Genomic DNA, 144,179 nt, shown 5'->3' with positions numbered 1-144,179 from the left:
CTCCTCATCATACACTCTTTCATTTTGTCCCCTTGGATTCCCCAGCTTTCAACTGAGAGACCTTGGGATCAATTTGCCAGTGGTGCAAAACCAGTGTGTGCCAAGCCAACTCAGTGCTGATCCCCTCTGTGAGAGCAGGCTGTTTCTGTTCTCATTATTTACTACTTGGCCTTGGGTTTTCCTTGGGTCACTTGGGGTACTCCTGTGGCTGTGCTTATGTGGGGGTGTGTGGGTGTCCATCTTCGGAGTTTCTTGGGAAGCAGAAGCTATGCTTTGAGTGTGAAATTGGTGTCTGTGTTGCAGGATCTGGGGAGCAGCACAAGAGCTTGCAGGCACAAATGCAGCTGGGGTAATACAAGAGGTCTGTGTGTGCTGGAGACAAACAGACCTGGGATTGCTTTGTCCTTTATAGCTTTTTTCAGCAAAATTTGGGGTGCAGTATCCCTGTGAAGTTACTGTGGCTTTGTTTCAGGAGAAAAATACATTAGGGTGAGAGTTACCATTGTAGGTTAGACCCAGTGCCCTGCGCACACACTTGCCAGCGGCCAGTGATCGAAGCCGAGGGCAGGTAGAGAGGATGTATGTGGTATTACCTGGCAGGCTTTTACAGATTCACTCTCTGTGCCTCAGGGATTTTCCTTAGTAAGTACCTGCAGACAGACCATTGTGTTAATAGTCTTTGGTGGTGTTTCATGAACTGTTCTAATACCCTTTTGAAATGATTACCATTTCTTCACTTTGCATTATCTTGTGTCTTGAGTTCAGCGATACAGTTATGTGCTGGGTGAAAAAGTTCTTCCCAATCTTTGTTTTAAACCTGCTACCAGACCATGCCACTCTTCCCAGAAAAACAGCAAGTAGGGAACAACTTTCCGTATTTGTTTCAGCGACAGTGTGTTGACTTTGGGGCCCTGTACTATGTGCCCCTTCAATCACAGTTTTCAAAGTGAACTCCTAGTGTCTTTAACCACTGTTTCATTTGGAAGTCATACCATCCTGCTGCCCACCAGCACTGCTTCCAACTGTATTGTACTCCTTTTGAGATGGCATGACCAGAGTAGTACTCAATAGTCCATGTGTATGTACTCCAGGATTTTTACAATGGCATGATAGAATTTTCTGCTTTTTTCTCTATTCTTTTGCTAGTAATTCCTTAAATGCCTTTTAAACCACTGCTGAACATGGAGTTACTCCCATAGAAGTAATACATGGTTTCAGGATTTCTTTCCTGACTGATTAAACCTTCTTCAGACTCCATTAGATATAGTCTAAGGTTTTGTTTTTTTCCCCATGTGCATTACTCTGCAGTTTCAGACACCGAAATTTGCCTGCCATTATCTCCATGTTGTGTAATCCCTCTGCAGCTCTGCAGCATCAGCTTGCCTCCAGCTTTTCCCCACAGTCAGGCCTGGCTGCTCTGAATCACTCTGCACCCCCTGTGAACTTGTCGCTTCAGTTATCCCCCTTTTTCTTTCCAGGTCACACATGGATATGCTATTTAATACAGGTTGCTCAAATCCTCACTGGATCCTGCTGTGAAATTTGCTTCACTGTGAACTAGGACTGTATCTGTGTCCTTTGTGTTATGTCTTCTCACTAGTCACTGACTCAGAAGAGTGTATTCTCACATGTATCCTGACAACTCAGATGCTTAACAGTCTTTGGCAAGGAGCTTGTTCAAAGCCTTTTGCAAATCCAAACATGTACACCTCCAAGATACCATCCATTTGCTTGCATACTAATGTCTCATTTCTTTGGTTTGAAGTTGATATTTCTCATTTTATGTGAACTCTAGAAGGATTTTCCTGCATGTCTGTGTAGGGTTTGAGGGCTGTTACTCATGTATAAATGTCAGAGAAGACCATTGGCAAGGAGTAGCTGCAGCTACATGACTGTTTACTGAATAAGTTTAAGTTAACCCACATCACCTGGCTTTGAATTCAGTTAACTATATCACTGCAGCTTATTTGACTGAGAGGAGAGAACTGACTTCTTCTTCATTGTCTGATAATGTGTGTTTTGTCAGAGAGGTAGCTTTTTGATGAAGAGATCAGGCCAAGGATATTCCCAACCCCTCCTGATCTTATTACCACTGAACAATTCACTTAGTGACAAAGACTGCACTCAGAGAAGTGGTACCTGGACCTTGAACACTCCGTCTGTCAAAACAGAAAAATAATCACCTCCAGTCCATGCCAAAGGTGCCATTATCAGCAGACAAGACACAGTCCTTTCATTTTATAAAAGGGCATATTGCAGGCTTTGGCAAACCTTGTAACAAAAGGCAATTATAGAAATATTTCAGCTTTGTCTTTGTTATGCATGCATTAAGAAATTTAGAGTCCATATTAAGGACTATATTTTCATCTCCATGTCTTAGAATGATGCTTGCTTTGTAAGTACCTCTGTGCCTTACCTATAAAATCCAAATAACCTTTGGTCTGCCAAAAGCCAGACATGAAGGCAGTTGTGGATGACTGGTATTATAAAGACTTTTCATTTGTCCATTGCTTCTCTGTTTTTCCTATTACTCAAAAATATCATTATCTTTAAGGAAGATATGCACTTATATTAGATGGATGTTCGTCAAAGTAAATCTTGAATCAAAGCAGGTTTTAGGATGCAGATTCATCTGAAGCAGTAGAGTTGGCTCTTCTTTAAAAACACAAGCCCTTACTTCATTTGAAACATGGTCCCTCAGGAAAAGGCTGATTTTAGATCATATCTCCAGTTTTGTGTTTTATTGGTCACTTAACTGAACTGAACAGATAGGTGGGCAGAGCAGGACAATCTGTAACTGTGTGGCTGTTTTGCTTACTCGTACAAAGCAGGTGATAGTCAGACCTGACAATAAGTGTGCACCTGGTACAGTCAGCCTCAGCTCCAGGCTGCTCTCTGCATGAAAGCTGTGGGGTGGCAAGGAGAGAGGCAGAGGCACTACCACAGCCAGCTTGGGTGAGGAGGTGGCATTTCCTTGTTATTCTGCATCCCATTTCCCATTGCAATAGTGTACCAGGTGTTCAGGTTGTCATTTTGCTTTCCCAGTGTCCCCCGCAAGGACATTTGATAACTGACACTGTCTTAGAGGGCTGCAGGTGATAAAACAACCATTCCCACTTGTGATCTCTGAAGGAACTCGTTTAAAATTACATTAGACTCACACAAGAAAGCTAGTTATGAATAGAGGAAGAAGAAAAAATGTTAATACTTATCACAATATCATGCATAAGTTTTATCAGTGTTTCCTCAAGATGTTGTAAAAGACAAACAGCTTGAAGCCAAAACCATGAGATTTAACTTCAGCTGTTGAAAAGTTTGTAAAGACACCTGTAGAAGAAAAGGGAAAGGAAAAAAAGTGACTTTTTCATCTCCTTACTGGACATGGAGCACTGAGTGGTGTCTAGTGCCACACACAGGCAACAACGAAGGAGTTTCACAGAGGAGAAGCAAGCAAGCTTTGAACATCTTGGCTGGGGCTGGTGTGAAGGAATGATCTCTGTGCTTCTCAGAGAGAGGGCAGGTGGGATGATTGAGGAAAAGGTGTAAGAGAAATCGGAAACAATTTCACAAGAAAAAAGAACCTGATTATTTTGGAGGTATTACTGTGTAACCTAGAACAAAAAAAAGGTAGACGCCAGCTGCTATGGAGGAGGATCTTTATTGTTAAACATGCACTTGTTCAGGAAATTATCTTTTTATAAGGTCATTCCATGATTGCTTATCAATTTAAAGTAAACATTTTATTCTCAGATCCTGATTTGTGCTAAATCTGGTTCTGAGTGACTTGGCTGGCAGCAGATAAATCCTCTGGAAGTCTAATGCAGGCAAACCCAGGGACCAGGAGCCCTAAATATGCGTCCAAATCTCTGTGCATTGCTCCAAAACAAGGGTTGTGCCTACTGCCATTGAAATAGCATGGGTCTGGGTTAAAAGATGAAATCAGTGGGCTGGAAAAGATGGAATGTGTCTTACAAGGGAAAACTAGGAAGTTCTGTGCTAAGGAGGAAGATGCTTCAACCCTGAAGGTCTACAGGGAGTTAATAATGTACCAGCAGACTCTCATGGACTTCAAGATTGTGATCTTGAAAGTCAGAAGCCCTTTGCATGCTGATTCCCAGAATATTTAAAAACAGAATACCCATGCAGACTTCTGAGTCTCAGGAACAAGAAAATGAAGCTTTCCATGTCTGCAGTAAGAACATCAGAAATAATGTAAACTACCAGCAAAGCCTCTCCTTCTCTTGAGAATTTTAAAAATAAATAGAGAAATTTGTCAGTTATATTACTTGTATTTTGGGCCAACAGGAATTGCCTATATGAAGTAATTAATTGCCAGCTGAGTCTGGGGCAGTGTAGTGGATTGACCCTCGGCTGAATGCCAGGCACTCACCAAAGCTGCTCTCTCACTCCCCTCCACGACTGGACAGAGAAGAGAAAATATAACTAAAGAGCCATGACTTGAGATAAGGACCATGAGAGGTCACTCACAAAATACTGTAATAGGCACAATCATCTCAGCTTGGGGATATTTATTCAATTTATTACTAACAAAATCAGAGCAGGATCATGAGAAGTAAAATAAATCTTAAAAACATCTTCCTCACACTCGTCCCTCCTTCCTGGGCTCTACCTCCTCCCCCGCAGAAGTGCAGGGAGATGGGAAATGGGGTTACAGACAGTTCATCACATGATGTTTCTTCCACTGCTCAGGGAGAGGAGTCTTTCTCCTGCTCTAGTGTGGGTTCCCTCCCATGGGAGACAGCTCTTCATAAACTTCTCCAACGTGAACCCATCCCACGCACAACAGTTCCCCACAAACTGTTCCAGTGTGGGTCTATTCCACACAGTGCAGTTCTTCAAGAACAGCCTGCTCCAGCGTGGGTCCCCCACAGGGTCGGTCACAAGTCCTACTAGGAAACCTTCTCCAGCGTGGGCTTCTCTCTTCATGGGTCTACAGGTCTCTGCCAGGACTCTGCTCCAGCATGGGTTTCCCATGGGTTTACAGCCTTCTTTCAGGCATCCACCTGCTCCAGCGTGGATCTCCTCCATGGGCTGCAGTGGATCTCTGCATACCCTGTGGCCTTCCAAAAGCCACAGGGGAACAGCCTGCTTCACCATGGTCTTCACCATGGTCTTCACCATGGCCTGCAGAGGAACCTCAGCTCCGGTGCCTGGAGCACCTCCTCTCCCTCCTCCTCCACTGACCTTTGTGTCTGTGGAGTTGCTCCTCTCACATGTTCTCACCCTGCTCTTTTCTGGTCCAAATTACACCTGCACAATAATATTTTTTCCTTCTTAAATATGCTATCAAAGAGGCATTACTATCATTCCTGATGGGCTCAGCCTTGGCCAGTGGTGGGTCCATCCTGGAGCTGGCTGGCATTGGCTCTGCTGGACACGGGGGAAGCTTCCAGCAGCTTCTCACAGAAGCCATGCCTGTAGCCCCCCACTACCAAAATGCAGCCATGCAAACCCAATACAGTTCATGGTGGAATTTTGTACTTGCCAGCTGCAAAATGCACCACCCTCATTGATAGATTCAACCTCCACCTGTACTTATTCCTGTGATTCTTACTGCTCTTCATGTTTAAAGATGATTTTTATCATTGAGACATGTTTATTTCAAAGCATTTGAAGAGATTGGTTTCATGGAGATTAGCATTATTATTAGAATGGTGCTTATTTTACTAATCTCTATTATGCAACTGTTCGTTCTTGATTATTAAAAATAATTTCCTTTTGATAGAAACACTTCCACAGCAACCAATTATAGTGCTTTGTGCAAACACAGGATTATGAATTCCAGTGGGGAATAAACAACAAGTGCAGTGGAATTTTAAAAACAAAGAGCTTGTTTTCATGCAAATGCCTCAGTGCTAAAAAATGGGGAAAATTATATGCTGGAGAAGAAGAAGTTCTTTCCAATTAGAATGTTTTTCAACAATTTCCACAAAACGCCTAAATTAAGAACTTGACACTTGCAGGAGCAGTACATCTCATCTGGTATTCTCTCTCCAGCAGCAGCCAATGTCAGAAAGAGGTAATCACAACTCCTCTCCAGATCAATTTTCCCTGGAAAGACTCACTGGATGTCGTAGCTGGTCCAGTCTGCCTAATTAGGCAGGGCTGCAGCCGTTTCCAGGCAGAGCTTTTTACTGAGCAGATTCAGCCGAAAGAGGATGCCCTGACTTTGTGATTTGTTTCCTGGCTCTAGTGCTGCCTTTCTTGGGCAGTGCAGCTGGAGTAAATGGTGTCTCTGTTCCGCAAATACTTTTTTGTATTATTAATGCTGTACACTTGATGAGTTTTTGTACCTAACAATAAGCTGGTGACAAGGAATTTGCAGAACCTGGTACACATTTGCTCTTTGCTCTACAAAGGGTGTCCATCTGTGAGAGGTGAGCTTTGCAGTTTCTTTTAAACTTAGGCTTAAACCAGAATACCATATATTACACGTCCAAGTCTTCAGATTAGAACAAGATACACGCCAAAAATATTTTAAAACTGCTTATTTAATTTTGGTTTTCTCAATCAAGAAATTTCCTCTGTGTTCGTAGCTTCAATTTACTGTTTATAGCTCCATAGTGTGATTTTTCCCCTAACAAATACAGCCTTATACACCTTATCTACAGTAATGATGGCTTCAAATAAAATTTACTTTCTGCCCGTGAAAACAATTCCAAGGTTAAATAGGAATTTGCTAGTGTGTGCTTTAAATAAGCTTTATTTTGTTGATGTCGTGTGTGATTATTTGGAAAAGAGATTTTATTCCCTAAGAATTGGCTTGTGCTGGGAGGGAACTTGATCACCTGACAAAAGCAGATACACGGTTACCTCATGGTAGAAAAAAAAAAAGAGTATAAATGTCTCAGGGGCCAATTTCAAAGACACAGACAGCAAAATCAAAGAGCCTCCATCCTACAAAGGTCAGCCATGCTCCTGATGTCTGGAGAGTAAACAGACACTTCTCTCCTGAGATGAATTTCCCTCAATTTCAAAAAACCAGTTAGGGTGGTGAGGCAAAGCAAGGATGGCACAGCATATAATGATTTCTTCTTTGAGCTGGGTCCGTGCATTTCTAGTGTGGTGTAAAGCAAATGACTTAAAAAAAAAAGACCAAAACCCCTACTCAGGCAGGAGTTGTGTGTTATGGGCTGTATGGGGTGCAAGTACAAGGTACCAGGAGGGATAAGCCATGAATCTCTCTGCCAGCCCCACGAGGGCTGTGTTACAGGAAAAGATGGCCCTAACGTGTGGTGGAGGTTGGCAGGGATGTGCCTGGGACCTGGTCAGTGTTGCTGGAGTGTGAGCCCTTTGCCAGGATATGACACAGCCCAGTGCACCTCTGGATGAGCCTGTAAAGACAACCCTGAGGCAGTGCGTGGGTGCTGCTGCGCCTCAAAACGCAGGTGTGGGACCAAAAGCAGTGCAGGAGTGTGTTCACATGGGGAAGGTACCAAGGCTAAGAGATCCTGAGCTTTTAACTGTTGTGCAGTTGTGACTGGAGCAAAAATCTCATGGGTCCCATTTATCCCAAGTGCAACATGGCTGAAATCAGCGTGAGTGACCTCTTGCTTTGATTCCCCACAAATGGCAGTGTCAAAGCTGCCTCTTAACCACTTGGATTTTATTAACCTCGTCAGTTTTTCTCAGCTATCCAAAGGGATTCAGGGAACTTAAAAACCAGAACAACCACTCTGGCTATAAAATAACTGTGTCTTAACCTGCCAGCCCTGTCCCTGCAGGGAAAGGGCTGGATTTTCACAGCCACCTATGTCTAATCAATGGATTCCCGTAGCAATAACAGAAATACAGGGGTTTTCCCCCAAAAAATTCCCCCAGAAAAATTCCTTTACAATTTCTGTAATTAACCTATTTGATAGGCTCTGATTTTCTCTGTTAGGATGCCTTTGGCTTTCCCACATGAGAGCACCTGATCCTGCTCTAGCTGAAGTCAAGGGCATATTTTGCACTCGTTGCAATGGGAGCAGATGCAGAGTTGCAGAGGGTTCTGTTTGGGGACTCCACAGTTCAGCAGGGCTTGCCTTGGCTGCTGTGGTGATTTTGCCTCAGTGGACTGCTTTAGAGACGCAAATGGTCCCTTTCTATTTCTTCTAGTGCAGCAGTGTCAGTAAGGTCAACTCTTGTTCTGGGACATCGGGTGAGAAAACGCTGACTTAGGAGCAGGACTGGTTCCCAGGCACAGATGCTGTAGTGTGATTTGCAAGCCTGGCACACATCTGCAGGTTGTGCCTTAGCAGCAAGCAGACAGTGTGGCCACAAGTATAAAGCCAAGGTTTATATTTTTAATTTTTTTTCTCTTTCTTTTGTTTCCTTCTTCTTCACATGAGTCTTTTAAAACTGGCTACTGCTTTTAACCCCAAATTGGTTTGTACTTCTTCACAGGAAGGCATTGTGAATGTAACTACTGGGCTGACCAGTGATTTTTTCCACCTCTGCTTACTGTTGTGCAGTGGCCCTAGCAGTCCTGTGTCAGGTTCTTCATGAAACTCTTTTGCTTGTCCTCCAAACTGCAGTTTTTAACTTTTGTCCTTTATTCATTCATTGGGAAAAACCTTGACTGCCCTAAAGCTCTGTCACCTCTTGCTATTTCTGGAAGTTCCTGGCAGCTTGGTTGTGGTTCTTGGTTATGGCTTGAAGAGCATGCTCACAGGATTAAAAGCCACCACATTTTCTTCTTCACACTAGGTTTCTGTGGGAGCAGAGAAATATCTCATGTGCCACATGTGAACCAGGCTCTCCGAAAACCCATAATAGAATGAGAAGAAGATTCTATGAGTACAGTTTGACCATCTTCAGCTACACACATAGAGTCTAGTGGACACTGTTGTCTAGTGATAAGTAAATTAGCCACCATCAGCCATAAAGACACTAAATATGTGCCTTTACTCAGGGTTGTGGAATGGGGGAAATATTGTATGGCAAATTGTTTTTTATTAAGTAGCTCTTTGTGTCATTTTTTAACACTTTAAAAAAAATTTAATAATTATGCTACACTCTGAACAGTGATAATTTGAACTTGAAGTTTCAACAGCATGAAAGAGATCCCATACTGAAGCTGGTCAGGAAAGCTGAAAATACAAAGAGCTTGATCTTTTCCCACTGCTGTAGGCTTTTTTTCCTGATTTTGCATAGTTCCTGCCCTTCCGCCTCTCGCAAGGGATAAACCTACTGACCTCATCAGCAGATATATTTTTAGATGTATTGTTTCTAGCTAGAAGGTTGCAACAGAGAGGGCTGTTAACACGTATTACTTTGAATTTGTGCTTTTTGTGTTTCAGAATACAAATAACTGCAGCCTTCAGTGCCTTTGAAGGGGATGGCCTTGCTGCTCTTCCCTTGCTCTTTTATGGACTCACTTGGCAGATGAAAGTTATCTCCATCAAGGAAATAGTCTTGGGTTTGGCCACTTTTGATTTGTAATGTATTTGATATTGTTTATAACACTGCTAAATAAACAGAATGATTACCGTGGATTTGACTCCCTCTAAAACAGAAGGAAATACTGTGTTACATGGAAATACATGTAATTTACATTTAATAATTAGTACTTATTATGCAGCATCACAGACACACTCATTGTCGGAGCACACACTGACACTGCTCACCTGCCTCATGGTTTACCTGTACATTTTCTTACTTGAGTGATAATGTCACAATACAAGGTGTGCCTGGAAAGCTGTGATGCCAGCTTGTTCCTGAACCTCATCCTTCAAATCAAAATTAATTTTGAGTTATAGTTGTACAGGAAAAAAAAGTGGAAAGAATTGAGAAGCTTTTATAGAGGGCCTGTTTCATTAATACTCTTCTGCAACCTGGTGGGACAGACCACTGATTGTCATCTGTACACCACACTCTCCCCTGTTCTGCTGGTTTTGTTGACCATAAAAGCATGCTCCCAATTTCCTAATTTCAATAGTAAAATAGAGCATTTTTGTTGACTAGGCGCCAATTCAAAATAATGAGAGACAGCCCTCAAATATTTAAATTGAATGACAAATGAAAAAATACACTAGCTGATGGTTATGTGGACACGTGGCCAAACACCTCCCTCTCTTCAGGGCACAGTATCCCTGTGCTGGGTGACCCCATCATCCATGTTCCAGATGAGTAATGCAATGAAAACGCACGTACTTTTGGGCTGTGCTCTTGGACACCTCTTTCCCAAGGTGTGCAAGGTTTAAAGGCAAGGGGATGGTGGATGTCTCAGTGGGTGCAGTGCTACCTCCTGCTGGCCCAGCCCCAAGCCCTGGGTGCATCCCAACACCATCTCTGTGGGAAAAAAACTGCTCCTGGGGCACAGTGCGGGGGAAATTGTGTCTGTATCAAGCAGGGAGGCTTGTCCTACACATCTGGCCCAAGTACCAGAGCCCAGCAACCTTAAAAGAAAGGGAGGGAGGAAGCTCTCTGGGCCTTGGCAAAGATGACCTGTGTTCTGGCCAGGGAGGACAATCATGGGGACACTGGGAAGAGCAGTATCATTTTCCATGCAACTTCACCTCCTTCTCATTGCCTCTGTGGAGAGAAATTCCCTTGGCTGCTTTGTAGATGGTGCTATATACAGCCCAAACACTTACTGCCTCTACCTATATGGATACCTATTGTGTAGCAAAGAAAAACAGTGGAAGATAATTAATCCTGGAGCTCCAGTCCTCTCAGGAAAAATCAATAGTTTTCCTTGCTATGTTTCCAGGTAAGAGAAGAGAGAACAATCTTCATTACAACTGACAGTTCCCTTCCCTGGAGCAGAAAGGTTTTCCCTTACATGAAGCAGAGAAAATAGTGTTTTGCACCTGCCAGATGCTGTTGCTATGGCAATTGAACTTCACACTTATATTGAAGCAGCAAAGCCCCAGGAGTAGGTAGAGAGCAAACACAGCAGAGAAGGTGCTCTGCTGGTGGCTGCCAGGTGGCCCAGGACTTTGCCTCCCTGTTTCCCCATTCAATAGATGGGTAATTTAACTTTTTTAACAATTTTGGAAGGAGCTTCAATTGAGCAAATGATGCTGGCTGGGAATATTCTTGCCAGCAGATTGTGTTTGTGCTGCTTGCCTGTGGTTCTGGATGCGCAGGTCTGTGGGATCTGAGCGTGCCTTCGGGGCTCTGCCAGCCCAGGCTGCCCTGATGCCTTGTGCCCTACTGGGTCTGCCCCTCTTTGCAGCCTGTCCCCTCCTGTGCCCAGACATATGGGTCAGGTTGTGGTAAGGCAGCTGTAGGCTTTTTAAAGCACTCCTTATTTCCCTGAATTCCTTCACCAGTGCCTAAATATTCACAAGGTACCCTTGTAGGTGGTCCAAATCCACCCCAAAGTGCCCAGGGGCCATTAGACCATCAGTAGGCAATTTACTCCCAACACCTCATTTCCCAAATGTCCCAATGCACATTTTGGCTGAGGACTTCTGCACCAAACTTAATTCCCAAACAACTTTTCACTGTTCAAACAATTAACAAGTTAGGGAGTGTGTGGTGTAATGAGCATCCAGAGCTCCCTCTTGGCTCAACTGCTGCTTTGTTATGAGGGCACTACACACGAGGATATGACAGATTGACCTTAATCATTTATTGGTGTCCCACACTGCCAGGGGTTGCATATGTCAAGAGAGACTTGGCCTCCTGTTTATCAGTGTACTTCTGGAAACAAGAGAGGGTTATAATGTGGTGAGAGGTGCAGCTGACGACTGCAAAGTGATGTGCACTCACTGGTGGAAAGGAACTTCAGTTGCACAGTGCTATTCTTTTAAAAAGATCCTTTTCTATGGAAAATAAACCCCAAAGCTAAGAGAAATGTTATAGGTTAGACATTTCATTAGGAGAAATGACTGACTGAATTAAATACTAATCAAGCAAGCTCTGAAGCAGCATGCTACAATCTTTAGCCTCTAGGACCTTGAAGAATTGGCTTTCTTACAACTTCTACTTCAAAAAATAAAAAACGGATTACGGAATAAGACTTCTGCTTTAAACCACGTACTCCTAACTCTGTTATCCTCTAGTTACCTTGGCTGAGAGTCATGCCAGTGTCTACATCTCACTTAGCATGTTCATTTAAGTTACTGCATGTTCATATTCAGGTTCATATCCAAGGTCCTCTTGTAGTTAGTGAAGAAATACAGTCATTGCTCTCGAGGCAGACACCCAACACCAATCCGATGAATCTGACAAGTGCCTGTTCCCCTCCTTGTTTCCCAGGTGGAGCTGGTGCCACAAGTGGGGATGGGCACCATGTGGCATTTCTAAGCTTAGGTATCAGGACTTACTGTCCAGGTCAGCAGAGAAGCAGCGTGGCAGACAGGCAGGCAAGGCTGAAGTCCAGCCATGATCACTGTGTTTCCTTGAAGGAAGGTTGTGTTTGAATCTTTGTGGCAGTATAGCATGAGATAAACAAAAGGAATAAGTGGGGACAGAGAGTGCTGAGCTCTGACTACATCAGTGAGCTATCCCGGCTCCTCCTTGACACAGGAGAAAATGTTTCTTTGGTTCTTTCTCTGCTTGCTGGTCCTGTCTAATAACACAGTAGTTCATGGAACACCATCTCTTTCTCTGGGTCTCCACAAAAAAAAATCCTCTAGTCTCTCATGGAGACTGTCACAGAGCAAATAATACACTGACCTGTCTGGGTAATTGTAACAAAATCAATCACTTGAATGGCACGAAAAAGGTGACATGCTCAGTGACTGAAGGAAGGATCTTCCCTTCTCATCTTTAGCTCTGTATTTCAATTAGTCAGGCCACTCAGCTTCGAATCATCTCCCACAAAATGACAGAGGAGCAGGGGTGAAGCAAAGTTTAGTCTTAATAAAGAATCAGTGAAGATTTTGGGTGGGGCTCAGTGTGGCTGCCACTTGTGAACATTCGGTACCCTGGTATCACCACATGCAGCAGGTGAGGATGGACAGCTGGACTTTTTCACCAGGGCATATTGAAGGGGCCAGACAGGCCAGTGAGGGACGTGCAAGTTCACTGAGAGAGGGACGTGGCTTTTTGAAAAAACGTTTGACCCCCCCTTGCCCCAAGGTAAGAGTGGCTTATGCTTCCTCTCCCATCCATACACCAGCTCCCCTTGAAAATGAACACATTGTACCCTGCAGAGGCGGACAATTTGCTGATTTTCATTTCACTCCTTCAATCTGCTTAATGAATAACAATAAGCTTGAAGGTTTCACTGGATTCCAGCACTGAGCTGAAATTTTCATTTCAGATGTCACTTGAATGTGGTTCTGCCTGCATCACCTACCTCTTGCCTGTCCTTGCATGGCTAAATTTTATGTTGCCAAACTAAACCAGTCACTCCATTTTCCCCTCAAAGGCAGAAAGACACAGTCTAATAGGAAATTCTTGAAAGAGATTTGTAATGCCAAAAGTTACTGCATGGACAGATGTCACTCTTCTGGTAGTTAATATGACTCATTTTGAAACTGGATAATTGCTATGTGGTGGTGAGTTCATCACTTCAAAACAAAACGAGGTGTGGGTGTGTTTATGTGTGTGTGCAGGGCATTAGCACTTAACTAGCCATCAAAAGAAAGTGTATCTTCAGTCTACAACTATTTTCCAAATCGAAGTGGAAACCCTCGGTTCTATAAATAGTTAAAGCCCAGTTGAATGGTGGTGGTCTTTTGGATTCTGACCACCATTCATCCTGGGCAGGTGAGCTCTGTCAGCTCTGTCCAGGAAAGGGTCAAGGTCCTTGCAGGAAGGACCCAAACACACACGGCTGGATGCATGACTGAAGTGAAGACACAGACTCTGGCAAGACTTGTGGTCATCTAGGCTGAACCTGCAGTGAAGAGACATGATCAGGGTAGAGGTGGAAAAGGATTCTAAAATAATCCTTTTGCCCTCATAAGCAATTCTTATGCTTTCTGATTATCTTTTAGTTTACATATGCTTAAATTATACGATAAGTAGAAATACATACATTCATAAACCTTTTTCTCCCAGAGATTCTAGCAAATATATCTTTAGAACTGAATTCTTGAGCAAGTCAGGACCAGGCTGCTTCAGAACTTTTCAATGACATGGACTGGCTACAAGAGAAAATTAACTGTTCCCAAGGTGGAGACAGAATGGAAGAATTCCATCCCATGTATTTTCCATTGGGTGAGGAAATGCAAATGTCTGAAGATAATGGGGATGTTGCTCTGCCTTCACTGAAGACCTGGCTTCCCCTAATATTTAATCTAAGCCCTACAAATCACAAATGAATGCCACTGAACTTGAGTCCTTCAGAGATCAAATTCCATTTCTTGAGTCTTTCTCATATTCCAGAGAGACAGAAGAGTTGGATATTTTTAAAACTGATCTGGGCAAGACCTTGAACAACGTTTTGAAATTAACCTTGTTTGGAGCGTAAACTTGGACTAGATTACCTCCACAAGACCCCTTTGAGCTAAATTTCCCAGTTAATCTATCTATTCTACCCAGACAGTTTCCATCTTTCCTGAAACACAGTGTACATACACAGACATTGAACTACATCTTGGCTCTGAACAAAAGTTATTTTGGATGCTTTATAATCCTGTTCATACACATCAGTATTATCTTCACATAACAGTTCTGCCTCATGTTCAGCCCACGATGGATGCATCACAACCCCTACATCCTTTCCTGCATAACTCTCATTGAGTTCTTCCCAACTCAGTAGGTCCCTAGTTGAATATTTTTGTATACCTGAACTAGCTTGCATTTATCTCACTGAGTTTTTTGGGTTTTTTTCAGCCTACATCTCCTGTTTGTTGAGATAATTTTGAATTCCAACCCTATCTTTTGATGTACTTTCACATCAAAGTCCCCTTAAAGCTTGGTATTTACAGATTAAATAACCAGGAGGTTATTAAACACTTCCTGATCTCTCTCTCTGTTCCACCTACTTCTAACAAGTAAGCCACAGAGGAAACATGAAAGACCAAAGGAAGATATTATTTTGCTATTGGATACTACTTCTGAGCTACATTTTCACTGAGAAAAATAAAATCCTGTTATGGCTACCCCTAAATAAAGGCAGTGTCATGCCCCAGAGCATAAAACAGTTGAAATCCTACCAGGATGAAGGGTCATATCCTGAACCAAGCCAGCTAACACACTTGAGACACACATTCCCCTACAGAAGGACAAGGTGCAGAAGGAGCAGTTGGGGAATAAGCACTTCCAGCACAGCACTGAGAAGCGTGCATTAACATTTTTCGTCAAGCTGCTGCCTTCCTTCAGAGAGCTGTGCTGTCTACCTCCTCCCACTGCAGGGTGTCTCAGCAGTCTCTGTGTCCCAGGCCAGTCGCTTATTGGCCAAGTGCTTTTATTTCACCCATGAAGAAGAGCATCTGCACAGCTGTTTCATATTAACTGACATGTGGTTCACAGTTGTAGGAGCCATCTGTGCTGAGTACCATTTTGACTGCTCTCCCGATGCTTCTAAGAGTAGCCTTGCTCTCCCTCTTTTTCAAATGTTATAGAGCCCCCAAGACCACACAGAACATTTATTAAGTGAACAGAATGTGTTCCACACTGATAGCACTCTCTGGGAACATAGCTCTGAAGCTAAATGCTTTTGGCATGCACAGATATCAAGACCCATAAGGCTACCATGAGCCAGACATGGAAATGTCAGCAGCCTGTTAAACGGGGAATGGAGGGAAGCTTACATGAGTATCTCCAATTAGCTGGAAATGTGAGAAGAAATTCTTGCTGAAGAACTTTCAGACTTTTAATAACCTCTTGTTGACGGTTACAGCTCTTCCCAAGTAAACATGATGAGGGCACAAAGTCCCAAAAGTAGATCTGTAACCTTGGCTTTGCAAGGACCCAAAGCCTGGACTGTCTCTGCACAAAGCACTCCTTTGGAATATGCAAATAAATCTGCCATAGACTTGCATCACATTGGTGCTCTGGACAGCTTTCTGTCCATGCAGTCAGCTCATCACCACAAGGAATGATGGGCCAGGAAATAGCAGTTTACTTCCAGGATGATACTACTGGCCCTCAGCTTTTCCCTCAGTGCTGGTTGGGGGGGTTCTGCACCAAGCTCCCAGATTTGGGATATATCCTTGTTGTTGCAGGCCCATGTAAGCTCATGAAATTATCCTAGAACAGGTTCATCATAAATATGAGAATATATCACTGGACTTGGGAGTGACTGTTGAGGGCAGCAGAATGGTATTTCTGCCCCTTGGTGTTGTTACCCCGTAAGCGAGATAAGCTGCCTGGGATAAGGGAAATCCAGCTGTGCAAATAATGTTTTGTATTTAAACAATTAAATTAAAGGGAAAATTTTACAGTACTTTGATTCCATTGGCAGGGTGCCTATTCTCCTGCCATTTCTTCCTGCAGGTTATGGAAGCAGTTTCTCCCAATACACCCTATCTGCAGAGGTCAGAAAGGGCAGCTCACATCAGAGGAGGTCCTGCTATAGACACAGAGACAACTTTTTCTCTGCAGCGATGGCCCTACTGCTTGCCCCAGTGTCCCGTCTTCCCTCTGATCCTCTGCCAGGTTCTAACTTCCAGCTCCACTCTTCCACTAAGCACACTCCGCTAGAGAATACCAATTGGATCATTCCTGTTCTCACAAACTCTGTTGTATTACTAGTAATAGGCCAAATTTCAAATATCCATGTAACAGAAAGAGATAGCACTCCTACTTCGGCATAAGCTCAGTTCACTATAGAAATCCAGTTTGTGTATCCAAGTTCAGACTCGGATGTTCAAACAGGAGACCCCACAAAGCCTTAAGTAGAAACCGTGATCCATAAGCCTACATGACTAATGTCAGGTGCGTTTTTTACTCAAAAATCATGTTTCCTCTCAGAGATAAAAGCTCTTCCAATAACTGATAAGGTAGGTTTAAGAGTGTTTAAATGCTGTCTATCAAAGCCTGTGTCCATGCCTGCACCCTTACTGAGAACATTTTTGGGGAGATTCAGCTCATCTAACATATTCATTATTGTAGGTGTCTTCATCTGAACTAATCACTCTGGACTCCCTTTTATAATCAATAGAGGGAAATAGGCAATTTTACACTGTGACTCATCTGACATATCTTAATATCTGTTTTGTGATAAAGTGAATCATGCTCCGGAGCTGTTCCTTTTCTTTCTTATTTTTTTTTTTCTCTTGAGGCAGCTAGGTTTACTAAATTGGGCAGCAATATCTACACACCTCTCTCCCCTTCTGCCCTAGAACCTATCCAGATCACAACAGCTCCTCTTAGTCTCTGAATGCATAATTTTTGCTTCAGCTTTTTCACATATGTAGTTTGTGTTGCAGTCAGTGCTTCGCCATGGCTTATAATATGTTCGCTGGTGAAGTCCTTTGGGAGTTATCTATCAATGCTTTTTTCGTACATCTCCCCATCATTCTGCAGCTGTTTTCTCACATACTTCCAGGGAATGAGCAGGACATCATAACATCTCTGTGCCTTGTGAATGTCTGCAACCTGTGTAAAACTTTTGTATTTTCCTACGTCTGGCTGACTTATACTCCTACTTTGCTTCTGTCTCCACGTTTTCATGGTGTCCAACTGAAACCTAGTTAGGTGGTAGTTGAACACCCTTCCACCCTCAAGCTAAACAGGAAGAATACAACAAATGTAGTTTTGTGATAAGGAGCCATATTTCAAAGTCACATTCTGCATAAGACCCGTTTCAAGTGAACCCTGCAGAATGCGAGGAGTATTCTTGTGGAGAGTTCATCTACTGGCACCTGCAAGAGTGAGAGAGAGGTCTGTGTGTGCCATTAGTGTTCTCAGCACAAGCTGAGAATCCCATTTTCTTGAACCTTGCTAGAATTTCAAATATACTTGCAATGCTGATTACCCACAGATGTATTAGTTCCATGGTATCATTGCCAAATTCTCCTAGCATGGACTCAAACTCTATCTTGCATCACTACACCATTTACCTAGGTCCCATTGGCAAGCTGTGTTCCCCACAGCAGTAATCCCAGAGGCAAGCTGTGTTCCAGACAGCAGTAATCTCTTGGTTTTGCATTGACATGGTATTGGGGTGAGAGCTGCCTGGGGTGAACTCATGATAAAGATCCATAGGAATACATTCACTCCTGCAGAAATTCAGGAGCCAGACCACGACTCCATTGTGATGTGTGAATTTGCTTGCTCCTGAAGAGCTGCTGTATTCCTCAGGTGGGGTAAAAAGCCAATCACAAGATGCATCATGCTGTGCAAAGATGTGATAATCTCTGCTCCTGGAGGTCCCTGAGGATCCCTGCAAGTCCTAAAATGTTTCTTTTCTGTTCAGCAGCAACTGTGGAGCTGGGTTGTTTCACCCTGCTATGAGACATCTGAGTGGTGCAGAAGGCTGTCAAACCATCATTCTAATGTGAGGTAACAATTTCCATCTTTCAGAGCTTCAGAGAGGAGAAGGCAGAATGCATTGCTGCTATGCCATCTGAGCAAAGAGATCATTGCTCATGCCTAGAAAGGCTCTGCTTAAATATCCAGTGCGGTACCTTGCTGCACTGCACAGTGATCCCACAAACTGAGCAATAAATTAACTCACTCTGGATGCAAAAGGGACAGTCATAAAGGCTGATCCTGAGAAATCCTGTGCTGACACCCTCTCTTCCCCAAATGTCAAAATTAGAAGACACAGGAAAGCATGGGGTGGGAGGCCCCTTCTGAGTCCACTGCTCGGGCCAGGCCGGGCCGGGCCGGGCCATGGCCATCCTGGAGCCGATGGGCCCTGTTCCACCCGCGGAACCCCCACGGGGCCGCAGCCGCCTGTCCCAGCACCGGAAACGAGACAGAGCAAGTCTGCCTCAGAGTTTCTATTCTTAAGTGTGCATCACAGAGGCGGTCACAACTTTAAGTGGCTTAAAGAATTGTCCATATTCAAACTGGCCACTGATAGGTCCTATCAGGTCACAGAGGAAGCTGTAAGCACCCCTTGGCAAGGACATCACTTCCGGGACCATGCTTGCTAACCTATGACATCCACCAAGGGGACTTAAGATCACAAGGTTCATTTACCTTACAGGGCTTTTTTCACTGTAATATTATGTAGAAGCTTTTGACAGGTGACCTACTTTTTCTAATTTTCTAGTCACTTCCCATATTTCTTAGTACTTGTTTGTTTTGTTTTAAGTTCTCTCTCCTTTTTTTTTAAATTTTTTTTAATGATAGAAGCAGCTATGGTCTAAAAAACTTCTGGAGAAAAGGGCAAAAATACAAGCAGAGGGATGGATTACAATCTATTTCTAGTTTCAGAAAAAACCCCAGCAATTCTATTACTGAAAAGGAATCTGTAGTGCAATATTAAAATATAAATTTCTTTAAGAATGAAATTAATCTAAGAAGGATGAATATTCTATTGCATATGTAAGGTTGGTGTTCATCCAGGAGAAAAAAGGACCTTTTATAAGGTCATATGAAACATTTGCAGCAGTAGAAAATGTTACTCATTTACATTCCACAGTTTTTCCTTCTTTTAAATATTTTCTAGCAAAGAAAATGTTTTCAGTCTAAGAGAACCCATTCACTAGATTTACTTTTCTCTTTGGTTAGCCCACTATGTACAGGCAAAAGTGTAGTTTTGCTATCTGCTAAATCTGAGCCATATTTAACAACAAGAGCAGCCCAGCTGAAACAAATAGTCTCCTTTGTGGAGGAAGAGATAATTCAGTGAAAAAGTGGCAGAGCTCCAACAAAAGGCTCTGTCCTGAGAGATACTTAGTAGTTTGGCACTGATCCATCATGGCCCCCAGTTTGAAAACTGCAGATCTAACTGTGTCTGTATTGTCAAGCATTTCCTTAGACACAATGCAAGAGCAAAACACCCCAGACCCTGCAGAACACAGGCCCACACAAGAAGAAGAAATAACCTGAGCACATCTTCTGGGTATAACAGAGGTCTATGAAATGCTAGGACAGCTGATGAGGTAAAAAAGCTGACCTCAAGAAGCACCCAATTTATGTACAACTGTTGTGTGAGACAGTTTTTTTAATAGATAATGACTAGTGAGGTAGCTCTATTACTACCAGCTGATATCCTACTCTTCATCTTTAGATACAGGCTGGAAGTAATTAAAGTTAATCCTATTATACATGCTACATGGAAGATTTGAGAACCAAAGAGATTGCTTGGCACTTGCTCTAATTTTTTTTGGGGGGGTGGGGTGGGGAGGGCATGTGGAGAGAGTTGGGATATTCCTTATCTTATTTTAAACATTAGCACCTCAAAGTTTTCATATTCTTGCAGATTCTGATTTTTTTGTTGTTGTTCTAAATTGGTGTATTGGACACTATGTCCTGAATTCCATGCCAGATTTGAAAATTAGGATATTTCAAAACCAAGAGTTAATTTTTTTCAAGGATACTTTTAAATTCTATTTCTGGAACTTTAAAATTCTCTGATTTTTAAAAATGGTTTCTTATCTCGATAAAACTGGTATGATAAATGCAAAAAATTGTAAAGCCATTCCATATTCACAGAAATCTATCTGAATTTTTAAATTCTATTGTCCATTTAAGTAAGCTATTTTAGTGACCACTGGCCACTTATTGCTTTATGAACATTAAAAAATTGACCATTTTGTGTCAGACCTTCACGGACTGCAATTATTCCCCAACAGTGGCTAATCTTGGATGACCTGCGAGGAGGGCCAGGATATAAGGACATTTTATCTGACCTTTAGGCCTTCACAACTGAGGGGTTTCCTACAGAGATTCTTCCTAGCATTGCTTGTTGGTCACAAGCTTTCTGAGGAGGACATGGCTCAAGACTGCCCTAAGATGAGCAATCCTCCAAAAAACTCGTGCCTGAAATTTCTGGAGGACTCTTCCATCTAATTTATCTTTGAAAGGTAGCATCCTTTCCAAAAAGAATCCAGGAATCATTGCACGATGTGGATCAGAACAGATGCATATTTCTTGATTTCTCTGGTGCAGTCACACTGGAGAAAAATGGAGAGGATTAAATTGGGGTTTTGTTTCTTGCTACACATCTGCCTGTCAGGCACTGAGTCATGAGCTGGTAAAAAGCTGATGGGATGTGGTGGCTGGCGCTGCTTTTGAGATACCCTTTTCCCATGCTCAGGACAGCCAAATGCAGCTAATGGCTGTCTCTGTGCTGAGCCATGTACATGGGTCTCCTGCACCCCTTTCCCGCAGGAGCCAGGGCAATAGCTCCTGGCCAGCTCCACTCCTGGCGCTGCATGTGCAAGGGGATGTGTTGGCTGCTGAAGCATTGCTTTCCTCCTGAACATTGTCAGGCTCTTGGGGGAAGCCTGGGGCCACATGGAAATATCCCATAACTGTGGGCTGCCAGCTGGACCACTATGAATAGAGGCTGATATTGCCCCATGAGCACAGACAGAAAGAGGCCATCCTTCCTTCTGTGGAAAACAACAGAACGATAATTCTCTTGTTTCTTAATAAGGAGATTTCACAGAGAATTTTAGTTTAGTGAATTTTTGTCACACATTGCTAGTTAATTGTTTTTGTCTCTTAATTAAGTTCATCTGCCAGGATTTACCCAGAGAACTGTATCTAAGAGCTCTTTTGCAAATGTCTATGGAGCATTTTTTTCCCAAATTCTTTGGTTTGCTGTGTTTGAATATGTTGATCAGAGTTGTCAAAAGTTTAGGACAGGACTTTTGGTTCATTTAAGGAAGGCTTCAAAATATGTAATTGGCAACGTTTAAGTTTGGATAATGATATTAGAAGTTCCCACATATCCCTCCCCCTCCAAAACCTGAAGAGCACAACAACAACAGATCAGAGGTGGATATAGATTTGCTGAGCTTCATAATAGCTACCTTAGAGAACCTGAACCCAAATCCCATAACTTGAGATGATTCATTGTCTTGCAACAGAGTCATCCAAAACTTGGCATTGTGTGGCTGCAAGGGAAAATTCCACAGCTTTGACATCTCTCTGATTTTGTTGTGCTTGCACAGTTAATTTTTAAAAGGCAAAACAGATGCCACTTTGAGAAAGTCTAGTAAAGAAATTAAAGGAAAAAAAAGGGATGATTGCTGACTGAACTAGAACAAAAGGAATAAAACCATTTCTTTTTAAACTTTGTACACTGCAAATATGTAACTGCTAATATTGTGCTTATCAGAGGCAATATAGAAATAAGAATGATCCCTTACACCAGTAAATCTTTTTTTTTCCGTTTTCAGAATAGTTTTGAGGTAACACATTGGTAACTTTAGTTTCAAGTGATTGTTCTTGCCTAGATTTTGGAGAGTCTTCTATGTAAAAAAACCTCCAAACTTGGCTCCAAATTGTAGTCAGTATTTAAATATGTACCGCTGTGAGATACAGCACATGTCCTCCGGCCCTTGTATTTTAGTATTCATACTGATCACCTCTCATTTTCTTTTTCCTGGGTCAAGAAGAATTATCTGAATCTGTCTGACTTCAGAAGAACTGATGTCATTATTTATAAAATGTCTGCATCTTCCTTATATTTACCTCTACAAATTATAGGTAATGGAAACCGAATGTGACGGACAACAAGGCAATTGCTACAATGCAATTTCTCAGCCTGTGTCTATTAGGACTGCCCTACTGCCAGAACATTGAGTCCGTATTTCCATTAAATGCTTCCAACAAACACATAAATGGTTCCAGACATTTGGGGTAGTGAAACATCTCTAATCCTGAACAACTAGGAGACAACTCCCCAGCAATCCTGAATAAATCTTCCCCCAAATCATATGAAACAGTCCATCTCCCAGTGCAGTCAGGACTTGAAGAACCTAACCAGGAGACTGAAGCTCTCTAAAGTTCACTTTGGCTGTGGAGCAAGAGGACAAGGGAGCAAGGTCAGGAAGATGCATCACTGCATTCATTTTCAGGCCATGTTGTGCTGGAGAAGCTTGTTCACTTTCCTGTAAATCTGCTTAGCCTTATAAATCCCATGGGAATCATGGACATAGGGACTTTCTATGTATTTGTAAAGTGCTTGGTGAAATGGGCAGTCATTTTTGATGTTAAATGTAGTGGGCAACAAAGTTGAGAGAAAACAAAAAAAAAAGGAAGCTGCCAGTAGGTGATGGCTACAGAGGAGTTTCATTCCCATATGGACATTCCCAGCTAACCCATATAAAACGAAATGGTTTTTTAATGTGTACATAAATTCCTAGTCAGTCAGTCGAGAAGTGGTCTCATAAAGATAAAGTGTGAAGCGTAATCCTGCATGTTGGCACCAGGAAAAAATAAGAAAAGAAAAAAGGAGATAAATACATTTATGCAGACTGAATTTGCTCTACAGAATAAAAGGGGTTTCTACTCTGTGGCAAACGACACTGTCCTTGTACCTTAAGCAACCACAGTCACAATAAGTCTCTGAAGAGAACTGCAGAAAATGAAAAAAGCAAGTGTTAGACATGGTCTTTTAAGAAGATTATTTTTCCAATCGATCTTTTATGTAGAGGGAAACTGATTTTGTCCCATCTCAATCTTAGAGTTTGTTACAAGATTTGCCATTTGTCTAGTCTTCAGTGAACAGAATAATAGTTTGCTTTTTTCCTTCACCTTGGAGCGAAACACTGAAACCTAGAATTATTGCCACAAAACAGATGGGGATATTTCTCATGAAGATGAAAAAGCAAAGACCTAATAAATGAAGAACATTTGAGAAGAGAAGGTTAAAGCAGGCTCAGCTGCACTGTGTTTGGCATTACTATTTTAGCAATGTAGATGGTTTTACAAACCAATGCTTTTTTATGTTTTAACTGCTGCAATGCGTCTGAAGGGAAGGGTGGATGGTGTTCATTGTTCACTGCAAAGGTGGGTGCAGTCTGGTCACAAATCTGGCCATACTTCAGCATTTCAGATCTCTCATAGCTCTGTTCTGGCCAAAGGGGTGCAGCAGTGGCAGGTTTTCTCCATGGCTTCAGCATCCCCCTTCCTTGGGGTTTTTTTTTCCTGCTGGGACCAGCCATTTTGACAACCATCATGAGACAGCCAGGGCAGGGATCTGGTTTCTGGCTTGGCTTTTCCCCTTCTCTCTGTATGCTGAGATGCTGGTGGATAATATCACCAGTGACCTTGTGTTTTTGGTCAAGGGCTGCAACTGACCCTGGTGTCTGAAAATCAGGATAAGAGTTAGAGAGCTGGGGTCCCAAGACAGGCTATGTAGTGTAGCTGCACCTGGATCCTTTGGATGTACCCCATGTGCCTGCCTAGCTCTCTCCACATAGCTTCCTTTTTTGAGGTATCTTCTCTTCCAGAGAGGAATAGTCTGACTCTCTGTGGCTGCACAGTCTCTGCTACACAAATTAGCCATTTTTTGTTCCTTATCTTTTTGACTGAGCAGTGGTCTCAAGAGAGGAAACTGAATTACTCTTTTGTGTGTGTGGTGTTAGGTTTTTTTTTAAGCTGAAAAAATTTTAAATTCCTTTGATTTCTAGTCAGCTGAAAGTTTTCTTTCAAAATTAATATACGGATAATGTTATCCCCTGAGACCCAACATGAAGAATTTGAGGCCCAACAGGGAGTTTATCATAAAGTAAGCAGCCTGTGAAAATCAATGATCCTAATAGAAATTTATAGATTTTAAATCCAGAAAGGACATTGTGAATGTATAATATGACCTCTTGTACAACGTAATTCATAGACTTTTACTTAAAAATTTTCACCCACCTTAGCTAAACCAAATAATTTTGAAAAGATAGATGTCCTCATTTCAATAATTCAAGATTTTAAGACACAGCCGAGTATTTTGTTTTTGTTTGTTTTGTTTTGTTTTGAGTGGGTAATTACTTTCTCTGTCACAATATTTTGCCCACTTCTGTTGTGAATTTATCATAACTGTAATACACATCTGTCTGCTCTGGAAAGAGTCTTCTCACATGCAAGCTCTTCTCACAACTGATCAGTTCATATGCAGAAACAAATAATTTCCTCCCCTTATCCTGCAGACTAATCAGAAAGAGCTCCTTCATTTTTGGTGAAAGAGCTAAATTTTGCATTCTTGTCATGTAGTGGGTTTTTGAGGTGGAGGGGGTTGGTGCGGTTTTTTTTCTTTTTAGTGTTTATCTGGTGTGTCAGCATCTTCTTCACTTACAGAGAAAGTGTTTTTTCTTTTAGTTCAAATGGTGGAAAAGCATGTACAGCATGTTTTATGGGCCAATCAGTCCTTGAGAGTACTGATGTCGGATAGCAGATCTGCTGCTTTACACCAAGGCCTTTTCTATTTTTGCCTGTATAGAAGTAAGTCCTTCAATCTGAAAATTTGGGGTTGATAAATAATAAAGCAAAGATGTGCAGGGCCACATGCAAGAAAGGGGGCCTTTCCTTTATGGTCATTAGTGCTATCAATAACCCCTATGAGTTACACAGATTTGCAGTACAGTACCAAAAGCTTTATGGAAATCCAGAAAGATGACATCAGCTGGCTTCCCTTGATCAACTAGATGGGTTACCTCATCATAAAAAGAAATTAAGTTTGATATGAACCCATGCTGGCTGTGACCGATGACTAAAGTGTCCTTCAGGTGTTTTTCAGTAACTCCCAGAAGAGTCTTCTCCATAATTTTACCAGGCACTGAAAGAGACTGAGAGGCCTGTAGTTTCCAAGGTCATCTCTTTCACGCTTCTTGAAAACTGGGACAATGTTAGCCAGCTTCCAGTCAACTGGGACCTCTCCAGATTCCCAAGATCATTGAAAAATCATTGAGAGAGGTCTCGGGATGATATCAGCCTTCTACTTGCTCCTGGCAAAACAGTATTTAGAATGAATGAGGACCCTTTGATCTCCAGCACCTCACCCTTGGTAAAACAGCAATCTCACCAAAGATAGCGTGATGAGAGTTTGAACCTTTGTTGGAGTGTTAACCAGGCCATTGTTTTGCATTTCCTACTTGGATCCTTAAAAAATTCCATTTGATCTAACTCCACTGCTAGTAGTCCAGAAATAAAGCAATTCCTTGGGGCATGAATGCTATTCAGACAAAATAATACCAAGTTTTGTCTGCTTTCCCTTGCTGATATCCAGCATCTTTGCCAGCTCATTTTTCCTTAAAGAGGAAATAACCCACTTCTGGAATTTAGATTTTCCTGACTTCTTGGAAACAGGGAGTATCAAGTGTTCTGAATAATGTTTCCGTTTGAAACCTTCTCAAAATAGCCTTGAAAATATCTGCCACTTTGAAAGTTTTAAGTTCCCTGGGGGTGTAATTCTGCTGACATTGATGGCATCTGCTAGCAGAAACTTTGTTTCTGCAGTTTCTTCTGTGAGTTGCATTGCCCCTTGTTTGATAAGGAAAGCTGCATGAAGTAGGTCCAAACCCAGCCATGAGTATCTTTTGCTGTGCTCTTCTCAGGCTGTGCTCAGCACTCAGACAGATCTGATGCTGGTCTGACAGTGGCTGAAGTACTCTGATTAGTGGGGTCACCACTCACAACTGAGGGAGAGGGCACTTTTGTCTCAAAAATATTTGGTATAGAAATGCGCAAGAATTTGATCATTTTCTGAGGGAACCAATCCTCCCAAGATAATGACTAGAAATCAAAAAGCAAAGCTCTCTCACATTACCAGAACAGAAGTCTCATAATTCTTACTGAAAAAATCACATGCAAGTGAGTCATTCATAATTGCTTTACAAAAATAGTGAATAAACGCTGTCTTATTCTATACTTGATTAGGCACGTGTACAACTTTAGTCAAAAGAACCTGTCTTGTGAGCATAAAGTTGCGGGAATAAGGCTCTGTAAGAACAGCACTGTGTGGAAAATATGAATCCCACAGCCAAAAATGTCTTTGGGAGATGCAGTTCACTTTTAAAGCATTTTCTACTTCAGGAAGATTTGCTTCTGTGCAGAGGAAGAGCTTGTGCTTGTCTCCTTTTTGGTAAATGAAACTGTCTCCCAAGTTAGCATGGTAGAGGCAAGAATTTCACCTATCTAAAAATTAGTTTCTTCATAAGTTTATTGTCTAGGGCAATTGTGTTTTCTCTTTGCTTAGCTACACCTTTGTTCACAGTCCTTTTTTTTCTTCCTGGAGTGAAGATATAGGCTGAACTCTGAATACAAAATAAAACCAATCCAAACCCTTGGATACCATACATTGGAAGGAGAAAACCTGTGCCATGCTGAAGTTACACAATCTCATTCTTTTAATTTGAATGCTATCAGTTTTCTGCCAGGGCACTTGACCATCTCTAAAGCCAAATTCAGTCCATGTAAAAGTCAACATGAATGTTTGATTTTGGCTTGAAAAATAGATTGTTTGACAGGTATTGCCTCGAGCACCAAGCAGTCTTCTGTCCACCCACCTACAGCTCTCCTACTGACAGGTGAGCAAATTCAGCACTCCCCCAATCAATGTTTTGAGAGATTGTATGAGAAAAGAAAGTGTGAAAAAGCTCTTGCAAAGTGAAGCACATAAGGGTCTTAACATGGAGGTTTAAGAAGTCCACAGGCACTGTCCAGATGGAGGCTGCCTTTCAGACCTGCCTGGGAAAGGCTGAGCAGTTCTCTATTACTCATGTCTCATTCACTTGATGGGTTTGCCCCCTGGACCCCTGCAGTTGAAATGTCTGATGAATTTATGCATTCCATCCCCATCAGCTGTTGGGGAAAGGTGTTGAAGAGCATTGGCCCTAAAATGGAGGATTCTGTGAGAGATGCTACCGAAAGTTTTACTAAAATCCAAAAAGATTGTATCAGCTGGCTTCCCTTGATCAATTAGGCAACTTTGTTGCAAAAGAAAATTGAACTTGTTAATCAGGACTTTCACCTCCTGAACTCGTGCTGGCTGTTCATGAGGGGAAAGTCCTGATTAACAAACTTAATTTTTGGCAATAGAGTTCTCCTCAAGGTAGTCTAAGGACTGTCCAGCATACCCTAAAAGAGATGCCTACATCTGGTCAGTGCACCTGCTCTTCAAACATATATGAAAACCCCTAAATTTAGGTGTCTTAATCTGTGAGGTGTGAGGCCGTGGTGGCAATGGTAGAGGCCAGGTTGCTGCCATCAGTCCTCCTGCTCACAGTTCAGGGACACCAGGACTGCCCCTTCAGACAAGAACTGGGGCAGGTCCCTGTTTCCCCTCAGGGGAGAAAATTTTTGAACAGTCCATACTCCTTTGGTGCTGGTGTCTTCTACCTCAAAATGCCTCTGAGTACTTTCCCAGCATAATTATGGTGATACTCAAAGCTATTTGAAGCAGAATAATGCATCTCTCTTGTCATTGCTCTTAGGATGTGAAAACAAAGATAAGCAAATGAAATATTCAAAATACTAAATGTTCATACATTTAAAGGTATTAAATGCATTTTCCTGTCAATCTTTTGCTCAAATCTTTATACCCAGAGCTAGTTCACCAGGCCCTTGCTAATATCCCAAATAAGTGAGGCCAGCTCTGGTAAAATGAACTGCTTTTCCAGGCCTGGTAAGTGTTTTTAGGGCCATGACAGTTCTGGTCAGACAGAAAATCAAGTTCCTGGCCTGCCCCCGGTGCTGTCATAGCATGGTCTCCCTGGTCTTCTGTGTGTCCCTTGGCCATGTCCTAAAATGATTTGGGCAGTCCCCATCTGCTCCAAAGCTCAAAGACAATTCCAGCTGTTCTGACAGCTCTGCTTGGGGTGGAAGACTTGTGGGGACTAATTGGAGGAGTAATTAATGGTGTTTGCTGCCAAGGGAAGCATGCACAGCATCCTCTGGAAGGGCTGCGCTGTGCTAGTGGACTGGGATGGCACCCCTCTCCCTATTTGCTTCTGCTGACAAGATGAAGCTGAGATCTAGGCCTTCTCCTGACACTGGGTACAATGGCAGCTCTGATTAATGCTCTTGTCACCTCATGCATTGATCCTTCCAGCTCATCTCCTCCATTTCACCTGCTTGGCCTACTTCAGGAATCAGCTGGTCTGCAAGAAAGCCTCCATCTCTCTCATGAGAAAAATGAGACCTGCCCAGCCATGGTCTGCTCCACAGAGTGATCTGTGGTGGCTGAAGTCTCATGAAGTGCTTTGCCACATTTTTCACCCCCGGACTCATAGGGGCTGGTTTAGTGCTCTGCTGGGCACCACGGGGTGTCAGTGCTCACTTCCAGAAATGCTGCTGACTACTTTCTGTAGATGGCTATTTCTTTAATTACTGTAGTCTGAATAGTAGAGCCTCCACAACCTTTCAGCACAGGGTATAACAGGGTACACAGCCTTCCCAGTGCAGTGCTGCACTGCTCTGAGAAGCGGCACAAGAGAGGTGCAGGGTGTGAAAAGGCTGAGAGGAGGGGAGTCACCATACCTCCACTCCCTCCAGTGCCAGAAGCAGGGAAGGTCCAACTCTACCTTTTGTCATGGAGGTTGGGGATGCAGTGGTATTATAACTAAATGGGGATGCAGTGGTATTATAACTATCGGGAAACTGTGATATGCATTTGCAGGTTGTTAAATGGTCCAAGACTGGTTCCTGACATTGCCTGCTGTTGTAGCAAGGCTGTGAGTGTGGTCAGACAGCTAATGGCCTCAGGCAGAGGTGATCCAGGCCCAGCACATTGCCTCCTTCTCCCCTGTCTGGGGAGAAAACATTTCCATACCTGATCCCCTCTCTGTCCTGGGGCCTGTGGCACACATGGTGACAGGACTGTGACAGCCCAGGACTCGCCCTGCTCACACAAATGTTGTAAAAGCACGGCACACAAGTGTCCTAAGCTGTGCTGTGTAACAAGAGAGAATAAACCTAAGGTATCAACAAGGGTCTGCGTACGTTCCCACCAGTCTTACCAGTGTGTGTGTACTTCTCTGGAAAATTGTTATCTCAGCCCTTCCAGGAACAAAAGAAAAAGTTAGTACAGTTGCCTAAATATGTTCATTTTGTTAAAGGTAGAATATGTTTTTAGTATAAACTGTGACCTTAAAAGAGCAATTTTTCACCACTGGGTGGCAGAATCTTCCTCTGGTCTAACAAGCTAATAGCAGAACAATTTGCTAAAATTAAAGAGAAATTGGATCTGTCATAATCAATCCAGTGTCTGATCAAAGTGGAAGGATCTACTGGAAATGTAATTGCAGAGGCAGAAGTTATATATTTTAGAAACTCCTTTCTGACTATAACACCTGACCTTTCAATATCTGTCCTGTTCACATGAATTACTGGGCACTTGCTCTTCTGAAGATTTGTCACTGTCCCACAACATTACTCACCTTGTCAACATGGTGTTTATGTTTACACTGAATATTTTTTCTCTTGAATTCCATATTGTGCCACAACTGTCTGAATTAGAGAAATCACTGCATGCTTGGGAGATGTGTTTAGGAAGATGCTGCAGTTGTTAATATTATATCCCCTTAAAAAACAAACAATAGTAGGTAATAGTAGGTGCTAAAGTTCGAATAATATAGTGATTGGACCATCAATGGAAATATTATAAAAGAAAAATAAAGTTAAATTTCTATAGGGAGGATGTGGTATTTTTAAATCTTGGAACTTTTCAGGAGTTACTTTTAAATAGAGAAAAATAAATGTATTTATTCACTATTGCTTCTTTCAATTATAGTATACACTGAGCAGCTTCATTAGGTCATGCCTGAACAAAAAGAGAACATGGAAATGAGTTAAGACTTCACCCTTGCCAAGTGGGAAGACAAACTTCTTCCTTAACCTCAGAGGGATTGGAACTAGTTTCTATCAAGCAGCGACTATTATTTTCTATTAGCAGAGACCATTAAGGAATTCTGAGTATAGTTAAGAATATAAAACTTTGATTATTTTCTAAGTTCTACTTCCCTGGGCATACCCATGTGAAGGTTTTCCCAGAGATTTCCATAACCTTCAAAATAAATCTCATAACACTTGGTAATCCTTCTTTTAAGAGAACTTTTTAAAATGTTCAAATGAAAAAAATTCCCCAAATGGTTAGCCTTTATAAAGAAAACAAAAAGTATGTGGATAGGTAAGAAAGGAGAAAAATCAAGGTGTGTCATAAACTAAGTTGTTTCAGTGCATGAAACATCCACTTTGTATCTTTGACTTCTGCAGCATTCTGTGGCAATGAGTTCAATAGCATCATTATACACTTTGTACAGAGTATGTCTTTAGAAGTCTTTGTTCATGGTATTTTTACCTTCTTCTTTATTGGTCATTTATGAATTCTAAGCTTTTTGTTGAAGGGATTTTAGCTTAAAAGAGACAAATTAGCATTTAGACAGATAGGAACTGAAATAAGCATTTGAGTCATTTTCTCAGCAACAAAATACATATGATATCCTAGAAAAAGTAAAAGAGAAAGTAAGCAGGGCAGTATGAGTGCAAATAAAACAAAAGCCATGTTGACATCTCCGAAGGGGTTGGGGCTGCCACTTGCGTTTCCATGAAGCACGAATCTCCCTGTGCATCAGCAGGTGCCGTGCTGGAGCAGCATTTCAGGAGGCAGCAGTAGCTCATATGGCAAACCCCAGTGAGGGGCTGAGAAGTTGCCTATTCTCCCCCTAGATCTTGGCTCAGGATTACAGCTTGCCTTGATTAAAGCAACCCCCAGGATGACCTAAGGTCCATTCCACCCTCCCTCTGCTCAGAGCAGCTCTCCTGGTGTGTTCTCCAAAGAGCATCTTAACCCTGAAAACTGCAGAGCTGCATTTCCTCTGTGAAGCACTTGTCAAGTTGTGCTGGAGGGTAAGAGGGCCTTGAGAACATCTGGATTATAATTAAACAGGAGTTTCCAGTAACTAGACCTAAGTGGCTTGAACAACAAATTTACTGCTGATAAAGAGAGATGAATTTACCAGGGTAATCCTCTGTGTTTTCTTCCATCCTGAATAAAATGTAGCTTTTTAATTTATAGTGAGGGAACACTGGGAAAGGTTCATTTTCACTTGAGGGCTAATTGCAGGTCCAATAAAAGACTTTATCAATGACAATACCCAGCAGCATTACTGTTTACCTGAGTGCCAGGCTCACTTCGGAGAAATGTAGAATTCAAGCTGCTGATTAAGAAGTGCAAAACCAGATTCAGGGCAAATAAACCATCACTCATGATGTTTTAAAACATCCTATTAAAGCTACAGTTAAAGTCTAGAAAGAGTTTGCAGCACAGCCTGTAGTTTGTTTTTCTAAAGACCTCCTCATTCAGCAGAGGCCTGTCAGGATAAGTTCCCCATGCTCAGACTCAACACAGCAAGTCACTGATATGCATAACGTGATATTCATAACAGGGTAGGACATCGATGTTACACCTGAATTAAACACACCTGGGGCTGCTCTCTGGCTTCAGGCCAGCAGGTTTAATCCAGCCTCAACATGTTTTTCCATCTCTTTTCCCTTTGGAAGAGGGGATGAGAGGTGCAGCCAGACTGTGCACTCAGAGTGGCTACTGGAATTGGCTTTCCCTGACCATGACTGGATGGACATGTAAGGGTCTCTGCCACTCTCCCTGTAAGACCCTGCAAAGGGCAGGCCATGCCTCTTCAGTTCCCTGTTTTCTTACAAAAAACACTGTTTACTTTGTCCTTGGCCCTGTATTTTTCTCTCACCTACCACAGGGATGGTACAGAACATCATCTACACAGATGGAAATTCCTTGAGGTCTCCTCCTACATCCACAATAATATTAATGCTGACACCTTACACTTGCCACATCTCTGCTGTGTTACATTTTTGATGAACAGTAGGCAAGTTTTTTTTCCCTTAATGCATGGGGAACTGCTAAAGAGGGGGTTCCCAATACACTGCTAACAGAATTTGAGGCTCCGAGTGGCTGATTTTTAGTACAGCTCTTGTCTGACATCACACAGCCCTCAGCTGCTGTGTCCTCATCCACTGCCTCACAGGTTCGCATTGGAAGGAGCCAATGGACTAATTTGGCATGTCAAAGCTAATGTTGCGAAATCCTTGGGTATATCAACGTTTCCGAGCAGTCATAAATATCAGCAACTTCAGCGACGGAATGAATTACAGCAAAATTATGGTTTAAGCTGTCATGAAGAGTAGGCTCTGACAAATTGGTAATCTTGCCCATGTTTTGCAATGTATGTCTTCGGCTGAGGTCACATTGAGAAGTCACTGCTGAATGTTTAGCAGAATAAATGGTGCTCAGTCTGGTGCTTAAAAACCATTCCTTAAGTTTTGCTTGTGCTTTGAACATTTATTTATTTTCCCCGTTTCTTTTTGCAAGGCTATTCCTGCTGTATGAATGTCCCTATGAAATGCTGCTGTCTTTCAGCATTACTGTCACAGGTACAGGGCTTTGTCTCACTGTGACTGTTCCCGTATGTAAAATAACCCAGCTAACCTTGGAAAACCATGAAAAAAGCTGTTGGTCCTCCCTTTATCAGTGTCACCCAATCCATTAACGAGATGCTAATGGAAAGGTTTTTACTTATGGTCTAACTCTGCTTGCTAAGGTCAGGATTAAATGTAAGGGTTTCCTTAACTGAACTCCTCAGGGTTCATTCCTTTCCTCTGGCAAAAGGACTTGTGAGATTAGATTCAAGCTTGATGGCTTGGATGTGAGGAAGAAGTCCCAGCACTTATTTCTGACAGCTTTTTCTTCCAACAGTTTGAGTCCTTCTTAAGGCCATTCCGAAGGCTTAAGGGGCCCCTTTGTTCTTGTGCCAACTCTGTGTGGATGCAAACCATCACCTCAGGACACTAAATTGTCTGGTTTGCCGAGGTGGAGATCTGCTTCTGCTTCAGAAAATGGGTCTGATTTATATGAGGGCATTTGGGAAAGAATGGGAGGTGCTATCTTTGTGACTCACTCTCTCAGGCAAAATGCAAAGTAGGGTAAAGACTGTATAGCAGCAACAGGGAATAAATAGGTTTCTGTTTTGCATAGCTGTTATCCAGGGAGACAGGGCTAGAGCAAACATATTCAGTGATAAGTCTCCTTTTTTTGTCTCATCGCTGGGTGTAAAAATCACTGCTCTAAGCTTTAGCAGGAAGAATTTGATGCACAGCAAGAAGTGGCCAGAATAATTGAAGAGACATGAACACAGACCAGGGTGTGTTTGTGCTGAGAGAAGCACCTGCAGTTCTTGTGAAGAGAACTACAGGGAAGTCTCTGCAAATCCAGACACTTTATTTTTTATTGTAACGAAATAGAAAACCTGCATCGCAGGGAAATGAAACTCTCTATGTCTCCCTAGGAATGGTGGTTCACACTCTTTCAGAGGTTCTTATTCCCTTGATGGTCTTCGAAGGGTAATGAGGTGATCAGTGGAGGACTCCTTCAGCTATTAGTCTTCCCTGGACTGAGTGGTACTGCAGAGAATTAAAGCTCCCAGAAGACAACAGACCTTCCCACGGTCTCAATACATTTTATTTCTGTAAGTGGAAGAAAGGCTACAACAGATTTATTCACCCTTCCCCCACCCCCATAAGTTCCCTTATTGCTGCTGTATAAATTAAGGCTTGCAAGGGTTTTTCTCCTGAGCAGATTCTGAGGGCAAGTGAAAAACTCATTAAATGAAAACAAATGTTCAACCCTTCCCTGTTATTTCCCTCTCCAGCTGGCCTGTTGAAAAAAATAAAATCCTAAAACTGAAATAGAAAAAGGTAGGAGTTTCCTGTTTTGCTCACTAAAGGAAAAGGCCAAGCTAAGCCCTGCTGCAAACAGTGGGACCATCCATCAGCCTGGGACTGACCAAGAAAGGAGAAGCAGTCTCAGAAGTAGGTGTGGGGATGCTGAGCCCTGGGATAAGCTGGTGGACAATGGGAATGAGGCATGTATCTCCTCTTCAAAGTACAGCCCCAGGCCACCGCTGGGTGCAGACCTGTGTGCAGGCAGTGTGTCCACCAGCAGCTTGAGTTGGCCATTTAGTGACAGGACATGCACTCAGATTGACTCCAGCCACGGTGTGATGGAGAGAAATGCCACAGGGATACATTGGCTTCATGGAAACACGCAGTAAGTTTGCCTCTGCAGTGATTAAACGGAGCTGTAAACAATGGAACTGCAGAAGGGCTTTGAAGGGGTAAAATGGCCATGCAAAGCCAAACAGAGCCCTTCACCATCTCAAGTTGTGAAACCCCAGTAGCAATGAAAAATACAATGAAACCCACAATTTCCTAGAAACTTCAGGTGTACTATACTGGGGTCTGTGGGTGCTGAAAACAGCCATATTTCTGATTGGAGGGGGTTGGTAATACCACCAGAGCCCACATGGCAGTTTTCCTTTGCCCTGGTGTGAGCTAATGTCTTCATAACTCTCTGTCAGTGAATTGTATTAGCTGCAGTTCAGAGCAATCAGTCTCTCTTGAGAAGTTACCATTTGACTTTCGCACTTGCCCTTACTAAGTAATACTATAAATCTTTGAATCATCTGGCTGCCTTTGATCTAGCTGCAAGTGTGTTGAATACTTGGTGACTGGAGTGGAGGAAGGAGGGAGAGAAATACCTCGTTGCTGTGCTAAAGTCATTCAGAGTGCTGAAAAAAGAGAGATGGATATGGCTTATCTCCCTAATGAAATTATTTTAGTTTGCAGTGTTGCAATTTGTGTTATCACACTTCAGAGCTGGGGAGGAATAATTATTTTTGTAAGTGTATATTGTCTGGGGAGAAAAAAAAGTTTAGTTGTATCTTGAAATGGCTTCAAAATAAGATCTTGTCAATAGCAGAACTTGCAGGTTGCTTGTAAATGGCATTTTGATACACTATTATACAAAATATTTAAACAAGACAGAATTGAGGAGGGATATGCTGCTTGCAGGTGGAGCACCCATGGCAGAACGTGGGGAACCAGATGATAGTGTAGAGTACACTGCACTTGCAGCATAAAACCCTCGAGTCATAAGCCCAAGTGATTGCAATACAGGAAAAGCACTGGATTTCCCAAGGGTAGGATTTATCTCATTAAGTTCAGATCTTGCACAGTCATCTAGAGTCCCTTTAGCAGCTAACAAACAGACTCAGCTCATTGCATGTCTGCTGGAATGTGGAGCTGACCCTGCTTTTTGTTCCTAGTTATCCAAGTGCTGCTGTTTGCATTGCCCCTTCACACAGGCAAAGGGGCAATTTCTCATCCCCTGAACATTTGTTTCCTATGTTCTTGTGACATTGTGAAGTAAGAGAACAGACCCAAATCTTGCAATGGGTTTAGCATGGGCTGTATCAGGATTTGTAACAGATATAATCTGGTGGGCAGCTTCCTTGGAGTGGATCAGTCACTACTAAGGAGTATTAGGGGCAGCCCAGCAAGATGTGCTGTGGGAGGCGCTTTACTGAGAGGCAACGTGGTTTGTTGAAGCTTCATTGGCCTTATTACACCACATCAATGACACAGAGACCACATTGCCCTGAAGTCTGTTCAGAAAAATGAGAGTGATAGCTGTGCCAAGCAATATATTTAAAAAAAAATGAAAAGAAGGGCATTGTACTCAATATTTGCAAGGCCATCAGCCACATCCATCAGCAATCACATCTATTAACATGATTACTATTGATAACGTACCCTTCAGTTCTGAGCTTCCTTAATTTGAGCATTCATGGAACTCAGGTACCAGCTGGAAGGCTTCTGATTTATTTTCCCCTGAAAATTACTAGATGAAATTATTATCAATGATGAGAAATCTTTGAAAAATGCCTTCCTCTGAGAATTTAATTTTGGCATCCTTTTTGGGTAATATTTAATACTCTCTGACTGTCTGCAAACAAGAGCAGAAGTGGGAGAGAAACATATCCTTGAGCACACATTCAGTGCTCAAATTCAGCTGCAGCACCAGATTTAAATGAGACAGCAAAGCAGGACAATCACCTTCTACTCCTGAATGCTCTTGAGGTCAAAAAGGAGAAAATGCACCATTCAGCTATTGAGACTTCCAGTTTCTGAGGCAATCACTTATTTTTTGTAACTGTCATCAGCTACTTTTGTTACTGTCTGTTATAAAAAATGACTCCCACACCCTTTATATCCTTGTATTGTGCTTGTTTATCAGTTCTGCTGAGGCACTTATGAAACAGAAGAAGCTTGAAACTAATCTTCCTATAATATTACACATAGACAACATGTGTGAGTGTATGTGTGAATACATACTTATTTATCTGGAGGCTGGTATAGTCCGGCATCCCTGGATACATTCATATATCTCCTAAGGAGAAAAGTGTATCTTACTATAAAAAAAAGTTTATCTGTATCTATACCGGTACCTATACCTATACCATGGAATCATAGAACGACCTTAAAGATCATCTTGTTCCAGCCCTTGTTCCATGGACAGGGACACCTTCCACTAGACCAGGTTGCTCAGAGCTCCATCCAACCTGGACTTGAACACTTCCAGGGATGGGGCATCCACAGCTTCTCTGGGCAACCTGTTCCAGTGCCTCACCCATCTCACAGTAAAGAATTGCTCCCTAATATCTTATGTAATTCTACTCCCTTTCAGTTTGAAGCCATCTTCCCCTGCTACTTTCACTTTTAAAATGTTCCTCTCTCTGTCTTCTTGTAGGTTCCCTTCAGGTACTGCAATGCCCCAGCCTTCTCTTTCCAGTCTGAGCAATTCCAAATCTCTCAGCCTTTCCTTGTAAGAGGGGTGCTCCATCAACCTGAGAGGGATGTTCTAATCAACATAATAGGCCTTCTGTGGACTCACTCCAACAGGCTGATGTCCTTTTTGTGCGGGGTGATATCCCAGATATTCCCAGAGCTGGACGGTATCTATTTCCACAAACACAGAAAAATTAGAAAGAAATAAATGTGTGAAATGGACAACCCTCCCAGATTTATTCCTGGATTTGAAATTAAATCATATATCAAGGGCTCTGAGTTACCCGTATAAAGCAACAGTGGGATCCTTGCTTCAGACGATCTTACATGGGCTCAAGCCTTCTGCAGCTCAGAAATGCTCAGAGGGAAATTAGGAGGCCGATCTATTCTGTTGTCACTGACATGTCCACAAATGTGAGTTTAGCCCGCTCCTGCTATTGCCTGCTCCTAAAGTGTATGTTGTACACAGGTCTATGAATACCAGAGAAGAAAGAAGGGTTGTATGCCTTGTGAGTAGCTTTCCAGTCCTTATGGGAAATACTATTTTCTGCTTAAAACATACCAGGGTTTTATGGTCTTGAATTTCTTATGAAAGAGGAAGGCTTTTGATTTTCAGAAAGGAGGGTTGACTGGAAAAAAAGTTCTATTTGCATTTTTTTAAGAAAAATATTGACAGGCAAAATTTGCCAGGACAAAACTAACCCCTTCCCATTTTTTGTGAGCAGTAGGAAAAGCGTATTTTGTGAAACACGCTTACACTGTCTTTATGTGTTGAGGTAGGTGAGACCCAGCACACTGAAAAAATGTGTTTGGTGAAAACAACAGGCAAGAAATCCAGGTGCCAGACTAGTGAGAATTGGACAATGAAAGCACTTTTCTCTCCTGTAACAGAATCAGAGGTATAAGTTACAAAAAACACACTGCCTGCTTTCTTCCAATACGTGGGACTCACCTCTGGGACTGCTCACTTGGATGGGACATTTGGAGAGGGGAAGTGTTGCTTTTCTTTGGAAAGGCAAAGAGCAGGTGTTGTGGTGCACTTTCTATCTGCCTGCTTTGGTTAGTTCACTCTGCCATTAGGAAGTGGTCCCCACTTCCCACTTCTGCAGCAGAGCACTCCCACAGTGTAAAACAAGCCAGGGGATGCAACCTTCTGGTCAGCTAGCAGGATCAGCTCACCAGCCCAGTGCTGATGTCTTAAGACAAAATGACAGGAGGAGGTTGCATGAGAAATACTAGTTCCCACTAATGGTTGAGAGCAGAGGCATGTGCAACAGTTTGATTTGATGGATTTTCTTTAGAAGTGAAGCAGGTCATCTTGGATCTGCTCCAGACAGCTTATTCTTGGTTTGTAATAGAGTGAATAAATATTACTCCTTGCTTGTAAGGCCAGCTCCAAGCAGGTGACTTTCCCCTGGGGAAGCTCCATCAAGTCCTCTTCAGCTCTACCAAGTTCCTTTGATTAGGCTGAGTGCATTCTATAGCAATAACCCTCCTCAGTACTTTGGAAAACCTGTATTAGAACCAGCAAACAGGGGTTGTGTGGCAGTCTGGATGGACGGATAGCCTAGGTCTGGTCACAGCAGCAACATCAGAAAGAGCAGCAGGATACCATGTCTTGGCAAATGCAGTGGCAGGACAGAAGTAAGAGTGAGTGAGTTCAAGGAAGCTTTAACATGTCCCTGGAGGTGGTTGCAGCTCAAGCCCTTACATCTGTAGGCACAGACCACGTAACTGAGCAGTGGGAAGGATCAAGCCCTAAGAGAGATGTCACCTAGCTGCTTGCCTGGGGCAGCTGCTCCCTTGTGTCTGCCCTGGGGCTGCCTCTGCCTCCAAACACCCCACCAGGATAAGGTATGGCAGGCATTACACTGGGGCACATGCATCTATCTCAAAAAAAGAGGCATTTCTGAGTGTCTTTTTTCCAAGTTTATGCAGAAGTTTGGATGCCCCAGGATAGACATGCTGACCACAAGCAGCTCCTGAGTACAACCAGATTCCTCTGGGCTGTTGGCCCTCACATCACTAACTTTTTAAATGAAGGGAAAAATCCTCAGAAAATACAGAATTTTCCTTTAAGCTTCACTTTATCATTCCACATCAACAGTGGAGATTTCCACTACAATGAATAGAGAAGTGTGTACCTTTTTCCAGTATCTATACTGCCTGACAACAGCAAAACACAGCTCTGCTGGAAATAGTTGCATGGAGCAATTTGCACATCCAAGAGTGGGTGGGAGCCAAACTGCTGCTGTGGTGGTCTCTTGGGGGTGCACCATTTTCCTTGAAATCTCTTCAAGCACTCTTGATAGGCCTCTGGGGCAGACCCTGAAAGCACCTCACAACAAGCCCAAGGGATGTCCTCCAGCCTTGGCACGAAGCCTGTGACGATTTTGTTTCCCTAACAAGGAAACCCTCTCCAGTAAACCTCTGATCTCACAATGTGGAGTAATACTCATCATTTAGATCCTCCTATAAAGGATGAAGAGCTTTGGGACTGGGATGGATGCACTTGAAATAAGAAACCTTGGTCCTATTGAGTGCTTACCTTGGGTGTGTTCTTGGTTGCTCAGACAGGAGGTTCAGCCAGTAGTGCCTTGGAGGCTGGACATTCACAGCCCTTCAGAGAACCTAGGGCTGAGAACCACTGTGCTGACCAACAGCACTCATCCCCTTGACATAGGGCTGCCTTCTCCATCTTAATGTAGTGAATTAAAATCTAATTGAGATTGGTCTGCAAACAAGGCAGGTTGGGGAAGTCTGGATGGTCCCCAGAGCACCAGATGATATTCAGGTCCAGTTTTAATTATTTGTAATAGAGTAAGTATCTTCAGTTTAACCATGTTAAAAGTCTCTGAATTATGTCTACAAATGAAATAGGTACCAACAGGAACTCCTGCTAGGCTTTTGCATGAAAGATTTCTGCTGCTCATTGCTAAAGGCAATCATCTCTACGTCTTTGCAGGACTTGTAGCCTCAAAGATCAAGAACTGAATCTCTTAGTCATATTTTTGTCCCTGAAATCCAGTATCCTGCTTTTTACGTTTTACCAGCAAAAGTCTGTAGTTTCAGAATGCAGCTTGTAGCTCCTGTACCTCTCTAGGCTCAGTCCCTTTTTTCTCCTTCCTTTTGTTTAAGTGTTTCTTCCAGTTTACCAGCTCTAACAAGTAAATAGATGGTTGCTATGATTATTCTCCATGCTGAGTTAAATGCTGCTAAAAGTATTAAAGGATTGTTATAGAGCAAAATGCCCCTCTGGGTGAAAAGAAAGTAGATAATGTGGAAAATCTGGGTGTCTCCATGCAGTCAAAATACAATTTAAAGCAGCCAGGTTTCAAAAGTGCTTTAGTTGGGCAAATATAGTGCATACTTTTGTTATCAAAATATATCTGGATCAATATTGCTCTTTGAAATCACACGGGGTCTCTGCTGGAAGACAACTGAAATGAAAATTGCTCTTCTACGATTTCACATCGGGCTTTGTTTGTTCTCTAACCGGGGGAGAGGTTAGAGAAATGCTGATGCTGAGGGTACTGGGCTACCTCTGAAAGTCCTTCAGCTGTTCTTCGGTGTTTTCTGGCCAAGGGATATAAGGCAATGGAAGTCAGGCATAGTATTTGCTTCAGGTCCTGCTAAGTTGCAAGACACAGGGTTATAAAGATGTTATTGACCCCTAAAAGCAGGTTGTTTTTTGAAAATAACATTCATTTATTATGATTTTCTTCTCTCCTTGGGATACTTGTACTTGGATTTCTGCTACCATCAACTTTTCAAAAATTAAAAAATGGAAGTGTTTAATGCTTTAACACTGTAAACTTTTAAGGCCCTTAATTTTTTTTTTTTTTTTTTTTTTTTTAATTTTTTTTTTTTTGGTGGGAAGGGTTCTTCTGAAAGACATGCATGGTTTGCAAAAATCTAGTTGGAACATGTGGATATTTGAAAAACCCCATGTAATTTCCTAATGTTAATGACCCATCTGCCTCCATAAGACTCCAGGCCCTCTGTAGTTTCTTATCTCATCTCCGTCTTGATGCAGCTTTTTATATTATTGCCCCTGCAGGGATGAAAACAAGCCCCACTGACAAATTACCTGCACCACAGACGTGCAGCTTCCGGGCCAACCTCCCCATCTGTACCGAGGGCCGGGCTCTAAGAGCTGGGACCAAAAAAAAAAGGATAAAACTCTGATTTATTTTTCTGTACACCTGCACGCAAGAGGGTGCAGAATATCCTTGCCATGGTGATGCAAGTGCACAGGTTGTCAAATAATTTGAAGGATAGACAATAACTGCCTAGCTGCATTTTTAAAGGAAAGTGCATATGTTTTGGAATGCCTTCTAACAAGCTGTAGAGGAGTAGCATGGAAATCGGCATCCCCCTGCCCCCGCTGAGCCTAGAAAATGCTATTTAGAGCAGTTTGTTTTAATTTTAGTGGAGAGATCTGCTTTAAAAGCTTGTACTCTCTATAGTATTATGCAACATATGCCCTGAAAGGCATGTTATTTAATCTGTTTTCTTGTTTGTGTTCTATTTAATGCTAAAGGGAAAAAAGGGAAAAAAGGGAATACAGAGGTTTTCTACTGTCCTCCCCTCAGCAGCTTTTTGAGGAGGGTTAAGAAGCAAAAGCAAGGGACATCGTATTTCTGCTCCGGGAAAAATGGCACAGGATGGATGCACTATGGACCAGCAGGAACGAAACCTTAAGGTGTGGAGCCAATCTCTGCCTAGCTCTGCATGCAGGAGGGGAGACTGTGCTGCCAGTTAATGTAAACAACACAGGGGTTGTGTAGTTTGGCATTTCACAGGCACTCCAGCCATTTCAGGGCATGGCAGCCACCTCACAGGCAACTGCTCTGTGGCACCACAGACAGCAGCAGTACAGGTTCAGCTCTGCCTCCTCTCATCTGAGTGATGGGCTCAGTCCAAACCTTCAACCAGAAACTGGTGAAACTTGGAAATAATCTGCTTTTTTATCACAAAAATAAAGTGCAGGATTGTTTCTGTTGCTAACCTCAAGAATAAATGGCTCTATAGGCCCTGTCTGTACCACTTCATGAAGAGAAACCCAGGACAACTCCTGCCAGGAAGAGAGGTTCATTTTGGGAGCAGTGACATGCTGCTCCACAGAAAGCAGAGTTTCATTTCTTGGTTAAGCTGCAGGATTTCTGCCTGGCGTTCAGCTTCTGGCCGCATCCTGCTCTTCTCTCATGGACTGAACTGAAATAGTTCAATGCTCAGAGGGCTCTGGGGAGCACCCTCAGCCCTGTGTTCAGACATAGCTGCTGAAACATCCCCAGGGTGGTGTTTTGAGGTTTAAAAATCTCTCACTCTCCGGAAGGGCAGCTCCATTTTCCCACCTTTTTCCAGCAAGAAGAAAGTGATTCCCAGGAAAGAAAATACATTAAAGCCCTGTTAGAGATATTTTCCCAAGGAGAGATTGGGAGGGCATGGGGTTGAGGGAGGGTGAAAATGGAAAAGACTGTATGCAGTTTCTGGGCAAGTATTATACAGAAGAATTCCTCTGCCACTGTTGGTCTCCTCAGCAGCTGACTCTGCCAAGACACAACCCAAACCTTCAGGGCAGGAGCAACCTGGATGAAGCCCAGAGATCCAGCAGGTTTCTCACCACTGGCCATAACTTCATCCAAGACCAGTAGTCCTTGCTAGTCACTGCAGGACTTCCCCTCAGGCGGGGAGCAGACACCCTCCCAGGTTTCCTAACGCAGGTCATGCTTTCGCACTTCACAGCCTGGTGCATCCCCTCCCCTTTCAGCGGCCCCATCTAAGGCTGCTACTTACACGGAAGAAAAGTAACACAATATGATACTCAGATGGTGTAGATTTTTTTTTTTTTTTTTTTTTTTTTTTTTTTTTTTTTTTTTTTTGAGGCACTTCATGTTCAGGAGAAGGGAAGGAAAGGCAAGAGACTTTTCAGTCTGGATGTGGGAGTCTTGGCACCCTTCATTCTGCATCTGCCCAGGGTGGGCTCAGACCCTGATCATTCCCCAGGAAGGAGATCCTTTGGTGAGTTTTCTCCAAGGCTGTGGAGCTCCTCTGATGTTATGGCCCATGGTAGCTTTGCAGGGGACAAAGAGTCTCACTCCCACAGCCCTGGACCAAGCACATCTCACCCTCCTAGCAAGCAGAATTCCTAGCTGTACTGTCCCAGCCATACCTAAAAAAAGAAAAAAAAAAAAAAAAAAAAAAAGAAAGGAAGCAAAATGTAGTGTTTCCCACAGATTTCCCCAGCTGCATGATGTAGTTGTGATCTAAATACCTGAGGCAGCATTTTCAGAGCTTCAAGGAAGCACAGCAGTTAATTAAGGGATTTTTATTGGCACAAAGGATCCTTTTCAGTCAGTGGCTGAAGGAAATAGGACAAACCTGAACATCAGAGGGGCAATGCTTCAGCTCAAGCTTCCTAAATCCTTTGTCAGATGACCTGACTGCCACAAGTGACCATGCTTTGAAAAATGCTTCTTGTCAAAATTTCTGATAGTAGAATCCTTCTTTAATCTACACTGAATCATGCCATGCTGGCCTTTCTCATGCTGCCAGGGTATCCCTGAGAGTGACATTGCCCAGGAGGATGACAGGTTCGTAAGAGTAGTGGCAGCTCTGGTGAGGGAATGCAAAAATGATCCTAGATTTCTGTATATGCAGAGTGCTACCCAGATGGATGGGAATTTTCTCATGGAGCAAGGCTTGGACTATAGCTTCCTACTGTGAGAGGAGGGAATAAAACAGGGCCCTCATTATTTAAGAGCATGAGGAAGGATCCACTCCTCAGGCAGACATTTTCCTTCAGTAACTGAGTATGAATACAGGCCCCCAAAAAACCAAAAAAGTGGAAAACCAAGGGAGTGGCCAGGCTTAAAAGCAGTATTCGGGGTGGGATGCTTTGTAGTCATGCACTGCCATGTGCTGGGTTCTTGAGCTACCTACCTGAGGTGTGTGTTGTGGCTAGTAACTCTAGAAGTACCTCAGTTAGAAAATAATTTTAAAAATGCACAGAAATCAGCTGGCACCTTCCTAAATCAATACAGCTTATAGCAATCAAAGTAAAGAAAAAGAACTTGATTTTATTTGCTTTTTGATATTTTTTAGGGAGAAAAGAACTTTAAAAACCTGATGGTATTTTACTGAGTAGATGAATACATATGTGGTGGGCTGATCCTGACTGGACACCAGGTACCCACCAAAGCCGCTCCATCACTCTCCTCCTCAGCTGGGCATGGGGGAGAAAGACATAAAAAAAAGCTCACGGGTCAGGATAAGGGCAGGGAGGAATCACTCTCCATCACAGTTACCATCACAAGCGAAATGGACTCAACTTGAGGAAATTAGTTTTATTTATTATAATTTATTATCAGTCAATTAAGAGTAGGGTAATGAGGAACAAACCCAAATTTTAAAACACCTTCCCCTCACCCCTTTCTTCTTCCCAGGCTCAACTTCAGTCTTCCATGAACTTCTCCAACACAAGTCCTTCCCACATAAACTGCTTCAGTGTGGGTCCCTTCCACGGCATGCAGTCCTTCAGGAGCAGGTTACTCCAGAGTGGGTCCCACGCTGGAGCAGGTTTGCTGACAGGACCTCTGACTCAACAGGGGACCCACATCACAAGTCCTGCCAGGGGCCTGCTCAAGTGTGGGCTTCTCACAGGATCACAACCTCCCTTGGATATCCTGCTCAGGCATGAGGTCCTCCATGGGCTGCAGGGGCACAGCTGCCTCACCATGATCTTTGTCACAGGCTGTAGGGGAATCTCTGCTTCAGTGCCTGGAGCACCTCCTCGCCATCCTGCTTCACTGACCTCAGTTTCTGCAGGGTTGTTGCTCTCACATATTCTCACTCCTCTGTTTCAGCTGCTGTCGTGCAGGGTTTTTTGTCCATTTTTAAATCTGATATCCCAGAGGCTCTACCACTGTCACCAATGGGCTCGGCCTGGGACAGCAGCAGGTCTTTATTGGAGCTGGGGGGCACTGACTTCATTGGACACAGGGGAAGTGCCTGGCACCTTCTCACAGAGGCCACGCCTGTAGTCCCCCACTGACAAAACCTTACCATGCAAAAACCCAATATAAGATAAAAAAGAAACCTGGCTTGGTCCTAGACAAGCTCAAATTAATCAATTAACTTGAGGGAAAGCAAATTAAAGTGCTGGTAGTTTAATAGTAAATAATCATACAAAATTTTATGAGTTGTGGAAAAAAATTGTGAAGTGTCCCCAAGTTAAGGTAGTCTGTGGAGTAATAGGAAAAAAGGGTCAAGCTTTCACCAGCTACCTATAGCTTCATTGTTTAATCAATGTACCTTCTCAGGTTGGTGGAAAGAGATGGACGATTGTGAACAAGGGTGCAAAAAGAGGGTGTGTGTGCGTCTCCACAGATGCAGAGGTTGGATGCTGAGCATAAAAACTTCACTTTTAGGGTAGTCTCATCTGTGTGTCTAGCTCAGCCTTTGTTTCTTTTTTTAATTGTGCCACATCCCGAGTCAACAATCAATGGAAGGTCCTGCTTGATATTCAGCTTGTTACGTTCTTGGAGCAAGCACATGTGGAATAAACAAGAAGGGATTGCTTCTGGGTGCTTCCTAAAGGAGAATTTCTGTCTGCAGAGGTGGTTGGGACTTTTTGGCTATGAGGTGGGAGGTGGCATGAGAGTCAGGAGAGCAGCTCTGTACCTGCTGGGTTTCATTTAACGGTTTGAGTGGGAGTCATCAGTCAGTTTTCCTCCTGGCCCAGTGGCAGAAACAAGCAGGGAAACTTCATCCTGGTGGTCTGATAGATGATCAGTTCAGCCTATAATTCTTACATAGGCCTTGAGGCAATTTGCTCTGGCCTGCAAATGCAAGACAAAGCCATGCTGGGTGCCAAAATGAGATGTCAAGTTGCACTGCCCTTTTCAGTGAGATGAGAAATATGCCTCAGACATGAACGCATTCCTCTCAGAGGCCTGCCTGCAAAGCCCTCAGGTTTCTGTATAAGGGAGTAAATCTGACATCTGTACCCTGAGCAGGCTCAAACAGCTGTGCATGCCCAGCTCCTCTGCACGTGCACTGGGCTTTTATCTACACATCAGGAATTTACACAGGGATGATGACAGCTGTCTCTGCAGGGGTGACATCCTATCCCTGCCAGTAGCCTGAAGAGCCCACGGCAGCATCTGTGGCACAAGTGCATCTTGTACTCCACCAGGTTCTGCTGCATCCTGTGGCACTCCACAGCATCCTGTAGCATCCTGCTGAATCCCATCACGTTTTCCTACAGCCCGCTGCCCTGTCACTGGAACAGAATTCATTTACTCTTTCTGGCTGTGCTGGTGCCAGGGAAAGGGGCTGCATTCCCAACCAGCCCTCCCTGGCTCATACAGAGATGGCAGCCGAATGTGAAGGGGTGGTTTATTCAGTTGAAGCCTTTGACTGAATATATGCACTGGGGTGATTTAGGGCAGGGAGATGGCTCACTCCTCAGCTGGTGTATAAATGTGTCTCCACTTTGGTTACAAAGGACTGGAGAGAGGAATGCTGAGTGCCAAGATTTATGGAGCCACATGTTTGTCAAGGAGATGAAAAGAAAAAACCACCTTACTAAAGCTCAGCAGCATCGTGGCATCTTTTTTTCTTTTTTAATACAGGAAGAATAATTAATTCTCCCCACTATGACTCTTTCTCTGCTGGCTTGCATGTTATTTCTTCATTGGGTCTAAAGTCTGCTTGCCCTGCACTGCCAAGGAATAGAACAGAGCAGCCCTGCATGGGAAACTCTTAGTGACTGTTGTGAGGCAACAGACAAGTCTGCCTTTGTGTGGTGGTTTGTTTTGGAGGTTTGTCACAGCCTGACACAGACGAGCACTCGCTGTGCCCAGGCACCACCCAGCCCCTGGGTGTGCCCCATGCAGAGCCCAGGGCCTCTCAGTGCCTTTGGGCTGGGGACAGCTCTCCCACAAATCCACACCCTTAAAAAATGGGGGAAGGGGGAACGGGACAAAAGTAGTAATTAGGTATAGGGTTAGCTAGCAGTGTGTGTGCTATTTTGGGAAGCTCAATTCTCAGTGTAGTGCGGCATTTTTCCAGATTAACAGCGGTGTAAAAATATCCCAATCTTTTAAATAGTCTTCACAAACTTGTCTCAAAGAGGTTTCTTAAGGATAACCCTCACTTAAATCTGAAGCAAATATAATTGAAAATATTACAGATTTCAGTTAACACTTTCTTTTTTGACTTTGTAAGGAGCAAAATGTTGTTTTCCTGCTTGGAGACCCTTGAAGTTGAGATTTTGTCTCAAGGCACCTAGTTACAGGTTTAAAATCTCCACATTGCTTTCAAGTAAGTATACAGGGTTTTATATTTAATTTTTTTCTCCCTCTATGCAGAAGCACTTTCTGTTTGTAGATAACTAGGGCCTGGAAATGAAAGCCAGGGGTGGGAATAGAAGGATACAAGGCCTTTTCGGACTTCAAGCAGGTGATTAAAAAAAAAAAGCCCACAGTGTGGTAATGCAGTCACCTATATTTCTTGGGGGTTTTTTTCCTGCTCCAAACAAACACCAGAAAATGTAAATTGCTTCTCTCTTCAGACAACACTGAATTACGTCTAAGCAGTGTTCAAAAGTCTATTATTTAAACATAAAGAAGTCTGCATGTTTCCTTCTGGCTTTCTTTGAAAAACAAAAGTGTTCTCCTCTTCAAAACACAGCGGTGGGCTCTGACAACTCCTGAGCACAGAGTTACCCCTGGCCTGGCCCAGCTAGAGACAGTGAGCTCCAGACTGTGCTAGAGGCGCCAGCTCTGGACCCATCCTTGGGATGGACATGGATGATGAACTGAATAGCTGTCCCTGGCACAGGGCTGCCAAGCAGGAGAAATCCCACACTCAGAGCAGTGCTGGAGGAGAGAAGGAGATGGGATGAATCCTATTAATTTTTTAAGCAGGTTTTCTCTGCACATTCCACAGAAGGGAAAATACTGGTGGTGTACCTATGCCTGTAAAGTTGTTTACATTATAAAGCACCTCCTGGTGCACACAGACTTAGGACTTATGTCCCAGAACTGTCCCTTTTCAGCTGCCCTACCACTCACAAAAATGAGATCTTTTGTATTTTATTTTTCTGAAGGGCCCCTGGGACAAAGAACAAACTCTAGCTGCAGTACATGGGATGAAATTGTGGTAATGCTACTCAGAGAAGTAAAATTGGCTGAAGCAAGATCCCAGTCAATTTTTATATCAGACTAGGATGACAACAGGGAGCTTGGGGGAGGAGAATTGTCCATGGCTGCTTGTTTGGAAATGTATTTGGACATGACTTTCCTCTGTTTGTGTTGCTGCCTCTGGAGGGGTGTGTGTGGTGCTAGAAGGTGCAGAAGGTGCAGATTTGCTGGGAGAGGCTGGGAGAGGGCTGGGCCCACTCCCACTGTGACCCCTTCCTGGGGGCAGGTAGGGGCAAAGTGTTGTAATGTATTTGAACCCTGATAGTGTGCCCCAGCCAAACCATCTTTAGTTATTCTTATCAGAGCCCTCAGGAATTCATCAAGGTTACTGAAATGTAAACTGCGCTAAATTGGGAAAGAAAAACGTGAAAAACAGAATACCGAGACAGCAAGAAATAGATAAAGAAGGACTGTGCTGCACTGGACTAGAACCAATCACATTATCTGAAAAGTGCTTGCAGAACGTGTGGACAAGATAGAGAGACCCATCAAGCAACACGTGATGGCGTGTAGAGCAGTTGTAAAATGTATAAGTAGAGTGTAGTGTAAACAATAAATGGCTTCTGAGAAATCATATTGATTCGTTGCTCAGAAGTCCTGAGCTCCCACAGCAGACGTATGCACTGAAACCTCTCAGCATTTGATGTGTCCCCAAAACCTCATGACAGGAGTTACCGCTCGACTTCAGTCCTGGATGAGCAGGAGCCATCTGGCAAGGGGGCGGTTGCTGGTGGGCTACAACAGCAGCCAACTGAATGCAATAAAACCACATGGGGTATTTTTGGAAAAGCTGACATCTTTCTTTCTCTCTTTAGCACTGAATAATCCAAGAGCCTGGCTTCCTTGCACTGTGGACCTTGCTGAAAGCAACAGTCAATGGGCAGGAAATGCTGCCCCCTGGTTTTGATGGTTGCAGACACCACTAGTACAGTTGGATATAAATGAATTAATTCACTCATAATCTTCAAAACTCAGAAAACTTCAGATGAACTGCAGGTCTTGGTACCTACACTGACTGATAGTTTCCATGGGCCCCCAGGGGAGAGGAGTTTTTGTCTGCAGTGCCTCCCATGATGCCATAATTTGCCTTCAGTTTCCAGATGATGCCAACTCAAACTTTCTCTTTTCTTTCATCTTACAAGGAGATTTTAGCTATAATGGTTTTATTGAGTTCTTGAGTGTTAAGCAAAACAATCCAGCTATGAAGTTAATTGTGTCTGTAAAATGACAGGGATCTTACAAACTGCAAACACCCAGCCCACTCGGGCTAAAAATGGTTCATGCAGCTCTAACAGTACACACGGTTGATTGAGAGTTTGTTGGTAATTTGGGTTTTTAGTAAATATAACCCCCACATTTTCATCAGCAATTTGATTTTAAAAAAAAGAAAGAGCTTTGCATTTTCAGGTTTTTAAAGTGAAAAGCTCAATATCCCCTTTCTTGGTCTCAAGTTTTGGAGCATTTGCACATAAAGAACAGGACAAGAAGCAGCGTCAGGCCCTTCAGTGGGCAGTTGTGTGGGGTGTGAAGGACGTGTCAGCCAAGATGCTACTTAAACAAGAGGCATCTCTGCTGTTTTCATTCCTGCTTTTTTCTAGGCATGCAAATGGTGAGCAGTATCTCTGTTGTGGTTTGAGTTTCTGAAAGTCCAAGTAGATTTTTGTGGGCGCTGTGTTTTGGGGAGGAAAGTGAGGAAGGGTGGAAAGGTGGGAACTGCATCCAAGCAAGTCTGGCTGCAGGGACAACTCAGTGCCTTCATGCACATAAAATGGGTGGTCCGGGAATAAACTGGAGACTTGAAAACCTGCAGCTTTTGGAAAATGTGATGAACAAGCACGAGCAATATATCACTGGGAATTTTGGGCCAGGAGATGCTAACTTTAGCTACAGCAGTGCTGTGTTTAAAGGTTGTGGGGCCAAAGTGAGAGGCTCCTTGGTCCAGCTCTGAGTCAACGCTGCCTCTGGAAACCTGCACCCTGTCCTGACTAGGGGAACTGCCCAGGTAATGAAGAGGAGTTAAAGTCCCAGCACGTCTCCCTGCAAAGGGAATGGGCATTCCACCCAGTTTGAGCAGCTTTAATTCACCTTGGCCAGCTCTTCACTGACACTTTTCCCAGTCTCTCAGAAGGCTCTTTCAAGCATTTTGTGTTCACTAACAGAATATTTCCCTGCATTGTGTATTTCCATGCTGCAGCAACAGGCACGAGCAAGCTAAATGCTGATGTCTTTAATCTGCTTCTAAGAAGGTTCTTGTTTAGTCATACCTTGCACAGGGCTACATCACAGACAGGCACTATGCAGGATGAGCTGATGAAACAGGATTTTTAGAGCTGACTCAACTAAAGTCCTTCCAGCAGCAGAGCTGGCTGCAGGACCTGGCTGTCTTTGCCCGCCCTGGCGAGGATATGCTAAACCTCATCTTGGAAGGATTTATGTAGTGCTGCACTTCATGTATCAAGGGAGACATTACTGCACAGAGCAAACACCTGTACTTAAAGCCACATGGAAGCTGCTGCTCAAAATAGAGATAATTCCTCATGCAGCTATATAGAAAAACCTTACCTAAAAGTTAGTCTTTTCTTTTAACTGCTCTTCTTCCATATAGATAAAGCATAGTCCTCATGGCACTGTTGGCATTTTCAACAGTGGCTTCTAATTCTAGATTTTGAGATTTAGGGGTGGCCAGCCCCCTGGGAAACCACAGGAAATTTTAAAGCACACAAAGCACCATGATCCCTCTGAGTGTGTGATATACTACAAGGTTTCACGGCCCAGGAGAGCTGGACAACCCTTGTCTGGATATGGGTGTCCAGACCCAGAGACATATGTAAATCTTTCCCCGTTGAACCTCTTAAGCCAAAGCAAAACATTTTGCTGTTGTGTTTTTCAGCTGAAGATAAGTGGGCTGTGACCACACAGAGTCTCCTTCAGCAGAAAGGATGCTCAGTGAGAGGCACATGGGGTGGCCAATGGAGCTGTTGCTACTGGCAAAGGTGCCTGTCATCCCTGGGGCAGTGGCCTCAGTGCAGGTGCTTCAGGGGCCCCTTCAGGAGGCAGCACAGGACTCCCCATGGCATCTTGCATTGCAGGAAGTGCAACCATCCCAGGGGCTTTCCGACGGCCGGGATTCATACTGGAGAGCACGGGGGAGAAACATGGAGGCATTTATGCAATGACACAGGGAATTCCTCGTGGAGCAGGAAGTTTCTCTGCCATGTTAGCTGTTGCTTCCCTTCCTGGTCACTACCAGGACACTGCAGGCAAATTTGTGGTCTCAGCCTAGTGAGGAGTGGAGGGCTGCTTGCCCTGGGATGGCACCGAGGCCCCTTTGCTATGGCTCCTGCCCTGGTTTTCAACACAGGGAGGAACTGTGGGACCAGTAGTGGGACCTGCCCTGGTCCCTGGCCTGGGAGAGCTCCTGACTGGGGCACAGCCAGCACGTTCCTGTTTGCAAAGCAGGTGCTGACCTACCTCCATCTGAGTCAGCATGAGTTCAGTTCCAACCCCATTATCCATTCTCAGCTGCAAGTAACAAACCAAATTCACTTGTGGTGCAGCTCCAGTAAAATTTAAGCTTGATGGAGTCCACTAGCAGGCAGAGAGGGAGATGTGCAGAACCTTTGTGAAGGCAAAAAAGGCAGTTGGAAAGCTCTGAAGATCCCCTTATCTCCCCACCAGCTGTAGGACTTCTGAATAGCATCCGGCAGTGCCTTTCCTTCCTCACCCACTTTGCCACACCTGCATGACCCTGCCTCTCATGGTTTCTGCAGTGCCTTCGACACATAGCTGTTACTGCACCATCACAGTGCACGGCTTTATCAGCACTGTTTTTGGAACTGCCATGTGTGCTCCACTTCAAAAGCACACAGCTTCATTTAATGCTGGACTGAAAAATGCCTGGGGCATACATCAGTCTGGATCAAGAACCAACTGCTGCAAAAACATGAGACTTTAAAAAATGTATTTATTTATTTCAAGTTTTGATGCAGATTTATGTTTATGTTCTATGAATTGTCACTCCCAGATGATTCAAGCACACGCAGTTCTGACAGTTTATTTTAAGCTGAACATCTCCATTTACTGCAACCAGTATTCATGCAAAACCCTTTTATATAGCAACTTTAACAAGTAAACCTCCTCAAATCCTCTGTATCTTGTGTGTGTGTATCAGGCAGTCAGTAATGTTTAGAGGAATTATAAGCCTGGAGTGCAGCAAAAGGTGAGCATGACACTAGAAAGGTGGCTCAAGGCACAGCAAAGCAGTACTTGATTAAGTGGGTAGAGCCTTCAGGAGGTGTACTGGGAGCAAGCACAGACTGCTGCCCTGGGCAGTGAACTGGATGTGAATAAATGATAAATCAAAGTTCAGTGCAAGGTAGTTCAGGAAGTCATGTAATAGAAGCAAGAACAGTCTCTGTTTGAATAATCTGAAAAGGTCTGAGGAAATTTTAATCAGGGCGTAAGGCTGTGGTTCCACAGCCAGTGCAGGAGGGCGGCAAGAAGATTCATGACTGGGCACACAGAGCAGTGATGTATAGCTGGAAAAGCCTGGAAAAAATAGTGGAAGGTTGTTTTGTTTCCATTTTGATATTTATATGCCCAGTTCTAGTGCCCCGGAATATGTGTGAGATACAATTTCTGAGACTAGAGAGCCAACCTGATAGAAGACTTCTGGCTGTTTCTAAAAGATCTTTATACATCCAGAAGGAATTTTTGAAATGGATAAATCACTGAGAAGTTGGTTCCCATAAATAAGACTAAGAAGTATGGAACACTGTGATGCTTAATTCAAAACTCTCTTCTTCTCAGTGATTAATTTCATCCAGACTACTTCAGCCAGCAATGTCAAGCAGACACAGAAGTGCTTGCAGAATTCATTGCAAATATTTCAGTGTACAGGGGGCTGTTGCTGGTAAAAGACCAAACATGGGTATTGTTTTAATTGCCTTGTGGAATCTTTTAATAAACAGTTGCATGCTTTTTGTGGATTAGCCTCATGAATTTAAAGCTTTGTTTTGCCTGATATAACAACTGCTCAATTGCACCAACAGGAATAACTTTACAAGTTTATTCTATTTTATTAAAATCAATGTATACAGCTTCAAAAAGAAATTAGTATTTATTTAGCTAAAATTTTTCAAATATTAATAGCAGCTTCAAAATGTTGACAAGCCCTAAAGCCCAGCAAGTAACATGCTTTGATGTGTTTGTCTTCTGGCAGCTGGAGAGAGAACTGATTTAAAATGTAAATAATTAGTTTGCTTAATATTTTCTTTCCAAATGTGAAACCTTGAAACCTATTTGGGCTTTTTTTCCCCTCCAAACTGTGGTTTAAATTACATTTTATTTATATGATTTTACAATATATCTCCCCCAAAAAAAAGGAGACAACTTGCTTGCTGACATCCAGCTGACTTGGTTCTTGCCTTCAGGTAACTGGCTGTGCAGGTTTGGCACATGTTGGTCTCAATGTGGCACGTCCTCCTACCTATCTGTAGGCATACAAGCAACCCTGCTGAGGCCACTGATACATTAAGGTCAGCAGGATTATTTGGTCTATTTAAGATTAAATTAATACATTTTTGAAGGATTGCTGCCATAATAAAGATATTTTATCTTTCAGTACAAAGGGGTTAATTACACCTTAGGTATTCCAAAATATACCTCTAAGGATTTTTTTTTTTTTTTTTTTTACAAAAAATAGAGCAGTTATGGAGGCCTGATTCCCAGCTGGGGTTAGTCAGCTTGCAGGTATTGGAAAGGCTATGATGATTACAGCAGCTGAGGATTGAGATCTACAGTTTCCCTAAATATATGATGCAGATGTACAACTCACACTCACAGTGGCAACTTAACACATCTATCTGGCAGTGCATGAGCACCTCTCAGTCCCAAAGGAACCCTTCTATCCCTCTCCTACAGAAATAATCCTTGAAACACTGAAAGCACAACAACTAAACCAAATCTTGTACGGCAAAGGCATGGCCAGAGAGGAATTTAGGCTCTTTTTGAAAAAAGTATTGTGAAGTACAGCTCTGAGCCAAAGCCCAGTGATGCTCCAGCCCTTTCTGCTGCCAGCAAATCCCATGAAGGCCTGTGGGACACCAACGCTGCTGTGAAAAGGTGCAGAGGAGTCAGTAAGTTCAGGAGATCCGCACCTGGCTCTTAGGGCTGCTGCAGTAACTGAGAGAGGGCACACGTGTGACATCGCTGGCAAGCTCCAGCTATGACCCCGTGACACTCTTAGACTGAATTTAACATCCTGCAAACCTATGAACTCTGCCCACCTGGTATCTGACACTGTGTCCTTCTGTGAAATCCTGTTTTACAAGCAGATGAAGGTTTCTAACCAGATGGCAACATTTACACATTTTGAAGTGTCATTTGATTTCTCCTCTGACATTAAAAGACACTGCATCTCCACACAGATGAGTATTTAGAACAGCAATCTCTGCACAGGATGTGTTAAATACAGCCAGCTAACCTTGCAAAAAAATTACCTGCAAAGTCATCCCAACAGTTACTATCAAGACCAAGAAGGCTGGTAGAGCAATATCTGAACATGGAGGTATTTCCCCCAGCTAGAGACCTGTGCAAAGGAGGTTTCTACAGCTGAGCTGAGTTCTGCAGGTTCCCTTTCCAGTGAGTGGAGAGTGCTCTGAGGGCACAGGATCTGTCCTGCTTCAGAGGTGTGTATCAAGACCCACACTCCTGGCTTGTGTTGGCACCAACAGGGCAGAAGCCCACCTGCCTTTGTGGAAACCAAGTGGACACTTCAAATGCCCCATTTCCATCACAGTTAATATAGCAGAGAAATGCCAGCATGTTTTCAGCCAGTGACAAATGAGTCAATAACAGGCATGCTTTCCTCCACTAAAACCTATACATACAAACCAATGTTCCTCTTTAACTCAAGGGTAAAAGAAAGAAGTTCTGCTTCAGGTTCATTTTTTTCAAATCAATCATATGCTAAAAGCTGTTCACAGGAGACTACAATAGTGAGTCCCTTAGTGCCTTTTCCCTGTCCCTAGTCAAGTCTAATCCCAAAATGCAGTTTAGTTACATGAGGATGTGTCATGTCTCATGAGGGTAACACATTTACAGGCTGACTGCTCTTATTTACATTGCTTTCATCTCTTCCTTTCATTGGCATTTTACAGTATCATATTATCAATTCAGCCTTTGGGAAAGAGGCCAGTGTATATAAATCTTTGAAAAAAAAAGATCCTGAGCAGATTAGCAAGTGACAGATGGTAGGCACTGTGTCTTACCACGCTGCGGCAATCCACATGGCAGGCAGGTTGCCAGGCACAGAGCATGGCACGAACAAGTTGTGGCCTTACACAACTGATGGCAAGCAATGCAAAGGCCATCTGAAAATCTGCAAAGAGGAAAAGAAGTGCAGCAGGTAGTGCATATGTGGTCATGGTGACCAGGTGTGAAAGAACCAAGCAGCGTTCCAAGGCTGGGATCCATCAGCCTGGCACAGGGCAGCTGCACACCCATGTACCAGTGGCAGTCTGGGATTTACAACCACGTGAGGTCAGCTCAGGCATAACCTCAGAAAGCAGTGCAGCTTCCTGCTTTTGGGACTGGATAGCCTGCTTTACACCAGGCTCAAATACCTCTGCTTAGCATGTACCCTCACAGCTGGTCATTTGGCTTCACCATCCCCAAGAACTTGATTTAACCTGGCTGAAACAACAGCAAAGGCGTCTCACAAAATTCCTCTCTGTCAGTCCTTCACCCCACTAGCAAGCAGAACAGAGCCCTTCAGTAACAGTGCCTGTGACAGAGTTCCAGCACTGAAGATCACAGGCTTCCCCACCCAAACTCTACAGCAGACATGAGGCACCAGCTTTTTGCCACCAAATCCTTCCTTACAAACAAGCAGCAAGCTTTTTGTACAGCATGATGTTAGGCCATGCCCAGCCAAACGCCAGCTACTCCAAGGGAAGGGCTGAGTTACAGTTAATGCCAGACTGGGAAGTCACTTTGCAATATGGATGGTCATTTATTTATTGTTTTATCATGACACACCAAATGCTATGGCTGCAATATCAGAACAAGGTGTCATTTATAAAATATCAGTATTATTAATGTGGTGGTAAGATACTGTTAACATTTACAGAGAGGTGTATAATAATTCCATAGCTTTGCCTCAGTGACAAAACACCCTGGCAAGCAGATGATGGATGGAATACAGTGACTCTTTATTATCATGGTTTTTCCTCCTTGATTACTGAATTGCCTATAATGATATCAATAATTGTTGCTGAATCTAGTCCTTTCAAATATGGTAGATAGATCCTTTGCTTTTACAGTATGTGTCAGAATAAAAGAGAAGCATCTGAAAAATAAAGATAAGGTATTTTCTTACAAAATGAGATGAAAAAATAAAACAATATAAATGGAACTTTCAAGTGTTTCTTTTTATATTTAAAGCTCTTATTTCAATAAACTGTATTTAAACATTCTTAAATAATCATTTTGTACCTTTGATTTTCTGTTTCACCTTTGGAAACAAATAGAGTAATCTCACTATAAATGTGTGCAAATAGAAAATATATAAATATTTTTATGGCCCACGTCATAGAAAGGTGGTCTCGGAATTGTCATTTTTACAATGATCAGTTGGGGTTCCTTTCATTTTGCCCTGCAAGTTATTTGAGCTCTCTTCTTTTAAGCCTTTGAAGTCCACATGCAAAGAAGAGCCAAGCACACACATACTGTCCTGTGTTTCATTTTGTAAACTGCTGGATGACACCTGTAGAACAGTCCCAATGTGACTGAACAGTGGAGTTGATGTGATCCACTTCAACAAACTGAAGTCTGCTTGGTCAACTGCTGTGCTCCATGGGAATGTTCCCACAGGCAACGACTCCACCTCTGAAGTGCCACATTGAACTTCATGAAATCCCACAGACCTTTCCAGACTACTGGCTGATGAGGGGAGCTTGTTTTCCTCATACAACACAGCACCCTGGGGAGAGGCAGCTGCAGTCTGATCTGTTTTATGTTCTGCCTTTGTGTGCTCTTGGAAAAGTGACTCCCTTGTTTGAGGAGATGCTGGCAAAGGAGTGCTTTGGTTATTAGCCTTAGAACAATCACTAGCATTTGAGCCAAGGCTCGGTGAGAAGCTGTCTGCAAAGAGCCGTGTCTGACATGTTGTCTCCTTTACATTCAACTTGGTGAGAAGCTGGGTGCGAGTCTCTGGGGACAGTTTACTCAACTGGCGTCCAAGCTGAAGCTGGGTTGGGAATAGTGTTCCCTGGAGGGTTCTGTACAGGAATCTGCAAGAGGAAAATGGGCACGTGAAAAGAAAGGAAAGAAGGAAATACCAAATACGTTATTACGAGAAAATATCCAAGCCAAAAGTACAACACAGAAAAATAAGACAGTTCTATGTGCTGTTCTCATGCTCTACACAAGAAAGCTTGCAGATGGACAGCTCTGAATGCTGTGCTAATATTTTGATTAATAACTTAATTAAGCAGAGTAATAAATCTGACTCTTTAGTCAGTGATCCACCTTGTGATTACGCACAGTCTTTCATCTTTCCTGATGAGGAATCGAAGGCAAAGGGGATAAGTCTGCAGAGCAAGCCTCCTACATCTAGAAATAGGCAAGTAGGTCCACAACGTACTATGGGAATTTCTGTACTGTGCTTTTTGTGTGAGGATGGACTGAATCTGGAAGCAATACAGAAAACCTCACAGGGCAGCAAACCTCTGCATGGCCAGGAGGTTTGACCAACAGTCTACAATTATCCCACTCCTGTGGCCTATGGTCAGGAGCTGTGGTCTGTTCCTGTGGTCAGAAGCACAGAATAGGTTTGACAACCTGACTTCATATAATCAGCGGCTGAAAGAAAGTGAGTTGGCTGGTAGGCAAAACAAAAGAGGGGGGGTGGAAAATGTTCTTGCTCTCCCAATCATATGCATAAAGTGCCTTTACATACAAGAAAAGATAGGAGAGAAAATACAGTACCTGGGCAGCAATGCAACAACTGGTGATATAATGCAAGCAAAATAGAACATAGGGTCTCCCATCAGCCTTTCCATAGTCCAGTAGGGATTGGATGGAGGATGGCAGACTGGGCAGGAAGCATTGTAAACCAGAGCCACAAAGAAAAATAAAATGATACTGAAGATGCAAGATGTCCAGTGAAGAAAAGTCTAGAACAGCAACCAAAAAAAGAACAAAAGTATTATTATTCTTTATATTCTGAGAAATTTGCTGTGACTTATTTAAATCAAAACTCCTTAATTTCTGGAGTCAAATCCATGCACAGCAAAAAGTTTAGAGCCTTGTATATTTATAAATTCTTATTATAAATACAACACTACAAAGCTGTTTGCAGATCATACTTTAAAACCTTCTCCATGTTTGTTTAAAATGCTTGCTAAAAGTAGAATGTGCTGAGGGAAAGAAGCAATCGTCTTATATTTTTGAAAGGAAGCACTAAGAGAAGAACTATGTATGTGCCAGTGAGTTTCTATGTAGGCTGTGGGTACCTTACCCAAGTTTTGGTTTCAATAGCCAAATGCAGGATGATGGTGAAAAGAGCTATTGTGGTGATGGGAGTTCCCCAGGAGAAGATGTCCACCTCCGAATCATAGTAAGTCTGTAAAAAGGAAGACAGAATTTAGCCCAAGCTGAGTTGCCAGTTCTCCTCCAAATGCATTTTGAAATAGAATGGCTTAAACCAAACACTTACAAAATAGGGGATGAAGAAGCAAACCAGGCTTTGATACATAGCATCAATCATGTTCATCCAAAACATGTGTGGTTGGTACTCCTGCATCATTAAAAAAAAAAAAAAAAAAAAAATTAAGAAAATCAGATCACAATGAAGATCCTGGATATCTGCCAGGATAGGTATTTTGAGGGGCATATTTCAAGGGCAGTTTTAAGGGCTTGGGCAAATAGCTTTGTAACTTTGCCAATCATTTAGCTACCTTGGGGGATGAAGCATGAACAGTCTACCTGCAAGTCACTCTGTTCTGGGATGGAAGTCTTTTGCCTTATTTTTTTTTTTCCTGGCAGAGGGTGTAATTTGAGTCTGATGCTCAGGCCAGGAAACATTTATGGAGGTGCCCTATTTTATGCAACTACAGTCAGACAACTAATGAACATGAATAAATACACCACATATGCACAGGGTATTTATTGGCAGAGAAGAGAAAACAGAAAATGCACATAAACTTAGAGAACATCCACAACAATGGTCTTTAGTGGAAATTCATGCAGTGATGTATGCTATAAATATGTATATACAACATATATATACACACACATCTCTCTAAGTGTGTGCATAAAATTGCTTGCTAAAACCAGTATTAAACTAACATTTTGGTTTACAGAAATATACAATTGCAGGGGTATGTATGGTCATATAAGGGACCTAGAAACAAGGAAAAATAGTTTATAAATGGCAAAATATTTTTATACAATTTTGGTATATATTCTACATCTCCAACAACTGGGTTCATGAGGTCTTCTTCCCTTTGTGGAAAATATCATTGCAGACTAAAAATGGGAATTGCAAGATGCTTAGAAAGAATTATGGTGTTACTTGGCCTACTGAACTAACATCTGCATCAGGTTGCTCAGAGGCGTTGTGGAATCTCCAGTGTTGGAGATATTCAGAATGGACTAGTTAAAGACTTGAGAAACCTCATCTAGGTTTGAAGGTGTTTGGACCAGAGGTCTGGATCAGATGGTCTCCAGAACCATCTAAACTATTCTATAATTCTATAGGCCCTGAATCTCTTTTTGAAAGAGATCCTACCTGAAACAGGATTTTTTAAGTTTTTAAAATGCCTTTTTAGGTAACTATAAAGAGAATATCATCAATAGCTTTAAAAAAAAACTTAGAAGGATCTCTGGGCTTGTCTATGAGAAATAACTGTGCTGTGAACCTTGGAAACTTCTCAGTTTGAGAGCTGAAGACAGGCAGACATAACCTCCCAACAAGCCTTAAGGCACTGCAAGATTTCTATCACCCTAAAAATGTGCAAGAAAGGAAGGCACTAATATTACAGATCTTTCAAGTGTGATGCACTGAAACAGAAGAAATGTAGAAAACAGAAAACAACAGATGAAAACGACAGAATTTGGACTAATGGACTAAAGTAAGTTACACTAAAATTCTCCTTTCATCTTTCCAGGAGAGTATCTAGCAATGCCACTACATGTGTGGGGTACCAAATACAGGTGTACACTGGGAGGTAAAAAACACTTACTGTGTCCTCTCAGAGGACAGCTTTGTAAGATACTTTAAAGAATACTTTTGCCTTCAAAACAATGTCTCCATATAGATAGTTCTGCTAAGCAGCAAGATTTTCCCACAGTATGCAGTACCTGTAATTAACAGGAATGGTTTGGCTCCTGCAATTCCCTCTGTTTTCATTGTACAGTTCAAGCAGATGGGGACAAGGTGTTTTCAACAGGTATTTCAGCTGAACCTGTCATCTGTGACTACCTCTCTCAGAGACTAAGTTTATTGTTCTACTCCCAAGGCCATTTTCTCTTCTTTTTGTAAAGGGCTGGGGACTGAAGTTTTGAGTAAGTACTGTGAGGTTATTCTGTGAAAGCCCACACTAGCTACAAGGTGCGATCTGTTTCATTTTTGTGGTTGGTTGTCAGCCTGGACCATGAAGGAGGTGTTCAGTTTAGGCTGAATTAAATCATCCAGTGCTCTCTCCTGTCACGTATTAAAAATATGGCTGGTTGGGGTTTTGTTTGTTTGTTTGTTTGTCTTTTGCTTAGGTGTACTTTTGGCATTTTGACTCAGGTAAGAAATATCACAAAATAATAACACTGACTTCTCAGACTGTATTTATCAGTCATCTACCCTTTGAGAGCAGGGTTGGTTTTCAGCTGAAACTAAAGATGTTCAGGAAAGAAATTACAGTAATCAAGAAGTTTTTACCTCCATATTCTGTCCGCTTTTATAAAGCTGAGGTACAGCAATTAACACTTCAGCTGGCACATCCTTATCCAGCACACCAGTAATCAGTTGTGGAAGAGAAGAGAAGAATAAATTAAAGAAGATCAGATACCACTGATCAATCATTGATGAGCCAGAGAACCCGCAGTAGAACTGGTACCAGAAGAGAAGGGCCACAAACATCTGAAACAGAACAAGCAATGCTGTAAATATAACAAGATAAGGAGGATCATCATCCCACTGCATTCCGAAACCTTTCTGATTCCAGTTCTGCACGCACTTAATCTATGAATGCTGAACACATGAGCAATCCTTCTGAGGTACCTACTCTTTAACTCACTTCCTGATGCATGGACCACTTGGCTAAGCTGCAAACATCTGGCACACCTGCAAGACTTTGTGCTGCTGGAATCTCAGATCTCAGGAATCACACAAAATTAACTTTCAGTTCAAGTGAAACACTGAGGTGCAATTTAGTTAACTGTAAAAAGCTCTCCCAACCACCACTGACCTCTAGGTAAATAAGTACTGATGTCACAGCACTTACATGACAACTGGAAGAACAAGCATTTCCACAATAATACCCTCTGCTGTCTGGAAATGTTTTGGGACACTTTTTTGGTCTACAACAGATAAATGCAGACGTTTTTTGCAAGACTAACATAAGACCAGCAGCAGCAGGGAAGGTGAAACTGTAAGGTCTAGAAAAGTTGTCTTACTATTCAGTCTTTGTGCTTTGACATCCAGCAAACCAGCAGTGCTGTAAAGATTCCTCAATCTCCCTTACTCTTCAGCTCTATGTAGAAATCAGCTGCATACACAGCTGCAGAAGGGGTTGTTCATCTACTTGGGTTGGAGTCCCCCAAAAAGAAATAAACCACACAACTTGTTTCTTCTACAAACCCAGAGGGCTCAGGAAAGGTGCTGATTTCAGATGTTGATGAAGGATTTGAGGCCTAGAAAAAGATGGCCAGCTTCCTAGAGAAGGAGATAAATTCCCAGGCTTGGTTCTCCTAAAACTACAATTTTCATTATGCTTTGTAAAGTGATTAAAACCAGAAAACTGTTGGACACTGCTGAGAGTTTCCCTCCTTTTAACCATGAATATGGGAAATGACATGACCTCTTCTTTCATTTCCTCTTCTTTTTGTGTTCTGTTCTCAAAAAGCTTTCAGCCAGATGGACAATGTTAACCCTTCATGAATTTCAGATACACGGAGGAAAATACAGATCTGTTTTACCTGTGTGCCCAAATGTGGTTGAAAATTAAACATAGGAGGAAAAAAGGTTATGGAGTGCTTAGTCAGTGAAAGCTGCTTTAAGGAGACTAAGCCTATCTTGTAAAGGGGAATTGCCACAGAGTAAGAGGTCAGTCCTGCAGTACACAAATGTACATATGTGTGTGTATATATATTTATACACATATATATACATAAAGTAGATATATGCTCAGGCAATGTTTACATCCTACATTGAAGTGGCTTGTGTATGAGCAGCAAATACACCTCACTGTTAGTGAGCCCATATTATAAATTAACCTAGGAAAAGTTAAATGGTAGTATTTTTGTAAGCATGACCTCTAGATTTGTTTCTGTAAATATATTTATCTGGCCCAAACAAGACTGAGTTACTAAAGCTTACCCTCTTCAGTACAGTTGTCTGGGACACGGCAATTTCCCAAACTGAACATATTTTGAAAATTATTTCTTTTCCACATCCAAAACCAAACAAAATTTCTTGAGTAATTTCTCAAAAAAGAAAATGAAACAAACATGTGAATTTAGATACTGTTTTCTTACTGTTTTAAAACAAAATGAAGCTAATCCTGGACCTATTAAATTTTCTCTCTAGAGCCTTGCTAACCTGTCTTCTAAACAATTTGGCTCTGGCACAAATAGGCAGTTTGATGAAAATACAGCCAGCTGAAAGTCTTCCTACCACCTCTACTATGGGTCATAATAGTGCTGTTGAAGAAAGCTATACACATAAATGAAATTTCAGCAATCAAGCTTAAATCAGATTTTTTTCTCCTAAAAGTTTATTTTGTATTAAACAAGTTTTAAATTTTATTTCAAATGTTCTCTCTTGCCTCTGTGCATTACCCCTCTGAAAAAGGCAAACCAAATTTACATAAACATTTTAAATAAAAAAGGTTTCCTTTCTTTCCCTGCTAGATTGATGCCATGAAGATTTTTGCCTTTTCTTTTATACTCCTGTTATACCTTTTACAACTTCCGTATTCCTGGTGCTTTTTGCCTACATTCTTGGACTTGTTTGCCAAGCTAAGAGACTAAACATTTTAGAAGCTTCGTAGTTAGGGATCAGTGTGCCTCAGACCCCAGGGTCCTCTCCAGAACACATTCTGTAAACTAAGATAGAACCATCCAGGGGAAGGCTCCTTGGGGAGGGGGTCTCACTCGAGCCTCTCATTGGGGAATCTTTGACAGATATGCTAATTAGTAAAGCCTATAATGTTATACCCAATGTTGGGGGGGAGAAAGAGAGACACAGAGACACAGGGAAAGAGAGAGATAGGCTCGGTGGGGTGCATCTCAATGCATATGACCTGGTTGTGTACACCTAAGGATCCTTAAAAATAAATACCAAGGCAAAATCCCACACTTCTAACCGTGTATGCCTCTTGATTTTAAGACCAGGAAAAGGCATCAAGATGAGACTGTTTTATAAATGTGGTCCCAGACAGAATGTCTCAGTGAATGAAGCATATGTCAAAAAAATGTTCAGTGCTGTCTTGCAGAGACAAAGTATAAAGGGAAGAAGATGAGCATGCTTGTGCAGGTAAAATTTTGTTTACATGAAATGCCTTTTCATCAAGCTCAGATATTTCCAGTCATGCTATGTTTTAGTTTGTATTTTACTTGCATTTTTCTCATCTCCACGAAGCCAAACATCTTCTTGGATAAGTCATTTGAGTTTCCAAATGGCTTTTGCAGCAACACGGAGTTTAAATTTTAAATTAGATAGGTTCTAGTAGAGAATGGAAAATTTCATAGTATGAGCAAATGGGGAAAAAAACATTTGAGGAAACAGAAAACTTGCAGAACATTTGCAGTGTAGCTATCTTGACTGTGGAGAATCATCCAGAAGAGTCTCCTTGCAAAAGGTTCAGGTGCTCCTCTCTTTCCATTTTTAACAGTCTTTCCTTAAGGGCAGGCACTGTGTCAGACATATTCATGTCTATATGCTGGATATCCAACTACAATTTTAGAGTCAGAAGCAACAAGTATTTCTCAGAAAGCTATGAAGGCTGCCAAAACACAGCCAACACAAAGAGATTTCTTCAGTTTCTAGCCTTGAGGCGGTAGCTTGTGAAAATGTCTAAAAATGGCATGAGAAATAATACTTGTAATCAAGGGCAGTTGTACCAAAGAAAATGGAAGATTTTACCCAAGCTGAACAAAAGCATCGATGTATAAACAGCATCTCTGGCTGCTGAATGCTGGAGTGTCTTATGTGCATTACTTTAATTTAAAAGATTAAAATTGGAAAGCAACTTTTAAAAAACTGAAACCCACTTTTTTTCTGATACTGGGGAAAAAATCCAGTCTCCTGCACACAGTTCATACATTGCCCTCTGGAGAAAACGGAGGTATGAGTGTTCTAGCTGTCCACTTCTACCTGCTTCTTCATATGCCTTACTCCCAAGGTGATCTGTAGCTGTTGCCAAGTGAGCAAATATATGTGCCTGCCAGGGAGTCCCACCCAGCTGGTGGTATTCTTGGTTGCCTTGTTAGGCTGTTTTCAATCAATCATCTTTGTACTCCAAGATCAATGCAAAGAGCCTTTGTTGAGGCCAAGGAGTTGAGTTGCCTCTGGCTCGATGCCCAGTACTGGATTGAGTCCTGTTTCATACACCAGGGAGGAAACACAGACCCGTCATCTGTTCTTTACCACTGTGTGCTTCCTTTCTAATGAACTCTTTTGATTAGTTGGAAGTGAGATAAATCAAGAAGAAAGCGTTCCCAGTCTCTGCATCTGAGATACAGAGAGGACTCGAATTATCTCAAGTCACTAGGAAATATGTACAATGATTCATAAACAATGATGAGATACAGTCAGGAAGAGAAAACACACTCAACTGCTACTTGGGACCAGTTCTGGATGTCTTTGGCATTGAAGACTTCTGTATCTAGCCAGCTAAATTCTGCAAAACTGCTCTATAAAGAAACTTTTCTTCAGCAGGGCTTGTTATTTGTGTTACCTAATTTGCACATTCAGCAGCACACTGTAGCTGTTATGGAGTGGGTCCCGTATTTCTGCAAATGGCAGCCAGCTGTCTTTCAGCTCCACAAATTTCTTTGCAGCTTATTTATAAACCATTTGAAGGCTGACCTAATGCTCACTTAGCACAAAATAAACCCTGGAAACATGTGGTGCCATAAAGCTGCCAAGTCAAACACTTACGGCATTTTTGTAGAAGAAATACAGCACCATGTTGGCGAGTCGGGAATAACACCAGTGGCCATGAACAAGCAAAAGCTTCTCCAAATGCCTGAACCTCGGGATTGCAAAGTCGCTTGCCATCACCGCCTTTAATGAAACAAAGGTTGGAATCATTATTGTAAAGCACCACTTCTAACACTAACAATGCATCTAGTCATCTTGTCAACTCCTACAGTCAGTGGAAGTTATACTCATGAAGAATGAAATTCATGACAGTGCTTATGAAATGCAGCTATTGCTGCATGGATTTGAAATACCCATGAGCAAATGCAACAGCTTGGCAGGACATGCAAGACAACCCAGTCCTCACCCAGACGAGATTACAGCCTACACTGCAGATGGTGACAAGCAACAACAAAAAGCAAGAGGTGGGAGAATGGCTGGAAATTGCACTTGGACGAACATGAAGGCTCAGGGTCCATGTATGAAGATCTTGGTGGCTGTAACATCTTTCTCTGTAAAAACTACAGTGTACTTACAGGGCAAAATGAATTTCCAGAGAATAAGATAAGAACAGCACAATTAAGTGGTCGCATCATAATTATTCGACTTCAAAAGACAAAACAATAAAAATATTAGTTTTAATTTTATTTGCAGACCTGGTTTATAAAGTTTACTTTGGCTGTCCTGAGATATCAATATTTTGATGGTTTTTTAAAATCGCACATTTTCTGTAACTGTGTATGAGAAAAAAATCACACTAGATGAGAGTCCTCTGGGACTGTGCAGACTGTCAGATGACACTGACAAAATGAATCACACAGTTTCTCTCTAATTCTGACTAAATTCAGGGTACTGTACATCTAGGTGAGACCTACTTGTGTTATCATGGTTGTTTCATGACTTTCCTTATGCCTAGGATCACACTAAGGTTTCAGTTAATATTATTTTACATTTAATTTTCTATTTTGGTATCACCTTTCTTCTCACAATTCAGTTCAGCAAAAACAGAAGGAAAAGTGGAAACCTCCAAAGGAGCAGTATCCTCCTTACACTCTGATGGCTATATTTTGTCTGTATTTTTAAATGAGAGACATATTTCCTTTTAAGTTTTCCTAATTCTCTTTCTTGGTAAAACATCAAAAGGGCTCAGTTTTTCCCATGTAAGTGCTTGTAGAAGCTATCAAAATAAACTCTAAAACAGTATGCAAGAGAAGGTGTAAGAATGCATTGCAATTTAAGCAGTAGATATATATATAAGGACTGAGACACTTTTTAGTATGTTGACACATCCTAGGATTTCTCAGGTACTGAGACACACTTGTTATAATCTCCCTGCACAGAAGTCTGATTTGTCTTGCAGACATACAGCTATCTTGCAGTTTGAGGAGAACAGAGCTATGCAATGTCTGCTTCCTTGTCCTCCACCCCATCTCAGCCTATCCAATGTCAAAACAAAAACGTTAGCTTCATTTGTGCTTCTAACATAGTACTTCTCAGCACACTCTGGGAAGTGTCATGATTTTTTTCTTTTTTCATTCCATTTTTATGATGGTGAGAAACACAGAGAAAAAGATATGTTATCCAGTTACATTTGCATGTTTACTTAGTCTCAAAATAGCCCCTTGATTTTTCACATTTTACTTATTTTTTTTCTTCCAGCTCCACATGCTTCCACAGAATGTGGAAAGAAAATAAATCAGACAGTATTGCTGTCTTAGACATCTAAATGCTCAACGCCTTCTGAGTACCTGCATGTGTACAAATCTGACAGTTGTTTATAGTAAAGAGGTCTGTGTGGTTCCTTAGGACTTGCAGGAAGGGAAGGGATCTATAAACATTTTCCACTCTGTTGAACTTTCATTTAGAAAAAACCAGGTAGTTTAATGAGTTAATGAGAAAATAGCTTTCAGACCTGAATACACTGCAAAAGCCAGGGGAATTTGAAGACTGGTTATTGTAAGTGTATGAGCTCAACTGAAAGTGGCATAAAGGGGCAAGGAGTCAAAAAAAAAATCCTATGAGCAATGTATGTCTGCATTAGGAAAAAAATTGATCTGAATTAATACATAGATGACAAGAGCTTATTTGTAAGTTCATAAGAGGTGGAAAGACTGAAGAAGTTTGCAGCAGACTTTTTTGAACTGACAGGTTTGGAGGGGAGCCCACAAAACCAGCCTTCTCTGAGCTCTCTGAAGCTTGGACTGCCTGCAGAGTGACAATGCAGAAGTAATTTGAAGATTCATACACATTGAAAAGTGTATGATAAAGAAGAAAAATATCTACTGACTTTTCTCCAGTGACCTGTCCTAGCTTCTGCTGATCTGCAGTCAGAAAATGCATAAAGTTGATACCCAAGTTCATAGCTCACTTTAATTTTTGTTTCATAAGTTTGGGTGTTGACCCAAATAAATTACAGCATTCATGAAATCCCATGAAATAAAACTCTATAGCCAACTTGTGCACTGTGTGAAGGAGGCCTCTCTTCCCTTTTGAGCAAAACTTCCAGCCAGTGTTGCAAAAAATGCAATTTGGGTCAGAGAACCACCCACTGGTAACCAAGTTAAGGAGCATGCTCATCTGCTCAGGTCCTCAGGATGGAAACACTTCCCACTTTCAAACAGAGCTATTTGACATATACTCAGCTACTCTCTTTTCTCATGCAATCAGCCTGCCCAAATACAAGGTAGGTTGTGGAAATGAGGTATCCTCCTCATTCTCTGTGTCTTACTGCCATGTCTGGTCCTAACACTGCAACTGATCTGCAGTAGCAGTAGAGGAGGCTGAGATAATACATCATTTCTGGGGATGAGAGAAGTGCCTCTTACACAGTGGTAAATGCAGTAATCATGGGTGGAACACATCCAGAAGACTACAAGGCAAGTACCCTCAATCTGCTATTCCCTGTGACTGGAAATGTAGCCAAAACCAAAACTTACTATAAGGTGTAGGGAGCAGTGGTTCTGCAAAGGACCACAATTTCTGTTTTGCTGTCTGAATAAGCTGAGTGAGTGAGATGTGTGGGTGGCTGGGCTAAGGGTCACCACCACATCATGCAAATAAGCTATGTCAGTTGTATTGGCTTGTGCAGCCACTCCACAGAAGTATACCCAAGCAATACAGGAGAGAGGAGAATAAAAGCCAGAATAAGATGAACCTTTATTTCCTAAATAATGCATAACTGAGATTTTTTTTCCTCCTGTAAACAAGTATTTAGCTAATTATTTCTTTAATCATATTGCTTAAAGGGATATGGTAAGTTCAATTTTCTGAGAAGGTAGAGTGTGTGTACATGCATCACAGATCTGAGAACAACTGTGAGCTCAAACTCAAGTTGAAAGAACCCTTATAACACACAACTGGGACTCCTCAGCACAACTTGCTGCTTTTTCTTTATTTGTGCTGACTATCCAGAGGCAGTCTGAACAATCTGACCTATAGGAAGTGTCTGTTTCACCCCCTCATGGGAGTGCATTCCACTGGATGAGCAACATTACCTGCATGCCTTCTTGACCAGAGATCCCCACACCAACATCTGCCACTTGGATCATGCTGACATCATTAGCACCATCACCTAAAGATAACAGAACACAGTTTTGCTGTCACTAGTAGATCACCCACTTAGCAGCGACAGAACAAAGGAAAAACGGTTGTTGGTTGAGTATAGAGAGACAATTAGTAAGTGCTGGTTGGGTATAGTAAGGGTGATGTGCGGTAGAAAACGATACATCTATAGAACATAAGGTTCAAAGCTTGCAAAGTTTCCAAGACATTCAGATCTTTGTACACCTTTTAATTACAGGAAAGTAACAATAAAACAAATCCATCTCATTTTAGTTATACCTAAAATTCAGGTGTCAGGCCTGAACTGCACTAATAGTAAAACAGTGGAAGGCTGAGAATGAGCTTCCCAATACTTCTACTTCCTGATTAACAGTCTGCCTGCAATCAGGTATGACCAAGAATTAAATGTCCCAGAAGGCCTAAAGCCAGTGAAGATGTCTACACTTTAAAAATACTTAAGAAAAGTTAAAAAGTAGATGAATGAAAGAAAAAGTCAAGAGAGTAGGGTTGACCAGTCTGAGATCTTTAATACACCAAAGACTGGTAGATTTAATTGGAATGGCTGCAGAGCCACCACCCACTACTCTGCTTCCAATCACGATACCACAAATGATAGGTGCTGTAGACAGGATATCAGAATGAGATATGTATCTACTTATTAACCTCAAATTTACAGCCAGTGTACTAGTGGAAAATGAAACTGTATTGGCTTATGACAAGACACGTAGTTTTAAACTTCAGTGGCTGAGGTGCACACCACATCTCACCAGTTTCCCTGCTGTTGGCACATGTAAAGAGTAGTATCCACTCACCAGACAAAGCTGATGTCTTTGTGAGTGTGTGACACAACCCTAAGTTAGCTCATGTTGGTTAAAAGGGAGGATGCATACAGCTAGGCTTTAAGCCAGAGCAGGAGCTTGAGCTCAACCCATAGGCTCAAGATACTCAGAAAGAGTGAAAATACAAGCTGCTCAGTCTCCACTAGTGTTTTTAAGCATTCTGGATAATTCAAGTTAACGAGCCAGATGTTTTTTACAACATATGCAAATGATTATGTCCACAGTCAATTAGCCAAAGATATAAATTCAGTGGGAGGGAGGCATATCTGGGCTAGATATATTGAGCATAAAGATTATGATAATCAGCATGTACTTGGTGATGTAGATGTCACACAAATCTGGCAATTATTATATGTACTTAGGGTTTCCCATGGGCAGGTCCCACCCACATATGTTCCAGCTATAATTAACCAATACAGGTAGATGAAAGCAAGTGTATTTATGACAGTGTATGCTGAAATCGTATCTTCTAATGAAACACGAACCTAAACTTGAGGCAGGGAAAGAAGAGCTGGATGACTTGTGTAAAAATCATAGAAACATGGAAGATTGTGTCAAATTTAAGAAAGATCAACTGCCAAAGTCTCCCCTTTGCTAATTGAGTGATTAGGTGGGAAGAAGTGTAAGCGTTGGCATGATAGCAGTTGTAAATCCACTCTCTATAATGACAAGGCCAAGTCATAGCCTGTGCTGTATGGCTGACTTGTGATGATAAATACAGAACCTTGAGTTTAAGTATGATCAGATGAAACAGCAATAAGCACAAATTTTTTTTTGTGTAATACAGTGACTCCAAAATGGTGTTTTGCACAGCATCAGATAACCCTGTTCTTCACAGCTGTGTTCAGACATGTCAAAACCTCTTAGCATAACTGGTCCTGATCACCTAATTTCTGTAGGAAGAAATCCTAAATACTACTCCAGAGTTCTATCCTGGTTTTGAGTAAATATGTTAGAATAAATATATTAGAATTGTCCAACATGTTTTCAGACAAAACTGGAAGGCTGTTTCAGTTGTGAGGCAGCTGGGAGGGTCCTACTGCATGTCAAAAAAATCAGAATTTCCAAGACACAGTATACATCAGGGCAGGCTAGTTTAAACGGAGGTATTTACCTATTGCCAAGGTCATTGCTTTGAGTTTGTCTCTGACTAGTTTCACTACCATGCTCTTTTGGAGTGGGGTAGAGCGACAACACAGTACTGAACGGCATCGCTTGGCTAGTGCAAGAAATTTATCTTCTAGCATGGGTTCCAGGGCATAAGCTAGAGTCCTTCCATCAATCACTAGGCCCAAGCTGGAAAGCACAGAGGAAGAGGGTGGATAGAGAGGGGTGAACCCAACAGTCATGTTTCCAGCAGCTCCGTCTATTGTGTTGTTTGAAAATTTAGACTCTACGCATTGCAGACACTGCTCCAGCAAGACAGCACATGTCTCCTGAAAAAAAATTCAAAATACAAATGCTTGAGAGAAAAGAACATGTATTCAAAGGCTTCTGTTTGCTATATGTTTAGGCATAACTAATATGGGGAATGTATTATTTGTTGCACTGTTAAAAGTTTTAATTTCTAATAATCTTCTTTTCTACTTGTTCTGAACACAATTCTTGCACAAGGTATGACAACAATAAAGAGTAGAAAGGCTTAAAATCTAATTCTTCTTTAACATGCACTTTTGTACGCTAAATTAATTTCTTTTAGCTCCTTCTCAGAATAACAGTGCTGGGAAATGATATATAATTGGTACCAGTTAACTATGGTGATGAACACCATTATGGTGATGAACACCATGTATACGCCCACAACTCAGATCAAAGAGTTATGCATTGTTAAAGGCCAATTAAAGGTTATTTAAGCTGAAATCTCTCTCCTAGCCATACTCAGCTAGAAGATGTTACTGAGAATACATGAGTATTCAAAAGAAGTGCTATCGGTCTTACAGCAAAGTATGACTAAAAAGAAAAACCATGGAAAATTAATTTACCAGTTCAGTTGATACACCCAAGAATGGAAAATGCTGTTATCGTTTCTTCCTTTTTGAAAGAAATTGGAACTGAATACTGATGGCCTACCTCTCCTCTGCTGATCTGAAGTCCAATTTTATCACCCCATAAAAGGACTACAGCACTATCAGTCTGGTTCCTTGTATGTTAGACTGTATCAGTAAACTCTTTGCGACTGCTTGCAAAAAGTTGAGCACAGGAAAGATCAGTAATTCAGAAGGATTAGAAAAGCTCTGTTAGGAAGCAAGGCATTACTGTAGATGTAGTTTTCTGCCTCTCAGTGTTAGCATCGGAATTTAAATATTGCTTCTCTCTCCAGAGAAAAAGCCACCTGAGAAAACATGAATGACTGTTATCTAAATACTACATTTCAGTGGCTTAAATAAAGCACAAATTCTCAATAGGTTATCAATTGCTTTCTTTCTCAACATCTTTTAATAACAGGTTGCTTTTTAGACCCATTAGTGCCAATAAACAGAATTAGGGATGTTTTGAGAATGCATATCGAAGACAGTGATTTATGCTGCCATGGCATATTTTCATTCATGGTGGAGTTCACTATACACAGTTACATGTTTTCAGTATGTTTATGATAGATGAGATTAAGGTTTAGAAGCATCATTCACTAAAAAGTATTCAAAGACATGTCCTACCTGAAAATTATAGATGAAGCAGGAAAAGAAGAAAAAAAAAAAGAGGAAAAGGAAAAAAGCCATCAAACTTTAAATTGTACAAGTTGAAAACAGAGCAAAACTAGTTCATTAGTAAACTTGTACAGTGGATCTGCTTACTGGTGATTCAGCATTCAAAGTGATAATTTCTTCATCATGATCTAGTAGCTTGCAGGCATATGCAATATTAACAGCTGTTTCTTGCTTGTCTCCAGTAAGAACCCAAATCTGCAACCCAGCTTTGCGCAAGCGTGCAATGGTTTCTGGAACACCATCCTGCAAACGGTCCTCTATGCCAGTTGCACCTAAGTACACAAAAAAAGCGCAAAATATTCCATATTAAATGAACACTTAGGGTTCCCCAGAAGTTTTAAGATTAGATTTAAAAAAAACCAAACCCCAAAACAACCAGCAGTCACTTTTACCGGGAAACAGCTAAACTACCAATGCTTGCAAGATTTGGGCAGCTTTTTGGGGGTATTGAGGAAGAAGAGAGGAAAGTAGCTGTGGTAAACATTTGCATCAACAATAAACAACAAATCCAGAATTCAATATTTTAAAAGCAACCAGACGCCACTCCTAGTCCCAGAGGTTCACAAGGCTTATTGTCTCTATGCTCTATATCTGCATCATTTCTGTTCAATGTTGCTAGAGAAGGTATTGGTTCTTGGAGACCTTTTCAGTTCCTAAGGGTCTTAACTGCCTTTTCTCCACGAGAAGAGAGTGGGTCACAAGAAATTCCTCTCTTGAAGGGGAATAACAGCAGGACCGCATCTTGGCAACAGCATATTAGGCTGCAGACATGAACCTTTTTATGCCTTGTTGCTGCTCCTTGCTCTTGCAGAAAGACACTGGTGGCCAAATGAGATACAGCAGAGAATAAGTCATAAATCTGTTGACCATGATGTGAGAGTAAAATGTGTATTTTCATGCTTTCAATGCATCCTTCTACCTGTTTTTAAGAGACTGGGTATCTGTTTTACGCTTACATAAATCAGTTGACTGAGATGAGATTTTCATATATATGAAAAGTGGCAAAAAGCCACTCAGGACCAAGCTCAGTGTCACCATTGCTACATCGGTGCTCTACTGAATGTCATGACAGAGAGACTTCAGTGTGAGGAAATGCAAGCCCTGCTACTAGCAAATGAGGAAGTGACAGACAAGCAAGTTACCTGGAACAAGAAGAAAAACAAGATCAACTTTTCTCAGCTAATTATTACTCCTATGGTTGCTCCTTGAAAAAAACCCAATTAACAATAGAAGTCCACTTAAGTCTGAGCACCAGGTATTTACATGAAAACACATTCTTAGGGCAGTGTTGGGAAAGCTACTGCTACCCAAACAAAGAAAAATATATTCCAGACTAAATTTTTATTCCCACAACCTAATGATGACTGATCATTGCAAACTACAAACCACAGTATGAGCTTCTTGGGGAATGACTGAACTGATAGTTTACTGCTGGCCAGAGCTCACTTATTTGTCTAGCAGCTCAATTTCACTTCTTTTTTTCTTTTTTCTTTTTTTTTTTTTCACCTCAGACTGCAGGCAGAGCCAACAGGTACACCCATGGTGAGATCTTCATTACTCTGGGCTGAACTAGGCAACTCATGCCCCCCTTTTAAGTCAGGGGAGAGAACCAGACACTTCAAGGGCATGATTCACCTAATCCTAAAGTGGATATCTAAGTCAGACAAAATGAACTATATTTTTTTTTGACTCTCCATTATCTGTTATACACGTTATATGTTATATGGTTATATGTTGAGCCTTGGAGATCTGCAGTAAATTCATTAAAAATTGGGTGAGGTGGATCTGTCTCCCAGAGACAAGCAGGCTGGCAATTAGTGAAGGTTGTTTTCTCCAACAGTGTTATGGCTGTCCCACTTTCTTTGCCAGAGAAAGTAGTTGGATGCATGGAGTACTAGTGTATATACGTACATTTTAGAATCTCAGTGCTTTCAACATCTCAACTCAAAAGACTATGACTTAGCTCTTGCAATACTTTTTACATACACTGATTTTAACTGCAAACCCTTGCCACAGAATACACAGGCCCTGAGTGCATGTGCTGAACCTGATGTATATGAAAGTTGATGCCTCTCACAGATGCAGTTTATGAGCTTTGCTTTATGCACGTCTCTGGTGTCCCTGGAGTCACGGAAGTCTCTGACATGTTGAAGTGGCACTGAGCTAATGAAACTCTGTAGACAGCTTGGGCCAAATCCTCCTCTTGTTTAGAGCAGCAGTTCCCATTTATGATATTGTGTCAAATTCATCCCTGGTATTACTCCACTTATTTCACTAGTGATAAAATTATGGCAGGAGCAAGGAAAACAGGGTATGTCTTTTATGTTAATTATATCCCATTCCTTCGTGGTGCTGCACATGACAGCCATGATAAAGTCCCACGGAAGCCAATTTCTGTACTGTCAGAAACAATTTAAGGGAAAGAACGGATTTCATAGCCAAGCTTTCAGAATTTTTATTACATTTTAATTTCATGTCCAGCTCTCATTTCATTACCTAGCAGATGCAGATTCTTCTCTATCCGCAGTGCTGATTGAAACAGAAGTTCTTCACGATTTTCTATAGAGGATTCTGCTTCCAAATGAGTTTTTAACCAACAGCCATACTCTTCCTTGCTGAGAACCTATTACAAAGAGTATGTTAGGGCACAGTCAACATGATGCAAAGGCATTCATCCTTTACTGAATAAAATGAAAAAGAAGTTATGAATCAAGAACAATAAAATAATAAATACCTTCAGTAATCTTTGTCAAGACTCTGCTTAAAAGCAAACTAAAAGTCTGCATTTACTTACTCTTTTTGCAATACAGAGAGTGCGCAGCCCATCTACAGCATAAAGATTAAGGTAATTCTGGGTTTTGCTTCGGATTTTTTTTTGATGTTTGCCCCGAGGGTCATCTAGATAAGAATAAAAACATAAATTACTCATTGAAAAATAACAGCAGCTGAATTGCCTCAGAGAATAAAAACTTATATACAGTACTTACTGTACCAGCACTTTATAACTGATACTTTTAAAGAGCTATTGATATTTCCTGGGAAACTCAAATAAAACATTCCATTAAAAAAAAATTATCTTTTTGTTCTCTTTTCTGTCTTCTCTCTTCAAAAAAGTCACTGCGAATATACGTGAGAAAGACCTTTTTTTTTTTACTCCTTAAGTATTTCTTTTGCCTGAATATTTTGAGAAATCATGATAATCTTCACACCAAACAATGCTGTCAGAAATAGAAGTATGATTTTAAATACACTAGTAGCAAATGCTTTTCCGCTTCTCCACAGCTCATCATGTGCAGAAAAACTACACTTAAAAATAGCACTCAGTTTTCCACCAAGGCTAGTATCTTGAAAGAAGTGGAAACAGTGCTCTGTTGTGTGTATCTAAGTGCATGAAGGTCCTTTTGTCTGTTAGTGCTGTACTGATACTTCCTCTGAGCCTGAATCAACACACCAAGTTCTGGGTATGACTGTGATTTCATTTAGAGGAGAATTAGCACTTGCAGACCTCACAGCTAGCTTTTACCTCAGATGCATCAGAAAAATTTCCACTTAACTTTACCCTTCACTTAAAGCCATGTGTAACCACTCAAAACGAGGAGTGAGCATCTGTTTCTTTTCTCTCTTGAGCTGGGACTGGTGCAACGTGCTCACTCTGTGATCAACATAGAGTAATAAATATGATGGCAGCACGTTTTGTTCTATCTTATTACATGAAATGCTGTCTCCAAAAATTAAAAACAAGAAAAAATGCAGTTTTTTATTAGCTAGGATAAAGACAAGTTCATGAAAAAGGTACGGTAGTAGTAATATTAATTAATATGAATTTCAAGGTTAGCACTAAAGTAAACGTACAAGCTGGTAAATTTTTAGATTGGAACCATTGAGTGAGAATGACTGGTACCTTCTGGCAGGTTTTCCTATTCCCTGATGTGATACACTTTTTTTTTACTAAAGTCTGAATATTTTCAGGGGATGTAGAATCGTTTCAGGATATAATTCTGCAATTGGAGCTGTTCCTAAGTGCAATATTTGAGTTACCGGTACTTACAGAGTAACCAGTCACTGAGTCAGGTGACCACTCCTCACCAGAAGTCTGAGTACCTCAAGACTCAATTCAGCACTCAATGTGCTCACCTCTCATACCGAGAGCCTGTGGGCACTATACCATTATATTAAGCACTTAATACTGGTATATAAATTAGATGGCATAAGTATCTTACAGTTTATACTTTTCAGTGCCCATTTACCCGGTGTGCACTCATACTGAATTTGATCCTGCTATATGTTGACTGCATACATATATATATATCTGTCTGGCTACACAGCATTCAGCACTTCCATATTTATACAGCAGCAGAGTACGTAACTGGGCATTCAGATGCTCCACCACAAACACATACATGGATTGATTTTGTCAAGGGAACTGTGAGTTTGGAATCCCAATATTCTGGTTTTTGTTCAATTTATCTCAACCATATATCAGAACATTTTACTCACTGTAAAGCTATTTTTTCACCTTTAAAGACTTTTCTATCCTCTCTAGGTCTGCAAAGCTGGGAGTATACATATGCAGTTGTTCCCAAGGGACTCTGTGAAGACTGTGGTATTTCCAACATGTGTTCATTTCAGTTCCATCTCTGATTAAGTTCATGTGGTGAATACTGACTGGTAGGAATATTCTCACGGGCCTGTCCATCTACCTATTAATACTACCTATGCTATCACTGTTTGTTTCAAAGGGACAATATAGATATATTATTCCCGAAGGACATCCCTACAAGTATTATTTGCAATTGGAAAGCCCTTTCTGACATTATATATGGAAGTATGCATACAAGGAACCACCAGCCTAATACAGTTTCACTTAGCTACTTTTCTATTAGTGTGTTATAACCTTTATGTCACATGTGACTTTGCTGTGTAACGTAAGAATTTTTTCTGCTGGGAGAAGTAATGCAGCAAATCTTCTTCGAGGCTTCTTGTATTAGTGAGTCATCTTTTTAACTTAAACAATAAATCAGGTAAGCCTTCTTCCTAATTTATTGTGATACATTAACATTCTAGAGAAAAATGCCATATTTTTTGCATATCCCACATGAAATTGTCTTACGAGAGTGGCTATTTCAGTGGCTCACTGACTTCAAATGATGCAAACTTCAATAGCTGCTTAAACACATCAAAAGCTGTTTCTGTCCCTTTAAGGTTAAGTGGTGTTAATCACTTCAGAGCTGTCTGAATACCACAGGTGTTAATGCAGTAATCATAATGTCAAATGCTCATACCTCCTTCAATGAACAAAGACAGCAACTCTCTACAAGTAGAGATGTGCATTCTACAGAATTTCTGTGCAAATTCTCAGTTCCAGCATGTCGCTCTTCCACCAGCATACCAGCGACAGCTAAACCCCCTTATATCTGTTCATGTGCCTCATCAGTCCTACCCTGAGATTTATCTCATGCTCAGAAGCTAGAAGGGGGGAAGGAATCTCTTGCAGACAAAACCCAGTTGTGGAGATTCTTTTTAGCTGGGATGCAGTGTCTGCTCTGAGCAGTGTGACCACACGCACCATGTCAGTGAAAAAACAGCAAGGAAGTCTTCTCCAAAAGAAAGACAGAGAGCTAGTGGCCTTCTGCTTCTTCATTTCTTTCCATAATCTTGAGCTGCAGAAAGCCAGCACAGTCATTGTTTTCTCAATGACTTATGTTCACAGATCCTGTGTGAGCTGGGTACTGACTCAAACAGTAACTTTCTTATTTATGAACACAGTGACTGTTGAGATAATGTAAAAACAATACACTCTTGGGAATAATTTCAAGGCTTTTGGAAATCTGTTTGCTATCAGAATACACCAAGCTCCACAGTCTTAACTAGATATCCAAGCAGAGCAAATGGAGTCAATTCATAATCTTTTTAAATTTCAAAGCTCATGACGATTTATACTTTTCTATGAGACACAAGGAAGCTAAAACATAATACTTCTGCTTCTGATTTTAGGCTGTTTCTCATGTCATATTCTAAAATACTCTTCCTCCAAAACAGGAATCTTAGGTTCATGTCATGTGATGTCTGAGCTGGGAGATTACAGATATGCCTTGATCCTTCAGTCTAAGGGCAAAAGTCTCAACACACACACTTGACTAGCGTGCAGTTCACATGTCCCTGAAGCACTAAGAGAGCAAAAACCAAGCTGTGGGATTAGTTGTCATGTCCATTCACTTTTTAGTAATTTCCTTGAAATGATAAATGACTGAATTCTCGTAGCATTACATCTCCCCTCACACTCATGTTCCATCGTCACCAGTGAACTGGATGACAACAAAGACAGATCCCACAATATAGATAACAGCCACGGCATAAATCTTTTGAGGCTTCCTCTACATCCACTGACACTAGGATAACTGCAGGCAGACAGTGAATTCAGTTCCAGGAGTGAAAGACACTCAAGAGAAATGTCAAATGTTTTTTCAGACAGATCTGCTGAAACTCACAGAATTACTGAAGCTGGGAGGGGCTTAAGAGGACTAGAAGACAAGGGGAACTGCTTATGGTGTTCTAGTGGCTGCACTTTACATTGCTTGCAAAACCAAAGCACACCAGAACTCATAGTTCAATCTGGGCTAAAAAAACTCCAAACAAACAAAAGCCCAAACCAAAACAAAAAACCTCCTGCACAATTTCATAACCACTTTCAATTTGTTTGCTTGTAACGATGGTGGCACCTGTACTTGTCCAGCTACAGACATTGCTCATTCCCACACTGACCTTCAGGAACTGTGCTTCTTCTTCTCTGACGTACATCACCACTGATAATGTCGTCATTTTTTTATTTTCTAACTGGCCTTACTGTTTTTACCTAGGTGGGTTCTAGACCAGCCTGAAATTTCCCTGAAAATTCCTTGATCCATTGTGTCTACATGAATGGACACTGCAGCTTCGAACATAGTCTGTTATATGGTGGCAAAAAAATTTAAGACTTGGCATAAAATATTTTTTTCTTTTCTAAATGCTCAGTTCTCATTCTGAGAACTAATTTGTAATCAATATTTCCTAGGTATTGGAAATTTTCAGTGCTATTAGTAGTTTGGAAGGAAAGAAGTTTCCATAGATGCTCTACATGCCTTCTGTCATATCAGATCTTTGCTAAAAAATTATTCATGAATACTTTGTTGTTAGTTAAGGACAAGTTCTTGATATTTTTGGCTCAGCTTTGATTTATATGGCTGTAACCAGAAAACTAATGCCAACATTTTTCTGTGTTTCGTTAAACTAAAACTACACAGTGTAAGCCTTTCACAATTTTTTACTCCAATTCATGTCAAAGTAACCACAAAGTCAATGCATTAGTGAAACATGGGAAGTACCTCTAGCACATTGGGGCTCTGTCCATTCATATTGGGGTAATCTTTAAACACTGGATGAAATTCAGTGTTGAAAATACAGTAAATTAGATGCAAACTGATTAATGCAAACTGGAACCCCTGTGTCTCTAACTTCTGAAAGCTTACAGGATTCTTCTTGAAATCAACTGATTACATGTAGCTATTTAAGGTTGTCCCTGCTCCCTAGGACATTTGGGTGCTGGAGAATTCCCCATGCTTTAGGGAAATTCCATGTTCACAGCTACATGTCTATTGCTTGCTAGTCGACTATGTATTTGAAGCCAAGATTTCTTGTCTGAACAGCATCTCTCCATCTTTTGCCACAGCCTTTCTGTTTTGATGGCTGACTGAGTCACATTGCACTTTAGCATCGTAGTTAAACACCAATAAATGTGCTGATTAATGCAACATATTGCATCAAAAGGACATAAGGACTTAAAAATGAAACTGAGGGAAGCAGCAATAAGAAGTATTTCAGTTTCATATAAAATACTCAACTGTCCAAGCACTGCCAGGCAGGTTTTTCTAAAGAAATGTAAATTGCTTTGGCAGAGTTGCAAAAAAATCCTTTAAAATAAAGTTTTCTAGTAGGAGATCTTCTACAGAAATTATCTTCACTCATTCTTGTGAGGTAAGGAACCAGCAATTAGTTACAGAAAATTTGCTATAATTACAGAGTATTATAAAAGAAGGGTAATGGTTGCCACTCTACCAAATGAAAGCAGGCAAGTTTACTTGCTAGACGAGGCAGTGAGATCTTCAGAAACTGATTGCCTCCCAACCCCCCCAAAGGTAAGTAAGAGGTGTACCTGAAGAGCAGGGCAGAAGAAGATCCATAACAACTGAATCTGCTCCTTTAGTGTAAACATTTATTTCATCTGTGAGAGGATGCCTGACCACTACTGACATCCTCTTCCTGATGGAATCAAAGCCCAACGTATGTAATACTTCAAAGCTTAAGGTTCCCAGGTGAGGTAGCTCCACTGATACCTGGTCAGACAGCCTTCCAACCAGAGAACAGCTGTATGCCCTTGCTGCATAGACAAGGGCAGCTTCATCCGGACTCTCTGCTTCGTAACGGAGTTCTCCTTCCTCAGGTGCACCCCCCACAGCTGTCCTGCCTTGCTGCGAGCTGTAGCCATTGTTATTCATCTGTGCAGAGTATGCCAGCTTCTCTTCCAGTTTTAATAAAGTGCTATCCGTAGATGTAGATGAAAGCACGCTTAAACCAAATCTGTGCATTGATTTGCTTGTAGCTAGACTAGATGAACTGCTGCTGTTAGATCCAGAGGTCAAGCGACTTGGAGTGAATCTTCGTATGAAGTCTTCAATGGTTTTTACTGGAGATTTTAGTAAAAATCTGTCTCTAACCTTGAGAAGAACAAAATGCACCAATGAACAAATGCCAAAGAAAAGCTGTACAAGAATTCTGACACTGAGAGCCAGTCTAAGCATCTCCAAATAAAGAATAAAATTTCTTTGACAGCAAAAAGTAATGGTATTTGTATTCTGAGAAAGGAAAGTAAATGGACAACACTGACTCAACAACAACAAAAAACTTACTAGAACTTCAAAATTGTATCTGTGTATGAAAGAGCATATGTTTGTATTAAAACATTTTTTTCTTCTTTCAGCTCCTCAGATATGACTAATGGATAGTCTGTCAATATTGCACCACCACCATCAGCAGTGCATACTAAAAGCTACCATTAATATGAAACCTTGTCATTCCTTGTGCATATTCAGTGAAGGTAGTGAAAAAAAGTTAATGCAATATTTTTCTGTTGAGAAGGGTGGTATCTTGTAGAAGTAAAGTTTAATGAGAATATGCCAATGTTGAAAATATTAAGTAAAGTTTAATGAGAATATGCTAATGTTGAAAATATTCTCAAAAGACAACGTTGCGATAAGTAATTTTCCCTGTCTCTTTCAGCATTGAAGCATTTTGCTTCAGACGTATCATTCATTTCAGTTCATACAGATCTGTTCCAAAGATACAGTATTATTAATAATAATAGCATATTCTTAGTAATATATATTATATTATTGTGTAACAGTGTAGCATTCCTGAAACAGCAGAACTGAGCATTCTCCAAATGTTTCCTTGGCACAAAACCACATAATTTTGCAGACTAGTTCACTTTTTATTCCAATCTGGAACAGAAGCAAAGTGCAGAATTTTCTCCAGAATGGAAATTCCAGCTGCTGGTGAGCTTTAATATTACATTCCATTATAGTTTTGTCTTACAGATCATCTTGGGATTGCGTTCTTGAAATTCTCATTCATCAATGACACTAGTTAAGGCCAATTTAAGCAGTAACGATCATTATTTTTCATAATGAGCTTAAGATGCATCTTTTACATAATTTGAAAGTTTTAAGTGATGTTTTTCAAGTACGTTTCTCTTTTTAGACTTTTAAAAAATGTCTCAGCCTTTTCTTAATTTAATCCATACATATGAAATATTTATTCACTGACAGCTTATATCCCTTTCTGGTAAGTTTTGCACATTTACAAATTAGTTTCCACACATACTTGTATATTTATGCTTATTAAATGAATAAGTTACAGTACAAGAAATCAGGAGAGTTTCAGAAGTATCTTGAAATTGTCGATGAAAGCGTATCTTGCCATGGAGGCAAATGAAATAGCTGACAACATACTCCATTCAGCCAATGCATTATCAAACTCACTCAAGTCACATAGTGGGTCTACGAGTCATCTCACAACTCGTTCCAGCGGTTTCTCACTAGAACAGGAGGTTTTCATTTCCCTAGCTTACAAGATAAACTAGTACCAAGGCAAAAGTAGCCTGAACTCTTTTCCTTTTTCTTTACCTTACCTTCTGTCGGGGCTGATTTGGTGCAGTCACCACAACTGTGTTACATATAGTCAAAGCTATGAAGAAGTCAAATATGTCACATAGTTCTGGACTCAGATGGGATAATGGCTGTTCATGGTTCCTCATGACCTCCAGATGCTTTGCACATTCATTCACCTTTTCTAACAACCTTGGGTCAGGTGTGATGTCCTTCTCCTAGTAACAAATACCAGTGATTAGTATCTGTGTTTCTACATGTTTCCAAAGCAGCAACAAGCAATTAAAGCATCCAATGCAGTGTCAATATCAAGAGTTTTGTGGCAGCCTTACACCACAGAGTAGAGGTGGAAAGAACTGTAACACATCCATTCTAGACAATAAACAGTTAACAGTGAGCCTATGGGTAGAAATTATGTGAAATATTTATAGTAGCAATATTTATCTACTTTGGAGGTAGTGGATAGGAGAAGAGTTACATACTAAATTTTCTCCCTCTTTCCTGTTTAATTCAAGACATTTATTATCTAATACTGAAGTACGGTACACTGCAGAGACCAAAAGTGTGGAAAAAATAGACAGCAATGACATTTAAAGTTTGGCTTTACATCAGCACAGGAAAATGAAACCATCTTCAATTGTTTGTTAGAGAACAACAACCATCCACACATTTGAAGTTAATTCATGAGGGTTTTTTACATTGAAACACTGAGCACTTTCAACTCTATTTCATCAGTATTTTCTACTTATTTAATATAATTCTTGTCAGAGCAAACTCTGGTATTTCATAACACAGAGGGAGGCAAGGATACAAAAGATTAAAAGATAAACTGATCTAAGCCTCTTTTCTCAGTAGAATTTTATCTCTTGATGCACAGCAGCTGATGAATATGGGCAACCACAGAACCCCACGTATAAAAACTGCAGGTTGGAATTTTATCAAAAGAGCTTACTCCTGTCTGAAATCAAGAAGTGCCACCAGTGAAAACAGCATCTTTCTTGGTCTATATTTGTAATTTTCTCTAAGGGTGAATTTGTGTCAACAGTGCAACAATGCAAAACCCCTAAATGGACACGACTTGGCTCCTCTCCCCTCTTATTACCATTCATCTCATGTAAAACTTACACAGAATTACAGCAGTATAAAACAAACCAAATGAAGTTGCAAGGACATAAAGCCACCAACATTTTGAAATGTAAAGGTGTTTACTTTTTAAAATACAATACATGCAGTCGACAGACAACCACTGAAACACACTAAGAACTATGCTATGGTGTACGTCAACAGTGTCTAAGAATTGGAATACGTGGTGTCCACCCCAGCACTTGATAGTTTTAAAATCCCCTGACAAAAGAGAAAAGAAGAGGTATATGCAGAGCAATTTAAATCCTTCACCTCAATGCTATTCTCAGCTTCTGTAGATAAAAGACATATATTTTCTTTTCAAAATCAAAGTATAACTAAAACAAACGTTTCAGATTGTCTTTACCTCCAGCTTGTTCCCACAGACAAGGCATTTAGATAAGATCTATGCCAACACTTGATTGCTTTTGTACAAACAGCTGTGACCACAGAAGTAAAAACACCAAGATGAAATCTATAAAGAGGCACACAATGCGCTACAGATTTCTTTACCTTTTCAGGACATGGTTCTATTACAAGATACAGGACACTGTGCATTTAGTTCTCATGACTTACCATTGGGCTACTGAATGCAGTGTGCTTCGAGAGTATGCTTGCTCTTTTTGCTTCAGCTCTGCTACCTGTGCGCCGGTGGGTTTTGGTGCTCTGGCTCCTGTGTATCACTTTGATGCTCTGATGGCTACAGATACTGTCACGCTGGGACAGAGTTCCTCCTTTTGGGGCTGCCTCTTCTTCCTCAGAATCAGGTTCTTGGTACATTGCTAGGCGTTTGGCTATCAGTAAAAATAAAAAGGGACAAATGTTGCATATGTTAAAAGTGGCTTAGAAAGAGGGAGAGGTGACTTTTTTCCAAATGATCTGATTTTAATATTATACTGTGCTTCCACAATAATAATGAATGATTCCATTACCAGGAGATATAGTGTAGTCTTAATTGAATGGTAATATCTAATGGAGGATGCAGATAACATAATTAGAAATGTAACACAATGCACTGCCTCCCTTATCATCACATTCTCTCTGAAAGGCAGTTAGACTCTGCAGTAACTCAGTGCATCCCTGAACACTATTCTACAGCTCTGCCTGATGAAATCAACCAAATAATTTGGTCTTCACTTGAAATCTGAGTAGGAGATAATCCAGAAATTTTTCCTGTAATTTCCAACACGAATTTCAAATAAAGTATTTTCCAGAAAAAATGTCACATCTACTGAGTACCAGTTAATGACACCTGTAATGTATTCAGAACAACACACCTACAGAGCACCACTGCCTTTATTTTACACACAGGGATGAGGAACAGACAGCATTAAAGCCTTGCTTAAGGTCTGGGCCATTTGCTGCAGAGTGGAGACATGAACCCATATTCTTGACTGCTAGCCTAGTGTTAAAACCACCCTGGAGTCTGTCCCTTCCTCTCTGCATGATAGGCAGGACAATGCAGCATGCAGTATGAAAACCAGGGTACCCTCACCTGCTGCAACACTTATTCCTATCACCATTTGCTGCAGTGACTAATTCCTGGTTTACACAGAACGAAAGAGTTTTTCCAAATGATATATTTTAGATGAATGCTTCCTCAGTGAAGAATCCAACTAAAAGAATTAATGCTAGAAAACAATCTTGGCAGTTGAATATACAGAAATCAAACAGGAAACAGAAAGCAGAGGTGTGAAACAACTGTGGAATCCTGCCCCTCTAATGACTGGCTGTTTAGCTCTAACTGATATACAACATACTTTTTCATTCCTGAAGACCACGGGCATTTATTAATCTGGGTGATTCATTAGGCAGGCAAAACCACTCTAGGCAGGTATCTATTTATTCCTTCATTATGTATTCATTGAAAAGCTTTTCATTATGCTTTCAAAATAATCCACACTTTACAGATATACAGTACAAGTTACATACTTGTGGCTCAGTTTGTTTCAGTTCTCCAGTGTAACAAATTAGATTTTCCTCATAGCAAAGGATAAATCACTAGCATGTAAATTAATTATTCAGGCATTTAACAAACAAACAAAAAATTATTTCAAAATACTTCCTGCAAAAAATCTTGCATTTTATATGGTGAGTTTGGCGTGCAATCACTTTCAATGTATCTAGCTTTACAAACAAAGAAAAACCCACTCACTATCCACTGTAATTTCCAAACATGTTTTAGCTGTCAGAAAGCAGCTGGAGGAGTTGAAACCGGACCACACACAGTACATGGCAATAGCTCTGTCACTACAGTATCATACATCAGAGGTTTTTCCAACTCATTTGAAACATGTTTAGGCTTTGTCTGAAATGTGGCAAATGGGAGAGTTTCTCAGCCCTGGCTGTGACTGCACACCTGGCCACTGCTCTAACTGTATGCCCATGTATGCAGTATCCTCCACCGCACTCTGGCTCCTCCTGGCAAAAAATTCAGACTGTGGATGTAGAAAGGGCCATAGTGCATTTGGAGACACAGAGATTGCAGGGCACACTGCAGATCACTTCTGCCCCACAGCTTGAATAGAGCCCCTGCAGCCCAGGCCCTGAGGCTGATGTAGACTGTCGGTGGATGACTGGGGAGTTTCCTTCATTAACATTGTTTGGTGGGATACATGTTCCTCTGTGTTATGAGGTGGGAAAGAGGTTGAGCAATGGCACATTCACTGCTATGAAGGCAGCTGCTCCTTGAGCCACACAGCTTCCAAGAGAAAAGCACAGCACTGTTGCCTTATCCTTTCAGTGCCTGCCTAGTTCTCTGATTTGTATGACAGAACCTACAGGACAGCTCAGTGAATTAGGCAGGTCATTGGTCTCCTTGGTCCTTCTATTGCATGGTAACGAGCTGCAGGTAAATGAAGTTTATTTCACCTCTACAGGCTGCTTCCTGCAACTTCATGCATGTGCTTTGGGCCAGTGCAGTTCTAAGCTCTCCCATCACTCTTGCCCACTAACTCCCACTTTCTTCTGCTCTGTAAGCCTCTGTGCCTTTTGCCAGTGGAAATACAGATCCCTGTAGTGTGAATTTAATTCAACTGATTATAGATTTGTCTATATCAGAAGTAGTCTACACAGAGGGCCCAAAATGAACTGCAGCACATACTAAGAAGAGATCCAGGCCCTGGATCAAGAGGAGAGCCAGACAGTGCCAGATGGCTCACTGTTCCCCCAGCAAAACAGATTCCTTTCAAAGAAAACCCAGGGAGGGAGGGAGGGAGGGAGGGAGGAAGGGAGGAAGGGAGGAAGGGAGGAAGGGAGGAAGGGAGGAAGGAAGGAAGGAAGGAAGGAAGGAAGGAAGGGAGGAAGGGAGGAAGGAAGGGAGGGAGGGAGGGAGGGAGGGAGGGAGACGTTGACATCCCAGCGTGTTACTTTGATGCCTCAAGAACCAGAATGGAGCAGCACACTGAAGGGCTTTTGTCCTTCTGTTCTCTTCTCTGCACTGGGGATGTATGATGGAGTGCACACCCTGGGATGGGGCCTGTGTGAGGGCAGTGCCCAGTCAGACAGTGCAAGCTCTGCCTTCATTATCTTCTGCAGGCTCCTAGTTACATGCTGCTAACCCCAGGCTGAAAAAGCATTGCTCAAGATGACTCACCAGTAAGGTTTTCTGCACTTTATCAACATTTAAGATTTAAATCAATCATAAGAAAAACATTTTTGTGCCTCATTTTCATTACGGCTCTCAGCAGCAAAACCAGTCTCAAGCAGAGTTGGTGCGACATGTGGGCATGGCCACGCTCAGGAAAAGCATAAGAAAAGCTTGGATTTGCCATAGGAATAATATTTTCACCATAGATGCTGGACATTTGAATGGTAGGCTGGCAGAACTCTGTGCTGCTTCTTCTCATAACAGGTAATATTCCTTGACAGGGGAAGGACTGGCTACAGTTACTTACTTCAGCTTTGCAAAATGTACTACTCAGCTGGTCCAACTCCCTTCCAAGAAGAGGTTTTTTTAAAAGGATACATTTTCATACTTACTGTAAGCTTCTGCTCTGAAAATACATCTTGAAATATAGGACTTCAAAGATCCTGAACTGAATATAGTTTTATTCCCTGTATAAAAACCCCATGGTTAAGCAGACAATGCATTTCCTGTACAACAGTTATGCCTGCATACCATATTTTTGGATTCCTCATTGCTCTTCTTTCTTGCATTACATCTGAACGTATTTTTTAAATTCAACATAGCAAAAGCTGTTTCCTAATGCAGCACTCAGTTTATTTATTAGCATTACACTGATAGTGTGGTTCTTTTTAGTCTATGTAATAATAGCTACCTTTTGCTCCCTATACAGGTTTTATTGTAGCACATCCATTTAATTGTCCTTGCCACTGAGAAAAGGAGGAAAAGGGAAAGACAAACAAGACTAGAATCTCATTTAACCAAATCAAATGTAATTCTTTTGATAAAAATGGTTTTATTTCAGTTTATAGCAAGGGAAACTTGACAACAACAACAACAAAAAACCTGAGCACCTTTCAACATTTTCTCAAGTGCAGTTTTATACATTATGCAGCAAGAATTAAGAAGTTTAAAGAAATACTGAAATCAATAGTTGTGCTATGGCTAAAGTTCACATTGCTTCAGCTGTGCAGTGCGTGCTTCTCTGGGAACATGCTGTTCTCTCCACCCACTCAGCTCTCTCCAATTGAGAACCTTTTCCTGTGAATGCGAACCTGAAAGGCATTGTTGTGGGATGCTTTTCAGTTTCAGCACTGAAAATTGATGGCCTTGATCTTTTTTTCAATCGAGTTTCTTATTAAGGGCAAAGACACAAACAACTTTGGTAACACAACAATGCAATTCATGAAAGTCAAATTTCACTATCCTGTAGTTCACTTTATAGCACAAAGACGAAACAACAGTTAATACTTATTCCATTAACCCTCTTCTATCTTTCAGAAGACAGCAGGAAGCTACAGATAAAACTCCTGTAGTAGCTGCTAAATATTTGAAGAAAAATTCTTTTATTTTAAAAATGTTTTTCTTTCATATCATTTTGATTTTGTTTTCTTTCTGTTTTACCTTCCATGCCATGTATGTTCTATGACAAGAAGTCCATTTTGCAGGCTGACAGAGACACTGTTTCCACACAGCCAGATGTTCCACTAACTAGAAATGTGGGATTAGGAACCTGTAAAGAATTTACCTTCAAGCAGAATAAAACTGCAGACCCCCTAAACCAGAATACTTAAGCTGTCAGTGTGTGGGCACTATTTCACCATGGAAAAATTCCATTTTGCCTCAGACCATTCAGTAAAGTTGCTACTGAACTGTCACAAAGTAAATCTAGATGTGTAGCCCTTACACCATTACACCACCTTATTTCCTTGTTATTTTGTAAGTGCAAGCTTATTTCACTTTGAAGTGCACTCTAGTGTCTACATAAAGATTCAGTCAAGCAGCTAGAATGCTATAAATTTGTACAAGTGTGCTAACACAATCTTAATTTACTTTGCAAGAACTTCCCCAGAAGAGCAAGTCTTGAGCTAAGAAAACACAAAGATTTCCCTTCCTCTAACCTCTTGGCATCCCCAGGGGCTTAATAACCTTAAGTCCTTTATTAAGAACTCTTTAGTCCACTTAGAAATGGAGGTAATTCCTTGAGATTTTTCAGAGGAATTGTCAGTAGAACAATTGAAATATGTCTAAGAATAGGTATATGCTTAGAGAAAAGTAGTACTTGTCTCTAGGTATGAGTTATTCTGTCTTTTATAGGATTTAAAATGGTGCACTCTCTATGTACTGAGTTCTACATCAGCTCATACTGGTTCTCCCCTTAGTTACCAACTAAAATTTTTCAAAAAGCAGTAAGAAAGGTAATGAGAAACTACAAAAAAGCTACACAGAGTGCCTGGGGTACCCAGTTCTGCTAAAGGTTTTCAGCTTTCTGGGAAAGGCTAAATGGACTATCCTGATTTCTGAAGATCATCAGATTTTAAAGGTGGCAGATGAGAAATCCCTTTGGAAGCAACTGCTGCATTTATGGAAAAGGTTTTTCGATTTCTACGCCTTAAAAAAAATTCTCTAATATGGCTGAACTATGCAGGCTATGTTCCTGTGACTGCACACAAAAAGTGTAAGAAAATTCCACTACAAAAGAGCCCCCCAAACTAAGACAGACTTTTTTTAACATTATATCCTTTCCTATGAAAATTAGTTGCTAGCCAACCTTCATCAAGAAAAACTGGACAGCAGAAAGAAACTCATTCTCTCTCAGATTTAGTGATTAAGAAACTTTGTTAGACAAGAGAAAATCACTGAGGTTTTTATCATCTGCCTTCACTTCCATAAACTTCTCTTATTCTTATGTTGTCTATAGTTTTTTTCACAATCATCGGAAGAAAGGGGGAGGAACTCAAAGAATGAAAAATTCAGATTTTTCAGATTTCTGTGGTTGTATTCATGGAGATTCAATTCATGTTTTGTCAACAGCTTCATAAAATGGGTAGCTAAAACTAGAAAAACAGAGATCACATCCCATAGGCAAGAGTGTGATTAATTCAGCATTTGGAAAACAACTACAGCAAATGTCAGGCCAAGACCATCTGGTTGTAGCTAAATCGTGTTAAGACTTTCAGAAGCACAGTTGGCTTTTGGGCACTTACTGTCTTCGGGATTAGCAGACAGACTCGGGGCATGGCTAGTTCTAGGAATTGTTAGAAGCTGTCTCCTAGCCTGATTGGAAGAGCTCTGGTATGGCCATGAGATTTGACATACAGGGAAACAACACATTTTTTCTTTTCTTTTTCTTTTTGTGCTAACATTCTTTTGGGCTAGAAGGTAGTACTGATTGGAAGAGTAATTCTGGGATATAACCAGAGTGTAGTGCCAATGGGTATTTTGTAAATATCCAGGACATTTACAAATCGGAAATCATTTTTCTGCTTGGAGTGGTCCATGACATACCCTGCTCCTGAATTAACACTCTGCCAGTCAAGAAGAACCTTTGGAGAGACAACAGTCACACAGACATGAGATGAGAATTCTCTTTGTCTGTACCGAGAATTCCAAACCACAGAGAAATAGGCACGTATTAGAGAACCATGCCTAAAACAAATCTGATAAATTACATCCCACAAATGTTTAATTTTCTCCAGTAACTGTAAACTTGTGAGATTACTATCCTCCATGCAAATATCAACAATTAGGTAACTAGAATCCCATCCTTGTCAACGTAGTTTCCACAGGACCCAAACGTGCAGTACAAATTCCCAAAATTTGATCCAAACCAGTGCATAATCCACCATCAAAATACTCTAAGTGACCTCAACAGTGATGAATATTCCACAGCGCTTCCATCATGGAACTCTTATTAAGTATGCTCACCATTTCCCCTACAGTCTTCATGAGCACTCCTGGATTCTTCTTCAGTGCTAAGCTTTCACATAGCAGTACCCATGAGTAATACTTTGTACTGCCTCCAGCTGATTTCTGTCCCACACTAGTGCAATTTACTGCCCTCTATTATTCAAGTTTTTGTCACCTCTTGTCTAGACCAAAACAATTCAATACGCCTGGGCATAGCGCCATCCACGTCATAAGAAACTTAGAGCTAATAGAGAATTCTGGAGGAAAATGTCTTCTCCAGAAAATTCATGAAAACTTGTTTCCCATACCTAAAAATGTATTAAGTCTCGCTCAGGGTTTCAGTTTTTATTTTAAAGCATGTAATAATTGCTTCAACTCTGCATAAGGTCTGCATAAATCTCTGTGATGAAAACCATGATTAACACATCCATGTCTGATGCAAAACAGAACTCTCCCTCATAATCACAAAGCTCACCTTTCACATGGGGAATTTATACAGCTTTGTGGTACGAATTTCCACGGAAAATAAGGATACTCCTACCACTGAAGAAAAAGACATGCCGCCTCAAATATGCCAAACCTAACACAACATAGCATATGCCTTTAAAGTAGCTCCCAAACCCCCAAAATTGTGCATTGCACGTATAGGGAGAGGAAGAAGGGGAAAGACCAATCTACATGTCAGGGAACTCATGTGCATTGCTTAATGCACTCCCTTAGTGCAAGGAACTGAGATATGACAATGACAAATGCAGTATAATAACAATTCCTGTAGAACAGAAAAAGATGGGATAATTTCTCATAACTCGGAATAAATTTTAGGGAGAAGAGCTTATAAAGCAGCATAGAGAAAATTTATGACGGCTATCCACAATCTGTTGGTTGAGTAATTAACAGATTTGCAGCAGTCCAAGATTATGCAGGAAAAAATGCTTTAAAAGAAAACAAAAGTTCAGAAGTTAGGAAATTTCAGACCTCAATTTGCCAGTGTAGACATAACTATCCTGCTCTCTGTGTGTGCATGGCTTAGCCCAAGAATATAGGACCTCCAACTGACTTCAGAGGAAAACTTGTCAGAACATCTTGCCATGGGAAAAAAAGTCTGCAACATCTTAGCCTTGTTCTTGGATATGGCTGAATGGTGCTGTTATAACTGAAATTTCTCTCATAAAATTTATGCCTGAGGCAAACATCTGGCATGGTAAATTTGAACCAAATAGTTAGAAGTTTTGTACAGCTATCCAAAACTGAAAACAGGATCTCAGCCTGAGCAGGGTCAAGCAACTGGAATGACAGGCACTGCTACCCCACCACAGCAGAAAAACAAACTTAAGTCAAAGAGGTCAGAGCAAGGATATTTTCATCCTTAGGCATCTACTTTTACAGTGGAAAATGACCTGTTATCCGCAGCTTTTGCATCATGACCCATGTAAAATAATTTAAAATTAATTTCTTCATTAATTAAAGTTCTAATCTTTTCTCTTTCTTACCTACTGTACAGAGGCAGGAACTCACAGCTTCTCTCTAAGTCCTTTCTGTAACAATAATAACACTACCCAAAGATCTAGTTTCTTGAAAAAGAGTGCCTTAAATTTAAGGCCTCAGTACTACTTTAAAGCAGGAGAAAAAAAAGAACAACCCAATACTTCAAAATATCTTTTTCCAATTTAATATCTTATCATCTTTCTAAAGCATGTTTTAGAGTTCCCAGTCTATTTTGATTCTTTATCTTATTCTGTATCTTATTTGTAAGCTGAAATTCTGTAGTGTTCTTTGAGAAAACTTCCTAATCAGAGATCTTTGTGTGTTGTGTAGAGTAAGAAACTTATTTTTTGCAAACAGGAATGAAATATTGTAGCTATCAATATTTTTCTGCATACAGAACATGATTTGAAGAGTTAAGATCTGTTCTTTCAAAAGTGATAACAATAGTATGTTAGAGAAAAATAACACTAATTACAAACATCACAAAACAGGAAATCACTTCCTAATTTTAAAAGGGTGAAGAAATAATAGAGGGATGACAACTCTCACATTGCCTCATGAAAAATAGTAAGTTATTAGTGTTTTAAGAGGCTGATACTTGTGGATATTCTCTCAACTGCAGTGTTCATAGAGCAAACATACCTGACGAAGACACTTTTCACACAGGAGCACTGAAAAGAATCTGACAAAGGTAACTTAAAATACTCTATTCTATCAGATTATGTTTCTTGTTAATATGAAAACCAGCAGCTTTGTTTGCATTTATTTCTCAGCACAAAAGGATAATCTCATTGCAGGTATTCAATCAGACACTAATCTGCCTGTATGCTTAAAAGTGTTATTTTACACTGTATAATTCAAACACACCAAAAAATTGTGATAGCAGCAGCACTATTCAATTTTCTTACATTACCCACATGCTCAAGTGGTTTATTACATCAGGAGCTAAAGCCAAAAGCTTTAAAAGTCTTGACAACAAACTGTAGATATTACAGAACACTCTGGTAAGATAGTCATTGCTAGCTGAACACAGCCATCAAATTACACTGATCTGAAAACAGCTGTTACGGAGTTTGCTGAGCGCCTATGTGCAATTTCTTTTGTTTTTCTTTTTGATTTAGGGTTACAGCAACTTTTATGACTACTTCAGTTTGCCTAAAGTACAACTGTTAGATAGAAAACGTGACCATGAGCTCACCGTTATCATCATGGGAATACTCTATTCCAGAAACAGTGCATCTTCGGAAAACCATCTTATTTTCAGTAAGTGTCCCAGTCTTGTCTGAAAAGATAAACTGCACCTGACCCAAGTCTTCTGTGATATTTAAAGCTCGGCACTGCAGCTGAGAGTCTGTTTCTTCATCATATAAATCTTTATCTTGATGAATAAAGTATACTTGGCAGATTTTAACTATTTCAATGGATACATACAAAGAAATTGGAATCAGAACCTAGAATACACAAAAGGAAAGAGAATTAGGAGAAAACAGAAGCAAGGACACAATGAATTATTAAAGCTAGTTAACTTGGTATTAGACTGGAACATAAAGAAGCTATGTACTTTAAACATCTACGCTAAAGTTATTATAATCTTTAAAGAGTTTATTTACTGTGTTAGATGAAGAAAACCTATGGTGAATTGCAGAGCTGGAATATGTTATTATGTCTAGAAAACTGATTATCAAAACGTGGACAGAAGCAAATCTTTCTTAGGCTAATAAGCTGAGCTTGAAACTAGCTGGGGAAGGAAAAGAAAAAAAAAATCCCAACCCAAACCAGACCATACAATCAGAATACTGCAGATGTGAAAGGATTGAATACATTTGTTCTCCAAAAATAATAGGACTGTTTACAAATTCACTTTGCAGGAATACAAGAAACAAAAGGAGAAATGTTAATCTCTCCATAGGAGCAATATCTTTTAGCCTTGGCTTTTGTACTGCAAATTATTTGAATGAAGATCACATTTTGTAAGTGCTGAAGAAGGAGACATGAAAAGACTTTAAACTGTTTCTTGAGGATTGTCAAAACTACATAAAATACCTAATTTGTACATGAGTTTTTCTCTGCAGATTTTTTTTTCCAGGATAGAAATTCCTGACTGCATACATTGTTCAGTCTTTTGAATTAGATATGAGGGATAAATTATAGCAAGTCTGTAAGTGGCTAATGTGGTCATTTAAACAAAAACTTCAGTGAAAGGTAGGCGTTTAAAGAATTCTGTGGTGAATTTTCTTAACCAATATCATAACCTAATCCCTCAGGGTAAAAATGATTTTAACATTCTTTTTCAATCCCTTTTATAAACAAGTTGCTGCCTCCAGTAAAGCAACCTCCTCTAGTGTCCCACTAGGCAAAGTTCAGTAATATCTCAGTGACATGAGGTTTTTTTACTTCTCTTAACTTACCACCTTCACTGTTCAAGATATTTCTCCTCAGGACCAAAATCTTTTAACATAGTTTGTTACCTGGCTGACACATGGATTTGCTAAGAGAAATATATCTGAAAAGCTGTTAAAAAAGTATAAAATTTATTTTCATACCAGAACACTGTACTTAAACTGGCATCCACAGTTGTTCCACAGTGGGCAGATAGGAAGAGTGAAGCTTGTTTTCTGGTTCATGAGCTTGTTCCTCCCCAGGTGCAGGAGCTTGCACTTGCCTTTGTTGAATTTCAGGCAGATCTCCTCTGAGCATCTCTCCAACCCTCTGAGGTCCTTCTGAAGGGCTGCACAGCCCTCTGGGTTATTGGCCACTCCGCCCAGCTTGGTGCCAGTGAACTTGCTGAGGAGGCATCTGCCCCTTCATACAAGTTACTGGTGAATAAGCTAGACAACACCAGACCCAGTATTGAACCTTGGGGGACACCACCAGTGACAGGCCTCCAAATATACCCTGTGCTATTTACTACAACCCTCTGGGATCTTTTTGATTAGCTTCTTACATGCCTTACTGATAAAATGAGTACTACACATATTGCAGATTTATAACTTTATCACAGCCAACTAGGAACAGAGGTAACAGCATGTACAACTTGATTACCTGGAACACTATGATCACCGTCAGAAATAAATATACTGAAGCTAAAACAGGTGACAAATATTTGCCATCAGGCCCTGGAACATCAAAAATTGGTTTCTTCTTCTCACCATACTGCCATACCCATAGACCATGACCTGGAGAAGAATTGGAAGAGAGAAAAAAGCAAATTAACTCCAAGGAAAAATGCTTATTGTATGAATTTGTTCTTAAGAGTTATGTAGAAAATTGGTATTTGTTTTCAAATATTCTGCATGACTTCTGAAAAATGACCCAAATCCATGTTTTTTTCTGCCTTGGGATTTGGGGTTTGAGAAAGGGCTTTTGGCTTTTAAAGACAGCATGCGAAATTCATTTCACATAACTTTATCTAAACAAAGTGAGCTGGCAAGTCTCAGTAGTTTAGACTGTTTCTGTAATCACTAAGGAAAACTACACCTCTTCAGAAAGTGATTAATTTCAGTGATACACTATGTGTTAAAATGAAAGTACTCCACTGTACTAAATATATCACCAGTCAACTATCAGTAAACTAGTTTCAGAAGAGACTTTAATTTTACTGTGTGAGTAATATCCACCACATGCACAGAACTAATGAAATAGCAGTACCAACAGAGTCAACAGCATGGAAGCTGAGGAATGAAGAACAGAAGCAATTCTAGGTCTTGTTCAAAATGTTTTTTTTTAATTGATTGTGCTGACAACTAAATAAAGATAAGATTGTTATTGCTGGGAAAATTACATTCTTGCTAAAGAGACAGAACATTGCCTTTTTAAGTACAGCACTAATATTTACAATACTAAAATCCCTAAAATGGTATGCCTGATGTTTTTAAGGCACAAAAAATAAGGAAGAATTCTTCTGCAACAAAAAGCAGTCAAACTATCACTATATGTCAAAAGTCAGAAAAAAGGACAAAGGTCTACTTTAAAAGTAATCTTCTGTAAACCACCTTTGACTAGATCCTTGATACACAGACCCAGCACTGAAAAATAAAAACACGTAAGTGAGCAGATTATTTTGTCCCTGTACTACCAATATGAGATCACATGCATGATGTCTTTATTGATGTGTGTAATTTTATTCTTGAGAGCAAAAATAGAAAGCTCCACATCAAGAATGACCTACATTAAGGTTTGTTTTATAAATAACCTTAGATTTTCGAAAGAATTAAGTGTCATATCTCCAGTTATACATTACTGACAGAAGGTGCGAAAATGGCCTGACTTCTACAGAGCACCACGCAACTCAAAGGGCTCGAGCAAATTTCTTTCCAGCTGTTTGTGGCTGTCAGCACCTCGAGCAGTTTGCTCTGGCCCTCTGCTGGCGGTTTCCAGCCTTGTAGCAGACCGGACAGAAGGGAAGGCGCGCCTGTCACCTACTGTGTGCCACCTCTTCCCGTTCACGTTCACTCCTCTGGGGAGCCCCAGCTACGCTGAAGCCACTCACAGGGCATGCCCCGCTGCTGCTGCTCTGGGGACAACACCGCGGGGCAGTGACAGAGGGGACAGCTGCCAGCAGTGCCTCCCTGCTATGAAGCCTCACCACGACACTTCAGCCCTGTGGACTAGGCTCCCAACACTGAAACACTACCAAAGCGTGTCATGAACTCAGTGGAAACAAGCTGGCTGATTCACAGCTGGAAATGCTCATCTTTAAGCAGCATTTAACAATACCTGGAAAAAGGCACACAGAGATGTATTAAAATGGCATAAGATTGTTATGAAACTACACCACGGTTGTTAGGAAACATTCTGGTGTTTATGCCATATGACTCACATACAAACATTACAGAACACACAAATATTAAGGATGTGGAATTCATATGCCATACATAAAAATCACTTTGGGTGCCAAATGTAAAACTCAATTCTCACAAATGAACAGAAAAAAGGCCTGAAGAGACATAACCTGAACTGCAGCATTTCCTTAAACACTCCCAGAAGGCTAGAGAGTATTCTACTTGGATTTATGCAGACTTTTGCTTACTTCTTCTATGTTAAAGCTGCAGCCTCAGGGACAGCGAGTCCATGTTGTGCACTGTGCCCTCAACTTAATAAATAGTATTGGGGAATACCACTGTGCTGATTACGTTTATTCTCTGCTCATAAATTACTTTGCTGACTGATTAATGACATGTTACACTCTAACACTTGTAATTTTGAGGGGACTGCATATAAACTGGGGGGGGGGGGGTTTGACTTGACATTTTTGGATGCTGTCAAGGGTAGTATAATCTAAGACTTCAGATCTCTGGTGCTAATAGCATATATTTGATTGAGACTAAGAAGGTATTTAGATCAGTGTGTGTATTAAGACATTTTGATTTTTGACAAAAATTAGTACAGACACAGCTTTATGGATTTATGTTTTGGCAGACATGTATGTTTTCCATAAAGCTAAGTGTATGAATCCCAAGACAGTGTAATACTTAAGTTTCTACTAGTAAAGAGCACTTACCAATGGCAGAAAACAGACACATGATTAGAAGTATGAGGACACACCAAAGGACATCGGCATTCATCTGTCTTTCAAGCTTACTGCGCTTGTAACGTGGTCCATTATTATTTAACAAAGCTTTGGTCTCATGCCCTGCAGAGAGAATTGCATCAAATGTGTCCTCTGGAACTCTGTTATTATTTTAAGAAAACTATAAAAAGGTGGTATGCCCCAGAAGACAGAAAAACAGCTCTTACCTGCATAGATTACTATTCCTGCAACTTCTTCTGTATTTCTAATGGTACATCCACGTAACAAAAGATTCTCTTTGAACAGTCCATCCTTTTTTCCACTTTTATGAATACTACAGAAAATTTAAAACCAGAACAAAACACAGCATGTCAAAACATTAAGCTTGTCAAATCATACTTGTAATATAACAAGCCCAGGAAGCATCTTCAAAGTTTAAGAATTTTTTTCAATTTGAGGGCAAAATATTTTCTTAGATCTTCCTGCGGGAAGGTTCTCTGTCAGACTTTGAAAACTGAAATTACTTACCCAAGGATCCCTGACATGCAGCAGCTCAGCTGGAGCAGTACCAGTTGCTGTTGGATATACAAATGTCCTGGACAAATGTTCACTAGAGATACGTGGGCCAAATTGACAGCATGTGTGCAGACTAGATAATACTTGGAAAATGCACTGGATTTCCTGTGCATCTGTACACTGACTGAGCAATCACAGTTAATCCAGTCCACCTAAAAGCAGCTGTGTAGTTGATATGATTAACCCACTATTCCACATGTGCTTACTAAAGAAATCCTAGAAAGAGATATGGTGAAGTTGGGAAAAGACTGTGCTTCAGAAGCAGTGATACTAAGGAAGATGTGCCAGGGATAAGACACATCAGTTCAGTGAAAAGGAAAAATATTCCGTGTATTCATCAGTGAGAACAAGAGAAACTATTTTCAGAACTTTCACACCAACTATCTAAGAATGGCCTGCACCCTGAAAATTCTTGTTGACTAACACCAAAACACACGAGAAAAATGGAATGAAGTCACATTTCTACTACAACTTATTATCTGCTGTGTATGGCCTGACTGAAATTTCAGCTGACAGAGAAATACAGAAAATAGCCTTATGAGAATTAACGGGGAAATGCTAAACAATAGTAACAATTAAAAAATGGTATTAGAATTTCTATTATGTAAAAAAGACAAACCAAATAAAAATTTCAAACCATTTTCAAAAGAATAAAACTTCATTTTATCAACTGAAGTACCCCAATGCCTCAGAGAAGACTAAAGCAATTCTGGATTGTTCAAATGTTCTGTCCTCACTTTCAGACCATCAAAACCACCACACTTGCAAAGACTAAAAAACGGACTGCTATAAAAAACTAGCAAAAGCTGGAAGTCCGAGAGAAATCCTGAGAAACTACATATGCTGCACTAAAATTAACATTGTGCTGCTGCAACACCAAATTTTATGTCTACCTGGATTTGAGCACTTAAAATGCTATGTCCCCTGAAATCTGCAAACTGGCTTAAAATTGTGCTTTTTATAGGTGGATTCCTTTTATTTGCTTACTATTTTCTAAGCCTTCACGTCTGGGTTATGTATCCATGCTTTTCCCTGTTAGACTCTTCTCTTTTTCTAAATGAGGACCAAAATTCTAATTTAAGTACATACTTCTAGGATCTCAGGCCTAGGAACTATATCAAATATCCTGAGATCTATAAGAAGAAAAGGTTCACATTGGTGAATTTTTTGTACTTGTCCCAGTCTATTAAGACTACTTGTGGATTATTCTGTAATCCTGGTTATGCTATGTAACCTCAATGGTCAATGCTTTTAGTGAGCAGAATATACCTGTGTATATATACATACACACACAGAGCATTTTTTAGTTCAGCACAACATATTATACCCACCCTCTGCTCAAAATATATATATATAGCATTGGTGTTTCAACTAGTATGCTTAGCTTTTCTCTGCAGGGATGGAGAAAAAGCACTGGGTTTGACTGCTGAGGTAGCAGCAGCAGTGATAACATCTGACTAGAGACCAGAAACGGAGAAAGATAGAAGTAGATACCATCAAATTTGCAATTCTGACACGAAAATTAAAGGTGGTTTTTTAGTCAGGAGAGAACTTCTCCTTCTCAGCCCATCGTCCCTGCCAGCCTCAGATAGAAGAACAGAGCTTTTACTTCTGTTCTTTTGAGCAAACCTCCTTAACCCACTGCCTCATGTTTTGCCAAAGCAGCATCAGTTGGGAGGCTGCCCAACATCCCTCTTGCAGAATGCCAATAGATGTTAATTTGTCTGTGCTTAAACTGTGGGAAATAATTTATGTCGAAATTACATTGCTGCTAGGATTCTGTCATTGTTATGATTCCTGTTAATAAATGGGACATTTTAGAGATGAACCTACCTAAGCAGTACTTGCTCTGGCTTATAATTTTACAACCTTTGTTAATTTTTTACACTTCACAGTAACAGTGGACTGTGCCAGGTACATTGCACATGGCAAACATCACATACAATTACTTGTGTATTTGTTCTATGCAATTATATCTTTGTTCTTACTACCCTAGCTTACAAAACAACTCCAAAGCAATTGTGCAACATCTGAAGCTAACCTGTAGGTGTTAAAACCCCAGTTTACTGCTCTCACCCACAGGCTGAGCCTTCTTACCACATCTCATCCTTACATGCATTATCCAAATGAAGACAGACAACTCAACTGTTGCTCACCACACTTTTAGAAAACATGGATTAAATCGAAATCTGGGAGAAAGAAGCCGACAGAGGCTGGAGGAAACTCACTGTTTCCCTCTTGTCTACAGTCACTCCCAGTGACTCCATAACAGAACATACACATAAGACCGCTGGACACTGATGATAAAAGGAAGAAAAAACTACAGACAGAAAGGTCTGGATTAAAAAATAGTGTAAACTAGAGTTAGATAAAACTGCTCACTTTGATAACAAACCTGCCAATTGCAAACTTTGTGTCTGGGTTGAGAGACGGCCTAGTTCCCATTTCTAGCCCAGCAGAGTTATAAACCTTAAGCTTGTTACAAAGGCTTAAGAGTCTGTTTTTCCCCTTTCTGGATTCAGGCCAGTGTAAGTTACAGGCAAAGAAGGAAAATTTTATCTGTCATGCTTTAAAACAGTGTCCGGCTGAAGCTATTCAGACGCCTGGAATGCAAAGGCTAAGCTATGAGGAAACACACTGGCAAGTGCAGGTATAATGCTCTTTTTCTCTGCACTTTCTACATGGATTACATGCAAAAATGTGGTATCTTAGCATCTAAAATACAAATGCACCACGAATTAGGAGCAGTGGGCAGATCAGGTGCAGTTAACTACTACTATGCTACAGCACTCTGAAAGTGTTTGTACAGAAGTAAGCCTCTGGTTAATTACAGCAACGCCAAACTTACCCCGATGGTAGCTCACTTCAGCCATCATGTTTTGTTATGTGTTTACCAGCATTAATATCAAGGTAAACAATCAAAACTTTATTCAAAAGAGAGTATTTTCTTTCACTTTTTCATTTATCAAGTGTTTTACAAAGGAAATGGTAGAGCTGGCATTACTTTCCAAGGCTTGACACTCCCAAAGAAAATATTCAACAATCTTAAACATGGTCTCAGTGAACATTATCAGTCAGAAACTTCCTGACTCTCAATTGATGAAAATTAGTCCAGGTTGTTTTGGGGTTTTTTTCCAGTAGTGGAGGTATTACTATAGCACACTGAAGAGACATCACTATAGATTTGTAATTGTTTTTTCTTTAAAAAATTGTAACATGATTTTATATTGATTTGGTTTTGTTACCTTAGGATGACCTTTGAAATAGAAATACAAACATGTATTATTCTCCTTCTTCTTCTTCTTCCAATTCCAAGCTATACTTACTTTGGTATGATCAGATAAAATTTTATGTTCTCGTCTAAGAATAAAATTATTATTTTCAAAAAGCTGGAAAGTCAGAATCCCAATTACTACTTCTCTTTTCTCCTTGCCCACATACACACAAGAAGGTACAAACAAAATTTTAAAACAAATATTGCTATTTTGGAACCTGGAATTGATTTTTGAATGTTTGCCATGCATACCGTACATAATCTGGCTAGACACATACAGGCAAGTGGGCATGTTAGGTTTTGTTCTATTATTCCTACACAGAATACTTTTTATAGGGAAAATAAAAGTGAGGGAATGTTCTTCGGTTATCTGGAGGTGCAGAAACTGCAAAAGAGAACTAAAGCAAGTGCCTGAATACAACTGGTAGTCTGCCTGTGGACCTGCACACCCCGAGTGTGTTCAATGCAGATTGTGGCAACACAGCTGAAGAATTCATATGTAGTAATGTGCACATACTACACTTTCTCAGATATAGGGTAGGGCTAGGCCCATCTCAATGCATTTTGCAGTATTTTTTTAAAATTATTATCATGTCTCCTTTTACCCTGGCCTGCACGTGCTACATTGGCTACCTACAGTGATTTTGTTTCAGGAAAACTGTGGGGAACAGAATTTTTTAAATGTTTACAGCATACACACACAAATATTTCTATTCCCTAAAAGATTTGACAGCACAGACATTAAAAGCAAAGACCATTTTGTATTTCAAACAGGAAAAAAAAATCTTAAATCAAAATTTGAAACCTACTAAGTGGTCAAAATGTGTAAGAAACTTTGGCAGTAATGTTTTAGCACAGCTTTTACATATGGATCTCATGGAAAGTCTATTATTTCATGGCATTCCTATTTAAATATTTTGGTAAAATTTCTTTTCAGTTGAGATATTATGGGCTGGTAGCTATCCGAACCATTCTTTCAAGCAACAACTACTGGTAAGATTTTAAACAAGAATTAAGATCCGAGTTTGACATGGCAGTGACATGTTTCAATGCAGATGTGTTAATTGCTATTCATCTTGTTAATGTATGATTTGAAATAGACTCCTGATTCCATTATATTAATGAAGGAACTCTAAAAAGAGGGGGGGGAAAAAGCCTTCTTCTGTGATAAATCAGGGGACTGAGAATTTATTTGTTGAGGGGCTGGTCCCCACTCTTTACTTCTAATGGCCCATGGTCCTTTAGCTGTAAATCTCTTGGGACACAGCTGATGAGAGCTGGAAATCACCTGATGCTTTCTGCCAGATTCAAAATTTTTGTCAAAATATATTCACATAATTCATGGAAATATAAAATATAAAGAAGATGAAATAGAATCAGTACTAAACAATAATCATCAAAAGGTTATTACCATGTTTTCTGCTATGTAATTTAAAATGGTTCTGTAACTTACATGCCACAGGCCTTTTCCACATGGAGTAAAGAAGTAAATATATAATGGAAGACAAATTTATGAATATTTTCTACAGTATTCTGCTCAGTATTTTGGGGACTAAGATTCACACATAAAGTGTGCTAGAAAAGCTGCCAAACTTTCCATTTCCATATCTGGAAATGGCATGTCTGCAGTAGAGCAGGCTCTCTATTAATGGAGACAGTTACACACCCTCATGCAGTAATGTCTAATACTAAACTTTCTTCTTCGCATGAACTGTAGGGCTTTGTGCTGCTAAATAAAGGAACACATTTTCCCACACTACAACTTGATGTAGTTTCAAAGAAACTGTCCTGATTTACACCAGTTGACAGTACGTCCTACACAATCTGTGACATCTGAGAGTAGTAACTGTGGTGGTAAATGGCATCACTATAAAAAACTCCCTGAGTTCCAGCAATTTACCTTGTGACATTTACACAATTTAATACTGCTTATCACTCCTAATCAACATGGGTGATAAATCATTGTATTTGAAACAGAATTAGTGTCAGCTTAACTGTCTCCATTAAAATTTAGGTAAAAATTATATATCCTGGGCTCTCACTCTCCACGTGGTAACACTGTAGAAAAATAAATCATGCAAGAGTGCATCTCCTAAGCCACCACAATCAACGTACCTGTACACTACAGTCCAGGCTACATTAGAAGCAAAGTGCTTTGCACATCCTCAAACATTTGTTTCTGAGCAGGACTGATTGGCCAGAGATGAGCACCCTGTTAATGTAGTTCTGTTTGTTTAGAATTAAGTCAAGTGGCCACAGGTGATGTGGTAATGCATGAGCATACCCATCGTGTGAGCCAATAACTTCATTTTATCTGAATGAGAAGAAAGAAACAGTGCCATAGCTGGAGAAATAACAGTTTTGACTTCTGATTTTCCTCAATGACACATACATCGAAAGAAATATCCAACAGACCCATCTTCATAAAAGTGTACAACAGATTGTGTTTGTTTGTTGCCTCTCTTGGACTTGTTTTCTATTTCTTCCCATTTCCAGATGGGTTTTTTTGATCCATGGAGGAAAAGGAGAAAAGTGTCTGTAACTTCAGTGCTTCTGAATACATTCATTTCTGTAGTGTAAGCTGATTGAAGGTAGCAAATAAATCCATCCAAAGGAATGGAAACATGATGTTCCCATCTCACCTTGAAGTGAGGATCCTCTAAAACAGCCTTAAATATGCAGCCCTATTTAGATGTGAGGATGATGGAACTTACAGAAGACAGCCCAAACAAACAAGCATTTTATTCCATACTAGAGAACCGGAGTGTATAATGAAGGATATTACATGAAATACTCACATGTAACCTCGAAACCTACTTAAGTCGTTGTTTGGCTTCTCACATTCAATTACACTGGTGAACTTCAAGGGGTCAAATTCTGAGTCCTGAAATAATAAGAGTGTTCATATTTAGAGCAAAGACTTGAAAATTGTATCCAAAATAACTTTATTTTCTAGTTTTTGTAATATAATAAAGTCCAGGTTTCTTCCAAAGGCAATCAAAGCAAAGATGCAGACCACTGGCACTGAAAATCAAAGGGACCTGGGAAACAAAACTCCAAAGATGCCTCCCAAAATCTCCCTTACAAAGATGACCTCTGTTATGCAAGTGGAAGATGTCAAATGAATTTGGTCTGGAGTGGAAAAATGAAATTTACCTGGCAAATCTCAAAATATTAAATATGATCATTATACTTTATGTTCAGTGAAGCCACTGAAAATCTAGGACAATATAAGTCAATATACTGCCAATTATGAAAAAGCTAATATGAGCTTTTGAAACATTAGCAAGACTTCTTAATTGCTTTATGCCAACAGAGATAAATTAATCTACTACAGTAAATTACACACATATAGCAGAATAACTTTTTCTTAATTATTTCTTAAAAACCTTGATTGTCTAGCTCATTACTCTGAAGCTGGTATTGTTGCTGACTATATAAGTTTACCTGTACTTAGCACCTTGTTGTGTTTGAGGAAAAACATCATATCACAGCAGAATTACTTTATTTGGTTAAATAAAAATCAAGGTTCTCCTTTCTTTGCCAGATCAAACTACACATTAAAAGCACAGATATCTGATCCTAGTGCTGCAGAGAAGGCTGTTTATCTCCATCAATGAGGACTACTTTTATAAGGCTGCTTTGCATACCATTTGAACAAAAGAACTAATTGTGAATTATCATGTTATTAAGCTTTCAACAGTGATAGCACTGTTATAATGGTTTTGCTGAGCTGCTGGAGACCCCAACCACCACTTTTTAGAGTAAACTTGTGAGAATAGTTGACTGAGAATCAGTAACCAAAGGACAGACACAATCTTATTGCCAGTTTCTCTGAAACACACAGGTGTCTCTGGGATTTTTTGATGTTGACTCTACTCAGGTGAAAAAACAGATTTTAAGTAAGAGATAAAAGAAACTAGAGGATATGTCAGCATCAAAACCAATATCCCCCCATTTTCCTACTGGTTACACCTGGAAGAAAGACAGACTTACAATATATAGGTGACAATTCAAACCACCCACACCTGACACTTCTGAAAACCTTTTCTGTACTTTCAAGAAACAAGAGATGATAAAGAGAACTGTGAAAATGGGCTGTCACTTAGAGACAGCTACAGCCCACTGGAAAAAGAAAGATTTTTACATGCAGAATTTAGCTTGTAAACAAGGAGAAAAAAAAACCCAAATGAGTAAAAACAAAGGACAGCTCTGAGTAGAGACTGCTTTGCTGAGAATCAAGACTCCCCAAATTACATCAAGGTTGACAGTCAAGAACTTGAGCCTTTGTAAGAAATAACACCTGCTCTGCTGCCCGAGAAGATGATCTTTTCCTTCCTTGCCCCAGTATGTTCCTTGGCAGGAGAAAAAGAATAAAAGGTATAGGAAAAATAATCTATAAACACTCACCACTGTAGCTTAAACTGCATTTATCAATTGGATGGAATGGGAAACATTTATTTTCTCTTTATTATAAGGTACTGTATATAATACATTTAATTTAGCACAAATTTTCATTCAATGGTCTTAAAAAAAGAAAAGAAATAAATCCTAACATCTTTGAGGAATGTCAGTGAGGGAATCCTAGAGACAGCTAATAATAAAACCCAATGTAATCAAATGCAGATTCCGTATGGCTGCTGAACTCAGCAGAGAGAGCATGGTTGGACACATTATCTTCTAGAGCAGTTAGACAACTGAATCCCCATTCTGCTAAGAAAACCTGCCAGCAAGGTTTATATTTCACAAATAAAAAGAAAAAAAGGTACTTAAAATACAGAGGCTTCTAAAGTCTTCCCAAAAAAAGATCATTTTGTCAAGATTAGAGAGGACTAAATGTACCCGACTTCCCCATCAGTACCATGCAATACTGTCTTTCTTCCTCCTTGTTTGTTGAATTCTTTTCATTTATGACTCAGTTTTGGAACTAAACGTCCTTTATCATTAAATCTAACTGTCTGTATATTTGTGTTCTGTTAACTTGAAATATGTGATTACGGTCTTTACCCAGATAATATCTAGGAGTGAAAATCCAATTAGAATAGTAGTTTACATAAGGAAAAAAAAAACCTGATAAATTCTGATTTATGGCAAAAGCACTTTGGTTTATTAATAAATCAAATTGCTCCATCTCTTCCCTGTGGAATGGGAGGGCAGATATACACTGTATATTACAGCTGATGACACTGTTTTGATGTGAAAATACCTTTCGGTAAATGAAAGAACAAATATGTCAAACAGCCTGTGTATGACTGCTTTCAGTTGTTACAAAGAAGCACAAATTTAATGTAAGATTTCACAATGATCAAAGTTTTGCTCCTTTTAATGCTGATACTCACACTTTAGCAGCAATTGAAACATAAACTGTGATAATGTTCATTAACAGCTAAGAGAAGCTGCAGTTAGGCAAAAGTTAAAACCAAAAGTGTTGCTTTTACACGGCACAGATTTCCTCTTTCTTCTTGGTAAAAGTCCATGAAAAGAAAATTCTCCACCACTACCTTTAATTTTTCTCTTACACTGAATTTCTGCATCACTGTTAAGACAAAAGAAACAAGACCAAAACATGGTCAAACATTGAACTTCCCCAGACCTTTGTGCAGTAGTTATCTGATGTGCCTATTTTTGTGTATCTTACTTCCCACTTAGAGAACTGCTGGGCATTAAAGCTCTCCTAGTAGCAAGAGGGGTGAAAAGCTCCATGCCTAGACAGACTGCAATCCAAAATGAGGCTTTCCAGTGCCTAATTTCCCTCAAATCTTGACTTCTGTGGTGTTGTCATCATGCCTCTGTGCACATCAACAAGACTGGGTCATACACAAAAAGTAGCTGGAGGTATTTTTTTAATTTTCTGGAGGCATGTAGCACTTTTTATGTGGTACCTCGGCAGGTGTCCCAAACTTGTGCCTTGTGCACCACTGATCTGAACAACTGACTCTGGTTGCAAAACCTGGGGAGAGATTCACTGATAGCACATAATTTCTCCAGAGCATTTTACAAAACTGTTGGATGGCAAAGGCCAGAGCTAAATTCTGTTCATGTCAGTCACATTATTTCTGTTGAACAACCAGTTCTACTTTTGCTACAGTGTACATTTTACTTGCCAAGACTAATTCTAAGGATAAGCCCCTGTAAAATAAAGTAAGGCAAAACTTACTGCTTTCACTCAAGGCAGATGTCTTGCTACTAGGTAGTGCTTAACCTGGAGCACAGGCCAATGCTCTAATAATTGATGATGCTTCAGGAGAGTATTAAATTATGCTCAAGATACACTGGAGGAGTAAAATCCACTTCTTGCTCAACTCTTCTGCCATATTATGTCATATCAAAATGAAAAAAAAATCAGGAAAAGGAGAAAAAAGAAAAAAAAAGAAAAGAAGGGCTTTGATTCATAAGAAACTGTCTTTCATCAAATCCCTGACTTCACTTTTTGATTTTGCCAAGATAGCTTTAGTCCACTGCTTTCCTCAGAAAAAAAAACCCTGCTGACTTCTTAGGAAGTCAGAATACCTTCATAGGTATTTCTGGAAGTTTGAAACTTGCCAAGAGGACACACAGTGATTCTTACACTGGGTTTTTTATATACTCAGGGACTCCATGGAATGTATTTCATTTCTTCAGTACTCCTCTTGCTAGAAAAATGTTTAACATCCTATACATAAATCCTATTTCTTCCACTTTCTTAAAACCTAGGGAAATTCATTCTTAGTCTAAATGCAGTGACGGAAAAGCTTATTTTCCTTACATAAGCAGACCTAGTCAAACTGCAAAAACCTGCTAAATATTGATTCCTTCAAAGCTGAAATTCAAATTAAAGTTAAATTGAAGATGCAAAGGGTTTTGTGACTAGCCTTTTAACAATGCACTAGCTATTAAATCTGACAAAATGTTCCATTTAAAACAATATCTTAGGTCTGCAATAATTAGGCTGTGTCTTATACCCTAAAAAGGTGAAGTGTTGAAGGGAAGATGATGTTACAATGCCTTTACAGAGTGGGAAACCAACAGGTGGACAATGAAGACAGTATAGAGATTTGTCACAAAAAAAAGCAGACTGAATTTAGCTGTCTCCAAAATGACTTTGTAATTTCAGCTGTAAGATCATTCTGAATCTCTACAGTGAAATGCCAGCCTTTTCAGTTCTGCTGGCAACCTCACGAAACTGTCATAGCTCAAGAAGCAAAGCATGCCAGATGAGTCAGTTTGACAATTACACAATGTTCAAACAACATATTTCCCTTCATTAAATGCCTGTTGTATGGGTGATTTAATAGCCTGGTAGTGATATTAATAATGCATAGTTATTAAAATGTTTTCCTTTATTCATCTGCCCTACTTTACTGCTGCAGAAACCTGACTTTGATGTTCAGTCCTTCCTTCCAATAGGACAGCAATGGGTAGCCAGGATGCCCTTGGGTGACAGTGACAGTTACCCACTTATCACACTGTATTTACTGGCTATGCTGGGGATCTTACCCAGACTTCTCCCTGCAGTGCAGGGCTGATGAGGGCTCTGGGATTTGTTTTGGCATATATGTCTGGAGGAAACAAAAAAGAAGAAATGGAGTCATGGGGATAACTCAAAGAAAATATTTAATAGACAAAAATCTGCCTCAGCCAGAAAAATAGCTTTTCCAGTTTAAAAGCTTTTAACTGCACTAAGAACTCATCCTGTTAATGCATCAGTCCATCCTGTTACTGCTTTATATAGTAGTATCCTGCCTTTACCATGTAAAATTAATCTGACCTTTTTTTAATGTGCAACTGGAATTACATACTGATGTTATGTATCCAAAGCATATGAACTGTTTATATACTGAAAGAGTGAAATGTTTTCATGTCTTAACTGCATTGTTCTCTCTGGCAAAATTTATCTGTGCTGCTAATTCACAAGAAAAGGAAGAAAGAGTTGGATCTATGCTGTTTAGGAACTAAGAAGATCCAGCTGTACATCAGAATTTAACTGTTCTCTTTTTCACACTGAAAACTACTACTACAATTAGATTTTTTTTTTTAGTATTGTTTGTTTAAAATTAACACATGTTCAGTATTCAGAAACACTGGAACAACTGAGCAAGTCAAATACATTTTAGGGAGCTGATCTTCCTCTGGCTGACCTAAGTTTTCCTCTTTGTAGAAAATAATATGAGGGAACAGTGCAACATCCAGGTTGCTTGCAAGGCTTAGGAAGATTTCAATAATTCTATAACAGCAAGCTGAAGAAACTGCTGTTAGTCTCTCATGGAACAAAAGTACCAAAAAAATACGTCAACAATGCTGAAAATACACACATGCAAGTTCTAACGTCCCTTAGGATGATGGCCACCCTTAGCAATGCACTGAAAATTATGATGGTGTGAATAAATTCATTTATGGACTATAGTAGTGCTGGGGAGTGGTAAGGGAACAGTGTATGTCAAGACTGAAATACAGACCTACATCTGGACAATTAAGAAAGTGGTATCTGCCTGTTCCAAAAGCCAGTCACTGAAATAAATGAATGGGTTCATAGTCTGTAAGAACCAACCTCAGTATCAGCTCAGTGCTTCAACTAAACCATAAACCAAGCCTCTCAACGACTCCCAAAACTCTGTGTACAACCCACACTGCTCCTGCAGCGGCTTTTCACTTCATGCTCACAGACAGATGTAATTCTCCCCACTCTCCAGTGCTTTCTCCTTTCTAGAAAGCTTTCTAGCAGTCTTTCTGCTCCATTTTGTAACTGCTGGAAGAAAACGTTAGTTGATTAGTGGCAGAAACATTGCACAGTAATTTTAAAGTAGCACAACAGCTCAGGTCAGCTTCTGAATCTACCTTGTCGTGCTCCTGCTCTAGTCCAGACTCCTGGACAGCCTGACTTCTTGTGGGATGAAGTTCTGACAGAAGAAATGGCAATGGGAAGGACTAAGACCCTTCATTCAGAAGAGAGAAATGCCAAACACTGCTCTTGCATCATTCCACAAATAAAACCCAAAACATCCAAGTTCTGACAGGAGAGAGTGGTTGCTAATGCAGGGGTTTTCTTGTGAATGGTAAAACCTAACAGTAGCTGCTGTGGGGATACTAAAAAACTAGATGCAGAGGAATTTTCCAGGTTTCTGCAGCATTCTGTGAAGCTTTCCTTTCTCATGCAAGCTAGCTGAAAACAGTTTGAGGTTTTTGTAAACCAAGACTTTATCTAACACCTACTAACTTGTTTTCCAGTTTTTGTTATGGTACATTGGAAGGTTGTTTTAAAATGGGCGTTGTGGAGTCTTAGCCAATCATTCTGGGAGTGGTTGATCAAGGGACCAATAATGTCATGCCACTCTTGCGACCTAAGGCATATAATAAGATTTATAATTAATTAAATTGCCCATTTTCTCCTGAACCTGAAACCTGTGTCGTTCTTCTTGCCATCCTCGGTACAACAGCGACACTGCGGTAGTGTCAGGATGCAGTTAAACACATCAAAGCTTGATGACCCTACCTCAGCCTGAAGACAGGGAATCTGGATAAAAGCAGCCTTACCTTACAAAGTATCATGTTTAAGAAAGGTCTCTAGGATGTGAGGGAAACCTGTAACATTCAGCAGTTGCCTAAGGAACTGAGAGATTCCAGCCACTGGCAACTTCAGGGGAGCACAGAGGGAAAGAACCAGTCCTAATGAAAGGACACCTTTTATTCCAAATACTACAGGCCAGCATTTATATCAGCACTGTCACAGTTTTGTCAGTCTTTGAGCACGATGCATCATGATGCTCATGAGCATCTCCAGTGTGAGAAGGTGTTACAATCAAGTAAAATCTCCCCAAGGTGGACACTGGCATGCTGTCTTCACTTGGATTCATATTTTTTATCAACATTTACCATCACATACCTGCCCTACTGCAAACATGGCATTCAGAGTGAACCTTCTCTGCTTAATCTCTGCTGTTTCTGTTCTTCCCTCCTAGCCCCGTGGAGAGGGTGGAGGTGCAGCTGCGAAGATTAACAGTCAGTCTGAGGCCAGCAGGCTGTGGTTGGTATGCACAGTACAGGGGGGAAGTTGGGATAGCTGCAGAACACTTTGGTTAGGAGCTTCCCCTCTGGTCTATTTGCATCTGCTATCTATTCTACTGAACAAGCTCCTTTGCAATTAACATGTTAAAGCTACCAGTAGCAAAATGAAGAACACCTTCTCAAGGAATTCAAGGGTGTTTTATTTTTCAGACACCAGCCAATTGCATGAATCTTATGAAAGAAACTCACAATGGCCTTTGCCAGTTCTAAAACTAGGAAAAGAGCTGAGGGGAATGAAAATGCATCGTTGTGGCAGAGACCAAGGTTTGCTTCCCTTTTTACCTCTCTGGACAGCCTTATGCTTTGGGCCAGCAAAACGGTTACAAAGTCCCTGCATAGTCTTGTCTTCAGTAGTCTGTATGCTTTGTTCAGGTAAGTGTGGACATCCAACATACATGAATATGTATATGTCTATGAATATGACCAGTTGAATTAGATCACAGCAGCACAGCAGAGTCTATTACTCTTGTGCAGGCTTTCCTCACCACCTGTCTTACCCTCTGCATAAATGTCGTCCACTTGGACTTCTGCTTTGATACAGTCTTCTGCTTTGATCTGGCCTGTTAGATGACTAAGGAATTGGCTGGATGGCCATATCCAAAGAGTTATAGTCAATGGTTTGATGTCCAGGTGGACACCAGTAATGAATGGTGACCCCCAAGGGTTTGTACTTGGGACCAGCAGTATTAATCAGTGACACAGACAGTGGGATTGAATGCACTCTCAGAAGTTTGCAGATGACACCAAACTGTGTGGTGTGTTTGACATGCTGGAGGGAAGGGATGCCATCCAGAGAGACCTCAACAGGATTGTGAGGTGGATCTGTACAAACCTCATGAAGTTCAACAAGGCCATGTGCAAGGTCCTGCATGTGGGTTGGGGCAATTACGAATAACAAAAAAGACCGGATTGACAGCAGCCGTGGGGAGTGGCACTGGGGATACCAATGGAAGAAAAATTAGACATGAGCTGGAACTGTGTTCTGGCAACCCAGAAAGCCAGCTGTATCCTGGGTTGCATCAAAAAAGTGTGGTCAGCAGGGTGAAGGAAGTGATTCTTCCCCTCTACCTCGCTGTCATGAGACCCCACATGGAGCGCTGTGTCCAGCTCTGGTATAAGTAAGACATGTAAGACGGGTTTCAGAGGAGTGCCACAAAAAGGATCCAAGGGCTGGAACACTTCTCCTATGAAGAAAGGTCAAGAGGGTTGGGGGTTGAGCCTGGAGAAGGCTCCAGGGAGATCTCATTGAGACCTTTCAATATATAAAAGCAGCTTGCAAGAAAGACCAAGAGAGACTTTTTACCAAAGCTTTCAGTGACAGGACAAGGGGCAACATTTTTAAACTGAGAGTAGATTTAAATTAGACAAAAGTATACATTTTTTACTAAAAGGATGGTTAGACACTGCAACAGGTTGCCTAGAGAAGCTGTGGATACCCGCTGTGGATACCCCAGAAGTGTTCAGACTCAAGTTGAACAGGGCTTTGAGAACAGTGATCTAATGAAAGATGTCCCTGCCTTTAGCAGGAGTGTTGTATTAAATGGTCTTTAAAGGTTCCCTTATAACCCAAATTACTCCATGATTATATGATTCTTATGCATATATTCATTATTACAAGCATTCAAAAAATGTGAGATGTTGAAGTGCAACCAATGAGAACAAGTGTCAGACAAAAGACCAACAGGAAGAACATCAATTAAGGAGATAATTTGTTTCATTTTCCTTCCATGTCATTATCAGTTATCTAACTTAAAGATCACCGAAACAACTTCCTATGAAGCACCAGGAGATAGTCCACTGCTTTTTGTTTCTTAGTAGCTGACATGACCCACCTCCATGCAGTTAATAGCAGGACAAAGTCATTTTTACCCCCTCCTATTACACTGCAGCAGTCTGTAAGCTAGATCCCCATGATCTCAGCCATACATGCCACACTGCTACACAGCTGTATGAGGCCATTTCGGGTATAGTTTTCAATCTGGTATTATATCAAGTCATACCAAAAATATAGTAAGTAAACAAGCTTGAAAAAGTTAATTAGAGGAAAGGAAAATGCTTAGGACAACTTATAAGCATTTTTGAACCATGGTGCATGTTAATCAAATTCTCTTGAAAGCCAAAAGGCTGTGTTCCCTGCTTTGATGTAAACCAGTCCATTTTCTGTGTCATTAAGAAAGCTGAATTAGGGTATTAGCACTGCTGCCTATAAATCTCCAGGCACTACTGATGTTTTTAATTCAACACCGCAGAGAAGTGTAAGCATTATAGTGCTGTGTGGAGAACAGTATCTTGTCCAGTCACATACCTATAGGACAGCCACAGCTCTGTCTCTCATGAGCCCACACATGTAATGGAAAGTATCTGACCATCAGAAAGTCATAGCAGAGCTTGAAAGTATGAACCCAAGTATAACCAATGAACAGAAATGTTCATGATTTCATTGAAATAGCAGTTTTGAGACATACAGCCAGCTACTTCCCATGTAAGTAACATTTTAATGCAAATTTCTAATGACTGCCATGGCTTACCACAACTAAACTGTGTGAAAGACTTGGAGAGTAGCAGCAGGTGGAGAGAAGTGGGATGAGAGCTCACATCCTTGATGCTGAAATAAATACAGGAGTTCCTCATGCTGTCCCTCTGCCTTTTCTGGCAGAAAAGCAGACCCCTTCTCAACCTCAGTACTTTCAGAGGAAAGTGAGACCATACCAATATAGTTGGGGTTACATGTGGCTTAATACTGTGAACCCTTCTGCTCTGAAAAAGAAGGTCTTTCCATCCTTTCCTAACCACTGATACTGCCATCTGGGGTTGTGGTTTCAGAGACCAGTGTAATATGACGTGTTTCCAGCTCAAAAATCCTGGCTCTAAAATCTTAAGTTCTCAGTGTTATATTACAAAATGTCATTTCCAAGAACATATATTCCAGGTATTTCCTGTTCTCAGGCCAATGAATAGCTAAGGAATAAACAGTTCTAGAAATAAACACTTGTTCAGTAAAATTGAATTAGGCTAGATCAGAAAAGTCAAGACCAAAAAAAAAAGGAAAATCTCTTCTTAACTTGCTTTAAATGTAAATGTTTACTTTTCTATAACAGGAAAGCAGTATAGCGTTTTATTTTCTCTATGGACCTGAAATGCTCTTTTCTTTTCTAAAACGTTTTCAGAGAAACAGCAAAATGGAGAAATCCTGGGTTATTGATACAGAGAATGAAATGTCCTGCCTCTCCAGAGGTCTGATGCAGCACAAGCACTGGAATAATACATTTCCTTAGATGGATTTACCACTGTTCCACCAGTGCTGGAAGGATTACCCTAGGGATGAGAGGTTCTTCACAGCCATGACACTCAGATTCATCAATTTAACCCTGTTAACCTATATTTAAACACAAAACCAAACAACCAATGCCAATGGCAAAAGTCAAGTATTCAGGACTCTTCTGAACTGGACTCTTCCTCTGCTCTCCCCCTCCCTGCTACTGCTTAGATTACTATACCCAAAATCTTCTCTTACAGTTATTCAAATTCTTTGTCTCTCTAATGAAGCTCTCTCAAAACTCAAATTTGTGGCCTGAACACCTGCGCAATGGAAACTAGAAGGAGATTATAACCATGCCCAAAGCTGACCAAGGAGGAAGTGAACCATCATTCTTTTTATTTCCCCATGCCTCCCAGAGCGAGACTGCTGACTAAATGCCATGGTTAGGTGTGGAGTGAAAAATTGGTTCTCAGCCTTCCTTTAGCACGCTCAGCTCAGACAGAGTTTGCCACAGCACTGACTTGTGTCGTTCTCTGCACCAGGTCGCTCTGCACGCATCTCTTGTATGTTTGTTTCTCTGTTAGAGAGACTTTAGTTGCTTCCTCTTTAACTAGACATGTCCACAGTTTCCACACAAGTCATCTCTGAACAAGATACTATCCAAAAAAAGACACAACAATATAGGTGTAGAGATTTTTGTAATGATTCACCCCTATCAAAGAAACCTACTGAATGTTCAAGGCATTACCTCAGACAAAAGTCCTTCTCAGAGTGTGACATGCTTGCATTTTGCACTGACAAACACAAGTCTTTTTTACAAGACTTTTTTCTCTACAATCTTCAGCTAAACTGTAAAACTAAAAAACAATAGGTTTTAATTTACTATTCTGGTAGTGCATAGCGAAAACCATTCTTTACTTTTGCTTGCTTGGTTCCTTTTTAAAAACTTTCTTTTCCCTTAGGGAAATTAATTTTTGCAACACCTGTGGGATGGAGCACTAATCTGATGTTTTAACATGTGCATATCTGGAATTTTCAAGCCGATTTGTATCACCTTCTGAACCTTCTCAAAATACTGAAAAAGAGAAAGGCACAAGGGATAACCTCAAAAGATGCTAAAGAGGCATTTGCTGTTATTGTGGCCTGATTCTATCCTATTAAAGTACTCACTGTCAAAACAAGACTGAGTCAAACAACTCTGAGTATGCTGATTAATTCCCATCTACTTGATTATAACAGTGTACTATTCCTACTAATTGCAGGTGGATGATCCCCTGAGTGTCCCAGCAAGACAAGAAGCAACAGGGAGAACACAGCTATACCTCTCTTGTCTTGCTTTAGAAGACCCATTCAGACTCTTTGAGATAAGAAGCTCATATCAACAGGTAAGTTGAAAACTAGTCTGCCTAGAAGTTGAGCTGGTTTAACTTCAGCTGTTCTCTCAAACTGGGCTAGTTTATACAATGCAGATTGCTGCACAAGAAATCTTAGCTCAGTTTAGGCTAAACCAACGTGAAAATTGCTTTATTTTCCCTGTGAGTTTTTTTGTTTTGGTTTTTTTTTTGAGTAAAAACTGAATGCAAAAGCAACATCTACACTGAGATACCAAGGCTGCCCTGTGAGTTGTTTACATGCAATTAGCATGAGCTGCCCTTGCCAAAGTACCTCATACACAGAGGAGCCTGGAGCCACCAAGTCAGGCTTACAGTGTAGCCCTTCTAGACAACAACCTTCCCTTCTGGGCCAGCTTCTGCCTGGGACTCACAGGAGAAAAAGAAATGGTATAAATGGCTTAATGCTTGGAACAGGGAGCTGTGGGACTGTTTCTCTAAGTCCAGCTGTACTCAATATATTTCCTGGACCAGGAAGGGCTGGAATGAAAGCTGGATCTGTCAGTTCAGCCCAACTTCCAGGCTGGGACTGGTAAAAAAAATATGCCTGCAGTAAGCATACGTTCTGCATTTATACATATTCCAGAAGGGTTCACAAACTGACTTGTGAGGAAATCAGATTCATCAGTTATTTTGGTGCTAGTCTGCATGCAAATGAACCTCCCAAACAGGCAGACGCCAAATTCAGATGTGCTTTTCAGACGAAGTAAATAAGCAGTCACAAAGTAATTTGCAAGGCTTATCTAAACCTGTTTAATCATGCTAGTAATAAGTTTGTTTTGAACAAAGTTCTACCCTTAGGAGAAAATGAGAAGGAAAAAAATGCAACTCCTACCCCCACCAGCCCCCACAGGAATACACACACCTTCTCACAGGGGATGGCAGCTGCTACATTTAGCTTAGCTTTCAGCTGAACTGAAGCTTTCCACATAAATATCCAGGACAGGGGCAGTGGTTAATACACCATAAGCTGCTCCAGAATCCACAGTGAGTCTTTGTGGATTTTGTTAAAAGGCATACTGAGTAAAAACAGTGGAGCAAGGAAATGTAAATGTTTTTCATGAGTCTAGATTCATACTATCAAAATATCCTAAATCAAGTTTATGATATCTGAAAGGGAGTTTTGAGCTCTTGCAGCCCAAGCTGTATCTGCTTATCCACTCTTTAGAGAGTGGCTGACATGACGTCTCAGATGGATGGAAAACATTCCATAAGCAACTGTGGAGGGTGTGGTGGCACGGCAGCTTGCAGAGTAGCACAGAAAACACATTGATTCCTCCTGCCTACTGTGTCTCCTATTAGATCCAGTGCACCAGAAATGGCTGCTGTGACTCGGCAACAGCGAGGGTGGGTTTGAAATTAGAAGGAAATGGGTAGAATACCTACAAAGAGTTGGTTTGGTTTTTTTATTTTTCCAAGAGATGTTTAGTGGTCACAGCTAACACTGTTAGACCACTAACAGAGGGGTTTAGCACAGTGCTTTCTCCTAGCTGCACTTGCCAGTGAGTCATGCTGCACACATGGACCTGATCTTTATTTCAGGGTGAAGACAGTCCACTGTTCTGTTCATTTTAAAGACACAGCATGCAGAAATATGCTTCTGACTATTTTAAACATTTCTAACACATCCTGTTGCTGTAGTAGCAGAATAACAAGAACACAGCATTTAAAGTCTTGGAGGAAAAAATGTCAAGGCCTTTGTAAAATCTCCTGGTTTCTTTTTTTCTTTCTTTCTTTTTTTCATCTACTCAGAGAGCGATTTTCTTTTTTCTTGACTATTTTGAGTCTACAACAACAAGGTATAATTCAAACTGGTGTCTTCAGATATGGAAGCCAAAAGAATATATCAGTGACTCAGCTTGTGCATCGATAAGGTGTAGAATCACGTACTCAAAGTACAGGTTTATGTCAGACAGATGGCATTCATTAACAAACACGTAAAGCTAACAAGCAGTATGTTCCAGTCTACTATAAACTACTCAGACAATTCAAAGCAGCACTAAAATAAGCAGTATTTATGGCCACTTGCACTATAAAGGAAAACAGTTTCCTGGAATTCACAAGTGGGGAGATATAATCCAAGCCCACAAATGCTGATGCTGGGCCTTCTGAGCATATATTCAGAGTAAAATAATGCCTGCAAAGCACTGGAGACAAGGATACAGAAAGCTTCTATGATTTCTTATTGCTTCTTCAAGAGTCAGGCTAAAAAGGTATCAGAATGCTACTTTTCTGAACAAAGGTTTGGAAGGGGGAGCCTTTTCCTCTCTGAGACTATGGACCTTACATACTGTTACTGCTGAAAAGAAAACCACAAAGATCCTTCAGGGGATGCGGGAGGAACAGCGGCCTTTCCAGAGGACAGTTGTACCCAACGTAAGAGCGTTGGCCTTGCCGGTCTTCGGAAAAAATGCAGTGGCTGCAAGAGGGCTGCCCAGTGCACACGCCACTTCAGTGACCCCACACTGGCAACCAGGCTCTCTCTGAGAGCTCAGCACAGACCTGTGGGGCTGTAAATTGTGTGGGCGCGCACAGGGCAGGAACAGAATCAAGAAAGCATAACAGTAGCTTAAAACAACAGTGCCTACTGCCACCCCCACTACATTCCCATGCCCAGCTGAGTGACAGGTATAGAAATAGCTGTCCTTCATCGACCTGCTTCACAGGCATGTGCTCCAAAGTTATCAGCTCACATATGAAGCACAGGCAAGCCAACCTTTGTAAAAGTTTCTTTTAAATACTTGAGATACTGATAGAGAGACATTATTCAAAGACAGCTATTAACAGCTGATACTTTGAAAAGAAGCTTCCAAAAAATCTGTTTCTTGTCCTGTGATAAGCCACATGACAAGGCACGTCATTCTGTAAAGGAGGTAGGGAAAGTGTTTAGCAGTGTGGGAAAGAGAGGGTCAGGACTACATAATTTATTTGTTTGTTTTCCTGCTTGAACAACAGGGCTGCAGAATGACACAGAACCAAACAGCTATAAGCATAACTGAGATTTGTTCTGCTGAGCACAGCATTAATACAAAAATGTAAAAGCATTCTCGGCCAATGCATGAACAGATTGGGATGCAGGTCTTGTAAGAGATTTGGGAATAAGCTTCTCTGAGGTTCAACAAAAGGAGGGTCAGCGCTAGGTGCAAGAAAGTTTTGGTCATCCAAAAGATTTTATGAGATCTGACAGTAAGTTCTCTCCAGTTCTGACAACTTAAGACATACCCAGTCCAACAGACAGGCAACACTTTCTTATTCCATGCTACTTGGCTGTGGTCTTACTATTCATCCAGCATTTCCCAAGCACCTCTCTCTATCCCACTGCTGAGTGTCTCTCGGCAAGGCAATACCTTAAAAAATCAGTAAGAGCCTATTCCTACTAGTATGGAGTGTGAAAGCTAATGCTGCTGCATGAACTAACAGTATGCTTAGAGAGTTTTTGGCCAGGACTTTAATGAGGATGGCAAGTATTCTTCTGGATAACTTACGGGGTGCTATTACAGAGAGGTTCTGTGATGCTGCAGCTGCTGAAGACTCCATACTTGCAAGTGTGCACTTTGTCTACAACTTAGATGATGTAGGAACCCAGGCTTGGATATTTCCTGCTTTCTCAGCTATTTTAAGAGAGGGGAGGTAATCACATGTGGTTTTCTTACAAGTTCTCTTTCAATACTTGAGTCCTTGAGAACCAGCCCTGTTTTCATTGGAATGAATGAGCTTTTTGTCACTGACCTCAGTTTAACCCCTGAAAATTTACTAGGGACCTCACTGCTATTGTAGCTTGGCACCTTGTGATCTGAAATTTATTTTTAAAAAATATTTATCCACATTTTTCTGAGCACACTTCTGAGATAGAAAAGTTTCATATTCATCTTATAATACAAAGAACTAAGACAGAGAAGGAGGATGGGCTGGAAGTCCAAAGTGTGCTAGGTGTCTACAAAGCTGACTGCAAGTATCTACATGATAACTAATTTCCTCAGTAAAGCAGGGTATGCTGAGCTAGCCATGCCATATATACTGAAATGTGCTTGGCACTATGCTTCCCCAGGCAGGAACTGTTTCCTCAGCCTTCTTCCTCAGTGGGGCCCAACTCAGTCTTTGATAACCCTTAACCTGTTTGAGGAGGAAATGCCAGTCACTTCCACACAACAGCCTAAAGGTTACAGGTCTTGCCAAACTGTACAAACCCCAGAGCTGGTTTTCAGCTGCCTAGTTTGGATCAGCAATTTAATCCTCACTGAGTATGCCAAACAATGTTGCTGTGGTACTCCTGCTGGTTTTCCTGCTGTGTTAATGCATGCGATTGCTGGTTGAAGACACAGAAGTGACTCCACAAGTGATGGCTCAGGTACACATCTAGGTGCCACAGCTCACAGAAGCAGGGCAGTCTGTAGGCTTGGCAGGTGTCCTCTCAGCCTGACAGCTTCCAGGAATGCAGAATCACTACTCTGCTGCCAGGGAGCTGGGGATCCCAAGACAGTATAAGGGACTCCTTTGGGTAACAAGGGTCTTTAAAACTAGTCTTTTGATAATTTGTAGTTAGACACATCAATTCCTTTCACCATGTTTACCAACACCTACTGATGTGTGTCCAGTAGTCCTGGATTGCAGAAATCTGACCATCTGCTGTGGATGAGTGAAGGACCTGGTGCCTTCCCTTTGAGACAGAGATGGAATGTGCCCTTAGCTTATAACTGCACCCACAAAGGCAAAACCATGCCTGTATTCAGTTACCTAAATGAAATCTACAGTTTTTGTCCTACATAATGTACCTGAAGTCATGCGAGGAGTCTGTGTTGGCAGAAAACTGTGATACATCATCGTAGCACCTCCCCGAAGCTCTAACCACTGGGAGAGATTTCCTCTCAGCAGGAACAGGATGGGAGGTTTGAGCAGAAATTCAATTAACTTTGAAACAGTAAGAGTTTTTGAAACATTTGGCCTGTAGCTGATCAAGCTTCTTGACAAGGTGGTAGCTGCCATGTCATGTCTAAATTCTGTGTGGAAATCATTGATCATTAAACTAGTCCTAATCTCATGTTTTTACAGGCTATTTAGAGAGAGAGTCTACCTACCACGAAGAATTATTTGGAAGGCACGTTGACTTTTATCCTCTTGGTTGGATAATAACTTCATTAATGCTGATCTATCTCAGTACAACCACAGGCTTCTGTAGTTAGTTACCTTTGATGACAGTGGTAATAGCAACAGCTCCCATTGTTTGCAAAATCCCTCAAATTAGAAGTGCTACTAGGAGAACTGATGTAGCTCAGTTCTAAAAAATAATTTTTTTTCCCTGACAAATACAGGAAACTGGAGTTAGCTGGCAAGAGGGATGGGAGAGGAGGGCATACAAATAAATACTATTTCAATAAGATCATTAAAGCAAGTAAAACTTCAGGTAATTTCCTCTAATTCTGCTGACAGTAACTGATCTGGATTATGTTTTGTTTCAAAATAGTGCTGTTGGGGAGAGATAAGCACAGTGTGAGAGCAGTAAAAGAGTTTTTGAGCACAGATACCTCCAGAACGAATGTGTGCTGTCCCTTTAAATCTTACAAGCTTTAATGCTCCAGCTGCTGGAGGGGATATTCTGCAACATTTGAGGCAGATTCCTAATTGAAACTGATCTGGTTTGTAGGCAGGAAAACTACATATTTATATTTAAGTATCTTCTCCTTGGGCAGTTAAAATGTGTTTTCAAGAATCAAGCTACAATAGAAGCTATTAAATTCCCCAGCATTTTCCAACCACACACAATAGCCCCAAATAATTCCTACTCAGATTCAAGGAAAAATGATGGTAAAACTTCTGATACTATGATGAGATCAGTTGTCGGCAAGTGCTAGCATTTTGATGACAACCATAACAGTAGTTCATTAGTGCTATTAGATCAAGCAGTTTTAGCTGGTGTGGAGTGTATTGGTAACCAGCTACTTACTCAAAAGAAATTCTTATCTTAAATGAGTGCTAGGAATGGAGACTTACCAGCTCTAAGAACTTCCTCACCACCTGTCTTTGTTTTAAGTTAGTTTCACCATCCAGGTTAGCTGTTTCTATATGGCACAGCCCATCAGGATCACTTGAGGAGAGCAGCAATATGTCAGCAGGTATAATTTCATTACAGCGAAGCTGCACAAAGTCTCCGACTTTCACTTCTTTCCAGTATCTGCTTATGTATTTCTTCTCATTTCTGAAAAAAAAAGGACATTTACAAGACTTTTAAATTTAAAAATTGCACAGACTGAGATCCTTCTGATAAATCTGGTTTGATTTGTAACAGGAATACCTGTTATAGGAGTGCCTTTCAAAAGTCCTCAGGAACTCTCAATTTACTCTAGGAAAAGTCAATGCAGAATGCCAAGAGGCCATTTCCCAGTGACTCAGAACCAGGTCTGAGTTACCAAGACCCTGAGATACCAAGATCCAGAGAAAAATCATGTTGATGTCAGACTTGACTAAGCAGGGTAAACAGAAGCTTCACACATTCTCCTTTCTCTCCCTCCATGCTCTGAGTCGCCCATATGACCCTATGAAGGGGAGAGGGCCAATGCCCATACTGTGTGAAAAGGAGTCACTTTTAGGGCAAGAGAGGAAATGAGAACAGGTCTGGGCACAGGACTCCTGCTTGGAATGGCTCCTGAATGTTCTCCCTCATGTGCCACCCTCTGATGCACCCTCAGATAGGCTCCTCTTGTTCTCTTTTTCCAACAGGGACAAATTCTGTATACTGCTGCACGTCCTATCTGAACAAGGATCCCTAACTGAGAGGAATTTCCACTATTTATCACTAAACCTAGAACTACAAGGACATGTTGTGTGGTAAAATGCAGTCCTAGCTGCTCTACTGGGAAAGCACACTCTAATTTCTTTTAAGAATTCCTACTCTATTTCCATTCTAGCCAGAGTGCTGTGTGTTACATAGCTAATTCCTGCTTAGTTACCCTGAACCTTTCATTTTGGAGTACAAGCACTAAACCTCTCTAGTTTTAAAGGTCATGCTAGTTTGCTACTTTTTTATTTTTTAAATTTTTCTTGAGAGCAAGAGGGAAAACGAACACGTGACTGCTTAATTAATTTTATCTAAAATTTCAGATTTTAGTTTTACAGCAGGCACAGACTCATGTGCTTTCTTGGCATTTGTGGAAAGTAATTTATTTTGTTGTGATTTTGAAAGAAATAAATTTCAAAACAGCCCCAATATTGACTTGGTAAAATACCTCCTGAAAATGGGAAGCTAATATTCTGACACTCTTCTAAGCCATTAGAAGGCCTTTTGCTGTGTGAGGACCAAGATGATTGTCAATGCTGGCACTGTCACCAGAGACTGTCTCCTGGGACAGCACTTTAACTGGCAGAATGGGATTCTGATGAGGGGTGGGGAGAGGTGGTGACAGCTGTTTTATGTTTTTTAAAGTACATTATTTTAAAATACATCACTTTCAGCAGTAACGTGAATAGATTTGTAACCAAGTGGAAACAGGGAAGTCCTGACAATATTGTTACTTTGGAGTTACTGATAGTCATGCCTTCATTGGTGTTAGAGGAATTACTAACTTAATTGGCATTTATTCATGTATTTAGCCAAAATCTTGAATGATAAAGGGTCAGGTAGCTTAACAAGGCTGTATCAGATCAGGTTTTATACCCCAGAATTTCTTTATTGTCTTTTCATAACATCCAGTTTATAAGGAAAAGAATGAAAATTATGGCTGTGATTTCTATTTTGATAAAATCTGAAAAGGATTAGTACAAACCAAGTGTAAAACATGATAGTCTAACAAAGGCAGGTAATACACTTACTAGGTGCTGAAATTACTCATTTTCTTCATAATCACGCTGAAACAAACATTTAATTTTCTCTGCTAATGAGTATGAATTGCTTTGAAACCCAGTGTGCCATAATACAGTACAAGTTACTGCACTGCAGATCTGAAGCGTTTGTTAGCTCTGCAATCTGTAACTCTGAATCCCTTTACATGTGTCTGTTGTTCTTCATCCTTTTTAATTTAACTGTGAAACTGGGTGATGTATAAATGTACAAGGAGCAGCAGTACAAAAGCACGATCATGATAAAAATAGAAAGTAGTCCCATACTATGCTATAAGCACTACTATTTTTTATTTAATTTCTATTGTTTGAAAAGCATTGCTATTTTAGCATTTCCTCATCTCTCACACGCTTAGCAACTGCCACAGCTATGTACACTGTGGCAGGAAGGGTGGATATCAAGCAACACAAGGAACACAAGTGAACACAAGGCCAAATGGCTTGAATAAATGAAGTTGTTCAGCCTGGAAAAGAGAAGGTTTCAGGGAGACCTTATTGTGGTATTTCAATATATAAAAGGGACTTGTAAAAAAGACAGTTATTACCAGTGCCTACAGCCACAGGACAAGGGGTAATGGTTTTAAACTGAAGAAGGATAGGTGTAGATGAAACGTAAGGGAGAAATTTCATATGGTGAGGCTAGTGCCCAGTGAAGCAGTCTATGACCCATCCCTGGAAGTGTTCAAAATGGGGCTTTGAGCAACCTGATACAGTGAAGGGTGTCCCTGCCCCTGGCAGGAGTATTGGACTAAGTGATCTTTAAAGGTCCCTACCAAGCCAAATCATTCTATGATTCAATAAATCTATGAATGTAAGACCTCTTGGACATGCACCAGGGCCCCAGGGCACAGCCCCCTTCATTAGGCACGCAGGAACAATTTGGCCCCGTATTCCACTTGATCAGCTCTTTGCTAACAAGGGTCAATAGTGGATGGAAAATTACTGTCTTCATGGAAAATTACTTCCTAATGCTCTTTAGACCGGGTTGCTCTGTGTCCTCTAGCAGAGCTCTGAACTGAGACTTGTCTCACTGCAGCCAGTGAGTGGTCACTGCAAGCATTCTCTGCAGAGTATGGCATGATACCATCTTCACTGGGTGGTTTGGAGACTATCTGGACCATGAATACATCAGGCCCTATGAAGCTTTCCTTTAACATGTTCAGCCTAGCCCTCTGAACATGCAGGTTAGCTCATCTTAGACAGCCATCATAACCTGCAGCCAGTACACACACACCAAGTGACCCCATTGATAAGGTTAATATTGTTCCTTTGATTCTGCAGAGACAGAACTTTGTTGTCCAAGTTTTATATTACCTAGTAAATGTTTATTCTTGCTGTTATATTGTGCCAGTAAAATTATATAATATAGAGAGTTAGAAATGCCAGACTTTCTGTAAGAGAAGGAGCCCAAAACAATGGCAATACTGCAGTCACAGTACAGGGCTCTGTGGTGGTGCATCCCCTACCCCTCCTGGGCTCTGCTCTACCTCTTCAAGCCTGCTCTACAATTTCAATAATCCTTGTTAGGGCTTTGTGTAATGAGTTGGGTGCTGAAATGTTCCTTGACCACACCAGGAACTCTTGCATGGCTAAGGTGGAACGGCACTGTTCATATCAGGGACACCTGCTGCCTGACCAAAGGAGGGGAACAAGAAATAACTGGTCATCCCCATATAGCCTTGGAACATTACCCACCTGAATCATAACCCCAGTGAAACTGGGCTTTGGGATTATTTCAGTAATTATCAACTTGGGTTATAGTCAGGATGGAAATGGACTAATGAAAAAAAAGCCAATCATCTTGTGACCCTATAAACAGTGGTCCTAAGTGAGGCCCTTTGAGTTCTACCAGACCACAGCAGGCTGTACCAGTGTGTCCCTCAGAGTGGGATGCTGCTCAGAGCTTGCAGACTGTCATGCTGCAGTACTGGGAGGACTGTCACCAAAATCTGGTGAGTCAGCCTGGGCCAACATCCCCCAGCCTGTGACACTCAAGCCTCTCCCACTGAGACATTCAGTGTGAGTAATTTACTTACACTCCAGTGAAACAAAGTGGAACTTTAACAAGTACCTTTGTGCATATATATAAATATACACACACACGCACACACCCCCTACAGATAACTGAGTTACTATTTTGATTAAGGTTAATCCTATTGAATCACTTTGTAAATATTAAATTAGTCAATTACTGAGTGCTGCTAAATCCTTCAGACATAAACCGCTGCCCAGGTCTGAGGCTAAGACTGGACTCAGACACACCTAGGCTGCCTCAGGAGTTTAGAAAGCAAGAATCTTGTGACTCAACATCAGGATTTCCCTATTAAATCTTTTAGATATCCCATTGACAAAGTCTGAGATGAAGTTTGGATTGAGCTGCACTTAGGTTCCATTAGAAGTTTAGAAAGCAGGGGGTCCAATCCATAACTCATGACTCAATGGGGAAATCTCTCTTACCCCTTGCACCCTTACCCTTACCCTGGCTCTTGTGTAAATCATGCAAAATTAATTATAATTCTACTTTCCCTCTGCTTCATCTCTGTAGTAATAGAGTGAACCTTGCCATCAAACTCTGTCACGTCATGCTTTCACAAATTTGTATTAAAACCTGCTTTTGGTAATACCTTTGATTGTGACTCCTGAAGTGGCCTAAACCACTCACTTGTGGCAGCTGCAGGCACTGTTTGCAAGGGACTTTTAACAAAAGCTTCTGGCAAGTTTAAGTAAACATCAGCAAACCTCTCGGAATATTTTGTTGAAAGGCTCAAAGAATTCTGTCAGGAACACAGGAATGGGAGGCAGCATCTCGGAATATTTTGTTGAAAGGCTCAAAGAATTCTGTCAGGAACACAGGAATGGGAGGCAGCATCTCAGTGAGTCCAGTCCCCTGAAATGGTCACTGGAAACTCTGACATGGATATTAAGCCCAGAAGCTGACACCCCACAACTCTAGATCTACCTGCCCTCATTTATCATGAGCCTGAAGATACATTTTATTGCCTACAATACACCTAAGGCTAATACTACAAGAAACAAATGCTGCAAACCATGATGAACCACAGGAAGAAGTCAGAGATACTAAATCTTTCAATCTTGGGAGAGTTAGATCTAAGTCCTACAAATCAATATGCTACCAGGAACTAATACCATTCAGCAGAAGGAATAGATATTGTTGCTATACTCCATTTAAATCACAATGATGAACTATTAATTTCAGACAGCTATGCTCAGGTATTATAATGTGTTATGTTGAGCTCAAATATTAAAAAAGTGCATCCTCTTGCACACAACCTAATCTTTATCAATACGCTTGCATGCAAAGAATGTATCTGTCAGCTGTGATTTAAACAGTCACATGGGTTAAATCTTCATGCTCGTCTCTGCCACAATTGGAAGTAGAACTTTCCAGTGCTTTCACTTTTCTGAGCATATTGTTACAGGTAAACACTACAGAAATCTAAAGATGAATAGCTGAAAAGTCAGCTGGCACAGCTGCATTGACATCAACACTTTTGTTAGCCAACAGCAGATATGGCCCTGGCAGGAGTCAAACTGCAAGGATAAAGTGCCATTATCCTGGCATATCTGCTCTTGAATATACACAGAAGAGTCTGAAACATCCTCTCAAGTGTATGAACACAGAGAAAAATACTTTCTTTCCTATTAAAAATTTGCATTAGTCTACCTATTGCATATATTTGGCCAATGCTCTGTTTTGAGGCAGAACAGCCTGCAGGTGAGTGCCAAATTTGAGACTGACTTTGATTAGCAGCAAAACTGCTACTTGGTTCAGCAAAAACTGAACAAACAAAAACTATTGATGATTTTTTTTTTTAATGTAATTTTCTAATTTAGAAACACAGAAACTCATAAATGGCATTTCCTTTTCATATTAATTATGCTTTTTCTTCTTCTGGTCTCCTTTGCAACATGAGATGATAACGATCATGCCCATAATTTTGCTTTCTGGACATGTAGACACCACTTGATATCTGCAAAAGGCTGAAGATTTTCAAACTGTCTCCATTTAGAAATTACAAAAATAATTGTTTACTTCTTTTGAGTGTATTTTAACTATTTGGGCATAATAAGGAATTATTAAAAATTACTTAGGATAACTTCTATATATATGTATATAATAATAACTTAAGATAAAACATATCTTGCCTTTTCTCTACAATTCCTTTTTTTTTAAGTTTGGGGAAATTATCATAAGCAATACTTGGCAAAGAAGTATGAAGGCCATAGAGCTGTAATCTGTTCCACTTGTGTAAGGTCTGCATACTAGAAATTTTATACATTAGATTGAGAGGATGGGGACTACCAGGTAATAAGTTCTTACTTCCTGTACTTCTCCACTGAAAAATATTACAGTTAATGAGTGGGAATGGCTGATGCAGATTTGCTTCATCAGATCCAGTGGCTGGGGCACCCGTGCTTCTATGTAGCGCTGCCCTAGCTTAGTCCCAGCATAGGCTCCTACATTCATCTCAGCAGGGCTTGTAAAATACGTGTGCCAGAAGACTGGAAGATGTTCTCTTGTACTTTTTGGGGTGTTCAGCCTGTTTGACCTGGCTTACAGAGCATACCCCTTCTTACATACGTTGCAGCTGCAACCCAGAGGTTTTCAAGCCTCTCAAAACAACCAGATAAAATGTCTTTTCCCAGTCCAAGCCCATCCGCGGACCTGCTTTTGAAGTAACAATCTTCTTTACTTCAAAAGAAATCTGACTCCTTTGCCTTCCCTGCCAGCTGAGGTTGGCCATTGAACCAGTAGGATTTTAAAGAAACAGCAAGAAGTTAAGTCTGTGGAAGAGGAAAAGCTCTCTACAAAAGACAGTCAAAGAGCTGTTGTACATGTACAAAGCATACTTTGTATCTGTTCTTGATGTCAGCCAGGTCCTTCCTTTTCATATCAGGAGGTAGAAATAGATTGGAGTAGCACAAAAGAATGATTCAGGTACACCTCTGCTCCCAGTGACTTAAAATATGTTCCAATCAATTGCCTACAAGTGCTGTGACAAGTCTTCTGGTTAGGAGCTAAATAAAAAAACTTGGAGCTAATTAGCAGGGCCCAAGCAGAGCAGCAACTTCTGATGGAGAACCTCAAACTAATGCAAACACAGAAGTGTCACATCAGGCCAGACTAACTTTATCTTTTTAACATCATAGCTGTTTCTCCATAGGTCCTTCATGCTCATACTGTTTTCCCAAATCATCTGTTCTTTCTCTTGCCTGCTCTGGAGCCTCCACCTTCAGTCCCCCACCCATCCCAACACCTGCAGGTGTGGAGAGGGTTCCCACTAAGGGAGCCCATAGCACTCTATGCAAACTTCAGTGGAAAGCAGAGATGTTGCAAAATTCATCACAGGCTACAAAAGAAGAGCTGGGGGACAGCACTGAAATATGTGAACAAAACTTTTATAACCAGTATTGATTATGATTTGAAAACTATGGGTGTAGCAGAACTCAGAGTTTAAAAACAAGAGCTATCTGTGAGACCATGGCATACATTCCACAAAGTCTGAACATGTCAAGTATCTATGGAAACATGTTGAGAACCATTTGGGTACAATTACAATGTTGTGGCAAAATGAAGGAAAAACATGAAGCATAAGTTAATGCCAAAGGAGGTTACATAATGCCCAGAATATGTCTCCATTCACCACAAATGATAACATCTGTTTTTATGAAAATAAATCATGAAGAGACTCTGAATCTGATGTTAATCAGACAAAACAGATTAGCAGAGTGTGTTTTTGAGAAACACTGAAGAGGAAGAAATTTCTCCATCACTCAAGTTTCTAAATAGACTCCATAATCACATTATTTTAAGGGCATTATTTTAATGGACTTCAAATATCCTTTTTTCTTTTTTAGAGGATTAGCATGTGCAAATGTCTGTTACAGTTCCTAGAAACAAATCTGTGTATATAGCAATGATGAGGCATAAAGGTGCCTTTTATCAAATTCATACTTTCTGAAAACTGCTAATTTTTCTGCTATTAGTGAAACTTGCTATGAAAAGGTACCCAGGAAACCTCAACAATTCAGGCTTATAATGTGGAAGCAGTAATTTAACTTTTCTTGGCAGTGTTATCTCCATTATACCTCACGTTGAAAGAAACATCACTATTGTTAACTGTAATGAAACATTTACTACTCGGAATAAATGATTTTTCAGCCAAGAAACTTCTTGTTGCGATAACAACATGAAACATAAAACCAGAACATGTAATGGAACTTCATACAAACTGAAGGAAGAAAAATCTGTCTTCTAGAACTTGATTTCAATACAAGACTGTTCCAAGAGGCATCTAGTATTAGGGTTCCTGAAAGTGGTATGATTCTCAACCTCTTATGTTTGCTGCCAAATATGCTAAAAAAGTCCTATCACTCTTCCAGTAAACAGATATATTGGGAGAGAAGAGTATCAGCTGCTTTATATATAGCAGGACAGATCGTGAATGGTTAGTGCTGAGACTTTCTAAATGGATTCATACAAGGAGGTGGAAGTGGAAGAACAGCCTGGATATGACCTGTCTCACAGCCAGGTAAGGTTCTCATCTGATTTTCAGAGCCATCACAGATATTAACATTGAATACTTCCATTAAAGTGCTGCTCCAAGCCACTGCAAAAAGATTCAGCGGAGCTCCGTGCTTCGAAAACATAGAAGAAGAAATCATGCCCTGCTGAAGGAAACCCACTGAAACACTAGATACCTAATGACACAAACCTCATGAATCTGTGCCTGCTGCCTAAACAGTAAAAGAAAAAGCAGGAACTCTTCCTAGGGAGAATTTAGGTTACAAATTTTGGTAAGACATGAGCTCCACATAGGAGCTTTCCAGGGTCCTTGTTCTCTAAATCAATAATTAATGGTGTGAGGAGACTTAGGAATAGTGTCTGAGTGCCTAAAATTCAGGTGTGAGCTAGATAAACAAATCTGGTGGACTCAATCCTCCTTTTGGTGCTCTCCCACTACATTTAAGGCAGTGCAATCAGCTGACCATTCCAAGGCAGCTCTTCATATTTTAAAGGTATATTAAAAGGTAAATTAAGCACGGCTCTGCACAGTTACTGAGGAAAATCCCATTCTTTAACAGATTCAGACATTTCAATGGAAATTTTATGCGTTCTCATTCCTCTTGTTCTGCACATCTGCCTCATTTGATCTCAGGACAACTTGACCCAGGACATGAAAAAGCTTTAATATACTCACTATGTATACACGAAAAGCCATTTATAAAGAGTTTCTAAAGACAGGTACTCCTTAAGAAGTGCAATTGTTTTTATTTGAAAAAATTATTCCAGTTCTTAAAACATATAAAAATTGAAACAACTTCTATCAGGAAAGGTATTCACTGCTAATTACATTCACAATCCTGATGGAGTTGTCCACTGATACTCAGATGGGGAGACTATTTTTCTGTATCTAACTGTACCATACATCTCCTTTAAAACTCTAAAGGCCACATTTTACCTAATCACTGCAATAAAGCACTCTAGAAGTTAATATAGTTTTGCTATTTAATGTTAATGAGAACATTAAGAATTCATCATTTTCACATTTAATAGGCAAAACCAACATCTCAGACCAAATATAAGCATTCAACCTTCTTCAGGTCCTCCTAAAACTATTAAGTTCTAAATTTTCCTTCCAGTTCTGTTCTTGTCTGGGCAACATCCATCCATGACATCCGTCTCATTTGGATGTTCTCATGTTTTCCTCTGGACAATCTAAAGTGCAGGTTGAGGGCAGGAAAGATACTGAGTACCAGCTGAGATCTCAGAGGGTTCCAGGGTGCAATGCATACATTCAGAACAACTGAGGTTACGTTTTCCATATTGTTGCCTTTAAGTTTCTTCTGGCTGCAATTCCAGAAATTAGCTTTAGCCCATACACTAGACTTTGCTATTACAGTGCCACACAAAATTAAACTGCTTAAAGAACTGGTATTGATTTTAAAAAAAAAGTGAGAGAGAAAGAGAGAAAAACTCTGGGCTGTAATGTTATTGGAAGAATCTTGCAGAAGAAAAATCTGGATGCTACTATATATTTGCAGAACAGTCCTTTCTGCTATGCGGTGAGACTCAGCAGAAAGGTGCGAGACTGTAATATGTAGGTTACCGATTTTGAAGGCTATTAGAAGCTTGTATTGGTGCACTTGTTTCTCAATTTGTATGAATTATATTTAACTGCAAAGTTACTAAGGAATTCCTTTTGTCTGTCTGATGAGGATATACATTCAATGGAGACTGAATGAACAGGAAAACCTCGAACTCAGGCACACTCAGGCAAACTTATGTTGACACCAAGGTGTAAAAAGGGAGATTTAAGGTACTATCCTGCATAAAATCGTGGTCTTTCTCTACATCCGTTCAGTTAGATGCCTGCACCAAACACCCCCAGGCAGGTACAACAAAGGTGGGAATTTAACCTGGCAGTTGTGGATGCCTACTGGCTAGCAGGCAAAGCAAACGGGGACACTTCTGCGTGCTTCTAATGGTGATGGAGGAAAGGTTTGGCAGGATTTGTAGGCAAACGTTGACCTTACCTTGAATGCCAACTTGCAAATGGAAGAGGCCCCAGAACAGTCAGAAGTCAGCCAAAATGTGTATCACAATAGCATCTGGCAAACTTTTGTTGATCAGATGCTGCGCACTGCTTTAGAGCTCTGCCATTGGTATGACTGGTGTCCTAAGCCTCGAGACGAATTCCCAAAGGGGGGTGAGGTAAGACTTCACTTGTGAGCCACTGCTCTTGCCCCATCATACTTATGTCCCCCTAACCAGTTTTGGCTCAGCAGAAAGGAAGGCAGCAATTCTGTGGCAACTGAGTTCTCAGAAGTCTGTTCCTAATCTGGAGGAACAGAATAGATAGCTAAGGACCTGAAATATGAACATAAAGATCTTTCTTTTAAAGCCTTTTTTTAAATATTATTTACTATTATTATCTCTTCTTTGTTGCTATTTTTCCATATAGTTTCTTACACACAAGAGCCATGAGACTTCTCAGAAGAGACATCTCCATCACGCTAACTGAACCAAACACGGAAGAGCAGCACGTTCCTGCAGTGCTCTCACTAGTGCTTGCACTGGTAGCCCAAGAGCTGCCTGACATTTTAAATCTAGCTCTATGAAGCCACTGTGAGGAGAAGAAACACACTGAGGTGCTGGAGTGTGTCCACAGAAGAGCAGTGGAGCTGGTGAAGGGTCTAGAGCGCAAGCCGGATGAGGGGAGACAGAGAGCTGGGGTTATTTAGTCTCAAGAAAACAACGCTCGGGGGACCTAATTGCTATCTACAACCACCTGAAAGGAGGTTGTAGCCAGGTGGGGGTTGTTCTCCCAGGCAGCCAGAGACAGGACAAGAGGAAATGGCCTCAAGCTGTGCCAGGCTTAGGTTGGCTGTTCAATAAAATTGCTTCACTGAAAGGGTGGTTAAGTGATGGAACAGGCTGCTCAGGGAAGTGTAAAATCACCATCCCTGGAGGTATTTAAGACATGCAGATGTGGCACTTGGGAACATGGTTTAGTGGTAGACTTGGCAGTGCTACAGTTGGACTCAACTATCTTAGAGGTCTTTTCCAACATAAATGATTCTACGATGCATCCCTTGTCTGATGCATGAACACTGTGACCCCCTGCTCTGAAGCAGAAACATCTATCTCCAGCATCAGTACATTCGCAAGAGGGAAGGAGCAGTAGAAGGCACTACAACTCAGAAGAATCCTAATTTGTCCATGGAGATGGCAGAGAATAGGACTTAACTTGTACTGAAGGCTGATCTGAGAAGCACAGTTGAAGTTTTAAACACAGTGACTTATCTTAGGCTGTATCTGGCCAATTTTTCTGTGTTCAGCTGCTCTCATAGGTTATACCACCTGTCTTTACATTTCTGCATCACTGCTTGCCCCAACAAGAAAAGAATACAAATGCAAGGAAAAGCAAACAGCCTCAGGCTGTATCTTAGACTAAGACATGTTTAAATTAGCATATTGTTCTCAAAACAAAATTTTAAGATCTGAAAATCTCTAAAATTCTGGTATAAAATAGTAAGAAGGTATTTCCCAAAAATACTTTCTTAATGAAGACCAATAAAGTCACATCTAAACTGGGTCCCGGGAGCACTTCCCAATAGTCCTGCTTGAGTACACAGACTGGGTTGGATCCTGCATTAGATTGAAATCTGTGTGTGTGTAAGCCTCAACTGGCTATGCTCTAGATCCTAACAAAATTTGAATTCAGCCTTACATAAGGCCATCTTACAGAAATTCACAGAATATAAAAATCTTCCTCACTTCCATCAAAGAAGAATTAGAAGACCAAACTCCATGCAAATCATATGCAGTGACATGAATCTTTGAAGGTTTGAGTCAAAACAAGTATGCCTAGAGATTCAAATTTTATATTCAAAATTCTTGGTGAAAGTAAATAATAGAGATACTGAAGAAGTGAGAACCAGGAAATATAAAATCCTACTATTTAAAGGAAATGCCTTTAGTAACATTTGAGTAGTTCAGATTCAAAACCAGACTGATACTGCAGGTATCTACATATAAAAAAAATCAGGATAAAAATTCATTTAAAGCTTTTAATGTCAGCTTGACTATATTTTCACACTACCTGCTGCTTCCTCTGAATTAAAGATGATGGTCTTCATCTTATTAATATTCCAAACTTACTTTAGCCAGTCAATGACTATAGTAGAATATGAAATACTAAGCTAGAATAATACTTTTCACAATAATGTTTTCACAGAGAGAAATGTAGTCTTTTCCTGTCCCACTGATTTACAATCAAAATGACTATGAATTATGTATCTCATAATTCCAATAGCATTATGAGATACAGTCAGCTCACGCAGACAGTACATCTCAACCTGTTAACATAGTTCTTCAGAGACCTTGTAATTACAGAGCTCTGCAGGGAAGCACGTCATCTTTGCCACTTGTCCACAACTACTGAACTACCATCAATAAAAAAGCTAATTTATAAAGAACAACACACCATCAGTACAAATTCTGATAGCCTGTTTCCACCACTTTACCAGACAATAAATTTTCAAAATGAAGTGTATTTTACCATAGTAATTCCCACAGTAGTTATCCACACTTCTATAAAATCATTGTCAGTTATAACCAAGATATTTTCAAGAGCTTCTTAGTTGACAGATGTGTACATATTTGTACATATTTAAACAAAAAGCCTATAAATATAAACTCTTTTTCACTACTGCCCTATTAGAAAGAAATAGTGTCATTTGTGAACACTGTTTCACAGAAACTCTTTTTTAATTAATTCCGAAGAATTTAAAATCTAAGCAGGCCAACTAATAGGAATGGATATTGTCCTTTGTTTCTTTTTACACAAAAGGTTTCCTCATCAAGCTGTCTTTCTTGGAAACGACTAAATAATTTGTTGGCAAATATTGTTCCCACATTTAGAAAAACATTTTAAAAACCAATTTTCGTGCATGATTTTCACTTATTGTTCACTGAACTCCAAAACCAGGCTACAAATCTTGGCCCAAATTCAGAAACACATCTGAACAGATGTCTAAACTCAGGCAGAAAAGTACTCTTTCTGGCCAAATTCCAGAAAGACAACTTCTCTGTAGTTCGCATTCATACCTTCCTTGGGGGGAAAATGATAAAATATTGAAATCCAATATCCTAGGAAAAAAAAAAAAATCAAGGTCTTTATTGCAGCCAGAAGAAGAAAGTGACTGGCTTTTGAAACACCCAGAAACTGAGCTTAGAACAAGCAATTTCAAATAGACTGTTTATTGAAAGGATTTGAATCATGGAAGGGGAACAAGCAGACTAAAAGATGTCCTAAAAGAGCTCCTGAGATGTGAAGCACCTCAGCAAGTGCCAGCCACCTTGTTCATAGGCAGAAAAAACCAGTATTCAGCAGCCTGGCATACATAGACCAAAATGTTTGTGTCACAACCTATAAGCAGAAGCTAGCTTAAAAAGTGAGAGTATTAGCGTTAAAACTGAACTTCAAGCTTATCTCACAATATGCTATTCCAAATTAAACCAGTCTAGTCCTGCAGGTAGAAGTTGTGGACCTGATGAAAAATTTTTACCCAGAACCCTTCCCCACAAGTCTGAAAGAAATTAAAAAGAAATTAAAATATTTCCCAGCTTTTTAGAGCTGGCACATGACCATTTTCATCTCTATTATGCAAAGCTGTAACTGAGGGTTATTTTTCACTCCTATCTCCATGTTAAAAAAACACACCTTAAATGTATGCCTTTCTTTCTCTCCCTAAAGCAAACTCTTATCAAGACACTTGCTTCCAGGTTTTTTCCATCCTTTTTCCATAACTGTTTTGCTACACTTTCCTTCTTTATCCTTAGCAATTAATAACTTTGAACACAATGGCTTCTCATTGCTACATCCAGTTGAATGCTAAACCCTCTCCAAAACACCTTCCTTATCTAGTCTTTGCTATATCTCTGTAGACAGTGATTTTTCTTGTTAGCACCCCATGATTGATTATGCAACTTTTTTTAGGACTCATCTACTGGATAAAACTTTTCCAGACATTGAGTGGATTGCATTTAGTTCCATATCTGTAAGGTTAACTAAGGATAAGCCTTTGTAAGGAAGACACCCCAGCTTGTAAAATTCCTAAAACCGAAAGTCATGGTTGCAATCCCCTTGTGATGTGGGTCTTACTCATCAGAGGAAAATAATTTTTTATCTGCAGGCACTTATTCAGACCCAGCTGATTTTTAAACGCACAGCAGAAATTCTGAAAACGCTTTCCCACCTACCCTTGACAAAATCCATTTCTTGTGTAAACATATGTCAAGAGTTACTTCTACCACCAGGACAGAAATTCGGTCTAGACACGTTCCAACATACATCAGGTCCCTCTGTCAGCATGCTACTGGCTTGTGTGCTGCTCACAGCTCAGTCTGTCTACAGAGACAAAAGCCATACACCACTGGCACTTTCAGAAACCCCTGACCTACATAAAAGCTGTGACATTTGAGCAAGAGTGTGGTATGAGAGAGATGCATAAATTCTTCAGGGTTAAGCTAGCTAAATTTTTTTCTAATGTAATCCAAACAAAATATGTTTCCTTGACATTTTTAGACTTATATTCATTTATTCTGCATAAAAATAAGCAGAATGTTTTACGAAGCACTGGAAAGAATCTTTAGTCATTTTTTGTTTAAGATGAGAAAAAAAATTTGCTGCTGGCCTAAAAACTTGTTTGAGAACTCTACATACAGCACATCATTTTCCTTCATCTTTTCAAACACGACACAACAGAAACAGTGACATGATCTTAATCTGGGTGGAAAATGCTGCAGGCAGCTCCAAATTCCTCCCATCACTACAGACCATGCCTTCAAAAAATCCAACCTGATAAATTCTAAAAACAAAAGAAAACCACTGAATTCTGAAAGGGTTAAAGGGCTTGTTGCATACATATTAATTTCTAACATACAGTTTATTAGAACATACTAATGACAGGCGTATTTAGACACTAGAGACTATCAAATGGACCACTAGAAAGAGTGGCATTCTCTAGCAAACAGGTTTTACAGCCTGTGGTACTGCCCATATGCTGCTCCACTGCAGCTGGCAACCCATGGACAAGACCAGACCATGGTTTGTAATGCAGGGTCACTCTGAGGCAGCATCAAATGGGAGCCCTGCAAGAAACTCCATTTGATACTTTGTGAAATGAAGCACATTTGGGAAAGGGACCTGTGGAATCAAAGCAGCAGTTGCAACGCAACTACTTTTCAATTCAGACTACAAGAGGGCTTCTAACCCTACATTTGCTAGTCTATAAATGATTTTTTGACTAGGAAGAATGAAGAATTTCTCTCATTTCTTACCATCTTCACGTCAATAAGCAGATCCCTTCCAGGATGGATCGATATCCTTTTAGGAGAACTCTGATTTTACACATATGTCTCAGACACTGATGAAGAGACAGACAGAATAAGAGTCTGCTAGATGGGAACAGAGAAATGAGAAGGGTGTGAGAATTGAGAAGAGGTACATGAGATACACACAAAAGAGGAAAGTGCACATGTATACAGGTATACGTGGAGGAAAGTGTAACGAAGGTTAAAATCAGAGAAAGGGAACTACTGGCCACTTGAAAACATAGAGGAAGGGTTATTAAGGAAATCTTTTAACTTAAGCAAGATCACAGAAGTTCTGGTTTAGGAAAAATTCAGTCCAGTTTGAAAGTGGGGAGAAACTAATGCTGGGTAGTAATAAAAGATTGTTATTTCTGTGACTCTACTTCTGCTGGGGACTTCTAAGCTTTATTGCTAAGCCTGCAAAACAGGGCAGTATTGTGCAGCTCTGTCTTCTTGATCTGCCGTGTTAGTTTTTGAGACCAGTTTGTGGGCCACAGTGGAGATGTAGAATGTGAAACAAATTCACATGCTTAATACATGTTGAGGGCTGCACTTTTGAAGTGACTTTCAGCCAAGCCGACAGAAGACATTAAAGATAATCTCAATGGACTATTCACATTCAGTTTCACACACAGGACATACTGGTTTTCAGAGAGAGGCTAAAGCAAAATGTACTTTGCAACTGCTACATTGCAAAGATCCACCTCTGAGCAGAGAGACTTGCTCACTTACTCCCAAGAAACACAGGAAGGTAAAGGAGATTTCTCGATTTGTGTCTTTCACAGCCAGCCTTAGTTCACATGGTAAAGCATCTTTAGTTCTGTACATTTCATATAAAATTAAAGGAATCAGGAATAATTGTTTATGCCCAATATGTACAATAAATCCTATTATACTTTGTTATCAATCACACTTCACTTCCACATGAGTTCAATTGGAAAACATTACAGAAACTTTATAGATCCGTTTTTCCTGCTTTGATTTAGAATGAATTTGAATTTATTTTAAATCAATCTGGAAACTGAGGATGGTGAGACTAAAAAGTCTTACCAAAGGATAGAGGTAAAAAGATATAATCCATAGATTGGGATTTAATAATTAGTATGGCTCATCAGTAGACTATTTCTTAATAGAGTGAATTTTATGTAAAGAAATCTAGCAATCAAAAACAAGATGAGGCTGTATCATTTTAGCTGGTCAACTCAGATACAGTAGTCTCTGTGTCTCCTTCAATCCTGAACAGAGAGATAAGTAAATCATGACAGCATATGGGAGAGCAGGAATCCAGCAGGATCCCAACTTTCTGTGAAAATATTTCATCTTTTCCCATGCCTATACTGACAGCTATCTTTGAGTCAGAAAGCCTCAAATGATTTAACCATGCAGTGGAGTGAATGTTCTGTACCCAGCCTGACCACCCCAAAATTCAGTGCTGAGCTCAGCGGAGCTCTATCAGCTGACAGCTACCCAGAAAGTTACCCAGCATTTAGCTGGACTAAGGTACTTGGCACTCAGGCTGGACTCAGTAATTCCCCAGCAAAGCATTATAAGACTTTTCAAGCCACAAAAGCCCAGACTGGACTGCAAAACCTGTTTGTATCAAGTGATAATTTATTTGAGCTAGCGTGCACAGTAACTGCTTAAAAATGAAAGTGTGGGACTCTGGCAGTCCTGTTTATCACAGACTGAACCTGTCCAGCAAAGCGCTAAAACTGAGAGAGCCTTAGCCAAATTCCAGCATCTACCAGCTACAAAAGCGTCAAAGTAGTGACAGACTGTGGCTGGAACTGACTGGTTAGCCTAAACCAAAACAAATTGTGCTTGGCATGAGGCTAAAACCATCGTCATCTGAAATCCAGAGAAAATGAACAAAGATGACACCTTGTTTTCTAAAGCCAAGAAAAGTATGAAATAGTAGAAAATAATCAAAGTTGCCAGATCATAAAACACTGGAACAATTAAATCATGTTATCTCACTTTAAACAAACCCGCAGAAGCAGGAAGCTGGTTTGCATATTCTCCTCAAGTGGCAGATCTCCCTGTCCAAAAAAACCTAGGATATTTTAATGACCTTGTTGTCATTTTGCGTTTAATGGAAACTTGTCTTAAGGCCTCCTGGTAGACAGAATGTCTGTATTTCAATAGAGGATGGAGTACCATCTCTAAGTATCACTAAATCTATTATTCCTAGACTAACAAAACTTATTGCACGTAGATCAGAAAATTCAAAAAGGTGTTCTTCTGAGGTTAATTAATTACTTTGACCAAATCTAAGAAATTAGCCAAAGTTCAATAATAATGTCTACAATCTATGGAGGTGAATTCTCCGATTTCTTTACACTAAAAACCTATGTCACCTTTTTAAACAAAGATTTCAAGCAGAATCATATGCTATTTTTTTTTAATAGCTTAGTGGAAAAATGAGAAAAAATATAACTGTCTGCAGACTGTGACTATTTTAACTGTTAACATGTCTCATTCAACTCTGTGCCTAAAATAGATAACTTAGCAAGGTTACCATGTATGTCTTTGGATAGACTAATAAATCCCTGTGAATAAAACTACTGATTGTATTGTACTGATTATTATTTGACAGTGTCTGGCCAATTTTTAACTAAAAACACCATTTTGTTGCACTCTCTGAGAAACTGGAGTTTACGTAAAGGTGTGAACTATTATGGTGGTCAAAGTGACATGTAGTAATTGAATTGGCATGATGAGAGATTGAGGCTAGATTTCGTTACTAGTGTAATAGAGTACACAGATACACTCAAAATCTTCACTTCTTTCCTTTTGGGTTCAGCTGGGGTTTTTTTAGTTTAAAAAAGATTTGTGTACTATGAGTTGGAATCATATTTTTAGGGTGATAGTATAATACACGAAGAAATATATTAAATGTCAGAATGAATAACAACGTCAAAAGAATCACAGACTTCTCAAATAGTTTCATGACAAAATTCTCACTGATGATAATTGCAGATTTTTGGCTGACCTCTCTGGCAACAAACAGCTGCAGAAAAACACCTACAAGGACATAATTCTAAATGTCATTGCATTTCCAAAAGCTTAAAAGTACAAGAAGAAAAGAGAGCACATAAAAGTCTAACTAAGTGCTGTCATCAATACCGTATTTTACAAAAGCTTTCTGAAAATGTTACTTTTAATAGCATCAGGTGTAAAGAGCAGTGTAATACGGCTTATAAATTACTGGAAGGGCTGTTGACACAGGTTAATAATAAATGACAGTATATGCAGTAGAAAGAGAGAGAGTCACAGAGGAGTGCTTGCTAACTCCAGTTTTAGTCACCATTAAAGCTAATGATCTGTAGGCAGTGCACGCATCATGGTAAACTAGACCAGTCAAATACAGAGTACAGGACCTACTGAGGTAAGTTATCTTCTACTGCTCTATTGCACAGGCATAGCCATGTTAAATTAAACTGATGGTTTTATTAGCACTAGGCTGTATTGAGTCAGGTTTTAAGACAGCTCTCTCATTTCAGAAAGGGATTCTTAATTCAGTGCTTGCAGAAAGATGCAAGATGCTCAGGTTAAGTACAAGACTTCTTACTACTTTAATCAGCTCTGAAGAACCCCTCTCTTGAAAAGCCTCTGAAAATTATGCATATGAAGAAGAAATTAAATAATCTCCTAAATGGACTTGCATGGGGGGAAGAGGGCTGTGATATCCGCCGGTCATGTCACAGGTGTAGATGACACAGAGATTAGGATGTGAGAACACACCAAAGCACAAGTGTCACTCACACCAGATGAGGGTGTGGATGGCAATGCTACCTTACAAACACAACAGTTGAAGGTCAGCACAATTTTAGCTAAACACAGAGATTATTCCATCATAGCAGGGATTTCTACTCCTCTGGCTGCTCTGCAGTTTGAAATATTGCCAGGGACCTCAGCAGTCCCTGGAATGAAAGGGATGAGAATCTGGGCAGAGTTCAGAGAACACAAACATGGAAAGATCTTTATTAGGAAATATAAAAATAACTAAGTATGTTGCACAGTGCATTCAAATCATTTGCAGAGGTGTGATAACCTTACAAATACTGGGAGCTGTTAAGTGAAAGAGGGAAGGCATTTTAAGTGTGGTACAAAGAGGCACAGACAGAGCAAAACAATGAAAATCCATTCAGATGCCCATCTGCTGTACCTGGGCAGCAAATACACAACAATGGGCCTACTAGACCAGGACTGCCATTGTGCTCAAGCAGCACAACACCCATGCATTTTGATAGAAACTTATTTTATTCACACCTGAGAAAGGGAAAGGCTGGATAGCCCCACAGCTCATCCCAAGTACTAGTACAACAGAGGCAGTGGAACTTCATGCTTTCCTTGTGCTACTTTAGGAAGATAGGGCTCTGCTTGCTCTGAGTACAGCTGGGCCAAGTTGAATGGTTACCCTCTGCAGCTCACCGCAGACAGCTCACCACTGCCTTCCTGTAAGATGTGACTGATCATCACTCCAATTGCTGGAACAACTGCTGCTTCTTAGGTCAGGTCAGTTAGAAAAAAAAAATCCCGCTTTTAGAAGTGCTGGAGTTCATCTGGATCATTTTGACTGAACTATGCTAGGAAGAGACCTTAAGAGCAGCTAAATGGAACAGCTGAGGGAGTGGAAGGGGGTCCTGGGGGCAACAAGATCTGCAGCGCTCAGCTGCAACTAGAACAGGATGTGTAACCACACTGCTGTCCCCTGCTTTATGTCACAGAGGATGTTTCTGCTGGAGGAAAGCAATTCTTTCTTCGAGCCTCTGCAAGCCCTTTTAGCTGAGAAAGCATCACAGTTTCCAGTAATTGTGGTGGCCTGTCCACTGCCCATTAAGCTAGGACCACAAACTATCCAACACCTCAATTACTACCCACAAATACAGAATGCTCCTTTTTGTTACTAGTCTGCCCAGGATTAAAAAAAAAAAACCCTAAAAACAAAACCAAACAATTAGCCTAAAATAAGAAACTCTACCTTTTATGATACCCTGCCTCATCCAGTGTTTTACCTTAAACGAGTATGACATGAGGAAAACAAAAACAACCTCTCTGACCCCTCCATGCTCTCCAAGACTTATTTTTCTGGAGGTTTACTTGGCATGTAGCTTAAAAATGAGGTGTTGAACAGAAATGCTGAGTGAAGATGTCTGTCATGGACAAGCATCTCTGAAACTGTTAGTAC

This window comes from Coloeus monedula (genome assembly GCF_965178545.1).
Source record: "Coloeus monedula genome assembly, chromosome: 3".
In the NCBI taxonomy this organism is placed as follows: Eukaryota; Metazoa; Chordata; class Aves; order Passeriformes; family Corvidae; genus Coloeus; species Coloeus monedula.
Note: the sequence above shows the minus strand (reverse complement) of the source record.